Source organism: Magnolia sinica, chromosome 3 (genome assembly GCF_029962835.1).
Source record: "Magnolia sinica isolate HGM2019 chromosome 3, MsV1, whole genome shotgun sequence".
Lineage (NCBI taxonomy): Eukaryota > Viridiplantae > Streptophyta > Magnoliopsida > Magnoliales > Magnoliaceae > Magnolia > Magnolia sinica.
In genome coordinates, this window is record NC_080575.1 from 118,092,120 (window position 1) to 118,208,450 (window position 116,331).

General features: G+C 39.9%; 5 protein-coding genes and 1 long non-coding RNA gene across 7 annotated transcripts; 3 read left to right on the top strand and 3 right to left on the bottom strand.

Annotated features, from left to right (window-relative positions):
• Positions 1-29,583: 29,583 nt before the first annotated feature.
• LOC131240930 (receptor like protein 29-like) lies at positions 29,584-31,428 on the top strand. The gene has a single exon (XM_058239474.1). The coding sequence runs from the start codon at positions 29,725-29,727 to the stop codon at positions 31,222-31,224; it is 1,500 nt and encodes a 499-aa protein (XP_058095457.1). The 5' UTR covers positions 29,584-29,724; the 3' UTR covers positions 31,225-31,428.
• Positions 31,429-51,910: 20,482 nt separating this feature from the next.
• LOC131240931 (transcription elongation factor 1 homolog) lies at positions 51,911-66,602 on the bottom strand. The gene is made up of 5 exons (XM_058239476.1): positions 66,472-66,602; positions 53,558-53,701; positions 53,262-53,332; positions 52,391-52,412; positions 51,911-52,288 (listed from the first exon to the last, which is right to left on the bottom strand). The coding sequence occupies exons 2-5, from the start codon at positions 53,668-53,670 to the stop codon at positions 52,228-52,230; spliced, it is 267 nt and encodes an 88-aa protein (XP_058095459.1). The 5' UTR covers positions 53,671-53,701; positions 66,472-66,602; the 3' UTR covers positions 51,911-52,227.
• On the bottom strand, positions 54,138-55,849 carry LOC131239116 (uncharacterized). The gene is made up of 3 exons (XM_058236674.1): positions 55,651-55,849; positions 55,122-55,566; positions 54,138-54,357 (listed from the first exon to the last, which is right to left on the bottom strand). Exons 1-3 carry the CDS (start codon positions 55,847-55,849, stop codon positions 54,138-54,140), a joined length of 864 nt encoding a protein of 287 aa, XP_058092657.1.
• An 11,267-nt stretch (positions 66,603-77,869) lies between the features above and the next one.
• Positions 77,870-87,543, top strand: LOC131240932 (citrate synthase, glyoxysomal-like). The gene is made up of 13 exons (XM_058239477.1): positions 77,870-78,261; positions 80,140-80,320; positions 80,448-80,533; positions 82,157-82,261; positions 82,656-82,718; positions 83,000-83,109; positions 85,350-85,469; positions 85,544-85,619; positions 85,828-85,901; positions 86,051-86,171; positions 86,834-86,931; positions 87,010-87,133; positions 87,237-87,543. Exons 1-13 carry the CDS (start codon positions 78,016-78,018, stop codon positions 87,366-87,368), a joined length of 1,536 nt encoding a protein of 511 aa, XP_058095460.1. The 5' UTR covers positions 77,870-78,015; the 3' UTR covers positions 87,369-87,543.
• A 3,192-nt stretch (positions 87,544-90,735) lies between these two features.
• LOC131240935 (probable LRR receptor-like serine/threonine-protein kinase At1g07650) lies at positions 90,736-99,109 on the top strand. 2 transcript variants are annotated; one of them, XM_058239493.1, is made up of 19 exons: positions 90,736-90,959; positions 91,662-91,827; positions 92,573-92,644; positions 92,770-92,838; positions 93,211-93,282; positions 93,385-93,456; positions 93,944-94,015; positions 94,120-94,191; positions 94,271-94,342; positions 94,436-94,507; positions 94,595-94,666; positions 95,830-95,901; positions 95,990-96,055; positions 96,973-97,038; positions 97,132-97,170; positions 97,285-97,337; positions 97,853-98,220; positions 98,303-98,498; positions 98,776-99,109. In XM_058239493.1, the coding sequence occupies exons 1-19, from the start codon at positions 90,845-90,847 to the stop codon at positions 98,970-98,972; spliced, it is 1,983 nt and encodes a 660-aa protein (XP_058095476.1). In that variant the 5' UTR covers positions 90,736-90,844; the 3' UTR covers positions 98,973-99,109. The 2 variants fall into 2 exon arrangements, with proteins under 2 accessions (XP_058095476.1, XP_058095477.1); XM_058239494.1 differs by lacking the exons at positions 93,944-94,015; positions 94,120-94,191; positions 94,271-94,342; positions 94,436-94,507; positions 94,595-94,666 and having other exon boundaries at positions 90,737-90,959.
• LOC131240937 (uncharacterized) lies at positions 94,226-96,620 on the bottom strand. The gene is made up of 2 exons (XR_009168910.1): positions 96,499-96,620; positions 94,226-94,452 (listed from the first exon to the last, which is right to left on the bottom strand). It is a non-coding gene; the product is annotated as an uncharacterized LOC131240937 (long non-coding RNA).
• Positions 99,110-116,331: the final 17,222 nt, after the last annotated feature.

The following is a 116,331-nucleotide window of genomic DNA, read 5'->3' on the forward strand; positions in this document are numbered from 1 at the left end:
GGCCAAGGCCCCTCAACGTGTGAGGCTAGGACCCCGCAATCCTTAATCTCATCGAGTTCCCCGTCCCTAATTTCAAGCACATGGGGAGTGCTGAGAAGTGGGATCGCTCGCGGTCACTACGGGGAGGCTCGTCACCCCAGCGTAGGCTGACAGCTCGAATACAGTATCCCATTTTACCATGCCCAGCTCTTGAGACAGTGGATCAGTTTTCAAAGGTTATCATTAGGCTTCAGTGGGCGAAGGGTGCTCCAAGTTCCATTCAAGCGTGAGCAGACATGATTAACAAACATGGTTGGTCAGTAGTGGACTAAACCGTGCGAGGCTAGCCGAGTACATGACGGATGACATCGAGTACAAGCGACCCATGTAGTCCAACTACTGTCGCCTATTCGCACCCTCCCAAATCCACAGGTTTAGTCTCAGAATAGACCTACCAACGGGACCACCTTTACTCTCCTCAATTTCCTGACCAACCCAGGGATTAATGGTATTCGGTAATACTTCCACAATTCACGGTTTATCATATAAACTCAAATAATGTCATGCACTCATACATCAACATAGGAATTTTAGATTTTTCTATAAATGCAAGTACTAACAATATTACGAAATAAATGTGCATGTGCATTGTGAGGAGTTAGCGGAGGGATCAAGAGATATAATTCATTCATAACACAAACTTGCAACAAGGATTAATGCTAGCATAATATACATCGAGGGCCTATGCAAGCACACATATATAAAAAGGATTAATGCAATATATAAGCTATAAGGAATCATTACACAAGAATCAATCAATAAATGAACATGCATTCAACAACTTCATGCCCAATCATGTTTAGGAAACAACAAACATACTATAGTCAATCCATGTCGATTGAGAGGATCTAAAATATAGGGTCTTGCTTAGGTTTCCTCTAAATTCTTCAAATACATCATCCAAGCAATCATAATCATTAGATTCATATTAAAATTGGTGCTAGGCCACCTAAGAGTAATAGTCCGCACCTAATTACGATCGGAGAGTGAAGAGGTGATCCTAATGGCGCCGGGTCCGTAGGCTTGAAGTGTCGGGGTCTTACATTGTGTAAAATGCACAAGGATTAAAGATAAAGCTGAAATTTATGAAAATTAAAGGGAGAATCACCACATTACCTTAATTAGGGTGAGATCTCTCTTCCAATAACAAGAAATTTAGGAATTTTGAGGGAGAAGGGGAGAAAGGTCGGAATAGACGAGTTCCGGCCACTGGGGGTGCATGCAAGGTGGTGGCTCCCACTTTTTCTCTCTCACTCTCTCTTTTTCTTCTTTTTCTCTCTTTCTCTCTTTCCTTTCTCTAGGGTAAATTCGTATGGGGAGAGGTGCCCCAAAAAAGCCCTTATATAGGACCAGATTTTGGTGTAAATGGCTCCAAGGGCTAGGTTTTTACTATACTAGCCCTATGGGAGGGTCTTTCTAACTTCTAGGGCCTACTATGAGGCATACATATTGATACACACCATAGGATAATTAGCCATAATGATGATCTACGTATGGATATGATCGGCCCGCTATTTGGATGCGTCGATCGACAGATATGATTAGAAATCTGTTCAACAGTCACTGATGGTTAATCGGGACTGCGGCTATATGGATATGAGTAGAGAAATATCCTTACTTTACGTGTAAAGTTTGGTCGTAAACCGACGGTCCAAAATCCTCAACTTTGCATAAGAGTGGACGACTCAATTCATTTAAGTTTCAGTTTCTTCCTTTAGGATATTTGTATTTCTCATGCACTCGTCCTTTGGCTCAAGTTGAGCGACTCTGGACAGTACCCAGGTTCGACTTCCGCTATGTACGTCAAGCCCAGTAAGACGGACATTATTCTATTGTTTTGGAACTAGTGGCCCACTAACAAGCGGTCTAGAGCTTATTCAAAAAATCGAGGCATTTTTGGAATAAATTAGGTATTGAGATTTCTCGTGGGCAATGATTAGGTTTTAGATTAACTATGTTCATAAGGTGGCATATTTATAACTAGTAAAAGTAGAGAGTTGATCATGACTACTCTAAACCGTCGGTTTTAAGCTAAAAGAGTAATGGGGTTGATTTGGTCTATTAGTCAAGATTCAGGCCTTATCTAACTCGGCTTCAGTTAGATCTTTAATTTAGATGATTGTTTTGATTAGTAAGTAATGAGTCGGTTAGATTTGGGCCCTACGTGAGTAAATCATGGGGCTAAACTTGATGTTCAAGTAATCGGGTGGCTTCGTTGGCTTCTTACGGTTGATTAATTGGACTTGTGTAGTTCTTTACTGGTTCTACCCGTGCATAAACTAACATTGAGTGCTAATGACTAGTAAGTGATAATATAAGTTAATTACATAAAAAAATTCAAGAATTTTTGAAGATCCAAAACAGTGAAAATCCAGAAATTTATAGTGGATAAAGCACAGACATTCACAATAGACCAACTAAGTTTACTCAATACCATAAAGCCTACTAAGTAACTCAATACCCAATCCAATTTCTATTAAAATGTATAAGCCACGTGAGGAAAAAGGAGACAGGAGAACAATCCATAAACAGACACGGATTGCGTCGTCCTACCCCCATCGGGACCGTAATCTGTCAGGGACGGGCTTTGTGGGACCCACCGTGATGTAATTATTTTATCCATGTCATTCATCACATTTCTCCGATTATTTTAATATATAATTCTAAAAATGAGGCAGGTCCAAAGATTCAGTAGACCACACAAAAGAAAGCTGCAGTAATAATGACACCCACCGTTGAAACCTTTCTAAGGGTCACCGTGATGTTTTTTTTTACCATCCAACCTATTTATAAGGTCATGTAAACGTAGGTAAAGTGAAAACACAAATATCAGTTTGATCTGAGACTTATCCAGCTCCCAAAAAGTTTTTAATGGTGTAAGTTCAATCCCCACTTTGTGGTCCAGTTAAGCCTTGTATCTGCCTTATTTTTTGTATGATATCTTAAAATGATATGAGGAAAAATATAAACAGTGTGGATAAAACTTTACTTTACGGTGGACCCCACAGAGCCCTGCCCAGACGGATTACGGTCCAGGGGTAGGACGCAGTCCGCCATTGACAGCCACAGCAACTACAGCCATGAGAATGAACATATCAGCCGACGAAACGGCATTGCGTGTGGACCCTAAGACCACGGATGATTCTTGTTGTGGTGGGATTTTATTGGGACATATGTCAGTATTAGAGATGGTCCACTTGAATAATTAATCAACCTAACAACTTCACAAATATTTTGCATGGTATCATCGTAACAATGACACATAATCCGATCAAATTCCCACATAACTCATTGGACTTTGCATGGTAACGGATGGACTACTCCCTTGCCACCAGCCTTGTGGCTGACGGTCAGTGCTCTGTGGGCCCCACCATGATGTATGTGTTTCATCTATTCCGTTCATCCATTTTTACAGATCATTTTAGCTTGATTCAAAAAATGAGAGGGATATAAATCTCAGGTGGACCACACCACAGGAAAACAATAGTGATTGGATATCCACCATTAAAATCCTACTATGGCTCACTGTACTTTTTATTTAACATCCAATCTGTTGATTAGGTCATAAAGACCCAGATGAAGGGGAAAAACAAAGATCAGCTTGATCCAACACTTTTATGGCCCCCAAAAAGTTTTTAATTGTCAGACCTTTATTCAACAATGTTTCCCGTAATGTGGTCAACTTGAGAACTGGATATAACTTATTTTTTGTCTTATACAATAAAATGATCTAAAAAAGTAGATGGACGGAATGGATGAAACACATACATCATTGTGGGGTCCACAGAGCACCGACCACTAGCCATTGGCAGGTGGCAGGGGAGTTGCCAATCCGTTCCCAATGCAACCGTGCGATTTCTGTCTGAATTAAGAACTGCAAGTTAGGGATGCAGATTTCTATTGTCCCTGCCCAATCTGAAGATGGGCCGGGCACTGACTTGGGTACAGGCAGGCCAGTACCCAATCAGCATACTACAATTAGGGCTTGTTTGGGTGCCTGATTCAGAATCTCTGGATTTGGAATCCTCATGTTTGACACTTTGGATTCAAAATTCCCTATAATCCAAAAGTAGCTATGCATACTATATCTGCAGGGTATGAATTAAATTACCAAATCAACTTAAACATCTTTAATTAGTGTATGTATGTAATGTTTGACACAATGGTTGTAATGAGCCCGTTGAAATATATATATTTTGATTGAAAATAATGAAATTCCAAGACCTAGATGGGCCACAAGCAAAAAAATCACATCCGAGTAACTAACCAAATATTTTTAACTGTTGATTTACATGAACAATGTTTGGACGGCGCAAATTATCCTATTAAAGTAATTATAGTGATGCAGTAAATAGTTTGATTGTTTTGGGATATCATTAGTAGCCATGTGCCCAATAGATTGGTAGCCTAGTGACACATACAACTCTTGAATGAATTTTGGATGTAATCCAAGCTTCCACATTGAATTTCAAACCCATTTTGAAATCCCCTATATTTGAAACCCCCGTTGCCAAATCCATTGAGCCAATCCCCCAGTACCCCTATTGCATTAGACCTGATGGGCCCATCAACAGGCACTGCATTTTCCCACTCATCCATATCATTCTGAACCCGTGGCAACATGTATGACATCGAATGTTCTATTTCATGCTTGGACACGGTCCAAAAATCACAATGTGGTACCATTGAGGGAAGGCCCATTTATTAAATGGTTAGGATCGTTCAATCAGAGAGACGTTTCACTTGGGTCGATCTCCTCCTGAGCCAAAAGATGCCTAGTTTGGATCATGTGTGGGCCAGCATTTTCGTGCCTCCAGAGAATAGTCCAATGACCATGGATGGGTCCTAACGGGACGGAGATTGGCGTGGAATACAATGTAACGTTTCTTCCTGGCCCACCTAACTGTTTTTTTCTGAAAGAATGGTTAAAAAGGATTTAAGATGATTTTTTACTGACCGTATATGAAACAAATGCAATGATACAAAGGGAAAATTGAGGAATCTAAGGCATTTTATGTCTGTCTTGGATACAACCAAATGCTCCCCAATAGCTTTTAATTCAATTAAATGATTTAGCTTACGTGTTTGGAGTGATGTTTTTGTACTAATCAAATCTAGTGGGACTTTTTTGTCATTTTAGTGTTCTCTAGCGATATAAAAGGTGCCCTAATATTTTTTTATGGAATGATTCCAACGTCCAACCTCGTCGTCATATCATCACCATCACCTTATATTTCTGCCAAACCATCACAAGTGCATTTGTCAATCACGTTGAAGCAGAATTGGACGGTCGTAATTAATTCTGTAAGTATCCTGATTTGGTCCCACTGTATTGTAGAGAAAACTTGGTATTGGCTTTTGTAGAGTATCTTTCTTTTATGTATTTGATACTTTGGCAGTGTGTGGTTGTACGACAGCCCAATCAACTCAGTCAAACCCAGCAAATCTGGTCAACCTAGTCAGTCCTAGTCAACCTAGTGCAAACAACCTATCGGCCTAAACCATGCCCGATTTCAAGCCCGAAATCAAGTCGAGTCCAAGCCCAATTGAAGGCCAAAACCAACGCCTGTGCAAGCCTAGTTCAAGCCCAAACATGAGCCCATTAACATTTAGAATCACAATAAAGCAAATCTAAGTAAAGGGAATGCAATACGCTACCCTAAGGGCACCCTGGCCAAAATTTTAGCTAATCCATGATCTGGGTGATGACCAAGGTGTTGCCTATCATGTGGAATCTCTCCAAATGTCATAGGAGGTAAAATGCGGTGATGGTGATGACATCACCCTACAAAATTTGGCATGCTTTCATGGGGTGGGTGTGCCCACCACATGGTACTACTCCTACTTTGGTTGGAAAGGGTGGAAAGCAAATTGGGTTCTCATGACTCAACCGTACAAGCGTGTGGGCAAGGGCAAAGACGGTGTGACCCTCCCACTTTTGCCCAAATTACAATCCATATCATTGATCCAACCACTCATATTCCACCATGTGTTAATCCCAAATCCCAGCCATTAAACCCTTGTTTACCCTTGAGCTTCTCCAAAATTACCAAAACACAATAAATAGCCCTCTCCTTAACCATTTCAAACCATCCCTCATATCTTGTCTTCTCTAGTGATCTTTCACACACCACCTTCCACTTCTCCCCTTCCATCCCTTCACCAATGAGAAGAAGAGTATGAAGAAAAGAGCCTGACCCAGGTTTACCCCAATCCAGCTAAGTCTTTGGCTACCTGTGCTACCAAAAGCCCAATCCAAGCCACCCAACCCAATCCTTGTGACACAACTATCCCCCTAACCGTCTAAATCTCAATTAGCTTCGTCTATCCTTGCATAAGCTTTGTCTATTCTTGCAAAGCGTCATGCAAACCTATTGACGCAGGGATGAACGTGATGAGGATAACTACTCCGAATCCGCGAAGCTTCTCTGGACTCCTCACAGAGACTTATCGAATCTACGATGAAAGAAAGCAGAAAATAGAAATAAATTCTAATAAATTCGAAATTGATTAATTGATCAATAAAAGCGAGTTCACAACCCTTTAAATAGGGGTACCAAGCAATGAGAAAGAAATCGGAATCAAACTACAACTCAAACTCCTAGAATCCGCGACTTACTATAAATAGTGTTTACTATTTATAGACGGTCGTGATGTCTACTAGTGCGCAAGGTTTTCGGCCAAAAATAGTAAGTGTCCTGTTTGGCTTCACCAAACCGTTCTCCTAATTATTCTAAGCTCTTTTTACATTGGGCGCAACTCCTAAAGCTCGACGGATGAAGAGTTATAATCAAACTAAAACTTATTATTTATAGTAAAAGCGAAATTAAAATAGGGAAACGACCGTCGATCCAAGAGTTTTTCGCAATTCCGGGTTGCGCAGCCAGGTTGGTTGGCTAAAGTAGCTCGTTCTACCCCAAAATCATAAATTTTATGTCAGATAACTCTTTCCGAATTGCGAGATACGCCCGATCTAAGGTCCGACGGTCCGGATCACTTCTGTCGTCGACCGGGCCTTTTCTGATCCATCTTGGCCATGAAACTATCCGCGGCCCACTCTACATCAGTCCCCTCCACTTCAAAAGAACTCATCCTCGAGTTCTCATCTTGCTCTAATTCATGATACTCGGTCAGGTCCACGACGTTGAAAGTCCGTGAGATCGTCATGTCATCTGGAAGATCAACAACATAAGCGTTGTCATTGATCTTTCGAATGATTGAGACGGGTTCAATCTTCTTATTTTTCAACTTATTATACGTCCCGATCGGAAATCTCTCTTTACACAGATGGACCATAACGCGGTCGCCCACCTCGAACACTTTTTGTCGCTGATGCTTGTCTGTTCGTTCCTTATACTTCTCGTTCGAGGCATGTAGCTTGGTCTGCACTTCTGCATAGATGCCCATGATCTTGTCTGCCATATGTTCTGCTGCAATGCTTGTGCCTGGGTGCTTGGGCAGAGAGACCAAGTCAAGTGTGTGGCGAGGCACTCGTTCATAGATAATTTGGAACGGTAATATCCCTGTCGAGCGGTTCACCATGTTGTTGAATGCAAACTCTGCTTGAGACAAGGTCAAATCCCACTGCTTCGATTTTTCTCCTGAAATACAGCGAAGGAGATTTCTCAACGTATGATTCACAACTTCGGTCTGTCCATCAGTGTGTGGGTGGTAAGCACTGCTGAATTGAAGTCGTGTATCGAATCGATTCCATAAAGTCCGCCAAAAGTGGCTAATGAACTTCGTGTCACGATTGGAAGTAATGGTCTTGGAGACCCCGTATAGCCATACGACCTCCCTAAAAAATAGATTCCCCACATGTGTTGCATCGAGGGTCTTCTTGCATGGGATAAAGTGCGTTATCTTAGAGAAACGATCTACCACCACGAACACTGAATCCATGCCGCGTTGTGTCCGTGGGAGACCAAGCATAAAGTCCATTGATAAATCCTCCCAAGGACCGTCAGGCACAGGTAACGGGGTATAGAGGCCCGTATTCTAAGATTACCCCTTGGAGGTCTAATAAACATGACAACGTTGTACGGCTTTTCCCACATAGCGTACTAAGTGCGGCCAGTAATATCGCTCTTCCATAAGAGCTCGCGTCTTGTATCGCCCCAGGTATCCACCGAGGCCACCTTCATGTAGCTCCTGAATGATCTGCTCCCTAAGAGAACTTTGGGGGATGCACAATCGATTTTCTTTGAAGAGAAAATCGTCTTGTATATGAAGGTCACTGGGGTGACCTTCTTGGCACTTCATCCAAGAATTTTTGAAGTCCTCATCCTCGGCATACAACTCCTTGAGACAGTCGAAGCCGACCACCTCGTTGTTCATCGTAACAAGTAGTGATGCACGATGGCTAAGCGCATTAGCCACCTTATTCTGTTGCCCTGACTTGTGCTTCAGAACGAACGTGAATTTCTGTAAAAACGCAACCCATCTATCATGCACACGATTCACGTTAGTCTGACTATTAATAAACTTTAATGCTTGATGGTCAGTGTACAAAACAAACTCTTTTTGAATTAGATAATGCTGCCAATGTCGCGGCGCCTGAACAACTGCGTACAACTCATGCTCATAAGTCGACCACTTCTTTCGGGCTTCGCTGAGCTTCTCGATGTAGAAGGCTACCGGCCTGCCTTCCTGTGATAATACTTCTCAAATTCTGACGTATGAAGCGTCACACTCGACCTCAAATAATTTGTCGAAATTAGGAAGCTCCAAGACCGGTATTATATACAAACGATGCTTGATCTCATGAAAGCTCTTGTTAACTTTATCGATCCACTGGAACGGTCCTTTTTTCATGCAATCTGTTATAGGCGTGACTATGGTGCTAATATTCCACACAAATCAATGATAGAAAGTCGTCAACCCGTGAAAACTCCTCACCTCATGAATGTTTGTCGGGATCGGCAATTCTTTAATAGCTCGCACCTTTTTATCATCCATACAAATGCCTGTGGACGTTACAACAAATCGTAGAAACAACATGTTGTTAGTTAAAAAACTACACTTCTTTATGTCGAGGTATAACTTGTTAATTTGTAGGACCTACAACACCTGCCTGAGATATTTTCTGTGCTCCACCTCATCCTAGCTATATATCAATATGTTGTTAAAATATACTACCACAAATCGGTCAGTGAACAGCTTTAGAATTTGATTCATCAAACACATAAAAGTACTTGGTGTGTTCGATAGGTCGAAGGGCACGACCAACCAATCATACAACTATTCTTCGGTCTTGAATGTCGTTTTCCACTCATCACCGGGTCGAATATAAATCTGATGGTATCCGCTCCTTAGATCTAGTTTAGAGAACACCTTGACCCCTTCTAACATATTGAGCATATCGTTCAACCGTGGTATTGAGAATTGATATTTGATGGTAATTTTATTGATTGTCTGGCTGTCGACACACATGCACCATCTCTCATATTTTTTTGACGTTAATAATGCTGGTACGACACATGGGCTCATGCTCTCTCTCAAGAGACCCTTACGGATCAATTCCTCCACTTGCCCCTGAAGGATCTCACACTCCTTCGGATTCATCTGATAATGAGGGCGGTTGGGCAGGCTAGCCCCAGGGACGAGGTCTATGTGATGTTGGATGTCCCTCATGGGAAGTAATCCATCAGGTAAATCCTCAGGCCAGACTTCTTTGAATTTGTTTAGCAACAGTCTTAAACTTGGAGGGATGTTTGAGGGTTCCTCTTCCTCGCCCTTCACCACTACAGTATATACCTCGCCGGTTTCTTTGGATTCCTCTATGAAATTTCGAATGGTCAAGAGAGAACTCCCCTCTACTTTTGAGGCTTGAGGGTGGTTCTTTGGTGCCATAGGGGCAAGGATTATTTTTTGACTATTCTTAACGAATACGTAAACATTATTTCGTCCCCGATGGGTCACATCACGGTCCGACTGCCAGGGTCGACTGAGTAACATATGACAAGCTTCCATATCGATCACGTCACAAAGTATTTGATCCTTATAATTTTTACCAATTGAAAACGAGATAGTGCATTGTTTAGTTACCTTAGTCTCATTCACCTTTTTTATTCAGCCAATTGAGTATAGGGAAGGATGTTTCATCGTTGGTAGCTGTAATTTGTCCACCATCACTCTCGAGATGATGTTCTCGCTACTACTACTGTTTATGATCACATCACAGACCTTTCCGTTGACGGTGCACCGAGTACGAAATATATTATGTCATTTTGGGTGTAATTTCTTTCGTGGGGCATACAGTAATCGCCTCACAACTAGAAATTTGCAACGATCCTCACCCGTCACTTCATCGTCACCTGTTATTTATTCAGTGGTTTGTTCATGTTCATCAAAGCGATGGTCTTCTTCTGAGGCCTCATCTTCATTGCCTCCTTCATTTATAGTCAAGTGTGTTGTAGGACGTTGAAGACAAGTGTTTGATAAGTGACCTGGTTGCCCACGGCAATAACAATTGTTCGACCTTGGCCGAGCACAAGGATTTGGAATCCTACTCGGACCCGCTGTTGTGGGTGCTGCACGTTGAGGTCTAGATGAGTCGCTCTCAGTATCACGGTTTGCGGTTGTAAGAAGTTGAGGTACTGGGTCTTTTCCTCGTGGCAGCACTGGGTCCTACGTGGAACCCATCATGGGGGGTCGAATTGAAGGATATGGACGAGCAGAGTTCTTGCAAGTTGTGTTTCTGCCCTACCCACCAAATAAACTGCTTCATCCACGGCCCTGACTGGGTACATCTGAACTCGGTCTTGAATTGTCGGTCGTAACCCACCTATAAATCGTGCTACCTTCTGTGACTCAGATTCTGACAGATCATTTTGTATAGCCAGCCGTTGAAATTCTTCAGTGTAATATGTGACGGTTCGATTTTCTTGTTTGCAATTTTGATATTGCTGGAATAATATCTGCTCATAATTACTAGGGAGAAATCGTGATCGAAGAAGACGTCTCATCCGTGGCCATGATGAAATGGACGCCTTATTCTGGCAGGCTCGTGAGAGTTGTAATTGTTCCCACCATACAGAAGCACTGGATTTTAATTTAAACGCTACCAATTTTACCCTTTTATGATCTGACACGTCCATGTAATCAAAATATCTCTCTACTTCGGCTAGCCAATTGAGAAAATCTTGTATAAGTAATAAACCATTAAAACTAGGAAGTTCAGCCTTACCTCGATAGTCTCTTTCAGCACGATCTAGATGATCACCTCCATGGATTGGTTGTCGGGCAAAACCCTCATTAAGGTCCTCATTACTAGAACTTGAATCATCTGGTGTAGCTCTACGGTTTGCCACTGGTAGTACTCTACGAAAATCGAGGTTACGTCGTACAACAACCATGGGTGGTGAAGCCACCATGGGTGAGAGAGCAACCAAAGGTGGTAGAGCACCGCCTAGGGCTCGAGGCGGAAGTGGCGCATCCGCAAGACGGTCGAGAGTTGCCTGCAGCCCTTGCATGGTCAATTGACTCTCCCGATGGAAAGCTTCCATTCTTTCCGAAAGATAATGAATCCCTGTATCACCATCCACAGGATTTTGACTCATACCTTCATTGCTTGCCATCGGCTCGAGGGGAATCCTCGCTCTAATACCAATTGACTTAAGGATGAACGTGATGAGGATAACTACTTCGAATCCACAGAGCTTCTCTGAACTCCTCACAGAGACTTCTCGAATCCACGAGGAAAGAAAGCAGAAAATAGAAATAAATTCTAATAAATTCGAAATTGATTAATTGATCAATAAAAACGAGTTTACAACCCTTTAAATAGGGATACCAAGCAATGGGAAAGAAATCGGAATCAAACTATAACTCAACCTCCTAGAATCCGCGACTTACTATAAATAGTAAACTTACTATTTATAGACGGTCGTGATGTCTACTAGTGCAAAAGGTTTTCGGCTAAAAATAGTAAGTGTCCTATTTGGCTTCACCAAACCGTTCTCCTAATTATTCTAAGCTCTTTTCACATTGGGCACAACTCCTAAAGCCTGACGGATAAAGAGTCATAATCAAACTAAAACTTACTATTTATAGTAAAAACGAAATTAAAACAGGGTAACGACCGTCGATCCAGGAGTTTTTCGCAATTCCGGGCTGCGCAGCCAGGTTGGTTGGCTAAAGTAGCTCATTCTACCCCAAAATCATATATTTTATGTCAGATAACTCATTTCGGATTGCGAGATACGCCTGATATAAGGTCCGACGATCCGGATCACTTTTGTCGTCGACCGGGCCTTTTCTGATCCATCTTGGCCATGGAACTGTCCACGACCCACTCTACATCACCTATTCCCTTATCAACCCTCCTTCTTACTCCCATCCATAGTATTGCATTCATAGCATTGTGCACCCAATTTATTCAAGCGTATAGTCTTTGGCATGCTAAAATGATTGTAGCTTACCCATCAGAAACTTAGACTAATTGATTATCGCTTTGGTAAGTGGGAGAGTCAATGTAAATTTATTCAACCTAGGCTACGACTTGTCATAGGAGTTGCATCTAACACTACATCGCATACATAACCTCATATACTTAATAATGCATACATAGCATTCTGTACCCAATCAGCTCAAATGTATGCTCTGTGGCTTGCCAAGATGGTTGGACTTTGCCCATTAGAAATTTAGATTGGTTGGTTATCACTTTGACAAATGAAATAGTCAAGGCGGATTTATCCAACCTATGCTATAGCTTGTCATAAATACAGTATCTAACATGACATCATACACACTTTGCATCACTAGTGCATGAGAATCAATCTTGATCCTTAATAGTTCGTTTGATCATTTGAAGCAAATATCATATGTTTGTATGGACAGAGTAGGTGCATAATACCTTCCCTCTTTGTAATTGCAATCTTTTACCTGAAATTTATAGTCGCAAATCAAGAAATCATTTTAGAACTGAAATTATTCAAATTCTCTATCCTAACGTTTCTAATGGGTAACCTACTGTAGGAACGAAGTGATTAGACTGTAGGAACGAAGCGATTAGCTAGTGGCGACTTCAATCAAATATTACAACCCATAATAAAAAGCATCCGAAAAGTCATACATGTGAGCGCGATCCCCTTATGATCCAACATTCATAGTAATAGATGATAACCAAGCTAGGGCTGTCAACTAGTTTGGTTTGGGTCAGGTCCAATACCGGGCGAATTGAGAACGGGTCTTGATGGATCCAAAGTCCTTTTGGTCCGAGCCTAGTTCTTGAAGACCTGGAGTAGATCTTTGAATCTAAGTTTTGAATTGGGTTTGGGACAAATAGAAGCATTTTCATGGTTGAGCCCACCCAATGGGTGAACTAGAGTGCACGTACATATGCCACTTCAACAAGTCTGGTAATATGTGTGGTTTATGAAACCGCACCTCATTTACTAGAATAATCAAAATATTAAATATGTACATTTTTGCTATTAAAACTAACTGGATTCAATCCAGACCTATTTGACGTGGCTTGACTTGGACTCAACGTGAACCTGAGTAGGCATACACTAAAATCAAGCCGGGTCCTCCAGGTACCCATTGACTTTGATTTTGTACACTTTGCACCTATGTTAAATTGAATATTCCAAATCTCAAAAAATAAAAAATAAATATAATAATAATAATAATAATAATCTTATGGTGCTAACATGAATAGGGCTCTTATTCATGCCTCAGCGATAGTCTCGCAAGAGTTTCAACGCAAGGTCATGGATCCCCGTACTCATCATGGTGAAATTCTCCTGTCCCAGTACCCATTGTGGCATCATGGAAAAAAAGTGATAACACAGATAATATTAATTTAAAATTTTTACCAATCTCAACCTCGTCAAAGCTTTTACCTTACATATGGGATACCCAATCATCAATCTGGACTTTTGATTTGATAGGATCATTGGGAGCAAGCCATGGTGCAAGAACCACACTCATCCGATGATCCTAAATAAATGAGGCCTGTTTGTTCTAATCATCTATTTCTACGAACCATAAAGTGCATGGTTAGAACATCAAACCATAGTGCTTCTTGGGAATCATGAGCAATACAAAGTGGGATCCGAACTTAATCTTCATTGTCCATTTTCTAATCCATTGATTAGCATGATTTTTACATTATGGCTTAATTGTAAAAAAAAAGTATGGACAGTCGAGATTTGATGATTGGCATCCCATGCATCAGTTAAAAGCTTTGGGAATGTTGCTAACATTCCATGCAGGTTGAGGACTTTAGCAAACCTTAATTTTAATGTATAAATTATAAAAGCTTGTTTATTGAATTCGAGTTGTTGATTATTCTTCATGCATTCTATTGATTATGGGTGTGTACTAACAAGCTAACCCAAAAAAAAAAAAAAATGCATTCTATTGATTAGATATCAACTAATGGAAAAGGTAATGCATAATTTCAGTATAATTTCTTGTTTCAAAGTGGACCATCTATTCCAGCCGTTTATTTTAACACTACACCAATATACTAAATTTTAATGCCTTTGTATTATCCATCACACTGCCGGAGGATTAAGTTTTTACTCGTCTTTCTTGGAAGACTTTTTGCCCTTCGAATGTTAGTTGTTAGACCAACTTTCTTTTAACTGTACCTAATATCCACCGAGTAAGACAGATGAGAGTACCTAATATCTAGGGACAGAAAATATGAAGGAAAACCAAAAAGGTTAGCCTATTTTTGTGTGAACAATCTTGACCATTCATATTGTGTCTTTTAAAAAAAAAAAAATCAAATGGCTAATATTTTTGGGAATGGTGTGATGTTTACATGGTGGCACATGAAATGAGTGATGGACACAATAAACAGTTTGAATCAATGAATTGGAGTAAGTATCCAAATGTAACTAGGGGAACTATAATTTATAAGACGCGTGTAGCAAAACCCCAAAACACATCTAAGCAAACGCCTTGTGGCAATAAGTGGATTGCATGATATTATTGGTGCGGGTCATTTCCCTTTGGCACCAAGTTCCTGCGCAAGGATTCTGGGTGGGCCACCGTGATGTTTGTGAGAAATCCGTATTATTAATTTCAAGCTCATTTCATGACATTTGACAAAAAATGAGGAGGATTCAAAACTAAAGTGGGCCATACGAGATGAAACATTGGGGAAATGAATGCCTACTGTTGAAACCTTCCTAGGCTCCACACCTTGATATTTATATTCCATCCAAACTGTTTATATGGCCACTTTCTCTGAGATGAAGTGAAAACACTAAGAACTTATGCCGGTACAAAACTTTTGTGGCCATATAAATGTTTCAACAGTGTTCACTGAATCCCTGATATTTCCTCTCGTGTGGCCCATATAAGTTTTGGATACACCTTATTTTTTGTCGTATATTATAAAATGATTTTGAAAAATAGATGGACGAAATAGCTTTCTCACAAACATCGCAATGGGCCCCACACAGAATCCTTGGGCAGGAACTTCCCGCCAAAGTCTTTCACAGGAAATCCGGGTCCGATTTGGAAATGTACTAAACAAAACTTGAAGTGATTACTGAGTCTAGATGAAAGGAAAGATACTGGGCATGCAAGAGCGTGCCTAATGCTTCTGTGAGGGAAATGACTTTACATCCATGAGATTAATTATTCACTCGTCCATCAGGCATAGTACAACACCCCTTATTCATCGCTCAGGTGGGCCACCCCAGTGGGAATTAGGAAGCCGATTGCGAAGTCGTAGTGACTAACTATGCTTGGCGTACTAAGTAAATTCTGTGAGGTCCACCTTGATTTATTTATTTTATCCGCTCCATCCATCCATTTTCCCAGATAATTTTAGAGCTTGAGTCCAAAAATGTATCATATAAAATGTTCAAATGGACCACACCAAAGGAAACAGTTGATTTGAACATCTACCGTTGAAAATTTCTTAGGGGCCATAGAAGTTTTGGATCAAGCTTATATTTGTGCTTACCATTCATCCATGTCTTAATGATCTCATGAACAGGTTGGATGACAAATAAACATCACTACGGGGCCTAGCAAGGTTTCAACGGTGGAAATCATTATACCCACTGTTTCCTGTGCTATGATCCACTTGATCTTTGGATATGCTTCAATTTTGGGGTCAACCACTTAAATTAGATGGAAAAACGGATGAACGATGTGGATGGTACATGTACATTCAAGGTGGGCCCAACTGAGTTTACTCAGTACGATAGGAGCATTCTCTGTAACTCAGTACGCAATCCGATTTCTGGGAATGGTAACTTCACCTGTTATGACCCAACTGACTTTCGAAAAGCAGTTTAGGAAAATGTTTTCAATATCTGATGAGGCTACTTAGATGAATGGATGCGAGGAAATATATACAGCAGTATGGGCCCTACACAAAACCAACGGTCGGTATTCCATATCAAACTTTCCAATGGTGTGGTCTACATGAGTTTTTTATCAACATAATTTCTATGATGCAGCTTAAACAAGAGGCATCCTACATGATGACCAGGTTGGATCTAATGAAGGTTCGACCCACATGGCAATGGAGTGGTGAGGCTGGCGAAGTTCATAGACGGAAGGTGTTGGAATGGACGTCCGTTGAAACAGTTGGTTCTGGTTCGGTCAAACTGTTTTCAAGCGTCGCATTTAAATATTTAATTAAATAGTAAAAGATATTTTTAATACAACCATTTGCAGTGAACTAATTCAATCGCTACAACAGAGTCAAAACAAACTCTCTTATCATTTTTCATTCATATACAATGTGATGCCAGGAACATTGGCACAATGTAAGTTTCTTACAGTGGCCGGTATAGAATGATAGAAGACAGCACGGACAGTTCTGAACATTGGACCCTCTCAACCTGTGGGGCCCAATAGGCAACAATCCAGAGCTACAACAGAGCCAAAACAAACTCTGATTTTGTTGGTCCAACATTCGGGCTTGAGTCGTCCCTGGCTTGATTTTGTTCATTCAAGCAAAACTCAACTTTGTAACAGGTGAACCCCACCATGATGTATGTGTTATATTCATGTCGTTTGTCCATATTTTCAAGTTATTTTAGGCACCAAGGATGAGGTAGATCCAAAGTTTTTGTGGACCACACCATAAAACACAATGAAGATTGAACGCCTACCAGTTTTGGATTGCTACCTAAAATGATTTTTCAAAACGGCATGAATGAAATACATACATCATGGTAGATTCACAAAGTTTACATGAGCAATGCATCCTCATAATCTCTATATTAGCAAATACCAAAATAATGATTACTTATTTACCATAATATTAAAGTGTATCTTCAGTACTATAATCAAGGATTCTCCAATCAATCAAGGACTACAATCAAGGATTCTCCAATCAATATAGTTATTGTTTCTATCTTTGGGTGATAGCCCTTTCATGTGTAATCTTTTATATATGTGTATACATAAGGATGAAAAAAATAACAATTAGTAAGCTTTCTCCCAACTCTCTCTCTCTCTCTCTCTCTCTCTCTCTCTCTCTCTCTCTCTCTCTCTCTTCCTTAGTTTTATCTTGGTATCAGAGCGAAAGGTCCTATGTTCGAATCTCGAGAGCAGCAAATATGAATACATTATTCTCCCACGGAAGGGTCAGGAAAATCAGGTCCGCCCTAAGGATCGGGAAATTAAGCTCGGCCTATTTATGGTGTGAGTGTCCCTCCACCTTCGTCAATAAGTTCCCGTGCGGAGTTCCCACCTCGCATGTGGGTGTTGAAGTGATAAAATCCCTTAATATACATTGATACACCACACTCTGACAGCTTAAGCTTTTGGAGTAAATGGTTGTTTGACACATAGTTTACATGCATTAATTTTCAACTAAATCTATTCATGCTAAAATTCTCAGAGAGTTTTATAGGAGGGAAAGGGTTTGCCCATGGCAAGAGAAATGTGCAGGTTACACAAGTTGAGAGGGCAAAGTACTGTGACCAAAAAAAAAAAAACCTGTTGAGAGAGGGTCGCCACGGGCTATACACAAAGAATCCAAATCACATCAAGGTATGTTTGGGTTTTGTAATTAGAATGTTGGAAATAGGTTATCATTATTTTTATAATTGTGCAAGTGACATCACTTATATTTGGCTGCAATAATAAATTTGCTATCATTGTTGGTTTTATGAGGACATTATTAGAAAAGTGATAATTAATATTATAAATGTAATTATTACAATTTTCTTCACCACTATGTATTTGACTCTCAATTTATGAGACATAATTTTTGTCTCAACAAACATTTGAAATGACAATGATAGCTAATTTACTTTATATTATGTAGAAAATTGAAAAAACAAATATGCTTGCTCCTTTTTATGTTGCAAATTAATTCATTTCAATATTCTTTTAAAACCTAAAATTTAATTCATTTCAATATTCTTTTAAAACCTAAAATTTGACCCTTTCAAAACCAATTGCATGGGTAAAATTGTCTATAGGTACTTGGTTTGTATATAATAGAGATATGATTGGGAGGGGAGTATTTTCTAGTCCCGAAGTCCCGAGCAACCGGTGTTTGTTGAGATTTTTGGTTTAAAAATAAAAAGATAATAGTTTTTTAAAAAGTAGAAAATTTCAATTTTCCCTCCAAATGCTTTTGAAAAAATCAAAGTAAAAAAAAAGGGTTTTTTTCAATCCCACCTCAAATAGATTGGGAGTAAACTTTTAATTTATGAGCTATTGGTGTTGAGTATTCTTATTTGGAAAATGTAGAGAGATATGCTACACACTGGAACACACTGCACTCACGTACAGGCGAGGGTAGTATGACTGGAACACACTGGATTCCACTCACGTAGTGGCGCTAGTTAACGCACTTTGCACTTTGCACATACAAATCGTTTTGGAAAGTTGTCGTTCCCTCACGACTTTATGTGAACCATCAGAGATCAGTGAATGGTGGCTTTACTTTAATGCCGTTGGAAATGGTCAAATCAAAGAAAAAAAAAATGTTCAACCATTTCCAAGAACAGCTGGTAGCATTAATAACCAAAATGGTCTGAAAATGGACAGTCAAATGATGATCCAATGGTTTGATCATTGATCTAATGGTCAGAAGCATTCGAAATTTTGTGTCAATGGTTAGAAACGTTTCACAAGCATTTTGAGTCATTGATGACTACCTAGCAGTAGTCCACACCCCAAATGCTCTATAAACAGGACCCTCCATATCCAGAATCATCCAAGTCCAACCAAATAAATTAGATTTTGATTTGAGCTCTACAAACCATTTTCATTCTAAATAACTCTGGAAACAAGTTGGGTTGCTTGAATTTCGAGTCACTGAGTTCGAGCAGTCAGAAACGTGAATTGTGTCATTGAGTTCATGTTTAAGGTCTCTTCTTATTTGTTGCACAGAGGACCTTACGAAGCCTTATTATATTCTGTAAGCGATTAGCACGTAGCTATATCAGCAATCTCAATTTAACAGGGGAGAGGATGAATTAAGCTGTCAAGGACAATGTATCATTTACATGCTTCAACTCGGTGTAATTTTTTTTTCTATTTTCAAAATTATTTCTACGAAATAATCTCCAACAATGTTTCGTGTGAATTTCTTTATGAAACAAAGTTAGTCGCCACACAGCAAGATTAGCAAGGCACAACGAGAGAATAAATTATCTACTCACACTGGAATTCTCCTCCATTTCTTTTTCACATCAGCTTATTTTGAGCCATTTGTAAAATAAATCTTCTGCCTCTTAATAATCAGTATTAATGCATGTTTGGGTATACAACATGTCAAACGGTACAATTCGATCTGGTTGTAGACAAGCGTATTGAATGATGGATTGTACCAGTCATAACAAGCTCTCATCAATGTATCCTACATACATTAGAATGTCTATATCGGGCCTAGGCACTGCTGCCTGTCCTCTGTCCGTGCCAATATGACTGCCAAAACAAGCATGCCCGACCTCACCATAATGATTACGCACCAATCGAGACACAAGTCCTGCCACCTACTTGTACAATACTATCTGGGTCGTTCATCAGGTGTGTCCCATCAAGCATGATATATGGCAAAAGAGGCCGTTGCACCTCACTCGTGACTTAGGCTCGTCGCTCATTTCTAGTCGGTTAATCTGAAATTACTCATTTAATCCAATGACTAGAAATGCCCTTGAAAACCTAAAGGTGCTGGGCCAGACCGAACTGATGGGCTTTTAGACATGCCCAAGATTTATAAACAGGCTTAGTTTTTATAGCCCAGGCCGAGCCAATGGGTATATTGTTCTAGCCGAAGCCCCGCCCAAAGTAAACCAGGCCTGAAGGCTAAACGAGCCAGCCTGGCCCATTGAAAGCCCTGATTCCTCTTTTTGTATATGGTCTTTATCTTCTTCTTTTCTTTTTTCTTTTTTTTTTTTGTAACATCTATTCATCTGATCAACGGCCATTAAATGGACGGTGAAAAACATATATGGTCAACGGTCAATGGGGAAAATGGGTGGTTAAAAACTGCCATAAATGGCTCTGAATCCACCTTCCCCTCTGCAACGTGTACGGCTGTATAGTACTCCACCCTCAACGGAAACATATTGGGAAGGAATGGAAGTTGTCAGAAAGAAATTGTATTGCATGGACCCCACTACTTGGAAATTACGCTTCGTAATTGGCTGTCTGTCAATTACCCAACCCAGTCACACCTTCAACCGATCAGTGAAAAGTGAAAACGTTTAACCCTTCTGATGGTAAAAGATATGTCCATGGTGGGGCTCACTAGATGGACGGTTTGGATTCACCACCTACTTCAGACGTCTAAAGTACTGTCGGGCTGTGATTGAGAAGCTGGCCAACACACATCCTCTCCACACGCTCCTTTACAGGCAGCCCATGTGTCTGACTGGCAGGTGAGGGGTACATGGGTAGACCATTACCAGATTAACGTGGAAAGGCTGCATGGTCCGCTCGTCCGGCTGGTCACGTGCAGAACTTGGACGTTGGACACTGGCAAGTTATTTTAACCGTCCATTCTTTCTGTCCAGCCTCTGAAAAATGTAAGTAAATAAATATCCCAAATATATCACTTAAATCAGAGGGTTGGATAGTAATATAATCTTAATTTCTTGTAATGATATATCTAATCTGGGACCCACAATTTGAACGGTTTATTTCACGTAAGCAATATCTACATAATCCCTAATCGACAGCGTACCATTCTTCACCTTCTTCCAGAGTAGGGTGAATGGAAACTCAAAAAATGGGACCATTACAATACTCAGGTAGGGCCACACCATGAGATTTTAGAGGTTTTAGGCATGATTTTACATGTTCTGCTCACCTGAGTTCTAGGATCTAAGGAAAATAGGAAGGGTGCATATGATATGGATTGGATGTCATTAAAATATCATGTACGGTGGGCCCATATGTTGATTTGTACATTGAGCTTATCCTACAAACATTTGTATTGCATTCGGTATACAAATTAGAGCATTTGCACTTTATGCCTTACGCTAATGAAAGAAAATAAAAGGTCCTTGATAAGGACTGTAAACGCAACCAATCTAACAATAGAAATTAATTCTAATATCCCACAGCTTCTGAAATCACTTTTTGAATTTGAATTTATTAAAGATTTGAAAGTTAGGTTGTCAATGCATTTTTCCTTTTTTAACTTCCTAATTTAATGAAAGAATAATGACTTTTTCCCCTAAACTTGTAAGCCTACTATCAAAGTCTAACTTTAAAGCATCACAATAATAAGCAGATGGAATAGTTATAAACGTGTTTGATCAAATCTTTCTTGAATCTAATCACCATATATCTAAATCCCATCCGATCAAGAATTATCTTGTTTTCAAGATCTGCGTTCGATCTAATGGATCATCCAACCTATTCCAAAGTTCAAACAAACATGGGCAGAAGATCACTACTAGTAATGAATATTACAAATTTTCTACAGACCATTATAAATGTTTTAAGGAATTCAATGTAAGAGACTCTGTGATGGTTCGATCAGGCTCGAGTGGTACCCTATAGGGTCCATTCGTAAGTTACACGCGCTTAGCGTTGGACCCGTCAAAATTATAAAATGAAATGGTCTCAATGCGTATGTGACAAATCTTCCACCCTCTATGGGAATTAGTTCCACATTCAATGTGGAGGATCTAGTTACATTTCAAGGGATCATTGATGAATTGTCCAGCCTTTCGCCTAACCATCCTAATTCATCAGACATTTTTCTTGATCCATGGCCCTCTCCTGACCCATTTTTTCAGCCTCTACCTCTCATACCTATCTGTCCCGACCCATCTTCCCAGCTACTACGTCCCATACTTACCCCTCCGGACCCATTTTTTCAACCTCTACCTCCCATACCTACCCGTCCCGACCCATTTTCTCAGCCTTTACCTCTCATACCTACCTGTCCTGACCCATCTTCCCAGCTACTACGTCCCATACCTACCATTCCCAACCTATTTTCTCAGCCTTTACCTCACATACCTACCCTTCCTACACCTAAAGAGGAAATAGATGATATTCTGGACCATCAGATAATATCCACGTCGGACGGTGGGTTTCAGAAGTACCTGCTTAAATAGAAGTCACGCCCAGCTTCAGATAGCACGTGGCTTACTGAGGAGGAGCTTCAGAGACTTGATCCTGACATCCTGAATCGGTTCAGGAGTTTTATTTTACCAGTGGCGAAATCTTCGTAGCCGGGAAGAATTGATGGGGACATCATGTGCACATGCATACGCACACCACCACCCTTACGCACGTACGTACGTAAAAGGATGACCTCACAATCAATCTGGCTCGATGACGATGTCTAAGGAGGGCCTCCTAGCTAGAAGATAAGTTTTGGTTCAAAAAAAGTGGGTCTGATAGTCAAGAAAAGCCCATCATAGGATCTCATGATTGTGGTCCACTTATCGGATTGATTTCATATTTTAAGTTTTATTTATTGTTATTATTTAGAATATCGTGAATGCTTTAGATTTCTTTGTTTGGTTTTTATTTTAGTTTACTTCATTGCCAAGTAATAGGTTACGCACATGGTGTGAGTTTTTGGGGTATAGGGTTTTCCCTATAAATATATACCTCTTGTAGTTCTTTTCATTCATTCAAGTTTAATAAAAATTTCTACTTTTGTTTTCTAATCTCTTCGTGAGTTGTGGAAGAATTCAAAAGTGGATGCGAAGCCCTCCCTTTTCGAAGGGCTGACTACCGTGGTGCAAAGCCACATTGATTCCGATTCACCCCATCTTCCATCATCTTTTTTTCCCATCTTCTACCACCATTCGTGCTTTGAATTCGTCCTTTGTTGCATCAGTTTCTTTATTACAGCAGATTGCCAAATTTCGGCCCTGCAGGAGGTTAGAAACTTCAACGGAGTACCACGTACAAGCCGCCACTCGGATCAACTTGAAACTTCAGGATTTTAAAGCCTACCCCCAGCTGACCAGTGCCAAGGAGGGCTTTCTCGAAACCGATGCCCCCTCACACGTGCGGCTAGGTACCTGCCCACGTGCGAGCGCCCTAGGCCCGCTGTCCACATGCGGGAATCGTATTTGGTTCAGGTTTTATCCCTCTTTGTTTCCTCATACATGTTTTCTTCATAAACCCTAAACTTAGATTGCGTTTTCCATAAATCGTTTGTTGTTTTCATAACCATCGGGTTCCTTGAATTGAAATTGGGGAATCACTTGGATTATGGACTGATTTTTATGCATGTGTGGTTGATTTCTATTTCTCTTTTACATTGTTTGATTTATAATTTTTATTGGTCTAGTCCTAGCCTGTGTCGGCCTGAACCCACATAAATTTTTCTTTTAATTAAATGATTCAAACTGTCATGTGGGATGTGGAATTTGTGTAACTGTTTCTGAATTTGTATGATCTAAGTCTGAATTCTTGCATCTCATACTTAAATTGCATGTCCTGCATCAAATTGCATGGGTAAAATTGTCTATAGGTATTTGGTTTGTATATAATAGAGATATGATTGGGAGGAGAGTATTTTCTAGTCTCAAGTAATCGGTGTTTGTTGAGATTTTTGGTTTAAAAATAAAAAGAAAATAGTTTTTTAAAAAGTAGAAAATTTCAATTTTCCCTCCAAATGCTTTTGAAAAAATTAAAGAAAAAAAAAGGGTTTTTTTTCAATCCCACCTCAAATAGAGTGGGAGTAAACTTTTAGTCTATGAGCAATTGAGTGTTGGGTATTCTTATTTGAGAAATGTAGAGAGATATGCTACGCATTGGAACACACCGCGCTCATGTACATGCAAGGGTAGTATGACTGGAACACACTGGAGTCCACTCACGTAGTGGCGCTAGTTAATGCACTTTGCACTTTGCACATACGAATCGTTTCGGAAAGTTGTCATTCCCTCACGACCTTATGTGAACCATCAGAGATCCAATTAGTGCATGGTGGCTTGACTTTAATGCAGTTGGAAATGGTCAAATCAATGATTAAAAAAAAAAAAAAAAATGTTCAACCATTTCTAAGAACAGCTGGTAGCATTAATAGCCAAAATGGTCTGAAAATGGACAGTCAATAATGATCCAAGGGTTTGATCATTGATCTAATGGTCTGAAGCATTCTAAATTTTGCATTAATGGTCAGAAACGTTTCACAAGCGTTTTGAATCATTGATGACTACCTAGCAGTAGTCCACACCCCAAATGCTCTATAAATAGGACCCTCCATATCCAGAATCATCTAAGTCCAACCAAATAAATTAGAATTTGATTTGAGCTCTACAAACCATTTTCCTTCTAAAATAACTCGGAAACAAGTTGGGTTGCTTGAATTTCGAGTCACTGAGTTCGAGCAGTCAGAAACGTGAATTGTGTCATTGAGTTCCTGTTAAGGTCTCTTCTTATTTGTTGCACAGAGGACCTTACGAAGCCTTATTATATTCTGTAAGCGATTAGCACGTAGCTATATCAGCAATCTCAATTTAACAGGGGAGAGGATGAATTAAGCTGTCAAGGACAATGTATCATTTACATGCTTCAACTCGGTGTAATTTTTTTTTCTATTTTCAAAATTATTTCTACGAAATAATCTCCAACAATGTTTCGTGTGAATTTCTTTATGAAACAAAGTTAGTCGCCACACAGCAAGATTAGCAAGGCACAACGAGAGAATAAATTATCTACTCACACTGGAATTCTCCTCCATTTCTTTTTCACATCAGCTTATTTTGAGCCATTTGTAAAATAAATCTTCTGCCTCTTAATAATCAGTATTAATGCATGTTTGGGTATACAACATGTCAAACGGTACAATTCGATCTGGTTGTAGACAAGCGTATTGAATGATGGATTGTACCAGTCATAACAAGCTCTCATCAATGTATCCTACATACATTAGAATGTCTATATCGGGCCTAGGCACTGCTGCCTGTCCTCTGTCCGTGCCAATATGACTGCCAAAACAAGCATGCCCGACCTCACCATAATGATTACGCACCAATCGAGACACAAGTCCTGCCACCTACTTGTACAATACTATCTGGGTCGTTCATCAGGTGTGTCCCATCAAGCATGATATATGGCAAAAGAGGCCGTTGCACCTCACTCGTGACTTAGGCTCGTCGCTCATTTCTAATCGGTTAATCTGAAATTACTCATTTAATCCAATGACTAGAAATGCCCTTGAAAACCTAAAGGTGCTGGGCCAGACCGAACTGATGGGCTTTTAGACACGCCCAAGATTTATAAACAGGCTTAGTTTTTTTAGCCCAGGCCGAGCCAATGGGTATATTGTTCTAGCCGAAGCCCCGTCCAAAGTAAACCAGGCCTGAAGGCTAAACGAGCCAGCCTGGCCCATTGAAAGCCCTGATTCCTCTTTTTGTATATGGTCTTTATCTTCTTCTTTTCTTTTTTCTTTTTTTTTTTTTGTAACATCTATTCATCTGATAAACGGCCATTAAATGGACGGTGAAAAACATAAATGGTCAACGGTCAATGAGGAAAATGGGTGGTTAAAAACTGCCATAAATGGCTCTCAATCCACCTTCCCCTCTGCAACGTGTACGGCTGTATAGTACTCCACCCTCAACGAAAACATATTGGGAAGGAATGGAAGTTGTCAGAAAGAAATTGTATTGCATGGACCCCACTACTTGGAAATTACGCTTCGTAATTGGCTGTCTGTCAATTACCCAACCCAGTCACACCTTCAACCGATCAGTGAAAAGTGAAAACGTTTAACCCTTCTGATGGTAAAAGATATGTCCATGGTGGGGCTCACTAGATGGACGGTTTGGATTCACCACCTACTTCAGACGTCTAAAGTACTGTCGGGCTGTGATTGAGAAGCTGGCCAACACACATCCTCTCCACACGCTCCTTTACAGGCAGCCCATGTGTCTGACTGGCAGGTGAGGGGTACATGGGTAGACCATTACCAGATTAACGTGCAAAGGCTGCATGGTCCGTTCGTCCGGCTGGTCACGTGCAGAACTTGGACGTTGGACACTGGCAAGTTATTTTAAACCGTCCATTCTTTCTGTCCAGCCTCTGAAATTTGTAAATAAATAAATATCCCAAATATATCACTTAAATCAGAGGGTTGGATAGTAATATAATCTTAATTTCTTGTAATGATATATCTAATCTGGGACCCACAATTTGAACGGTTTATTTCACGTAAGCAATATCTACATAATCCCTAATCGACAGCGTACCATTCTTCACCTTCTTCCAGAGTAGGGTGAATGGAAACTCAAAATATGGGACCATTACAATACTCAGGTAGGGCCACACCATCAGATTTTAGAGGTTTTAGGCTTGATTTTACATGTTCTGCTCACCTGAGTTCTAGGATCTAAGGAAAATAGGAAGGGTGCATATGATATGGATTGGATGTCATTAAAATATCATGTACGGTGGGCCCATATGTTGATTTGTACATTGAGCTTATCCTACAAACATTTGTATTGCATTCGGTATACAAATAAGAGCATTTGCACTTTATGCCTTACGCTAATGAAAGAAAATAAAAGGTCCTTGATAAGGACTGTAAACGCAACCATTCTAACAATAGAAATTAATTCTAATATCCCACAGCTTCTGAAATCACTTTTTGAATTTGAATTTATTAAAGATTTGAAAGTTAGGTTGTCAATGCATTTTTCCTTTTTTAACTTCCTAATTTAATGAAAGAATAATGACTTTTTCCCCTAAACTTGTAAGCCTACCATCAAAGTCTAACTTTAAAGCATCACAATAATAAGCAGATGGAATAGTTATAAACGTGTTTGATCAAATCTTTCTTGAATCTAATCACCATATATCCAAATCCCATCCGATCAAGAATTATCTTGTTTTCAAGATCTGCGTTCGATCTAATGGATCATCCAACCTATTCCAAAGTTCAAACAAACATGGGCAAAGATAAAAAACAAATATCAGCTTGATCTGAAATTTCCATAAACCACAAAAAGTTTTCAACAATAGGCATTTAATTCCCATTGTTTCCTTTGATGTGGTCCACTTGAGCTTTGGATATACTTCAATTTTAGGCTAACTGCCCTAAAATGACCTGGAAGAAAAAAGAAAAGAAAAAAAAAAAAATGGACAACATGGATAAGACACATAGTAGCGTAGGAAGGAACGTGATGAAGTCGATCATCATCTTCCTCAGGTGATAACTACTCCAAATATATAGAGCTCTTCGGACTCCTCACATAGCTCTTTCGAATCCATAAGGTATAAAAGTAATAATAATTCCTATTAAATTCAAAATAACTTAATTGATGATTAAAAAATGAAGTTATAACTCTTTAAATAAGGAACTCAAACTTACGATAGAGTTTTAAACTTAGCCTTCTCTCTCAAACACCCTAAAAACCTGACTTACTATAAATAGCAAGCTTAGCATTCATAGACCACCCCCATTCCTACCAAAAATCATAGTTTTTTGGCCAAAAATACTAAGTGTCCAATTTGGCCCAACCATGTTATTCTCCTAATTTTTCTAAGCCCTTTTATGTTGGGCATAACTTCTACAACTCAAAGGATCAAGAGTTATACTTGAACTAAAACTTACTATTTATAGTTAAAACGAAATTAAACGAGACATTTGACCATCAATCTAATGAAATCTCGCAAATCCGGCAACCCAACATAGTGGGGTTGGTAGGCTTAAGTAGGTCATCCTACCCCAAAATCATATATAATGTGGAAAAACCCATCCCGCTTTGCGACATACGAGTGATTTAACATTCTGACAGTCTGGATTGTTTCTGCCTCTGATGGGGCCTTCTCTAGTCCATCTTTGCCATGAAAGTGTCTGCGGCCCCACTCTACATCACATACATGATGGTAGGCTCCACAGTTTACTCACTGCACCATAGCATAACGAGTTACTCGGCAAGCAGTCGACTCGCCCTAATAAGCAATCCAGGCTGATTGTTTCAAGGGGCCAGCTCGATGAACATTCCAGATGTCAAACACGTGTGCCAATGGGACTTCAACCTGTGGAGGTGCTTGTATTTGGCAAATCTACAGGCGTGGCAGCAAATAGCCCTCCTCCCTCCCAACATGCTTCGAGCAACAGCTGCAAGCAACAATATCCAGCCCCACAACTGCCTTTGCATGAATAACAGAAATGAAGGGGATTTACTTCAGTGATCAATATATGTAAGGAGCTTCAGTCATTTTCTAAAACACCCCTTTATGTTATGGGAGTTCTTTGATACTCTGGTTGTGAATGACACTTGATGTGCCGGTGCTTAGAAATAACATACGTCACATATATTAACTCGACTTAAACTGACTAAACTGTGGAACCACTGTCATAAAGTCAACAGAACAAATAGAGTATAATTCATGGGCACTTAGATGACTTAATTTTAATTATCGGTATGAGATCTATGCCTTTTGTAAGTAATTTTTATATGTCTGTGTATCATCTATCAGACTGCCAGAGTATCAAAGCTTTTCCCTCTTTATCTTTAAACCCTCTCAGAAATTCTTTAGTTGGAACCGATTTCCCACCATTTCCAATCTTTCTGACCCTACATGGTCTTCAAACTCTCAATCAATGTCATGGCCCACCCATCATTTCAATCACATCTCCGTACATCTCTCTCTCTCTCTCGGAAACGGATCGGCTACTCCCCCTGCCACCAGCTCCGTGGCTGATGGTCGGTGCTCTGTGGGCCCCACCATGATGTATGTGCTTCATCTATTCCGTTCATACATTTTTAAAGATAATTTTATGGCTTGATCCCAAATTTTCGAGGTATATAAATCTCAGGTGGACCACACCACATGAAAACAATAGTGATTGGATATCCACCATTAAAATCCTCCTAAGGCCCACTATAGTGTTCATTTGACATCCAATCTGTTTGTTAGGTCAAGCAGACCCAGATGAAGAGATAAAACAAAGATCATCTTGATCCAAAACTTTTATGGCCCCCAAAATGTTTTTAATGGTCGACCCTCATTCAAAACTGTTTCCTGTAATGTGGTCCACTTGAGATTTGGATATAACTCATTTTTGGACTCATGTAGTAAATTGATCTCTAAAAATATATGGATGGAATGGATGAAACACATACATCATTGTTGGGCTCACATAGCACCGACCATCAGTCATTGGCTGGTGTCAGGGGGAGTAGCCAATCCGTTTTCCGACAAAACCCTCTTCAAATTCAATGCCACCCAGTAACTCAGAGAGAGACAAAACCATCTTCAAATGCAATACCAATGGCTTAGAAAAAGATACATAAAACCCCACGTTTCATGACATCTCTCTCCCTCTCTCTCTCTCTCTCACACACACGCACACGTATACAAGCACAGAGGCCCAACGTCTCTTCCCTCAAAAAAGAAAAAATAAAAATAAAAATTCCAATGTTTCCTCCATCTCTTACATTCCTACTCTCTGCAATACTCCTTTTACTCCCTTCTTCTCTGTCTACCCATGCAAAACACCATACCCAAAACGTCAAATCCATGAACATGAACATGGACCCTTTGGAACTAGACACCCTCTTCCACATCATGGAGAGCATGTCTTCTGATAGGAAATGGAGGCTCTCTAATCCAAGCCCATGTAACCCAGGCTCTTCATGGCCTGGCATTGAATGCAAGCCAGGCAATGACAATCTCCTTCATGTCTCAAGGTTGGATTTTGGGACACCACCCAATCCATCCTGCAAAAAAACAGCCACATTCCCAACCCAAATCTTCAATCTCCCGTACCTCCAATCAATCTTCTTTTTCAACTGCTTCATACTCACCAAAACCTCCCTCTCCATACCCCCACAAACCACCCACAGACCAATCACCTCCCTCCAACAGCTCAGCCTCAGATCAAACCATGCTCTTGTTGGGCCCATCCCACCACAAATCTCCACCCTCAAATCTCTGCAAATCCTCACACTTTCGCAGAACCGTCTCCATGGGGAGATACCAGTGGAAATCTCTAGCTTGACCTCTCTCATACACCTTGATTTGAGCTACAATTTCCTCACAGGAAGCATCCCAAACCAGATAGGAAACCTCAGAAGCCTTGTAGGCCTTGATTTGAGCTATAATTCTCTAATAGGCCCCATCCCTGCAGGAATTGGGCAGTTGGTTCTTCTTCAGAAGCTTGATTTAAGCTCAAATTCACTGACAGGAGGCATTCCAGACAGCTTAGAGAGCCTCAGTCTCTTGGTTTTCATAGCTCTCAACAACAACAGACTAATGGGGAAGTTCCCAAAGGGGCTGGGAAAGCTACAGAGCCTTCAGTACTTTATCATGGATGAAAATCCAATGTTCACGCCATTGCCTGCTGGTTTTGGAAGACTGGTGAAACTACAGGAGCTGAGGCTTGCGAATTCAGGATATTCTGGAGTAATTCCTTCAAGCTTTTCTCAGCTGTTGAATCTCACCACCTTGTCTCTGCAGAACAACAGGCTCACAGGTGAAATCCCTGTTGGGTTGAGAAACCTCTCTCACATATACCATCTGAATCTGAGCAGAAACCTTTTGGTTGGTGTTGTTCCTTTTGATGTTGGGTTTTTGAAAAGATTGGGGATGAATGTGGATTTGAGTGGGAATCCAGGACTGTGCTTGAATGGGTCTGAAGGGTTCGAAGGCGCGAAGATGGGCATCAGCAGCATCTGTGGGAACAGCAACAAGACAGGTTTTTTCGTTCATCCATTGAAGAGATCTAGTGCTCGATCTGGAGTCTGCAGTTTAGGCAATTTGGTGGGGGTTTTGGGTGTTTGGGGACTCTACCAGAGACTGTACTAGATGGGTTTTTCTTAAATTTTCATTTACTGTTTGTAATTTCTTCTTTTCCGTTATTCTTTTGGTGGATTTAGTTTCGAAAATGGTAGAAATGGAGGAAGTTCTATTCAGTTTCCCCAGCCCCTGATAGTGGGGCTTTTGTGTACTTGATGTTGGGGTTTTGTCTGGGCCTTTTTTCCTATATATAGATGTATGTGTTCTATCTAATGGTTTTCTCGTTTTCTGTTTGTATTTTCCAGGCAGTGATCTGGAACTGGAAGCTTTGATAGATGTGTCTGGATGTTAGAATAGGAGTTAATTTGATACTCTGCCACTGTTGATTGATACGCAGGCATTGTGCATGTGCTGTATATTAATTCAAATTAAACAGACTAAATTACGTAAGTCATAGTCTTAAAACAGATCTCTGTTGCATGAACATTTGTTTCTTGAAATAAGACCATTGGATATTTTTCATTTTTAACTGTCCAATAAATGTTCACTAAACCAATAATCAGATGATCAAGTTATCATAATATCCATTTCATAGTACATTTAAACAGGGCCCATAATCGGATGATCCCCAACGCCCATAAAGTGCACCACCTAATGTTGGCCTCAGCCCCCAATAGCACATTTATCTACAACTTAGGTGGGCCTAACAATCAGGAATGATGTAAAATATCATATTGCTTGTTTTATTACAAGTATTTTGGCATTTGTATATTCGCATACGAATTTTTTTTATTAGGTTACGTCAGGATTATGTCAGGATGGGAATTCTTGTACTTCATGTATTACATTTCATTGACAGATGATGTGGGTGTTTGTTTCTCTTTAAATATGCAGTTCACCCCATTTTCTTAGTTGTAGTATCTTATCTACCTGTACTGTGTCTTGTGCGTATGAGAATCTCGACTGTCCAAATTGTAGGCTGCCTGATAATGGACAGATCAAAGCCTGATGTTCACACTCAACGAACCATGTTGGCCACCCATCTGGGTTTTCTAATTTAACATGGATGGTTGGCTACTTTTATTTTAACCCTTCTTTTGATATATTCATATTGTCCATCCATTTTAGGATATTATTTTAAGGCATGGTCAAAGTATACCATACCACATAAAGCAGTTTTGCAATGACGTCCACGGTTGTTTCACATCTAACTGTTTATAAGGTCACATGGACCTCCATGAAAGGAAAGTACAAATATCTGCTTGATCCATAGCTTCTTCCACCCCCTTGAGAAGTTTTCAATGATAAACCTTCAAACTCTATTACTTTATGTAGTGTGGTCCATTTTAGCATTAGATATGCTTCATTTTTGTGCCCATATTCTAAAATGATCTCCAAAAATGGATGAACGATGGTGTACATATAAGCCATACAACATAGTAGGCCCATAACTTGGTGACATTAAAACACTACTGAGGTCGGTGGTGTGTGGCACACCAGCCAACCCACTTCCACAAAAATCTAGACTGTAAACGTTGAGGGTAAGTTTCTAACCACGTATCGCACGTGGATAGCATCGGTACTGTTCATTAACTGGGCCTTTCCACAGAAGATACGTAGTTCAAAATGCAAGCTAATCAGTCATTTCCGTTGCCCCGGTGAATCGACTGTTACAGGCTTTGGGTTCGAAGACCGTTGATATTTTTGTCTTTTTGTACATTTATGGGTAGTTCAACCTGGTGTATTTGAGAAGCCCGGTAAGTGCAAATGGAACTTAATTACCACACATGTACAAGATCCAAGCTGCTCATGATATGTGGTCCATGCATTGGGGTCCATGCATTTGACGGTAACTGATATCATTTACTTGCCATAGATCAGAAGGTTTGGACTTATGATATGCCTAGTAAGAGTTATTATCCATAGATATTTGCAATCCTAATGTGGGGCCGACCTTTTGGACGGTCCAAATTTGTCGTCGGGCCATAATCATTGTAACTTATTTGGGCCGTCCGTTTTAAAATGTATCCATCCCAAGATTGGCACGTGCAGTCAAAGCTTTTCTTATGAGATAAAACTCGAGATGGGAGCATGCGGTGAATGATTCAAATCGGTTATCAGCCGTCATCTATTTTACTGACAGTTGATTTGATGGCGAGGATTATGGTATGAAAATTTCTATTGAAAGATATAGGTAATCTAAGGTGATGCCTACCCTGATGGATGAACCTTTTTAGATAATTCAAAATATTCATTTCATTACTCAACGGTTTGGATTGCCCTATTGTCATTTAATCAAAGTGATCCTAAAGAAGCAGGGAAAATCAAGCTTGGGTTTTATATGATAGATGGTTCAAATTCATATCTGATCTTTTTACTATATAATTGATTGAGATGGTCAGTTTGGGTGGCCATTGAGTGGATAGAGCTCTCTCAAGAACGAGGTTTTAATTCTAGCAAAATCAATAAAATAGTGGTCCAAAAAATTAATAATTTTTTTTACGACATTAGGGGTGGTTTGGCACCATGGATTTGAGGGAATTTAAGGGGATTTCAAATCCCTTTGATTGTTTGGCACCGTAAAGTAACCGGTGGTTTCAAATCCCCTCGAAGAGGGGGATTTCAAATCCCTTTGATTGTTTGGCACCGTAGAGTAACTGGTGGTTTCAAATCCCCTCGTAGAGGGGATTTCAAATCCATTGTGAGAACTTGAATTGCCTTTAAAATCCTTCCAAGAGTTGTATAACTTGTGTATCACCATACTGTTATTTTATTGAGCACATGGGCCACTAATGATATCCCAAAACAATTAGATTATCAATTGCGTCAATAGTATAATTACTTTAATATGATGATCAACACTATCTAAACATTGTCCATGTAAATCAACGATTAAAAATCATTGGTTAGTCACTCGAGCATAATCTTGTGCTTGTAGCCCATTTGAGACATGGAATTTCATCATTTTCGAGTAAGGCATATATTTCAACGGGCTTATTACAACCGTAGTGTCAGACATGACATACGTCACTAATTAGAGATATTAAAGTTGATTTAGTAATTAAATTCAAACCCCTGTAAACATACCATGCATAACTACTTTTGGATTAAAGTTGATTCCCAATACAGTGTGCCAAACATAATAGGAGGATTTTAAATTCATAGGGTTTTAAATTTATGGGGTTCTAAATCTAGGAGATTTCAAAACCTCACTCCCAAACAGGCCCTTAGGGTTTCCCCGCCCCATTTTTTAAGTGAGACTATTCCCTGCAGATGCCTATAATCACATGCATCAAGTAAATTGGGTTAAAAAATCAAACCCGCGTCTATGAAGAGACAACCAAACAACAACTATGTTTGTTCATATATATATGCATGCATTTATAATCATATGGTAAGGCAAATGAAACTCATACCTACCAAATTGTAGGTGACCAACTATCAAGAAACATTTCTTCATTGAATTTCAGCTCTTGATTTCTCTCCATTTTAGTTTGTTTTGTTTCCTTCCCAGCTTAGGATATAATGTGTGTCACCACACACAGGTCTGCATGCTAAGATAGTCTGATGATTTCGACATCCCTATTTTTGCTACAATCATACTGAGCTATTATCCCATAAACATTCTTGGTGATAACTCTCACCTTTGATATTTAGAGTTTGTTTAGATTCGAGCAATTCACATAAAAAAAATAAAAATAAATAAATGACATTTTAATTTTTTTGTTATTATTGTTTGGATTGCAAAGAAAATTATAACGTTGATCTTAAGCCACTCATAAATCATCGTCTACAATATCTCTAATTCAACTTCATATATCAGCAGCACCGCACCACTCATGTATATGTTAAAACGCTCCTAGAGTACTTATAAGTTATAGTTCTTCTAGATTTTAAAGAACCAAAAAATAAAAAACATTTGATTCATCAATTTATCCGGGCCCATTGATTGTTTATGATTTTAAAGATTTTTTTTTATGTAATCATAACCATCCCATCAGTGGCTTGTAAAAGTATGACTAGAGAGAAAAGAAAACCAATCAAGGACGGATTGAATTATTGGATTGGATTATTTAATCAGTACAATTTTGGCATGGTAGTTTATAAAATGTATTGTGGACTGTCCAAGAGAATAGACACATAAATAGCAACCGGCCCCACCACGAGTGTAACTCAGTGGCTTTAGAAAGTCTTGAAATTACCAACAGCTGGGCTCCAAGTCCTATTTTTTAGAAATTTCCAACAGGTGGGACCCACTCTCTGGACGTTTTAATCAGAGTAACATACATGTACGTACAATACATGATGCGTTTTGGCAGTAGTAGGGCCACCGGAGTAAATATGAGAGAGAGATAGTATAATAGCAACATCCCACTTTCAATGGACGCGATTATCCGATTTGGTTAGGTTGTATATCACTCCAAGTGTATAAATGGCATGCGTGTACGTAAATCCAACCATCCAAGCTGTAATCCGACCGTCGATATATATGGCCTAACCCAAAAAGCTACACTGAACTAACAATCCTAACCATACGTCCGGGGGCATCAAAAGAACAGTGAAAATAACATTCGTAAACCGTTAAAATTCTGAAAGAAAGTGTCCACGAATCACTTTGGATCCAATGGGATGAATGATTTAGACGGGTTGGATTGCATGCCTTGTACATGGCGTGTAAGGGCACGCGCATGATGTGTCATGCAATGTCAGAGTACATGGTATAATTCCTCTTTGGCAAACCAAATCAAAAGCAAACAACAAAGCCCACATCCTTTTTAAAGTGCTAATTTGCATGGTTTAAGAGGCCTGTTTGGTTGCCTCATTTGAGACTTTCAAAGGCCTTCTTTTGGTGAAAACGTGAAGGAGAGAGACCCCACTTGCGTTTTGTCACTTTGCGATTTGTTCTTTTTTTTTCTTTCTTTTTTTGAAACTTGTAAAACATGTCTCAATTGCTACTTCACCATCCCTTTAGGAATGACACGTGGCCCACTTTTAACTTCTTTCTAGACCATCCAAATTGTGAGAGAGGCTCTGGATTGAGCGTATCTCCAAAACCGCACTGATTGAGAAATCCTGACCATCCAATTAGTGGCTAATAAATAGATGGTTGGAATTAAAACAGTGAGAAGTCCACAATATGGGAAAAATCAGGCTGTTAAAATTTTCATATCAATGTGATTTTGCAGATATGCACCATCCATGTTTGAGAAAGAGATTTGGACGGTCTGGATTGCCGTGCAACTGATACAGAGTACATGGTGAAAATGATGGTTAACTATCATATGAGGTCATGTCAGGTACACCTGTGAAAGGGACAGGAAAACACGGTAGAGCCTAGAGAACCGAAGCATGGTGCGTCCATCCCTCTGCATTACTTATGATCGGTACCCTTCATTTACTGGGCCATATCATTAGAGGCCTACTTATAAAAAATTATCTCCATTAGTGTTTTTTATCTATTTGAAAAGTGGAAATCAAAGGTTTAACGGTCAGATATTCACCAAATTGAAATTAATAAAAATGATGGTAGGATAGTTACTAGGTTTTATATTAAAACTTAAACCATCCATCCGATTGGCCCAGTAAATTAATGGATACGATTGTTCATCCTAAATTATTTAAAAGAGAGAGATAAGTTTACCATATTCTGGAACTCCCCAATCTACCATATTATTTCCCATTTCTTGTGTATAAAATGGAAGAGAGAGAATCTGACAATCGGCCTTGACTGCACGAGGGGGTTGCGATAGCAACCAATCCAACCCTTACTATGTGTATTTGATCGCATGAAATGGATTTAATGGTTCACAAAATAATTTCCCCATATAAAATTAAAATAAAGATCTTATTCATTAATCATACTTATTATAATATAAAATTTTCCATTTAAAAAAATAATTTTGATGGGAACAATCAAATGAAAGATATGTATAGGGCGAAGAATGACTGAATATTCTGACTAAAATCTATAATTTTAAAATTAATTAATTATTTTTACATATTAACGGATAGGATTATTTATAATCATGTAAATTTATCAAAATTTCTGCGTGTCTTTAATCCATTTCACGCGTGCGACTACACGTTAATATCTGTTTCCCTGTCTCCCTCAACAAAACCCAGCAGTCGTCAGACTACTCACGTGGGGTTCAGTGTACTTGACTTCAAATGCGAATACATCCTGCTTTTTAAAAGAATCGGATAAAATATCTCGATAAATTCGCGATATTTTTTCGTACAGGTGCATCTCTTTGAACCCTCGCGGCACGCTTGCAGACGTGGTGTACGTATTAAATATCCTAGCCATTGATGAGTTAGGATGTACGGAAAGAATTAGCTTTGCCTAATCAGTCTTTTCAGGAATAAGCAGGCTCCACCGGAGTAAGGAAAACGAACGGTTTAAAAAAGTACCACCTGATATGTGGACTACTTGATTAGTAGAACGGCATGATTTCTTGTTCATGGCATGCTCAAAATGCTTCCTCGAAGATGTATGGACAGGATTATCACATTATTATCTAAGTTTGCACGTGGTCCGCGAGGTTTCTGTTTCTATCTCATGCGAGAAGAGGGCAGCGGTAAAAATACTAGTAGCTGCCGCGTCTGAAAATGTTGTAAAGACACGCTTGCCCAGTTCTCATGTATTTTAGAGATCCGTAGCGTTCAAAAGGTGGGCCCCTTTGTTTATACCTATTAGGATAAAATAAGTCTACCGAATTACAACGTGGGACCCACACGTACTTGGAATAGTGAACACTCGGTTGTCGTACAAACAGGATACAGATGATCAGTTTCCGGGCCGGAAGTTTTGTGTTTCGGATATTCAGCATCGGGTCCTACTGATGAACGTCCCGGATTTATCACGTGTACACCATGCTAGTAGAGGTAGGGCGCTTGGGTTGGGGTCGTGCAGATGCGCTCTTGTAAATACAACTCCTGTTGCTTAGGAATGACCAGTCCAGCATGCGAGCCTGAACCAGTGATCTGTTTAGAACTTCGAACCCGCGAATGATGGATTCACAGGTTCGTCGCTAGAACGGAAGCAGATTCTGTACTGATTAAAATCTGTGGGGCTAACCGTGATTTTTAAGTCTTTTATCCACGCCTTCCATCCATTTTACCAAATCATTTCAGGTATGAACCCAAAATTTAAGCATATCCAAAGTTCAAGTGGACCACACCACAGGAAACAACGTGAATTGAACGCTTACCATTAAAATCTTAGCGGGGGTCACAGAAGTTTTGGATCGAGCTTGTATTTGTATTTTCCTTTCATCCATGTCTGCGTGACGGATGACAAATAAACATCATTTTCGGCCTTAGGAAGGTTCAATGGTGGACATCTTTATTCCTACTGTTTCATGTGGTGTGGTCCACTTAATGTTTGGATACCCTTCAATTTTAGGCTTACAAACGATAAAGAACTTGAAAAACAGATATACAGAGTGGATAAGACACATAGATCCATGGTGGGGCCTACAGAGTTTACTCAGTACATAATCCCCTTCCCGCTGGAGCAATGGGACTGCTCGTCTATTGGCACCCCAAGTACATCCCGTTTGATTTTTCAGCTCAAATGTAATTACCATGTAAACGAGTAATAATTATTTACAATGGGTAATTATCACATCTTTCCCAGTGCATATGTGATGGCCCATCGTGATGTATGTTACTTATCCACACCATTCATTTGTTATGCGGTAGAATTTATAACATGAGCAAAAACAATGAAGCAAATCCAAAGGTCAAGTGGACTTGACCACACTACAGGAAACAACGGGAATGAACACCTACCATTAAAAACTTCTTGGGGTGTATGCTAGTTTTGGATCAAACTGATATTTGTGTTTTCCCCCTTATCTATGCCTATGTAACTCTATGAATGGGTTAGATGATGGAAAAACCTCAATTTAGGCCCAATGAAGAAAATAATTTTCAATGGTAGACGATTTAAGGCCACTGTTTCCTTTTGTGTGGGCCATTTGAGGGTTGGATCTGTCTCATTATTTTGGTTTATGCTCCAAAACATTCTAATAAAATATATTGACAGTGTGGATATCATATACATTATGGTGGGGTCCACATATTTAAGTCAACACTTTTGTTTCGATTTTCAAAGTAGAATTACTCTCATATTTTCTCATATTTTCAATAAAGGTGAAAAGGAAATAATTACTTATTCACCGTGATTTATGTGTATCATTGAAAACCAAACCGGCCCAACGTGTCGACATGATTACTCGTTGGTGGCCTTTATATTGGATGGGTGAAAAAAATGGTTGGAGTGGTCGTCCACATAAAATATGCAAAATGTCACAAGATTGTAAGGGTGGTCGATTTTTTAAATTTACTTTTTGAAAAAAGCGGGTGGAAATGAGTGAGTGAAATTTGTGAGTCCCACCATAATGTATGTGATCGATCCACACCATATATCTATTTTATCATATCATTTTAAGACTTGTACTAAAAAAATTAGGTAAATTATAAGCTCAAGTGGACCACATTGCATATCATTGACATCCATCATTGAAATGTGAAGTCATTCGTGGGTCCCACACTGATGTGTATTTGTGATCCAACCTGACCATATGATCACACAACACAAAAGAAGGGAAAACACAAATATCAACTTGATGCAAAATTTCTATGGCCGATAAGAAGTTTTTAATGGTGGGTGTTTAATCCCCTGTTTTTTGTGTTGTGGTCCACTTGCACTTTGGATTTGCCAAGATTTCGGGTTCATGCCCTAAAATGAGTTGTTAAAATGAATGGATGGCTTGGATTATACACATATATCATGGTGTGCTCCATAAAATTTTAAACTTTTTCCTTGGTATTAGGTCAAGTTAAATCAAAGGCCACTCTGCATTGTTCGGCAGCCATGTATTTCACATAAAAACAATAATGATTACCACCCACCCACTCCCCAGCCATGTATTCACATATAAAACACTGATTCCCACCCACACCCCCAGCAATGTATGTCACATACAAAATAATAATTGCCACCCCCCCGCCCCCCACAAAAAAAACTTTTACCATGCCTACAATGAAGATGATACAAACCAAAGAAAGCGGCTTCGGTCCAGCCCATCTTTATGTATCTGTCTTATATCTATGCCGTCCATATGTTTCACCAGATCGTTTTACTATATGAACCTAAAAATTCAGCAGATCCAAATCTCAGGTGGGCCACACCACAAGAAACAATGGTGATTGAACGTCCACCATTAAAATCTTCTCTAGGGCTGCCGAATGTTTATTAATCATCCATCCTGATGATAAGGTTGCACAGACCTAGATGAAGAGACCAAACAAATATCAACTTGATCCAAAAAAAAAAAAAAAAGGCCTACAAAAAGTTTTAAATGGCCAATCTCCACTGTTCCCTATGGTGTGGTCCACCTAAGAATTGGATTGATGTATTTTTGAGCTCGGGCCCTAAAATGATCTGGCAAAACATATGGACAGCGTGGATACAAGACACATGCATCACGGTGGGCCCCATAGTCAGGGATCCACCGAAGCCGCGTCCCGAACCATGTTGATTGCATCAGGTCCCTCCTGACAACACACGTTTCAAACTATGAGGGGATGGGACGGATGATCCAGTGGTCCGCTGTGGAAGCAGATTGGCTGGTGTACCACACACCACCGACCTGACCCGTGTGTTGACGTCACCAAGTTCTGTGGGTCCCATCATAAGGTATGGTATGTGTTATATCCAAACCGTCCGTCCATTTGGCGAGCCCATCGTAAGGCTTGGGCAGAAAAATAAGACAGATCCAAAGATCAAATGGACCACACTGCAAAAAGCAGTGAAGGATTGAACGTCCGCCATTGAAACCTTTCTGGGGTTACAGAAATTTTGCATCAATATAATATTTGTTTTTCCTCCTCATCCAGGTCTGTGTGACCTCATGAACAGATTGGATGGAAAATAAACGTTATTGTGGGCCCTAAGAATGTTTTAACGGTGAGAATCATCATCCACTGATATTTGTGGTGTGGTCCACTTGAACTTTGGATATTCCTCATTTTTTGTCTCATTATCTAAAATGACCTCATCAAATGGATGAACGGTGCGGATATAATAAATACATTATTGTGGCGCCATGTAACTTCGATCTCATTTGAACCGTTCGTAGAACTCGGAGCTCGAGTAGCGTAAGCACTCGTTTTCGCGCGACACGTACCCACACCAGCCAGTTCGGTAGTGTATTGATGGCCACATGCTATTTCTAGACGAATTTGACCGTACAGTTTCTTTTCCTATTTGAACGTGAACTACTACTGTAGCCGTTCCTTTTTAGCAGTCCACATGTAGAATAGAATGGAATTGATACCACAATCCAACCCCCGTACTGCTCCGACTTTCCCTTTTCAGTCCACTGAAGCAACGGGTACCATAGTCCGGACACCCTAATTTCATGCTTTTGGGGGGTGGCCTAGGTGGTGGCCCATCAAACCAACGGTCGTGATCATATGCACGTGTGCCACTCATACCACGTGGAGATAATTGCGTAGACCTACATGATATGACGGCACTGTATCATTTCTCTTCTAGAAAGTGATGCATCTACTGTTTTTTTCAACGGCGGTTCTGAAAATAAGAACATTTTGCCCTACTTTTTTTTACCATTGGATTGCGAAAATACTGCGTGGCGTATGTACGAAGGTTATCAAGTACAGTCCAAATATCAGGTGGACCATACATTGTGATGATTGATCATTAAAAACTTCTTGTGGGCCACAAGATTTTTGGATGAAGCTTATATTTGTGTAGTGGCTTCATTAAGGTCTTTGTGACCTTATCAACAGGTTGGATAGAAAATAGATATTCCGGTGGCCCCGATAAGTTTCATGTGATGTTGTCCGCATCAGATTTTGATGTGAATTATTTTTTTAACATTACTTAAAATGATATGTCTAAATGGATGAACGGTATGGATGTAAGGTACACATCACGATGAGCCCCACCGTCTGGATCCACCGACCTCGGTGCATCAGGGGATCACCGAAGGCGCGTCGTACGCATTGCTAGCCGAACATGAACTGGGTGTTACCCCCACCTGGACGGACGCGGATTGCGTCCTAAACCCACCATGATGTAAGTATTTTATCCATGCAGTTCATCGTTTTTCTCGGATCATTTTAATGTATGATACAAAATATGAGGCAGGTACAAGGCTTAAGTGGACTACAAAGTGGAGATTGAACTTCCACCATTAAAAACTATTTAGGAGCTGGAGAAGTCTCACATCAAGCTGATATTTGTGTTTTCACTTCATCCACGTCTACGTAACCTTATAAATAGGTTGGATGGTAAAAAAACATCACGGAGGCCCTTAGAAAGGTTTCAACGGTGAATGTCATTATCACTGCAGCCTCCTTTTGTGTGGTCAACTAGAGCCGTGAACCTTCTTAATTTTTAGGATCATCCTTTAAAATGATACGAGAAAAGCTATGAACAGCGTGGATAAAACACTTAGATTAATCCTCGTCCCACGTGGACTGGATGCAATAGGAGACGGATGCTACGTGGCGGGACTTCCCGCGGTTTGGCTAGCGACCCAATACCAACTAGCCAGCTAGCCGGTGTGAAATCTTTGTGGGCTTTACCATGTTGTATCTTTTTATCCATAATACATAATAACCCCGCGGTAAGGGCTGCACCGTCTGGTGAGGCCAGGGTCTCACCTAGTCCGCTCTCTAGCCCGCAGGCCTCAAGCAATTGCAGAGTTGTTGGGTTCAACACGGACTCAGATACGGTGCCCTGTGGGCTCATCATGTTGTATGTGGTTTATCTACGCTGTCTATCTATTTTAAATCATTATTTTATGGCATAAACTTAAAAATGAGCTAGATCCAAATCTCAGTTGGACCACGCCATAGGAAAATAGTGGTGATTGAATGTTCACCATTAAAACCTTTACTGCTTTAATATTTATTTTCCATCTAAACGGTTGATAAGGTGACACAGACCAGGATGAAGAGAAGTGCCGATGAACGCCAATGAATGGAAAACATAAATATAATCCAAAACTTTTGTGGCCCATTTTCTCATATTTTCAATAAAGGTGAAAAGGAAATAATTACTTATTCACCGTGATTTATGTGTATCATTGAAAACCAAACCGGCCCAACGTGTCGACATGATTACTCGTTGGTGGCCTTTATATTGGATGGGTGAAAAAAATGGTTGGAGTGGTCGTCCACATAAAATATGCAAAATGTCACAAGATTGTAAGGGTGGTCGATTTTTTAAATTTACTTTTTGAAAAAAGCGGGTGGAAATGAGTGAGTGAAATTTGTGAGTCCCACCATAATGTATGTGATCGATCCACACCATATATCTATTTTATCATATCATTTTAAGACTTGTACTAAAAAAATTAGGTAAATTATAAGCTCAAGTGGACCACATTGTATATTATTGACATCCATCATTGAAATGTGAAGTCATTCGTGGGTCCCACATTGATGTGTATTTGTGATCCAACCTAACCATATAATCACACAACACAAAAGAAGGGAAAACACAAATATCAACTTGATGCAAAATTTCTATGGCCAATAAGAAGTTTTTAATGGTGGGTGTTTAATCCCCTGTTTTTTGTGTTGTGGTCCACTTGCACTTTGGATTTGCCAAGATTTCAGGTTCATGCCCTAAAATGAGTTGTTAAAATGAATGGATGGCTTGGATTATATACATATATCATGGTGTGCTCCACAAAATTTTAAACTTTTTCCTTGGTATTAGGTCAAGTTAAATCAAAGGTCACTCTATATTGTTCGGCAGCCATGCATTTCACATAAAAAAAAAAATAATGATTATCACCCACCCGCACCCCAACTATGTATTTCACATAGAAAATAATGATTACCACCCACACCCCCAGCAATGTATTTCACATAGAAAATAATAATTGCCACCCACCCGCCCCCCACAAAAAAAACTTTTACCATGCCTACAATGAAGATGATACAAACCAAAGAAAGCGGCTTCGGTCCAGCCCATCTTTATGTATCTGTCTTATATCTATGCCGTCCATATGTTTCACCAGATCGTTTTACTATATGAACCTAAAAATTCAGCAGATCCAAATCTCAGGTGGGCCACACCACAAGAAACAATGGTGATTGAACGTCCACCATTAAAATCTTCTCTAGGGCTGCCGAATGTTTATTAATCATCCATCCTGATGATAAGGTTGCACAGACCTAGATGAAGAGACCAAACAAATATCAACTTGATCCAAAAAAAAAAAAAAAAGGCCTACAAAAAGTTTTAAATGGCCAATCTCCACTGTTCCCTATGGTGTGGTCCACCTAAGAATTGGATTGATGTATTTTTGAGCTCGGGCCCTAAAATGATCTGGCAAAACATATGGACAGCGTGGATACAAGACACATGCATCACGGTGGGCCCCATAGTCAGGGATCCACCGAAGCCGCGTCCCGAACCATGTTGATTGCATCAGGTCCCTCCTGACAACACACGTTTCAAACTATGAGGGGATGGGACGGATGATCCAGTGGTCCGCTGTGGAAGCAGATTGGCTGGTGTACCACACACCACCGACCTGACCCGTGTGTTGACGTCACCAAGTTCTGTGGGTCCCATCATAAGGTATGGTATGTGTTATATCCAAACCGTCCGTCCATTTGGCGAGCCCATCGTAAGGCTTGGGCAGAAAAATAAGACAGATCCAAAGATCAAATGGACCACACTGCAAAAAGCAGTGAAGGATTGAACGTCCGCCATTGAAACCTTTCTGGGGTTACAGAAATTTTGCATCAATATAATATTTGTTTTTCCTCCTCATCCAGGTCTGTGTGACCTCATGAACAGATTGGATGGAAAATAAACGTTATTGTGGGCCCTAAGAATGTTTTAACGGTGAGAATCATCATCCACTGATATTTGTGGTGTGGTCCACTTGAACTTTGGATATTCCTCATTTTTTGTCTCATTATCTAAAATGACCTCATCAAATGGATGAACGGTGCGGATATAATAAATACATTATTGTGGCGCCATGTAACTTCGATCTCATTTGAACCGTTCGTAGAACTCGGAGCTCGAGTAGCGTAAGCACTCGTTTTCGCGCGACACGTACCCACACCAGCCAGTTCGGTAGTGTATTGATGGCCACATGCTATTTCTAGACGAATTTGACCGTACAGTTTCTTTTCCTATTTGAACGTGAACTACTACTGTAGCCGTTCCTTTTTAGCAGTCCACATGTAGAATAGAATGGAATTGATACCACAATCCAACCCCCGTACTGCTCCGACTTTCCCTTTTCAGTCCACTGAAGCAACGGGTACCATAGTCCGGACACCCTAATTTCATGCTTTTGGGGGGTGGCCTAGGTGGTGGCCCATCAAACCAACGGTCGTGATCATATGCACGTGTGCCACTCATACCACGTGGAGATAATTGCGTAGACCTACATGATATGACGGCACTGTATCATTTCTCTTCTAGAAAGTGATGCATCTACTGTTTTTTTCAACGGCGGTTCTGAAAATAAGAACATTTTGCCCTACTTTTTTTTACCATTGGATTGCGAAAATACTGCGTGGCGTATGTACGAAGGTTATCAAGTACAGTCCAAATATCAGGTGGACCATACATTGTGATGATTGATCATTAAAAACTTCTTGTGGGCCACAAGATTTTTGGATGAAGCTTATATTTGTGTAGTGGCTTCATTAAGGTCTTTGTGACCTTATCAACAGGTTGGATAGAAAATAGATATTCCGGTGGCCCCGATAAGTTTCATGTGATGTTGTCCGCATCAGATTTTGATGTGAATTATTTTTTTAACATTACTTAAAATGATATGTCTAAATGGATGAACGGTATGGATGTAAGGTACACATCACGATGAGCCCCACCGTCTGGATCCACCGACCTCGGTGCATCAGGGGATCACCGAAGGCGCGTCGTACGCATTGCTAGCCGAACATGAACTGGGTGTTACCCCCACCTGGACGGACGCGGATTGCGTCCTAAACCCACCATGATGTAAGTATTTTATCCATGCAGTTCATCGTTTTTCTCGGATCATTTTAATGTATGATACAAAATATGAGGCAGGTACAAGGCTTAAGTGGACTACAAAGTGGAGATTGAACTTCCACCATTAAAAACTATTTAGGAGCTGGAGAAGTCTCACATCAAGCTGATATTTGTGTTTTCACTTCATCCACGTCTACGTAACCTTATAAATAGGTTGGATGGTAAAAAAACATCACGGAGGCCCTTAGAAAGGTTTCAACGGTGAATGTCATTATCACTGCAGCCTCCTTTTGTGTGGTCAACTAGAGCCGTGAACCTTCTTAATTTTTAGGATCATCCTTTAAAATGATACGAGAAAAGCTATGAACAGCGTGGATAAAACACTTAGATTAATCCTCGTCCCACGTGGACTGGATGCAATAGGAGACGGATGCTACGTGGCGGGACTTCCCGCGGTTTGGCTAGCGACCCAATACCAACTAGCCAGCTAGCCGGTGTGAAATCTTTGTGGGCTTTACCATGTTGTATCTTTTTATCCATGCCGTCCATCCATTTTTCCAGCTTATCTTAAAATAAGAATCCAAAAATAAGACAGATCAAAATCTCAAGTGGACCACAATAAATGAAAAAGTTGGGATTAAATGCTTAATGTCCAAAACTTTTTGGAAGCCACAGAAGTTTTGGATTGATATTTGTGTTTTCCATTCATTCAGGCATGTGTGACCTTACCAATAGGTTAGATGACAAATAAACGTGAGAGCGTGCCCTGGGAAGTTTTTAATGGTGGACATTCGGGCAACACCGTTTTCTATAGTGTGAATCACATGAGATTTATATCTACCTCATTTTCGGACTCTTATTTTAAGGAGAGTACGTAAAATGGATAGATATCATGTATAAAACAAATACATCATGGGCCACGGAGCTTTAACACTGCGTAACTAGCTGGTTGGGGTCACTAACGAAACCGCACCTGTTGGGATTCGGTTAACCGGCAAGAAGCGGATTAGGTAATTGACCGTTAATGGGCCACAAAATTTTCGAACGAAGCTCATATTTGTTTTTGACTTTCATTAGGCTTATGTGACCTTATTAACAGATTGGATGGTAAATAAACCCTATAGAAATATTAAGGTATGCCCTAAGAAGTTTTTTAATGGTTGGATGGTCAATATCTCTACTATTTCTTATGGTATGGATCATTTTTGAGATAATATCCTAAAATGATATGGAAAAACGGATGAGCCAGATGAATACATAATAACTCCGCGGTGAGGGCTGAACCGTCTGGTGAGGCCAGGGTCTCACCTAGTCCGCTCTCTAGCCCGCAGGCCTCAAGCAATTGCAGAGTTGTTGGGTTCAACACGGACTCAGATATCATGATGTATGTGGTTTATCTACGCTGTCTATCTATTTTAAATCATTATTTTATGGCATAAACTTAAAAATGAGCTAGATCCAAATCTCAGTTGGACCACGCCATAGGAAAATAGTGGTGATTGAATGTTCACCATTAAAACCTTTACTGCTTTAATATTTATTTTCCATCTAAACGGTTGATAAGGTGACACAGACCAGGATGAAGAGAAGTGCCGATGAACGCCAATGAATGGAAAACATAAATATAATCCAAAACTTTTGTGGCCCTGAGAAGTTTTTAATGGTGGGCATTCATTCACCATTGTTTCCTGTGATGTGGCCCACCGTAGATTTGAATCTGCCTCATTTTTTTATGGCATGCCCTAAAATAGTATGGATGGGTGGATAAGACACATACATCATAGTGGGCCCACAGCACCGCTCAATGGCGACATGGGTACCGACAGTGCCAGGTTGCAATTCACGTCCAAACAATCTACTTTTAATTTTTACCAAAAAAGAAAGGCCTGCTTTAAAGATTTACCCAAGAAAACCACTACTTTCAACGTGCACTTGTTTCTCAGACCAGCTGCTTTTCATAATCGGACACATGCACCTTTGGTGTCGGATAAGACGAAACGCTGGCCATAACATTTCGGTGATATATAGTGTGTGTACGAAATCGATGAGATTGACTTTGACGTTGTCCTAAATCAGTAAGTCTTAGTTGGGCTTAGTTCGGCCAGCAGTCTACCTTAGATTGAGCTTGGGTCAGCTCGGTCGTATTGGCCAGCTCGGCTCGGTTCGATCAGTAGATTGAGTTGAGTTTGAGTTCGAGTTCGAGTTTGGCTCTGTTAGAGAGAGAGAGAGGGGCTCAGGTCTGCTGGATGGCGGTACTTGACCGCTCACTTGCTTGGATGGGGATGGCCAGATGAACAGAGAAAGAAGGGGACTCGGACCTATTCGAGTCAATTAGGATAAAAAAGATGGCTCGGGATGGGCGTACTCAGGCCGAATAGAGGAAAATTGAACTAAAGGGAGTTCGACATTTGTTTGTTTATATATATATATATATATATATATATATATATATATAATTAAGTTATATTTCAAACCAAGTTGATCTGAACTGAACCAAGTCAATTCGGGCCAAGCTTCGCGCGAAGTTGAGTCCAGTTTAGGCCAACTCGGACTTAGATTTTGAGCTCAATAGAACAGCTCGGCTCAGCTCGTCTCGAACCCAATTTCAAGTCAAGCCGAGCTATGCTTTTCTGAGTTGAGTTGAGCAAGTTAACGGAGTTAGTTCAGTTCGTGTCCAGCTTTACACGCACCCACACACTTACACCATAATGGAATTTCAACACAATGGGCATCCAAACACATGACTGCATGTTGAAGCTCATGTGAGTCTACCATTGAGGCTCAAAATTCAGGTTAAACCTATAGGAAATGGCTGAGATGGGAGCTCTCACCAGTTGTGTGTGGGATCCGTGGTGTGCTAATGCTATCCAATCCACTCATCTAACACGCCACATTGGTATGAATGAATTCCATAACCAGGACATTCCAAGTGTCATGTGGGATAAACCAAGTGAATATAAATAAGGTCTTAGGCATGATTTTACACTATTGTCCCTCTACAATGGCCCACCTAAGTCTTGGATTGAACTTACTTTTGGGATCCACGGTGAATATGTGGCGACATACCTGATGGTGTGGGTTAAACACATGTTTGTCCCATGTAGCACTCAATCACCGAAAGTCATGCCATACACGTGCCTACGAGTCAAGCTAGGGCACTCCATTGTAGTGCTGTTTGTCTTTAAAAAGATGTTGTATTTTGAGCCACAACAGTATTTAGCTGTCATATACGTGTGCTAATATGCCATGTGGGCCACACACCTTTGATCTATAATCATAGGTGAGGCCATAAGATGGTTGGTGTACTCTGTCATTGATCGGTCCAATTAGGCTAATGTTGAAAGTTAATGGCCTACTAAACCAATGCCAAAGCTGAAGAGTCTTATTCAAATGGACCAATATTAAAAATAAACGGCCCAATTGGGCATGTTGAATATAAATTGTTGAATTCAAACAATGTTAAAGACAAACGGTCCGATTAATCCAAAATTGAATATCAACCATCCAATTAGACAATATTGAAGATGAACAATACAATTGTGCTAAAGTTGAAGATAAATTATCCAACTAAGTGGATAGTGAAAATAGTTAGCTCAATTGGACTTACGTGAAAATTGAATGGCCTAATTTGAGCACTACTAGAGATGAATGGTCCCTACTTGGACCAATGTCAAAGATGAACAATTTGATTAGTGAAAAACTGAATATCAACAGTCCAATTAAACATATATAGAAGATAAATTATCTAATCAAATTAGAGATAAATGATCTGATCCGATGGCTATTGAAAGAGAATGGCCCTATTGGATCAATGTCAAGGCCAAATGATCCAATTTGAAAATTGAATATCAACAATCAGACTAGACCTATATCGAAGATGAACAGTTCACAAATTAGAGACGAATGGTCCAATTGGCTGATGTTAAAAGAGAATGGCCTGATTGGATTAATGTCAAAGTCAAATGATATGATTTGATTAATACTGATGATGAATGATTTGTTTGGACAATATCAAAGATGAAATGTCCAATTAATCCAAAATTGAATATCAACAATCCTAGTGGATTGATATTGAAGATGAATGGTCCGATTCTTATGAAATTAGAGATGACTAGTCAGTTTAGTTCAATATTGAAAACGATACTAAACATGAATGGCCCAATTGGATCGACATCAAAGATGAACTCTCCGATTAGTACAAAATTGAAGATTAATTATTTGGTTTGACTAATGTTGAAGATCAATGATTCAACTGGGTGAATATTAAAGATCAAGAGTTTGCTTAGATCAATTTAGAAGAGGTGAATATTAGATATCAAGGGTTTGCTTAGATCAATTTTGAAGAAGAACGACATGATCCAGCTGAAATTAGAGAAGAATTATTTGACTGGTTTGACAATGAAGATCAACAATCTGTTTAGGTCCATACTGACAATCAAGTATTAGATTGAACTGATATCATAGATGAACGATCTACTTGCGCAGCAATTAGAGATGAATGGACAATTGGGTTGATGATCAACAATTTGATAGAGACTATTGATGATCATTTGTCTAAAATTCAAGGTGAGTGACCACTTAAATCAAACTAAACTGTTCATCTTCAACATCAGATTGTTGATAATCAACATCAACCAAATCAGGCTATTCATATTTATAAATAACTTTAAAAAAAAAAAAAAAATGTTCATCTTTGTTATCGGCCCAATCAAACCATTAATCATTAATATTGGCCCCTTGGAACATTCAGCTTTGCAATCAACCTAATTTGACCATTCACTGTTATTATTGCTTAAGTCAGATCTTCAAACTCGACAATGGTCCAATCAACCTGTTCATTTTCCATATCAACCCAATTAGACCATTTATCTTTCAATTTCAACACAAGTGGATTGTTCATCTTCAATATTGAAGAGTCGTACCGTTGATCTTCATTTTTTTACTGTCCTGTTTGATATTGGTCCAAGCAAACCATTCATCTTTAGTGTTATTTGAATCGGATCATTTGTCTTTGTCATTCGTCCAACATCCTATCCAATTAGACCGCTGATTTTCAATAACAGCTCAATCAAACCATTACATCTCCAATTTCAACAAAATTAACCATTCATCACGATCTAATCAGGGTAATTTTGGACTAATTAGACCATTCATCTTTGATGTGTCCAATCTAACCACTCACCTTTACAGTCACTCGTATTAAACCATTCAGAGCCTTAACAATAGCCCGATTGGCCCCTTCATTTTCAGTATCGACCTAGAGAGAGCGCAGGGCGTCCCGAGTTGTTTTCAAAAGCTACTCAGACAATGTCTTATTCATCACTATGAATATTTGGAAGCTGGCAAGAGAACACTTCTGAATAGAACTCATGTTAAAGTTGCAACCAAACACACCTTTAATGTTCATTTGCAAGGATACCATCAATAACACATGCAGCAAACGTTAATTCCATGAATTCACTGTCTTTACATGCAATTCTGTAAAGTAGCCTAGAGAATGGTGGTATTATAAGACTAGCTTTCATTAAAAAATAATTATAATAATACAACCAGCCATTATTTGTGCATCTCAGGGGAGCAGGCTAAACCCATGCATCAAGTGGCTCAACCACGGACTAGCCATGACCAAACATTCACACTGATCGGATGACCCTAACCATCCAAGCTATGGAGCTGTAAATGGAAGGCAGAGGCGTCAAAGCAACAGTCAATAACCACTGGAAGTCAATTAAATGGTGAGGTTGGATAACCCATTTAAATGCACCAAGGGCCTAGTCTGAAACTCGAAAACATTTTTGGCAAGTGAATAATATGTGATGATAGAAATCAAGTGCACCAGGTGGCAACTTTGCAACAGAAATATTATCGGAGACCAACTTAGCTTACACGGTACTTAGACACCATTTCCATACATAAAGATATTGGACTCCCGGTATAGCTTCATCATCTAGGTCAATGAGAAAATGAGCAAAGAGAAATGACCAGGCTGCCATTTTCCTCCAACCCTGAAGACTGACGGTAACATGCGTCCCAGTAGAAGCTTAGGCAGCCTCATCTTCAACGTTGTTGACACGCTCGCATTCATCAATCCATTCACTGTACCTGTTGAATGAAACTTCCTCACTCAGTAAGCTGCATACATAGATTACACATGATTCGTGTGGATGGAACTAGGTGTTAGAAAGGCCAAGTTGATGAACTTACACATCTATGGGTTCAGATAAAGCTGCAAAAGGAGCAACAAAAAACAATCAAATTGAGATCATTTTGAGATCAGTACAACTATGGAAAGAAAAAAGGACAATCATGATGTGAAGTGTCTTCTTCTGCACCCACGACAAACATGTATGGTGATCAGACCGCTGATATGGTGGCCCATTGAATGTGGATAGTTGCTCTTTCCCATTTGGGGAAAACTTTCACACTCCGTCAGAGTGAGATGGATGATACGCAGGCACTTAGAAATTGCCTACGTAGCATGGAAGTAAATTAAACTGTTTAACTTATGGGTCTCTGTTTGGATGTCTCATATACCAAAAATTATGCTTTTTTTAGTATCTGACTATTGGATTGGTGGAGATTTATTGGCCAGCTAAAAAGTAAACTATCTAATGGTTATCCCTCTTTGGGGGGTGGGGTGGGGTGGTTGGGGTTGCATACGAGTCAGAGGTTAGGATCGTTCAACCAGTATGATTTTGGGACTGACTTAGCAACAGTGGTTACATAACTTTGTCGGTTTAATTTGACTTAAATGTATTCCACATGTACAACTTAAAGTGCCTGCATATCAAGTGTCACATGCAGCCTGAGTATCATATAACTCCCCTTCTCTTTTTTAGTTCTCTTTTCAGGCCCATGATAATATGGCAACTGCCGCCCAATCAACTCGCTTTCTAGGATAGGTCCACCCAATCTTTTAAATATCCCAGAAGTGAGCGACCAGATAAACAATCCTGGCCCCTGTACACACTTATTTCTTCTGTGAACTATTTTAGGGGTGGGTAAGTTATATATATTTGTTGCACAAGGCCATTATTTACTAAATTCCCCTGAAAAGTATGGATTGTTTACATACCAGTGATCGCTGTGCTGAAACTCTCTTGGCAAATCCTGCAAGTGGCTTCACCGATCAAATTCTTCATATCACTGAAAGGAGATGCACTTCATTCGGTCACAAAATGGAAGTAGATAGATACAAATAAACAATCTGGCTATCAACAGCCCTACAGCATCAGCCTACAAGTTAAAAAGGAGCTGACATTCTTAAAAATATGCACTAGATAGGAAACGGATGTGAATTTAGAAATGCAAATCTGAGTCATGCTTTTTTTTTATTTGAAATTCTTGAACATCCAATTGAATCATACTTACATGCGACACTCAACACTTGTTCCATGGTTGCAGAAGGGGCAACTAAAGACAGTATCAAGCTTGTCCATCCGCTTCTTTGGAGGCGGCTTTGCACGTGACTTCCTCTTCCCCATGTTTCAACTTTGTTCCTATCCTTGAGAATCACTGATCAATGGGATCAGACAGAAATTTCAAATATGATCAATAGGGCCTCGTTTTCTATTGACCAAACAAAAGCGGTGAAAAGGGAGAATGCAGTTTAAAATTATAACAAGTTTGTAGTCAATGCTCATTAACCTATTTCTTCCATAAGCACCATTCTCCATTCTCGGATTTTTAACATGAACTGATAAAAGAACAAGCAACTAGCAGGGCCCGCTGGCAAGGAGGACCAAGATATGTGATTTTTGCTGCTGCTTTTTTTTTTAAGCAACGGATTCATTCAACAGAAAAACAAAAAGGCACAAGGAGAACAAAGAAAACAGAGAGCCGAAAAGGGAAGCAGATCTGCTGAGATAGCAGAACGCTTCTAGCGCCCTAGAAAACTAAGATCACACATATGAGAACCCTTAACATTAAAAGCCCATTCGATCAACATTCTCTAAGCCCTGGACCCCACTGCTGAGACTGAAGAAGAAGAGTCATTAAAGCATCTTTCGTTTCTTTCTTCCCAGACGGACCACCAGATCGCGAGAATGGCCATGCACCAGACAGTAGATCTCTTCTTATCCAGCATGAGACCATACCAGGAAGAGAAGACTAGAGGCCGTCTCCGGAACGCACCAACTGATAGAGAAATTCTGGCAAAAATCCGCACAAATCTGAGAAATAAAGGAGCAGTGAACCAACAGATGATTCACAGTTTCTGCTTCTCGCATCTGCATACCCCTCTTAGAAAGATTATCGATGGTAAAGATTTTATTTAGGCCCACCAGCCAACCGAAGCAGATGAACTTAGGGGGAGCTGAGTATTTCCAAATGAAAGGGGACACAGCCTGAGAGGAGGTTGACAGAGGACAGATGTGAGAGTAGAGAGACTTGACCGAGAAGATTCCAAATTTATGTAACTTCCAAACAATGCTATCGTGCTGATTGAGGAGGGGCCTAGTCTTGGATAAGCAATCCTGAAGAACCATAAACTCCGAGGCTTCACTATCGGAAAGGTTCCTAGAGCATCTGATATCCCAGACAACTTGAGCAGGCGTGACTGAGAAACAACTATTGGCAAAGATATTTTTGCCGGGGGCCAGACGGTATATATTAGGAAACCGATGCTTGAGGGTATCATCCCCAACCCAGGGATCCTCCCAGAAACGAATAGACGAACCATTGCCTAGCTCAAAACAGCAGTTCTGAAGAACCGGAGACTTAGCCCGAAGAATTCCTTTCTAAATGTGAGAAGCCTTATAATAGGAAGAATCTTCAGTCCACCAATCTCCTGGAGATGAGCCATACTTGCCTTTAATAATTGAGGTCCAAAGGGCTTCCTTTTCTGCGCCTAGCCTCCAAGACCATTTACCTAGCAAAGCCTTGTTCATGACTTTCAGATTTTTGACATTGGCACCACCTTCCCTGAACAGTTTACAGAAGATGGAATTTCTTCTGATTTTCCTTTCCAAACCACAAAAAGTCTCTTCTGATTTTATCAATAGACTTTAGAACCGGGGCCGGGCACTCGAACAACGACATGAAATACAGAGGAAGGTTCGTCAGAGCTGCTTTGATCAGAGTCGGCCGACCTCCCAGGAAAAAGTAGCGGCATTTCCACATAGCCAAATATTTATGGAACTTGCTAATCACCTTATCCCACATAGATTTATGAGGGGTCCTCACAGAGAGGGGCAAACCAACGAACGAGGTAGGTAACGATTGAATCTGGCAGCCAAGGATGTTGGCAAATGACTGAAGAGTTTCTGGAGTAACATTGATCCCAAGCAGCTTAGATTTATCCATGTTTATCCTTAGGCCAGAGACGGCCTCAAAACAACGAAGAGCAGTGTAGAGATTTTCAACGTACTGAGCTGAAGATTCTGAAAAGATTAAAGTATCATCTAAGAATTGGGTATGCGTAATGGGGTGCGTCAACCCCGGTATTGCTACACCACGAAGGATACCTTGTTCCTGCCCTCTGATCAGCATTTTGGAGAGCGCCTCGCCAACAATAAGGAAGAGGAGGAGACAGGGGGGGTCCCTTTGGCGTAGGCCTCTAGAGCTTTTAAAAAAGCCCTTAGAGGACCCGTTAAGAATGACGGAGAAGTGAGCAGAGCCGATGCAAGATTCTATCCATTTTCTCCACTTGGCACCGAAACCCATACGGGTTAACATGTAGCTAAGAAAACCCCAATCGACGTGATCATGAGCCTTAGCAACATCTAATTTGTAGAAAATACCACTTGAATGATTCTTGTGACGAGTGGAGGACTTCATTGGCAATCAAAGCCCCATCTGTGATCTGTCTACCTTTGATGAAGGCATTTTGATTTGGCGAGATGAGTTTGCCTATGACCTTCAATAGGCAGGAAGACAGGGTTTTAACAAGAATTTTGTAGGGACTCCCTATCAGGCTGATGGGCCTGAATTCGGAAAAAGACACAACCCCTGCTACCTTGGGGATGAGAGCGATGAAGGAGGCCCCTAACCCTCTACTATGAAATTCATGGAAGAAATGAAGGACATCTTGGTGAATCATTTCCCAAAAAGACTAATAGAAACTGATCGGAAAACCATCAGGCCCTGGAGCCTTATCCCCTTCCATCGCACCAACTGTAGCCTTGACCTCTTCTTGGGAAAATGGAGCTTCAAGAAGAGCTACGTCAGTAGCATCCAATGAATTGAAAGAGGTGAGATCGAGGTGCGGTCTGCTCCAATTATCGGAGGATAAGAGATCTCTGAAATGTTTTATAGCAAGATCTTCTATCGCCTGTTTATCCTCCACCCGGACGTCTCTATCGAAGATACTAAGAATAGCCTTTGACCGGAATTGCATATTAGCAATATTATGGAAAATTTTGGTATTTTTATCCCCCTCCGCAATCCAATTGACTCTAGATTTTATCCTCCAAGAGGCTTCTTCTTCTAAGGCTCTGTTCGATAGTTCCTGAATGATGCTGATGCGTCTGGCAAGGGTGTCTGATGAGATCGGAATATCATCAGACTATGAGTCAATAGCCTGCAGTTCTGATAGAATAGGCTTCTTCTTCTAAGGCTCTGTGATTTTTTCCTCCAAGAGGCCTCTTCTTCTAAGGCTCTATGATTTTTTCCTCCAAGAGGCTTCTTCTTCTAAGGCTCTGTGATTTTTGCATTATGGTTTGCCAATAGTGGTATACAGTCCAGATTGATGACCAACTGCCGTATGTGGCATTTATCAGGTTCAGGATGATGCTACCATCCCCACAGAGGGACTGCAAAGGACTGGCTGCAAAAACCTATGCTAGAATCCTTCTCCCCTTGGTCTTTTTGAGGTTTCCTTAAGGCCTTACGCCAACCTAGCCTCTCTAAACCTATGGGTTCTAAGGTTTAGGATACTACAACCCCTACAAAGGTGGATGCCTTTCCTTGGAAGCCGACAACGAATAAGATTCTCACCCTCAACAATCTTCACAAGATGAACTTTTTTTTCTTTACAAGAGGAACTTAGCTCTTTTAATGTCCGGTTTTTATATTGGAAAGAGGAAACAGTTAGACCATTTTTTCCTCTATTGTGAAATGGCATGGGAAATTTCATCCTTGTTCCTCCCATCTGTTTGGTATTGCGTGGGTGCTCCAGATATACATTGTGGACTAAAAACAGGATTGGTCACCAATGCCTTTCTAACTTAGGTGTCACTTTGGAAATGCTCCTTCATGTGATCATGTAGCGTACTTGGAAAGAGAGTTAAAAAAGATATTTGAGGTGTATGATGTGTCACATGTAGTGCCATGCCCTTGAGATCGTAGTTCATTTGTGCATAGCTAGGTGGACGAATTTTTTGTGCTAACAAGGAAGTCGAAAAGTCAAGTGACTTTTCGAATTTGAATTTGAATGCAACAATTTAAATTGTGTTAACCATCGCATGCACATGGCAAATGTGTTTCTTGGAAATCCCCCCTCTTGAATGGAAAAATCTAGACCTCCTAAGGGATGTCATGGTTTAAGGTATTCAATAATGTGGAAGTTGCATTAAGAGTAAATAGTTGGAGCTGGATGTTGTAACATGAATAAATTGTTGGTTTAACAATTTAATTCTAGGGATGAGTTGGCAAAAGGATTATTATACTAAAGGAGGATTGCTCCGACTGTGACATATTTCATCTTCCTCCTTGTTCCGTATTCTTCATTTTGTTCTCATTTTCTACATCACTTGGTATTAGAGTCGGATATTAACTCTTGGGCAGCGCTTTTCCAATCAAGGCGGACCTTGAGTGTATTTCTACCACATTGGATGAGAAGAAGACAATAATATTCCTTCCCTAGCAGTGTATTTCTTCTCCTATGCAGTGAGAAGACCTAGGGGAAGACACAATAATATTCTGGTAAGTAATGTAAGAGAAGAAATGGGAAATCAAGGCAGACCTTGAGTGTATTTCTACCACATTGGATAAGATGAAAATGTTTATCAGTCTCGGTCCATCGAACCCAAGACCTAATCAATCAAAGGAAATCCGAGACGTGATGAATCGGATACCAAGGGAGAAGACGGCTAACAAGTAAGAATTTGGATCTCAGCAAATGCTGAAACTTTGATGAAGAACCAGAAGAAGTGCCTAAGGAAATTAAAAAGTTCAATTCATGATGCAAGAATCGTGTGGTTGTAAAATACTAAAATATATCTCCTCAAATACAACTTCGTGAGTGGTGATTCAAAAATCAAAAGAAACCTTGATGAGTCTATTTTCCAGAAGGCAGGAAACAGAAAATAAAAACAAAGCACAAATGGGAAAAAAATTTAGGATGTTCACAAACTATCCATAAAATCGTTATTTTCAGACAGTTAGCACTCCATGAGTTCTAATAATTTTTCTGCTAATAGAAATGAACAGAAATTTTGTAAGATGAAAGTAAACTTGACGGGGAAGAATTAGAAAATTTGAAAACTAAAATAATCCTCCAACCGGAAGTGCTAAAAAAGTTGCTAGGAGCACAGCTTTGAAAAGTCAAAATTTTCTGCAATAAACAAGGTGCAATCAAGGTCCAAGTAGTGGGATGTGTAGGCCTTCTTAATGATTGAATCATTTTAAGGATTAAAAAAAAAAAACTCAAATCCAATCAAAGGTATTTGGGTTGTTGCTGGAGAAGAGTGTTAAAGATTAACTCAAACTTGGTGTGATGCAGGACAATTAACCACTTGCTCTAAAAGCTCGAACTGTTAGAGTATGGCGAATTAATCCCTTTATCTCATAGCCCAGGCCCCACATCTCATGGGTTAGGACCTCGTCCAAACCCCCTTCGTGGGCCCCAAATCACATGGGTCGTCCACCCCGAGTGTGTCCCTGCATCCCATGAGCTACCCCACTCGAGCCCGGCGTAAAATGCGCATTACTCACCCCTAGTAAGGAGTCTAGAACACGAGACCTCCCCTGTGAGCCCCAAATCGCATGGGTCACCCACCCCGAGTGTACCCCTGCATCCAACAGGCGACCCCACTCGAGCCCAGTGTGAAAAGGCCCCTGCATTATGGTGCTAATGAAACCAGGAATTGGTGATGATAAACCAGGAATCACTTGGATTGATTTGGGCTAGAATTTCTCACAACCAACAAGGAATCACTAAACTTTTCTTCTGCTGAAAATTTTCAGGAAGCAACAACTGTTTTGAACTCAAAATGAAATGCATTTCTGAGTGCAAAATGGGTCTTTTTATAGACCAATAACACCAACCCCTCATCTAAATTTTACAATTTCCCACAAATTGTTTGCAACAGCCATCAGTCCCATTGCATACAACATCTTTCCAAGACGAGATAAAAAGTTCAAAACCACGCGCGCACACACACACATATATAACCTTTCTAATACATGTAAGAGTTTTAAACCTTCTCTTTTTCCACACATGTAGAACACGGTCCCAAAGCCACGCATATAAAATACCCTTAAATGAAATGAACTTGAGCTGGCAATTATGGGCTGGATGTCCAAGCTTGGGCCTGTCATGAGCTGGGCTTTCATCTTGAATTGGGCTAAGGAAGGGTCCATCATTCTCCAATTCTTTGAGAGAACTCGACCTCAAGTTAAAAATGTGATGCCATTTGGAATTGGCTTCTTCTTTTTGCAGTTAATGAAATAGTTCGAAAACCCAAAAACTCGACTAGACTCAATATGCAGCCAGGTTGGGTAAACTCGAATGCTCAACTCAATATGTGTGTGTGTGTGTGTGTGTATAAAATCAAAAGTATTAAGTATCCTCATGGATAGAAAAACTAGTTTGTGTTACTATACGTAATATAAAATTGAAATATTTGCATCAAATCATTGGCTGACACACTGGTTAAGTAAGCATGTTTGAGGTTGTGCATTTAATTCCCACCATTCCCATTACTTTTTAATTTAATAGTAGCATTGACCCAGTGAGTGACTCAGTTTGAGTCACTGCCAGTCGCGTTGAGTCAACTGAGTTCCCGATTCGGAGTCGAGTGAGAAAACCAAGTTCCCAAGAGACTTGGCTCGAAATCTCATTGAGTCAAGTCGACTCGGCTGAGTTTTGAGTTGAGTCACCACGTTTTAAAACTATGGGTGATGGTGTGATCCAAGTGACCAACCATTTGCCATGGCGTGTCCTCCATGGATCTCCAAATTGACTTAGACTATTTGTTATAATATTGTTGAACCAATTCTATCTTCGTTACTAACTATAGATAAATTTTCATCACTATTGCATAAAAATTCAATTAGGCAGTTGGTGGGTGTCAAGCTTGTGGTGTCTTGTTTATCATACATTGAAAACTCATAGTCAAACCAAACCTTCTCATCTTTTAAATTCATAGCACTGTCATCAAAAGTATTCTCGATCTCACATTCTTCATCACAAATACCATATCCAAATAAACTAACTTTCATCCCATACACAATATCACAGTTACCCTCTTCATCAAATATAGGTGGCTTACTCCAAACAAAATTTCCCACTACAATAGCGAAGGAACATTTGGGGAATTCCATCTCTTCATTATGACATTCAGGGAGGTCGACATGCTGTATCAAATTCCATGAAATAGATTTTGGATTGTTTATAGACTCTTGCATCGTGAACAAGCATTCATTAATATCCAATTCGATGGAGAAGAGAAGAGAGAGGAAGAGAAAACAAGGAACCATAAGGGATATAAAAATGTTTCACAATAAGAGTAATGCTCCACCAAAATGGAGTAATTTACTTCAATTTAAAAAAATAAAATTTTAAAATTTTTTTTTTTTTAAAAAAAAAAGGAGATAATTTTCCAATCCCTCAATATTTGATCACCTCCTTTAAACATGGTCCCTTCACCAACTTATCTCTTAATTACACCAACCGTTTACTCTTAGGGCATGTTTATTTCGCCAATTACCAATAATGTGAAGGAAATGTGTCATCATCACAATTTTACCACGGCCAAACCAAACACCGAAATCATTGGTCAAATACAAACGCATTTAGAGTGTGTTTGTTTTACCAATTACATCAGTAAAGTAAAGTAAATGGGCAATGATTACAAATTGTTTTACTTGTCTAATGGCATCAGTTGTATTTGACCGCAATGATGACAATACTTTCATCGTTTGTTTTATCCATATAAAATTATACATATGGCAATTTTACAATGTAAAATTGAAATGATTACAAATGCATTTATCTGACTCTTATTACATTTTCCTTTGACCCTTGACCTATGTACCGTAATACTTGCTTAAACAAACAATTTGATACCAAAAAAAAGTAGTGATGGCCCACTTACATTACCTTTTTTTAATTGCCCACTTATATTACTTTACCACGAAATTTGGAAAAAACAAACAAGCCCTTAAGTGACAAGTAAATTAATTTGTAATCATTGCACTTTTTCATGGTATTATCATAAAAATCTTTAGGGTCTGTTTGGGCGGTGGGATTAGAAGGGATTAGGTGGGATGGGATTCAAAAAACATAATTATTACCCATGGCAGGGATTGTCCCCTATTGCCATGGGATAAGATTAATGCCTGCTTTGTTGATAATATGGTGGTACATTGAATGGATATACCCACCATCATTTGAAATTACTGAGAATAACACACATGTGTTATATCTAAACTGTTCATTTGTTTTGTAACCTCATTTTATTGCATGGGCCTAAAAATGAGGTAGATCCAAAACTTGGCCCCAAAGAAGTTTTCAACGGTAAGTATTCAATCCCCATTGCTTTCTATGGTGGGGTCCACTTGAGCATTAGATTTACCTGATTTTTTGGCTCATGCTCTAAAATAACCTCGATAAATGGGTGGACAGTGTGGATATAGCCCACACATCATGGTGGGACCTACAACAACTTGTTAACATTGAGCAAAATTAGCACGAGACCCAATACAATTCTATTTAATGTAATTTCAAGCTTTTCCATTCTTCCCAAACATGGAGTGGAATTGGCACGGGACCAGATGAATCCCATCCCACCTAATCCCTTCTAATCCCACTGCCCACACAGACCCTTAATCAAAACAGTAGGATCAATTTATTTTAGTGATAATTTGACATTGAAATAATATAAAATTATTATCATTACAATTTTACCGTGGATAAATCAAACAAAGTAAAATTGTCATCATTGCGGTCAAATGCAACTAATGTCAAGAGATAGGTAAAGTAATTTGTAATCATTGCTCATTTCCGTTATATTGTTGTCGTAATTGGTAAAACAAATGGAGCCTTATTACAACTTCTAATTACAACTGTTTACCCGTAATGCATCCTTCAATTGCACCATTAAATGCCTTAAGCTATGACTTTCTTATGAACTTTAAATTACTACATCCTACGGAGATGGGGAACTTTCAATAAACATATTTCCCAAGTGCAAAAAATGATTTATAAAATTATTAGCTTCAAATTTAAATTCAAAAGCAACATGGCTTTTGAATTTATTTATTGGCACAAAAAAAATAAAAAAACCTAAAGTGGCACAAATGAGACCACCATCGCAAGTACATGCCACCGCATATTGCTACATTATCTTATCATGGATTATTAGAGCATTGCTCCAATCGTAACATACTTCTATCTTCTCCTTTGTTTTTCTCTTCATCTTGTTCTTCTCCTCTCCATTATTTGGTTGAAAGCTTGAGATTAGTTCTTGGGGAACAGTTTTCCAATTTAATGCATTCTTCCATGGCAGCGAGAAGAACTAGAGGAAGACACAACAACATCCAAATGGGTAACACGAGAAGAAAGCTATAGGAAATCAAGGCGAAACTTGACCATATTTCTATAGTGTAGGATGAGATTGAATGAATTCGAAAGCAAGCGTGTGCCTCATGTCTCAATCCATCGAACCCAAGTACCTAGTATGCAAAGGAGATTCGATATGATGAATCGGATGTCGAGAAAGAAAATGTGCCGGACAAGGATGTTGAGAATTTGGATTTCAAAAAAGGCCAATCTTGGATAAAGAATTAGAAGTATTTGATGAAATTGTGATCCTAGTGAATCTATTGTTTGAGTGATTGAAAAATTAAACTAACCACCTAGAGATAAATGTATGGTTGTGACGATTGAGGATGTAATGGACAATTCAATGATCGGATTCGTAGAATTGTGCGAACCAATTACAAGCACACTCAACTACAAGCAGAACATGAACATTTGGGAAAAAGTAATCCATGTGCATTGCTTTTGCTTAGATTTCATCTCTCGTTACGATTGTCCCAAGAACATCACACCTATGATCTACTCGAGGAATGAAGCTGCAAAGATGCAGAAAATTCAATGACTTGTTGATCTACATTACCATCCTTGCAAGCCAAATAGATCAAACACGGAGGATTACATCATCAACTTCTGCAAAAGTTGAAGAAAATACAATATAAAGGTGCAACATGTTCAAAGGCCAAACAAAGATTAAAACTCAAGGGCAAGTTCTCTCCAACCTGGTAAGTATCATGTAGCACACGTGGTAGCATGCACTTAGGCAGGTAAAATCCACTTTGTGCTTTAGCTAAGTGGACCCAATTTTGGAACCAACAAAAAATTCCAAAAGTAATGCAAGTTTTGGATTTGCATTTGCATGTAGTGATTTTGTTAACTATTGCATGCACTTTGAAAAAGTGGGTTTCTTAAAAATTCACCACATTAAGATACAATAATTTAGAATTCCTAGGAAAGGTCATAGTTTAGCATATGTAATGGCGTAATTAGAAGTTGCATCAAGGGCTTGCCTATTTCACCAAGTACCACGGCAATGTAAAGAAAATAAGCAATGATTACAAATTACTTTACCTGTCTCCTAACAACTTCTGCATTTAACCATCAATTCATGTGTTTGGTTTATCGGTAGTAAAATCGTAATGATGGCATTTTACATTATTTTAATGTCAAATCGTTACTATAATACACTGATGTCACTATTTGGATTCAAGATTTTTACAATAATTACATGAAAAAGTGCAATGATCACAAATTACTTGTCCTATAAATACTTTTGCATTTGATCGACCGCCCCCATTTTAGCTTGGCTATGATAAAATCTTAATGATGACACATTTCCTTTACTGAGGAAATTAGCAAAACAAACAGGCTCAAAGTAAAGAGTTGTATACAGAAGTTGTAATAGGAGTAAATAGTTGGTCTAAGTGTAACCAAGGATGAATTTGTAAGAGGGTCATTATTTAAAAGGGGGGGATATGCTGATAGAATTTTGGGAGATTGGAAGATCATTTCTCTTTTATTGAAGAAAAAATGCCTTCTTCTTTTTTGGTAGAGCATTGCCTCCATTGTGACACATTTTCATTCCCCTCCTTGTTCTTTGTTTCTCTTCCTCTTATTCTTCTCTTCTCCATCATTATCAGACACAAATAATCCTACTATCCTAAGTGTGCCACCACGTGCTACATCAGTGTCCTTTTCTCAAATTCAACAAAGCCCTTCTCATGAGTTGGGAACTTGGTATATCACTTAAAAGGAGCCCGAAAAGTGTTCCAAGTTTGGACCGTTCAAGGAATTAGAATCTCATCATTCACGCTAAAAGAAGGGAGTTGAAATGGATTTATGGGTGAATTCCTCCCTTCATTTGGCAGTTCGAAATTAAATGTCAATGAATATTCCCTAGGCAATCTAGGAAGTTATAGAAATATGGCAAGGTGAGAAATGACAAAGGTATTGTTAAGTTTGTCGTCTCTGGTCCTATCAATAAAGGTGACTACCAGGCTGAGCTTAAGGCGATCCAGACTGGCCTAAGTTTCAGTAGTAACACTTTCCCAGAGCATCTCATGGTAGAAGGAGACTTGAATGCAATTGTGTGGACTTCCAATGAAGACAGCATTTCTTTCCTTGGATGTGCGAGTGCCATCATACATGGGATTAAGGCTTGACCTCCCACATTTCCTTCAGACATGTTACCAAAGTAGCAAACTGCTTGGCAACTGTTTTGGCTAGTGAAGGAGTTTCTACATTTTTGCAAACTGCTATCGCCTATCAAGGGCTTCATAAGGGAGACAAAAACAACACCATTTTTTCATATAGCTAAAGGAAGAATAAGGTATCAGAATGTGGAATTTTGTTGGGGGATCCAAGCAAAATGAAGAATGAATGGTGGCTATTCAAAAGCTCATATGAGAGGTGGAGCATGAAGCACCACCGATTTCAAACCTAAACACAAGTAAACCCCTATCACTGTTGAAAATGGGAGAAACAAAATGAGAGTATCTTTCCCAGAGAAAGCAAATGACAAATAATAACGCTATCAAAATCGAAATTCAGGAAATACTAATGGCATTATAGATGACAAGCTCGCAGCATTTTGCATCAAAAGCCTTCCAAACCCCCACCATAACCATTTGGAATAATTGCTTTCCAGGCAATTAGACAGGGTTGCTAGATCCAAATGCACCTGTACACGCTGCATGGATGCCAACCTGGCATGTGCATGGGACATCTAATCCATGCATAAGGAGGGCCTTCCTCACCTTGCAGATGAGTGGGCACAAAGATCAGGCTGGCAGTGCACCAGAGTAATGCATACCATCAGGTCCTCTGCATGGTAGGGTCCACATCACGGACAGGTCAGATGTCCTAAACTGCGATGCATGTGCGTGTAGGGCTAACCGACCACTTGAATAGTTAACAAAGCCAATCACAAACAAAATTAGAGGTGTCAATGCATCCGGGCAGGCATCCCACTCAATTATGGGGCCTAAAAACTTAGGGCCTGGAACCAACCTCCAATTTCAGCTTAAACTAGACACAAAGCTAGACGCATCTTAATCAAGACGGCCCATTTGCATCCATAAACAAAAATCCACAACCCTAGATGTATCAGACCTAATCTGAATGATATCCACCATGCCTCCTTTCCAAAACCCTAACTTATACCAAACCCGGTAAGCGAACCAGACGATTTAAAGCCCTAGATGCTCATTCAAACCATATATCAGACCTGATCTGAATGATATCAACCATGCCTCTTTTCCAAAACCCTAACTTATACCAAAGCCGGTAAGCGAACCAGACGATTTAAAGCCCTAAATGCTCATTCAAACCCTAATTTCTCATTCCCACTCCCAACTAACCTTCTTTCAAATGAATAAAAACAAGAACTCGGTCGCCAAAGCAGACCTCTGAAAAACCTGGCAGGAGGTGTAAACCCTAAATTGCCAGCGTTGATATATCAAACCCTAGAAAAGCAACAATATTGGAGAATGAAATTGCTGTGAAACAGAGGGAGATGAGGGTCAGAAATACAAGAAAAGAAGCTGAGATGAGATGAAAGGAATAGTACTTGTTTCGGGCAGCTTACCTGGTTTCAGAGACCGCCACAAATGGATATGATCCGAAAGTCCAACCATCTCCCTTACATATACCCGTCCCATGGAACTCGCGAGAGGAGGCATCGAGCAATTCCGTCCATCAGGTGGGCCGTCCATCAGGTGTGCTTTATTTATGCCCCGATGCAGCTCTACCGGTTATCAGCGCTGTGTACTTATCAGCTCAAATGTAGAAAAATATGGTTGGCTTTCAATGTCACGTTAGTAATTTTTTAATCTATTTTTCTCTCTCCCCTTTTTTTAAAAAAAAAATTTTGATTTCTTTTTTACTAAAATCTCTTTTGATTTTTTACTTATTCATTAGAGATCCACCTTTAATATCCACTCTCCATCATATGGGGGCAACCTTTAACACGGACGGTACATTGTATTAGGCCCACCTTCGCACTATCTTCAATGTAAACCATCCATCATGTGTGGCCCACCTTAATGTAGACCATCCACCTTGTGAGGCCCGCCTTTGATGTGGGCTATCCATAAGGGAGGGGCATTCATCATGTGAGGCCCGCTTTAGATGTAGGTCATTCATCATTAAGGGCCGAGAGTCTATTATGTGAGGTCCACCTTGATGTGGGTCATCCACCATATGGAGCCCCCCGTCATCATTAATTGCCCATCATGTGGGGCCCACTTTTGATGCGGACCATCCATTGAGTTGGCCCTACCTTAAAGTGGATTGACCATCATGCATTTGTACCTTGGATGTGGGTCGTTCATCATTAAGGGTTGACCACGATTGATTATGTGGGGCTCACCTTGATGCAAGTGATCCATCATGTGGGTCCCATCATCAAGTTAATTATCTCCCATGTGGGGTCACCCTCCATGTCCAATGTCCATAATGTGAAACACACTTTGTTATGCATTGTCCATCATGTGGGCCTCACCTTCAAAGTAAGTCATCCATCATTTTCGAGGCCACTTTAGATATGGAGCATCCATCATTAGCAGTCGACCTTTGATGTTGATTGTTCATTATGAGGCCCACCATCAATGTTAGTTGTCCATTATGTGAGGCCCACCTTTAACGTCCACTACTCATCAAGTGGAGCCCACCTTTAATGTGAACTATTTATGATGTGGGCTCCACCTTTGATGTGGGTCATCCATAATGAAGAGCTACCTTTGATATTGATTGTCCATCATGCACTATCATAGCTAATAAGTTACTTTTAGGAAAATGGTTTATAAATTAACTTTTATTAAATAAGTACCTTATTTGTTGTTTTACGAACCAAACCAAAAAAAAAAAAGTTGTGAGGGCATATCCAACCAAGATGGACTGATTTCCTATGGCCCACGTAAGTTCCTATTAATAAAAGCTATGTAAGCTTACCATAATGTCCATGATAAATCTATCATGTTCATAAATTTTCTTAGCTCATGGTAGGACATGAGCCAAAAAAATGAGGCTGATCCAAAACTCAATTGTGTCACACCACAAGCCACAATGGGGATGTTAATACCTTTGAAGCTTTCATTAGTCTATAAAAGTTTTGGATTAGGCTAATATTTGTGTTTTGAATTCATTCCAATCAGAATACCTTATGCCCAGTTAGAATGAGAATCTTAAGATAAGATTTTCTGGAATACCATCCATCATATCAATATTTGAACTCATGATTTGATTAAAGAAAAGTGCCATTTCAGGGCCTCCCTTTCCTAAATCAAAGATGCCTTTCAGCTCCTTATCTGATCTTAGCTTCCCTGATTAGAAATTTGTATCCCGTATGGAGCCACGTCACAGTATAACCGCTGTTTGGAGTCCCACCTACTCGGTTTTAAGCTCCGACAAGATGGTAAACCCCAGACGACTAAGTAATAAATCCCCTCCGGCCGGCCAGCTTTCCGTAGCTCAGTCCGCCGAAGGCGTTTCCTAATCATATGCGCGTGCGGGCGTATACGCGCGCGCGCGTAGATAGTACGCGCGCATACATGCTCTCGTGCCAGCGCACATGCCCACGCGCGTATATAGGACGTGCTCCAATCAACAAAACAAAAAAAAAAAAAAATTAATTTATTTGTTTTGTATAAACATCATAATGAGCCCTAGGAAGGTTTCAGCAACTAACATTTCCATACCCACTGTCACATTTTGTGTGGCCCAATTGAGTTTGGGATCTGCTTCTTCTTTGGCTCATGTCCTAAGGTGAGCTAGGAAGACTGATGGACAGAGTGGATTTCTAATGGATTCTTTATGGGCCCCACATCTTCCAATAGAACTTGTTATCGAAGGGCAAAATTGATTTGTGCCCATTCAAGACAAGCAACTTGACATTTAGGGAAAGGGTTTGATACAACGTGGGTTTATAGTTGTTGGTATTCAAGAAGACTTCCATTGTACAACAATGTTAGTGCCTTAAATTTGAACCGTTCAATATTGCGATCCATATAAGTGTGTAGATTTTAATACGAAGCTGATATGAGATGAAGGAACTGCAATAGTTTAAAGGAGAAAGTTGATTCGAGTTCAAGGCTTTAAAAAGGCAAGAGGAAATTCCGAAAGGATATGAGTGGAAGTGGTAAGAAAAGACCTGTGAAACTCCCGTGATGATTAAAATTTAGAGAGGAAAACGACATTAGAGAAATAAAAGTTGAAATTGTTCCTTGACTTCTAGTTGAAGCCCATGCAAACCCAAGTACAACAACAATGGGAGGAGCCATTGCAACATCTGATGTCCATTGGGCATCGCTAATTTGGTCCATTTGGCTTTTTGGATTAATGATCGATGATCATATTCAGTAGAGAGATGGGGTCAATTTGGATATGTGGTTAGGTAGTATTCACTTTAGTTGTAATATGATATATGAAAGTATGTATAATTGTGAAGTGTCATATTTATTTCTTTCCCTAAAACCTTAATTCCACATAGGGGTGTACATTGAATCAAACCGAGTGGAGCTGGCCTCAGCTTAACTCGGCTTGGCCACTAGCTAATCTCAGCTCAAATTCGGCTCGGCCACCAGTTGACCTCAGCTCATACTCGGCTCGGTCGGTCCTCAAGCCTGACTGGCCCGCTCGGCTTGGTCCAGTCAGCAGCTCGGGCCAGTTCGAGCCGAGCTCAAGCCAAGATCGAGCCGAGTTCTCCATTGCAGCATTTTCACAAACACCTGGACTGCACCTTCAAAATCTCAATGTATTTAAGACAGCAACAATGGTTTTACAGGTATTTTATCAAACACCTTCTAAGCACCTTCTAAGCAACATTAAAAAAATAATAATAATAAATAAAAATGGGGTGTTGGTTTCATATACATACCTTCCTTGCCACCAGCCACACTTCTTTGAGTCATTTCATCAAACACTTGGTGAGCAACATCAATATCAAAGTAACTGAGTCACCGAACTGGTTCGATTCAAGTTCGATTCAAGTTGGGTTCGATCCGAGTTGAGTCGAGTTGGGGCCAACTCGAACTCATTTTCGAGCTTAAAAAAATCAGCTCGACTCGGCTCGAACTCAACTTCGAACTAAGTCAAATCAAGCTTTTTCGAGTCGAGTCGAGCAAGCTAACTGAGCTAACTCAGTTCGTGTACACCTCTAATTCCACATTATAAATAAGATCCTATCTTAAATGGAGATGACACGAGAAAAGAAAGCTTTAGATGCCAAAACCCCTTAATGACGCCACCACTTTGAGAGAGATAGAGAGAGAAAGTAGGAGAGAGAGAGAGATTCTGTCTCCTCCCTTCCTTCATACGCCCACACGTTTATTTGTGGCCCACCATTATTGTGTCTTTCTTGGTGTGACCCTAACCCTGCTTTAGATTTTTTGCATGACACTCCTCTTCTATGATAGATTTGGGAGAGAACCTTATGTTTTAAAGGAACAGAATCGACAATCTATTCCACAACAATTTTTTTTTAAAAAAAAAGTATAGCTAGATTTAAAATATGTGTTTTGATTTATTGTGGAAACGTGGTTATATTTGAATGGAGATCTATAGGACTTGATATGTCAATATGGACCTTTAAAATTTTTATTATTATTCTGTTGCATCTGTAAATCTACAAAACCCCACACACAATTTGAAATTTTTAATGCCAAGCATCCCATCTGCACTATTCCCCATTGAGTAGCATACATGAGTTATGAATTTGTTTAATTTTTAGGCATTTGTCGAAGCATAAGGTGCAAACTTGATGGATAGGATAGATCTTTTTCACATGAAGTCATTCAATCAAAGTTGACACAAGTTATGTAGCAAGCTACAGGTGCATTGATAAAATATAATAGATCACCATCTCCTTTTTTAAAATAGTCATTGAATCCATAAGAAAAAGAAAATCTAAAAAAAAAAAGAAAAAAAGAGAGAGATAAAATTAATATTATTGATGAAAAGTATAAATAAAATATTTTGACAAAGCCACTACCATAACTTATATAAGCATAAACCCAAATTTCATGACTTTCTTGAAACAATATGTTTTTTTTATCATTTAAGTAAATGACTTTTAAACTTATTCATACTCTTTTCATGACTTAGATAGAGACTTTAAGCTATGGGACTACTTTCCGAACAAAACAATACTCTAAATTAATAAAAACAGTAACTTTCTAAAAATAGTATAATCGGCTACTTTTCAACAACATATTATATGTGTGAAATAGATAATCAGTAACAAAGCTATGGTCATTACAAGCAATAGTGCACCATAGGATCGAGATTTTTGGCCCAATTTCTTTCAATCTTGGCCATCCAAGAAATTTTCTTTGACTTGCCCTATATTAAAAAGTTATCTCCTTGTTACCATATGACTCGCATAAGTGTTTTTTGTTTAAGAACTATTATTGGGTTATCCATTAAATTCTTCCCACCATGTGTTGCTTTAACAATGAATAGTCATGTCTTATACACTCGTGCCATAGTCATGGGCTCCAAAAGTTCATCTGTTTGGGATTTTAACACATTGTATTGGTAACAAGTCCCCAATCTCATCCAAGGAGGTGGATTCACACTCAAGGCACACCATATCTTAAAGATTATCAACATGGTTTTCAACGTGGGAGATGTTGTCATCATCATCATAATCTAAGCCTTATCCTAATTAATTGAGGTTGCTTATATGAATTATATTTCTCCATTCTACTTTATCAAGGGCCAAACCTTCAGTTAAATTATATGTCATCAAGTTTTTTCTTACTACTTTCATCCACGTCAACTTTTACCAACTCACTCTTAACCGACATAGTCCTTGGTCTTTGTTGCACATAACCAAACCTTAAGTCTGCTTTCTCTTATCTTATTACACATTGGTGCTACTCACAAGTTACCTTGAATGGATTCATTTCTAATTCCGTCATTGAATGCATTCATTTCTTATTTTTCCACCCATCCATCTTAATGCTTTTATTTAAACTACTCTCATTCTATGAATATTTTGTTCTTTAATCACCCAATATTCTATCCCATACAATATGACTTGAATTCTATGAACAACATCCGTTCAATCTCTCCACCCTCATGAATTATCTACCCAAAGTATTGAAAGTGGTCATTTTGGAAAATTTCTTGGTCAACAATTTTAACTAATTCTTATTTTCACTCCCATTATCACTAAAATTGTACTCCATATATTCAACTATAGTCCAACTAATTTTAAATCTTCATCATTCCATAAATCTAACTTTGTATTTACCTCTCCTTTATCTTGTTAATCGAAACTATGCCATCTGCAAACAATATACACTACAGATTTCTTCATACAAATGCCTCATTAATTAGTTAATAACTAATGTGAAAATGTACAAGCTCAAAGCCAACCCATGGTATAAGCCCACAATAATTGCCAGCTTATTTGTCATCTATTATCACATTTGTTATTGCTCCCTCAAAATTTTTTTATTTTTTTTTATTTTCCACCATCTATTACACTTTGAGACATAAACCATAAATGACAACGTCGTGGGTGGACCTAATTTGCACATCATTTTGTCACATGTGTTGCATGGTATTACAGTTCACGTGGGACACTGTATCAAGTCCCTCGTATGCACATACCCCTTTTTCCAAACAAGAAAGGACTGAGAAACTTGTCGTGTGTGCATGAGATCCACAATGTTTATAGTGGTCCCATGTGTTGTACTATATTTCTAACTATTCCTGAAATAGCAAATAAGGAAAGTACACATGTCATTGTACATGATAGAAATATCATGTGAAAGATTTTTAAAGATATTCAGAGCGTTTTTCACAAAAGTACAACCAACATTTAGCTTAATGATACACGTTATCTGATGACGTGGTATCGCCGAGAAGACTAAGAGATGGAAAGTGATCGAGTAGAAAAAAATGATTAGAGGGACACATGTCGAGAAGAAACGAAAGGACATGGGAGACCAAATTTGGCAATGATTTAATTGTCGTAACTATTGAAATAAAGAAAGAAGTATTTAGGGGGCACAAAAGAAATTTATAAATAATAAGAAATTTAGAAAAGTAAGTCATCCTATATACCAACAAAACTAATCAATTTATCTTTTCTTATCACAGCTTCTCTAGTGGTTATCTTTAGTTGCAATCCAAGTCTATGCTTTTATGCTAGACTATTTCTGTTTTAATACAAATAGTTATTTATTCAGAAAGGCTTTGATGTGGAGTGGGTTGTGGACAGTTTTATGGCCAAGATGGACTAGAAAAGGCTTGATTGGAGACGAAGGCGATCCAGACCGTCAGAACTTAAAATGAACATATCTCACAAATCGAAACGAGTTATTCAACGTGCCATATATGATTTTGGGGTAGGACGAGCTACTTTAGCCACCCAACCTCACTACGCCAGGTTGCCCACACCGAATTTGTGAACTACTATAAGATTGACGGTCGAATTCCTCTTAATTTCATTTTCACTATTTATAGTAAGTTTTAGTTTGAGTAGTACTCTTCATCCGTTGGGCTTAGGAGTTGCGGCCAACATGAAAAGTGCTTAGAATGGTTAGGGGAACATAACTTTTGGCTAAAAACCATGCGCACTCGTGGGAATCACGGCCGTTTATAAATAATAAGTTTACTATTTATAATAAGCCATGATTTCTAGGAGTTTTAGTTGTAGTTTAATTCTGAAACTTCTTCCATAGCTTAGTATCCCTATTTAAAGGGGAGCAAACTTGTTTATTCAATCATTAAGTAATTTATTTCAAAATTTTTAAATTTTTTTATATTTTCTTATTTTCCTCATGGATTCGAGGTCTCTTCGTGATGAGTTTAGAAAAGCTCCATGAATTCAGAGTAGTTATCCTCATGAGGAAGACTATGATCGACCTTAACACGTCCATCCCTACGTCAAACTCCATCCTTGTAGTTTCACCGTAAGATTGAGGGTAAGTTTTCACTTTCTATATGATTTATTTTTCATTGCTTGATATACTAAAAGTCATTTTACATAGAAGTCAAAGTGCAACTCATCTTGGAGGAGGAATCACATGTTACGGTAATGATCATCTTATAACAATTTTATTCATCTTATAACAATTTATGCGATTGGTTGAATATGCGGCCAATCTTTTCAAGTCTTCATCGTATATATGACCGCATCCAATGTATCTACCTATCCCGCTAAGGATGAAAGTTGATTAGCTTTAATTAAGATTCTTGCATTCACGCCTACACGACATGTGAATAAAAATATATAAAAAAACAAACCTATAGCCAACACCATGGTGCATATGTCCTGTCATAAAAAGCAGCTGGCCCACTCACTGAGTGAGAAACACGTGTGTGCAGACCTCGAAAGCAGGCCTTTTTTTTTTTTTCCTTGGTGAACGTTGAAAGTTATAGATTGACAGGGGCGTGAATTGCATGCTGACGCTGTTCGTAGACATTTTGTTATGGATAGTGCTCCATGGACCCACCGTAATGTATGTGCTTTATCCATGCTGTTTATCCATTTTGGGTAACTATTTCAAGACCTGAGCTAAAAAATGAAAAAGATCCTAATCTAAGGTGAACCACAACACAGGAAACAATGGTGATTGAACACAAACTACTAAAAACTTCTCGTTTGGCCACTTGACAAGTATCTTCCCGAGATTTTTTAGTAGATGGAAAATACTCCCGGCGATGTACCTGATGAATGGCCTCGATCTCTGACACATGTGTCTGATCACATGTATCTTTAAAACGGTCTCCGTTCCTGAAAGTGTACTCTCATTTTGGTGATTTTCAATTTAATTTTTGTGGAACACCTGATGGGTAATTTTTTACTGTAGGCATCACCTTTTATCTCCCTTGCCAACCTCGACGGACCACAAACATGGATAACCAAAGTAGACCCTGTTAGTACGGACAACTTATTTCAGACGAAATTAACCCTCTTTTTCACCAACGTCTTACCTGAATCCGAGGGGCTCAAGGGATATTTTCATCCGTCCTTACTCTAAAAATCCTCTTTCGTCGACAAAGTTTCCCACAAGGACAAAGACGGATCAAATGGACAGTTTAGATATTGCACTCGTGCAACCATAGATTCACACGTTGTCCGCGTGTAGATGTATGTACCTTTGTGGCCTTATGGCATGGGAGCCAAAACTTTATTTAGTTTATAATAGGATGCAGAATCCACCTATTTTTACCCTCCCAGCATGGCCCACATGGCAAGTGGTCCGAATTGATTTGTTAATGATGCAGAATCCACAACACGATTAAAAGAAATTAAAAAGAAAATACTATCCATCGGAGTGGCCTTTGAAGCAAGGGTATGAAGTGAGGCTAGTTAATGGCCAAACATTCATCAAAGGAAAGGGGAGAAACGTGAAGGAAATTATTGTCTAATTAGTGTGAATTTTGAAATATGAGCGATCCATGATAGAGACCACTAGATGGACGGTTCAGATCGATATATATCACTGACACATTTACTTTGAAGAGATAGCTCTACCATTTTCAGATTATTCTGGCCTCATAGTATCTTCTCCCTTCTCAAATTTTCTAACGCGGGATCAGATTGTTAAGGCTGTACATGAACCGGACTAGTCCGGTTAACTCGCTTGAGTCAGCCCAAAAAACCTCAACTCGGCTCGACCCGAAACTGAGTTCGGGCCGAGTTCGGATAGGTCTCAGTTTGGCCCGACTCAATCGAGTGGTGTGTGTGTGTGTATATATTAAAACCCTACCCGTCCCTTTCCCCTTTACCCTTTTGGGATAGTTCACCGCCCATCTTTGAAGTGACAGTGACTCCTCTACCTTACAACGTATAACTTGAACGGCTTATATTCATCCAAATACAAAAAGGAATTATAATGTCCTGACTAGTTAAATTTTTTGTGGAGTCTATAGTTTAACTGTTTAAACCGTTGATTGAGGGCCTTGTAATGGGGGTGTAGATTACCTGTCAAAGCCCTTCTTATGAACTTGTTGTAAAGTCTGAAATTGGCCCGAACTCGCCCGATTGCTGACCGGGCCGGGTTCGGGCTGGAAATGTTGGGCCGGGTTCGAGCTAGGTTTGACTGGTGACCGGGCCGGGCCGGGTTGAGTCTAGTTCAACTCGGATCGACTCGTATACACCCCTACAAATTGTTAGCGGATCGGCTGGTGTACCACACCCCACAAGGAGATCAAAGTTACATGGCCCCACAACGATGTATTTATTATATCGATATCCTTCATACATTTATCGGGATTATTTTAGATCACAAGACTAAAAATAAATAATATGCAAATCTCAAATAGTAATAAGACACTGATTCTCACCTTTAAAATATTCATGGGACTCACTATAATATATAATTTTTTATGGAATCTATTCATAATATTAAATAGACCTGGATAAAGAGAAAAAATAAATATTATATTGATCCTAAACTTACTTTTGTGACTCCAAACAGATTTTAATGGTAGGCATTCAATTCCCCATTGCGATTAGATCTGTTTTATTTATCGGCTTAGGACTTAATACTAGAAGTGTATATGAGTCGGATCAAGCCGAGCTTTGTCCAGATCGTGCTCGACTCGGACAGCTTAAGTCTCAGCTCGTGCCTGGCTTAGCTCGGCCTTCGAGCTTGGAACAGCAGCTCGTGCTTTGCTTGGCTCAGCCTTCGAGCTTGGAACAACAGCTCATGCTTAGCTCGGTCAGCAGCTCAGTCCAGTTCGAGTTGAGTTTTCGAGTCAATTCGGCCAGTAGTTGTTGGTCGGATGGGTTTGTTTGACCAAATCAAAGATTTGTCTGACTATACCAGAGCCACTCAGCTAGTGGTCGTTGGACGGATGGGTTCCGCTACTTAGACGGATACTACTTGTCAGAAAAAATGGAGAGAAAGAAAGAGATGACTCCCTTTGGGAGAGAAGGTCGTCCGGACAAATGTTGGAATGGGCAAGCGGTGGAGAATGGCGAGAATATTAGGAGAACGGAAAATCGATTTAGGTGAAATGGGTTAGGGTCGGATGATTTGGGCGTTGGACGTTGGGTTAGGGTTGTGCAAAATAGGTTAGGATTGGGCGGATAAGGGTTTTTTTTAAAAGCCCTGTATATATTTACTTAAAACTCGATCCAAATTGAGTCCAAGCTAAGTCGAGTTCAATACCGAGTTGAGCCAGGTGTAGCTTGGACTCGACTTGAAATATTCCTAGCTCCCAAAATAAAGTTTAACCTGATTCGAACACAATTTCGATTCGAGTTGAGTCAAGCTTTTCCGAGTTGATCTGGTCGAGCTAACGAGCTAACTCGACTCGGGTACAGCTCTACTTAAGACGACCTCCCTAAATGGATGGACGGTTTGGAGTTAACACATACCTTATGATGGGACCCACATATTTTGGTGTCGTCATCACACCAGCCAGGTCGGTCAACACAACGGTAAGGTCGGTGGTACGTGGTACACCAGCCAATCCGGATAGAGTAGTGTTGCCCAGTGCGGTGATGTGTTTGGGCGCTGTGGGCCACCTTGATTATGTGATTTATATCCATGCCTTCAACAACAAAAAAAAAAAATGTAGCAGATCAGAAGCTCAAGTGGACCACACTGCAGTAAATAGTGGTGATTGAACGCCTACCATAAAAAAAAACTTCGTGCCGGGCCACAAAAGTTTTGAATCAAGCTGAAATTTGTTTTTTTTTTCACTTAACCCAGGTCTTTCTAACCTTATCAACTGGTTGGACGGCCAAAAGGTGTGCCGTAGGAAGGTTTCAACGGTGGGTGTTATTATCCTCACTGTTTCCTGCTGTGTGGTCCACTTGAGCTTCTGATCTATTTAATTCTTTTAATTATAACCTACAATGATTTTTCAAGATGGATGGACGGCGTGGATATAAAACACATTATCAAGGTGGGCCCCGCAGCGCCCAACACATCACCACACCACTACCAAATCTGCGTCCCGAATTACCATCGCGCGAGTGTAGAACGGTTCTTGAAGGAGCAACACAAAACCACCCGCAAAACTAACAGAAATTCATTCTCTCTCTCTCTCTCTCTCTCTCTCTCTCTATTGAAATTTCTAATATTTCTAGAGTTTCTGCATCCTTCATTTCCCCGTTTCTCTCCACCTTCGACTAGATTAGGGTTTCGATCCGTCACTAGAGATGGAAATTACCGATCCGTCGATACTATCTACTCGCAGATTAGCTGTTCTTTCTGCGCATCTATCAGCTACTTGTCCCAACAGGTTTTCTTCAGTTTTGGAAGCTTCCAGTGTTTCTGCTCAAGAGGTTGTACGGCCGCTAGGGAATTTGAAAGGTTCGCTGACGGTAATCGACGGAAGAACCGGGAATAAGGTCGCAGTTCAGGTCTCGGAAGAAGGAACTGTCAAAGCTACCGATTTGAAAAAGGTGAAAAGAGTTCCTGATCGCAATTATCTGCGTTTCTGTTTCAAAATGCTGAAGAATTAGATGTGGAATCCATATTGTCGATTTTAATTTCTGAATTCGGTGGATTCGTTGATAGTGTTTTCTTTTTAATTTCTTTAAATCTGTCGTGGATTCTTGTTTATCAGCAGATTGAATTTCTCATTCCAGAGATTTTTCTGCTGCTATTGTGTTTATTCTCTTGATGAAGGTTGTTTGTTTTTATCTTTTCTTGAGCTATCTTCTTCCAAAGATCATGCTTCTACATCCAGCTACTAGGCTTGTGTGTTGTTTGAGATGTTATGAGCAGACCTATATATGGGTTTGTTTAGTTGCGCCTCATGGGTTCAAATGGATAGGATACTTTGGCTGCAGAGCGGATAACCTGCAGTTCTACAGTGTTTGGTGTGGCCTGGATTTTGAGATGGCATTACATGGCACCACACACGATCCTGTTTTCTCGCATTTTCACCCAAGTAAATGTTTAGAATGCTTCAGATCCGATCTGACATATCTTACGTATTGATTTGAAGAGAAGCATCTCTCATGCTCAAATGGGTGGGAACCCAAAGTCATAGTTACAACGGAACCTGTTTCCCCTTGCAAACAACGATGTTTTTTCGCTTCCTGTTTCCTGAATTTATTTCACACTTCTCGTCAACTTTTCGTAACAATTGTTGTAAACTGAGACACACCTCATGCAATTCAAAGCGGAAGCAGCAATTAGGTGGAGTCTTTGTGCAACTAAGTGCAAAACCAAATCCAAAATTCCCAAATCAGAGGTCATCCTAAAACCCTCAATACCTTAATGCCAAATTCTCATAAAAATGTGAAGATGTCCTTTGCGCAGGTCTTCATCACCCTCATCATCATCTAACCCTTATCCAACTAATTGGGGTTGGCTACATGAATCCTTTTCCTCCATTCCACTCTATCAAGGGCCATAACTTGAGACTGGATTTGGGACTAGCAATGAGAACAAAACACCTCCACAGGCGCTACCTAATAGACTATTAAATAAGTTGATTACAATCAAGCGGTATCTAATAGTCTATCACATAGGTTGATTATAATCAATCAGTTATGTCTTCTGCACAGGTATGGAGCTGCATTTATCTATAGATCCAAATCCAGATCCTAATCCTATGCAACCATTTGGAGATCCTCTTCTATTCCTACTCCCTTTATCTCAAATTCCCTAACTTTTACGTGTAATCCTCACCCAGAAAGACATGCAGATGCAGTGCACACAATTTAGCTTTTCCATGACTTGAATCCTGGACAGACTGGACACTTTTTATTTTTTATTTTTTTGAAAGATAACACTATCAAACAGAGATATCCATATCTTTGTGGTGAAGGCACAAAATGGAAACCACGTGTTCTAATGGATAAACAAAATTTTGTTTTGCAAGAAAGGAACTATAAAGGCTATTTTTCCATCAAATTTTCTCAAGCAATGATATGCGAATTTAGCACAAAATGAAAATAAAATCAGTTAAATTAAGAGATGAATATTGTGAATGCGGAGAAGGGCAGTGAGAGATGTTGACTTCTTGAGTCAGAATGCATAACAGAATTCTTCAGAGACTTAGACTTGCCAGCAAGAATTAAAATAGAATCAAAAGTTTAGGAATATTCCAATGGGGTTCAATTTTAGTCTTTGGCGAATCCATAAACTAGATGAATGTCCACCACCACACAATCAGATTATGATTGGTTGTATATACTTTTTTTCCCTTATAACGAGATTAATCTCACCATACCATTCACTAAATAAAATCTTCTTTCTTGATTATCTTTGTTGGGTTGACCATTTCATTCTGTGATTCAGAAATTTTGCTCCTTATCATGGTTTTACAGATAACAACAGGAAAATATGACAAAGGGCTTAAACTCTACGATCCAGGATACCTTAATACAGCTCCAGTCCGTTCAGCGATTTGTTATATTGACGGAGATGAGGGGATTCTTAGATACAGAGGTTATCCCATTGAGGAGTTGGCTGATAGCAGCTCGTTTCTTGAGGTGGCTTACCTTTTAAGTGAGTCTCCTTAAAAGCTGATCGTGTGCATTAAGTTGGACCCTTTTGTCTATTCTCTAGAGATTTATAATTTCTTTAAGATTTTTCATTGCTGAGTTATATTATCTGACCCAATTTCCTTTTACAGTGTATGGGAATTTGCCCTCTCAAAGTCAGTTAGCAGACTGGGAATTCGCAATTTCTCAACATTCTGCTGTTCCTCAGGGCCTTCTGGTGTGTTTCTATTACTTCGTTTAGGAAGCCGAAGCTCCTGTGCATTTTTTTTTAAGAGTCACTTATATAATGGACCTTCCATGGATTGTCTTTTTGCTTACTTTTGATAGATTTTGTGGCTGGATAGCCGTTACCTACATTAGTTTCTTGATGTGGAAAATTGTGTAAATATATCTTGAAAGGTTTGCACACTTAAATGGCTGAACTTAAATTGAAAGTAATCAAATCTGTTCCACTTGTAGAGTTCAAATCCTCTTGTTGCCACAAAAATGATATTTAGTACAAAATATGGACTGTGCGATAATCCCAACAGCCTGCTAGTCTATACTTGCATGTGCATATGTGTAACATGTTTATATATGGCTCTTAAACATTGGATGATTCTAACAAATTGGCCCTGGTCAAAGGGTTAGGATCATCCGATTGGCATCGATGTTAATCAAGGCCATTGATCAATGGTGCTAGTCCAACAGACTGTTAATCAAGGCCATCTGATCTTTGGGTTTCACAGTCCAATTGGATTGTTGATTTGGTCCATAATATTCATCAGGGCCCTTCATCCGACCAAGATCTTTGATCAGGTCAATTTGGACCCTTAATGTGGTACATATATTCAATATGAATGGTTGGATGGGCCTTATTTTCAATATGGACAGTTGGATGAGCCCAATCTTTAATATCGATAGATGGAATCATATTTTTACCCTGATTGGGCAATCGGATAGCTTGGAAGCAGTAACTCCCTCCTAGATTGGAAAGAGTTCATCCTTGAGCTGGGATCCGTGTTGATCCATGATCCAAATCAGCCTTGTGTCACATCTCTTCTGCTTGGACACGAGTTGATGATGTACTCCTATGCCTCAGATTGGCTTGATCATCTTCGGACTTCAGATTGGCATGCATTATTGCCTCTTCTGCCTTTGCACAGGTTGAGGCCTTTGCTATGTCGTTCATTGGACCATCTATGTTCAATCTGTTTGCACTGATCGTCATTAAGATGGTATTAGCATGTTCATCTCAACTTGGACACAGTCCTTAGAATTTTCCAATTGAACCATTGAGTTTTCTGTCATCTTTTCCTCATCTCGATCATTGGTCAATCCACTGTTTCATCTTCTGATTCTTCTACAGATATGCTGGACCTTGGATTTGGTCCAAAATATTCATCAGTACCCTTGATCTGATCTAGATCTTTGATCAGATCAACTTGGACCCTTAATGGGGTCCAGATCTTCAACATGGATGGTTGGATGAGTATGATATTCAATCAGTCACCAGTGGAACCCAGTATGGACCTTGTTCAGACAATTGGATGGCGTGGATGCATTATTTCTTCATGAGTCAGCAAATGGGTTCCCATGCGAAACAATTGTGGCATTCTACCAATGCTCATTGTGGAATTCTGCAAACTAATTTTTTTAATCACCAAACTCATTCTGTTTTTATTGGAACCTTGCCCTGTGGTTGAATCTCATTGTCTGTCCCCCCCCCCCCCCAAGATAGCTTAAGCTATTTTCGATTGGTTACTAAATACTGAATACTAATCGGTTAAAGTTTTACTTGTAAAAACAAAATGTTGTGGCTTGACCTTTTCTAACGGGTATTAAAAATTTTCTTTTGCAGGATATTATACAGGCAATGCCTCACGATGCGCACCCGATGGGTGTGCTTGTCAGTGCGATGAGTGCTCTTTCCGTGTTCCATCCTGATGCTAATCCTGCTTTTGGAGTGAGTGGATTAATAAGTTTGAACTTCCAAACCATACATTTGGTCAGATATTTTGAGTTGCTTACTGTAATTAAATAACATTGTCTCAATGACAATTTTACTGTTTGTACCATCTGCTGGGTTTTGTTTAGATTGTCAATGTTTTTCATTTGAAAGGATGGAGGTCCAACCTGCCTGCTACTTCATTTGTTGTTCTGAAGCAATGTGAATCTAAAATTTTTAAGTTTGGTAATGGAGGTCCAACCTGCCTGCTACTTCTTGATAATGGGGTTCCCATGGGATCTTTTTTCTTTTCCTGCTTTTTGACCATGCTTTATTTAGATGTTTCATTTATGTGATACTGGTGCTTGGTAATATTAAACAAATCTGATAAAACATCTCTTTGCTCCTTTAGGGCCAGGATCTTTACAAGTCAAAACAAGTGAGGGACAAGCAAATAGTGCGCATACTTGGCAAGGTAGTCTTATGCATTCTTTTTACGATTGAAGAAATGTTAAATGCATCCCTATATTTTGGGCAGTAAATTCTCATGGCATGCTGCCATGCTTTACTTTTGTCCAGGCATGCACTTCTATGTCAGGATTTGTGAGCACAATGTGATTGCAGCCACACAAGTGCTCAGATTTGCATTGCCAATTAATTTTGCAAATTGCGAAGTCATTTAAACTGACCCCAAAGATCTGGGTATTGTCTATGATGATGATGAAGATTGATGCAAAATTTATTTTTCACGTTCAGGCACCAACAATTGCAGCAGCAGCCTATTTGAGGTTGGCTGGAAGACCGCCGGTTCTTCCTTCCAACAACCTTTCTTATTCAGAGAACTTTCTATATATGCTGGACTCCCTGTAAGTCTTCCTAGTGTCTTTTTCCTGTGACATTTTTACAAGATATATATATATATATATATATATATATATATATATATATATATATATATATATATATATATATATATATTTTTGGCATCCTTTGTATGCTATTATTTCCCGGTGTCCGCCAATTTTCTTTCGAACTAACATTTTTATGTTGGGAAGTGAATATCCCTTTCACTTGTCAGTCTTTAGAAGAAAAAAATTGTGTGGATTATAGAACAACATCTGGTGTTTATTCCATGATTAGTTCATATGTTAAGTTTTAGCACTCCATTCGACTCCCTGTAAGTCTTCCTAATGTCTTTTTCCTGTGACATTTTTACAAGATTTTTTTTTGGCATCCTCTGTATGCTATTATTTCCCCGTGTCCGCCAATTTTCTTTCGAACTAACATTTTTACGTTGGGAAGTGAATATCCCTTTCGCTTGTCAGTCTTCAGAAGAAAAAAATTGTGTGGATTATAGAACAACATCTGGTGTTTATTCCATGATTAGTTCATATGTTAAGTTTTAGCACTCCATTCATCTCTGAATTGTTGACATTATTAATGCATCCAAGTCATTCCTATTTTCTGAAGATTATGTTAGCTGCCGGAATCAGCCACCACGCTGCTATACTCAAAATTCATAAAAGATGATTTGTACCTTTTGTTACTGTTGCTACATACGTACAGAGATGCATACGTTCATAAATTCGCGCAAGTACTTGAGTTGGGTGAGTGGGTGCAGAAATTTGTTCATCAAATCTGATGAAACAGCCCATGCTCAAGGTTAATAGATGATCAGTGATTGGTTATCGCGGTTGATTTTGGTGAATTCTTTCTTTGATTACTTTTTGGTTGACAGTCGATGTTTTTCCTACTATGATTCAGATAATTACTGTGCCTTTTCACCAAATAGACTAAAGTTTGCGTCTTTGGGGAGGTTAATATAAGTTGGCGTATTATTTGGGGGAACTGACCAATGTCGTATTATAACAGGAGGCACTCCTAATGGTATTTCTGAGTCCTTTGAACGGTTCTTGGATTTGATGAAGCCATTTTGAGAAATCCAGATGTGTCACACTGTTAACAAGGCAACTTTTGTAGTAGATTCTGAACTGATAAGAGAGTTGAGCTTCTACATCTTTCAGTTGGGACTTGGGACTCCATTCTGCCTGAGGGACAAAGTCCACGTGTATGGCATCTACTTTTTGGATTATAGTTATAATCATGAAAATATCAAAAGATGAAAATGTCAACAAACTAAGTATAGATGGTAATGCAGGGGCATTTTCACACCGAGCTCGAGTGGGGTCGCCTGTGGAATGCAGGGGCACACTCGGGGTGGGTGGGGCCCATGGGGGAGGTCTCGTGTTCGAGACTTCTCACCAGGGGTGATTAATGCGCATTTCACACCGGGCTCGAGTGGGGTAGCCCGTGGGATGCAGGGACACACTCGGGGTGGGCGGCCCGTGTGAGGCGGGTGGCTCGTGAGAGGCGGGCCCCACCTGTGTGATTCAGGTGGGCTATGAGATAAATGGATTAATTCGCCATGCTCTAACAGTTCGAGCTTTTAGAGCAAGTGGGGGAGGGGGGTTTCGGCCGAGGTCCCAACCCATGAGATGTGAAGCTTGGGCTATGAGATAAATGGATTAATTCGCCATGTTCTAACAGTTCGAGCTTTTAGAGCAAGTGGTTAATTGTCATGCATCAAATTGGTATTAGAGCAGGAGGTCTTATGTTTGAGACTCCTCACCGGGGGTGATTAATGCAGGAACATTTTTACACTGGGCTCGAGTGGGGTCGCCTGTGGGATGCAAGGACACACTCGGGGTGGGCGGGGCTCACGGGGGAGGTCTCGTGTTCAAGACTCCTCATCGGGGGTTATTAATTCGCATTTCACACCGGGCTCGAGTGAGGTAGCCTGTGGGATGCGTGGACACACTCGGGGTGGGCGGCTCAAGTGAGGCAGTACCCATGTGATTTGGGCCCCACGATTCGGCCGAGGTCCTAAACCATGAGATGTGGGGCCTGAGCTATGAGATAAAGGGATTAATTTGCCATGCTCTAACAGTTCGAGCTTTTAGAGCAAGTGATTAATTGTCCTGCTTCAGATGGGTCATGAGCTATGTGCTTTTTTTCGTTGTTGAGTTCAAGACTCATATTACTGTGTTATTATGGATCTTGGACTCACTGCATCTGAATTGGAATTTTTCTTTGCACAAATTTGCAGAGGCAACAGGTCATATACACCGAATCCTCGCCTGGCTCGAGTTCTAGACATTCTTTTCATACTCCATGCTGAGCATGAAATGAACTGCTCTACAGCTGCTGCAAGGCATCTTGCATCAAGGTATGCATCTATTTTGTTTGGAAATCAAAACCACAGCCAAAATAGTCTCAAAACGTGTGACAATAAACTTGCAGTGGTGTGGATGTCTACACGGCTCTTGCTGGAGCTGTTGGTGCATTGTATGGCCCCCTCCATGGTGGAGCAAATGAGGTAGGCGCCCTGCATTGTCTACATGGCTCTTCATGCTTTAAATTATGGTTACTGAGTTCCCCATGAAACACATACCAGCAAGTGAATGGATTCACGAATTTAGGATCTTCATATCTTAATTTTATTGAGTATTACAGCAAACCGATGACTGAACATAAAACTGGACTAGTCTTAAACATGGCCTAATTTGTTGCTTGGTGTATCGTAGGCTGTCCTTAAAATGCTGAGTGAGATTGGAACAGTTGAGAACATTCCAGCATTCATTGAAGGTGTCAAAAACAGGTAAGTCTTGCTTTTGCATCTTCTTCCCCCATTCATCCCTGCCCTCCCAAGCTTGCTTATGAGAGCTGGTTGAGAATGCAATGATTTGTTTTGGATTCTAAAGTTTTTGATCCGATTTCTCTTATGTCCTTTCCTGCTGGGTGTATAAGGAAGCGAAAGATGTCTGGTTTTGGGCATCGTGTGTACAAAAACTATGATCCTCGTGCCAAGGTCATACGGAAATTGGCAGAGGAAGTCTTCTCCATTGTTGGGAGGGATCCACTCATTGAGGTATGTCATTTCTTTCTCCAAATCTAATGTGTTAGTAGTGCGTATATGAGGAGAATGTACAAAAGCTGCCTGTACAGTAGGGCTTCCATATGTTTCTGACAATCTCGTTATCATGATATCTGCTAGTCTCTCTTGCTATCCAACACTTCACTGATTCCTGCTATTTAGCTGTTGGAGCTGAGTCAACTAAAGCGATGGTCCATCGCTATGCCATGATTGGAATCACCTTATTATTTTGGATTATTGGTATGGCTGTTGTGATAATACTATCGGGTGGAGTTGATTCAACACGGCATTAATAGCCTGCTGGTTTGCATAGCTGAATATCAAGATTTGGAGGAAATCTTCAAAACAAAAAAAAACAAAACAAAACAAAACAAAACTAAAAAAACAAAAAACAGAAAAAAGAAAGACAAAAAAAAAAGAGAAAATGAAAGAACGAAAGAAGAAAGAAAAAGTTTTGGGTGGGAAAGGCAGAAAAGGTCCATCTAATGTGGATTATTCTTTCCGTGAACCTAACATCAAATGTTTCTCAGTCAGTGTTAGCCTGAAAACATTTCTATCGTTGGAGTGTACTTCCAAAAAGCATCCATAGAAAACAATAATCTGGGTATCCATTTGTTTTCGCTATGGTTTAATTCATGATCATGCATTGCTTGCAGGTAGCTGTTGCATTGGAGAAAGCTGCACTTTCAGATGAGTATTTTGCGAAGAGGAAGCTTTATCCAAACGTGGATTTCTACTCTGGCTTAATCTATCGGTATACTCAGAAAATTGTTTCTTTACTCTCTTACTTTGTGGATGTTGTCACTTGTAATGAAATGTTTGTCTTAACCAGGGCAATTGGATTCCCAACGGAGTTCTTCACCGTTTTGTTTGCAATCCCTCGCATGGCTGGCTACCTATCACACTGGCGAGAATCACTTGATGATCCTGACACGAAGATCATGAGGCCGCAGCAGGTTAATTTTATCGCAGCATGTTTTGTGGCCATTTTTTTTTTTTTTCTTTCTTCTTTCTTTATGAGTGAAATTACTAAAAGATTTCATGCCTTTGATCTCCCAGGCATATACTGGTGTATGGCTCCGACATTACATGCCTGTCAAAGAGAGGCTGATATCTGCGGAGGTTGACGGGCTCGGTCAGGTTTCAGTTTCTAATGCAACAAGGCGGCGACTTGCTGGATCTTCCGTTTAGCGTATATGAGGAATTAAATGCACCTTTTTGTTGTAGCTTCATACATCTATTGCCCGAGCCAAGCTTGAACCTGATAATCCAACTGATTTTATTCATAGTAAATAAAATGTGGTGTCACATTGATGCCCAATGTTTGGATGGGCGAACACAACATTTGCATGCAGTTTTCTTTCTACTTTTGGTTGTGCGCTGGAACTTTTTGGTACACGCATTTCCCATTAGAAGCTTATATGATGCCTGATGTGCATGCACTCAAAAATTGCAAACACAGAATAAATTAACAAAAATTAAACAGGGTAAATTGTGGAGCTGATCTTCGCTAAGTTGGTCTTAAAATCAGATTGGTTGAGCAATCCTAACCTCTGATTAATGGATACTTGTTTGTTGAAATAGAACTATTGGATATTCTTTGTTCCTAACTGTCTGAATCTCCAACAATCTGAATGCTGGACAATCAAATAAGTGTAATTTTTGGTTCATGATACATCTAAATCGGGACCCATAATTTGACCCTTTTATCTGATTTATGTGTATGCCTTGTCTGTATGTTATTTTCTAATTATTTCTAAGAGGCAGTAGAGCATCCATCTCCCTTCCTGTGTAAGAAGGTTTTTGGTAGATGTAAAATATGAATTCGATTAGTAAAATGTTGTAAAAATTGTGCTCGTCTGCCTTTAGCAATTACTAACTTGCCATTTTGGCCAGGCCCATGATCCTAAAATGGGGCCTCCCATTGCCCGAAGAGCAGGTGAGTGAGATCCATGAACCTATAGAGGTGAGCATGGTCCGCCAAAAGGGTTTCAGAAATGCTGCTCTTTGTGAAGTGATTCTTAGAGGGTGTTTGGATCATATGTTACTTTACATAGCCCCAAGTAACTTATCTTGGTTTCTACTTATTCAGTAGATAAGTATGTTTAGTAAATAATATATTTATCAGCAAAAAGTAAAAATATGTTTGGTTTCCAATATCGCACAATTTTGTATCTCTCAAGTTTGTTCAGTTGACCCTTAGGGCCCGTTTGGCCGGTCGGATTGGAAGGGATTGGATGGTATTGGAAGGGATTGGAAGTTAAATCCCGGGATTGGCGTGCCAAACAGGGTCGGTGATCTGATCCCAATCCCCTGGATCTTCAGACAATCCACTGACAACACCATCATTACCTTTAAATCCCATCCAATCCACCCTAGTCCGTTCAAATTTGCCTGCGACGTGTTTGGTTCGAGGGATTGGAAGGGATGGGAAGGTTTAATCCCGGGATTGGTCGGGCGTGCCAAACAGACTGGATATAGCAATCAAGGACAAAGCAATCCCATGGATCTCAAGGCAATCCACTGACAACACCATCATTACCTAGAAATCCATGCCATCCACCCTAGTACCATTCAATCCCTTCCAATCCGCCCGGCCAAACGGGCCCTTAACATCCACTATCCATCATGTGGGATTAACTTTTGATGTGGACTGTTCATTGTGCTGAGCTCACCTTTGGCCGGTCTTCAATGTCAATTATCCAATGTGTGGGGCCTACCTTCAACGTGGACCATCCACCTTGCGAGGCCCACCTTGATGTGGGTCATTGTCCATCATGTGGGGCCCACCTTGATGTGGGTCATTGTCCATCATATGGGGCCCACCTTGATGCGGGTCATCGTCCATCATATGAGGCCAACCATCAAAATAAATTATCCATAATGTAGGGCCCATCTTCAAAGTCCACCATGGGAGCCCACTTTTGATGTGGACTGACCATTGTGTGGGCCCCACTTTTGATGTGGGCTGTCCATCATGTGGGGCCCTCCTTGGATGTGAGCCATTCATCATTATGGGCCGACCTTTGATGTGGATTGTCCATTATGTGGGGCCCACCTTAATGTTGGTTATCCATTATGTGGAGTATGCCTTCAATGTTATTGTTCTTCACCTGGGCCCACCTTCCATATCCACTGCCCCTCATGAGGAGCTGACCTTTGATATGGGCCGTCCTTCATATGGGCCCCATCTTCAATGTGGGTCTTCCATCATGTGGCGCCTGCTTTGGATGTGGGGCATTCATCATCAGGGGCCTACCTTTCACGTGGACAATCCATTATGTGGGCTCACCGTGATGTGGGTCATCCATAATGTGGGGCCACCTTTGATTTCGACCGTCCATCGTGTGGGCCATACCTTTGATGTGGACCCATCACGTGGAGCTTCCTTAAAAAGGAAGAAGAAGGAAATCAGAGATAATCTGAAAGTGGGATCGCTGACAAGGCTGTATTATATTACGATAGATATGCACTTGAGACCTGCAGAAAGGACGGACTGTCGACTCATCGCTAATCAAGTGGGCCACGAACAGATAAATGGACGGTTTGCGCACTTGTGTACAGCTAGCTCATCAATGGTATGCATTTGCCATACATGTATGTATGCACGGCTCTGTATCGGACGCATGGAAGGTTTACGTACAAGGCGTATGTGGAGAGATCTGTAAGAGCATTGAGAACCTTCTGTTCAACCAGCACAAATCCAGATCTGTATTACGCTCCAACGTAGCACACATACTGAGATCCTGGCCATTCATCAGGTATGTTGAACTGTATGAGCCTGGTCCACTCGTAGGGGCAATAATGCTTGTATGACAAGAACGGATGTTTAGACAAGAATGACCAAAGGTAAGTATTCAACGTGCACATCTGAATTACCTAATAAGTGGGCCAGCACACGCTAACATTGCACCCTACCTTTTGAACGGCTCTCATCTCAAATCAGATTGGTCCACTTTTTCAGGTGGGCTACACGTCTACAATGCATCTAGATCGTTCATTATCTTCTTTCTAACCTTCTGCTTTCCTCAAGATGGGTGCTGGCTTCTCCCGCGAGTGGATCGAGCATTTCCCTCAATGAGGAACAGACAAAATTGAAACCGTGGATGACTTGAAAACGGACGTGCAACAAACCCCTTGATTTCTTCCTTTCCTTAGACAGTGAATATTCTCTCTCATTTATTTCTCTACCCTTTTCTAACAAATGTCCACACCTCCCTTTATTAAGACATGCAGGGCAGCAGGGGCAGTTTCTTTACGTAATTTGGGCTACACTAGGCCAATCTCCGCTGGCATCACTACACGGGCCAAAACTTTCAGGCCTGGAGACTATTTGAGAAATCCGATCCGTTCATCACGTGGGCCCCACTATGTAGTTGATCTGTGCCAAAATTCAGTTTTACCAACTTATGGGGTCGACCACCCATGTACGATAACAACGGTAAACACCAATGGTCTATTTGAACATATTCTTAGTCCAGGTCATCTACCAGAGTGGGGTCATCTCCAGCACGTGGAATGTGCTGAGCAGGAGTATACATATATGGTAGAAGAGTTATTAAACTCACTCCTCACTTTCTATAGGCTTTGTAAGCTATGACATTTCTCTGTGGTGGGTGGATTTTGATTTTGGAGTGAGGTTTTGAGCTGAAATAGTTTGAGAGGAGATGGAAAGAAGAGATGATGTTGTTTCTTGGAAGCTGTTTGCTACCACTTTGAAAATCCTTGTTGTTGCTTTGAATATCTTCCAATCCCAAGCAGGATATCTGCCCCAAGAGGAAAGTAAGTTTCTTTCCCAAATATATTCAAATTTTTTTTTTTTTTTGGAGCTACAACTTCAGCTCAGTTTTGTTTGATTTTTTTTTTAATTATTATTATTATTATTATTATAGTAATGATCATGTCAAAGGGCCCCAACTTGATTCGAATTGTACCACATTACGGTGCAGATCGCCTTGATCGTGTTAGCGAACCACATCATGGTGCAGATTGCCTTGTATTGGAAAAGTGGGCCCCGCCTTGTTTCAATACATCGAGGCAGTAGGATAGGTGGATCCCTCGTCAGATTACTCATGAATGCAAAATCATTCAAATTGTATGATCCTAACCATCTGATCAATGTAATTCTGGCCAAAGAAATGTGAACTGTGGATCAGATGGTTACATCTCTTGATCTAAGGAAATTTTCTGCTATGTGAAATCCAAATGGGGACCACCTATCCAATCTCAAGCAATTCATCAGGTATTGATGGGACATGATCAGGGTTTTTTTGTTTAATAAATAATTTGTTAATTCACACGTTAGTCACTCATGTCACATTTGAATCTGGCACCTCAACTCAGTTTCAAACATGGCCAAGTCGAGTCAGACGGCAATACTAAGCCTGAAAACCTTACTATGATTAATCACAACTTTTGGTTGATCCTGTGTCATAAATGCATGTTATGTTAATGATTACACCTCTAACTTTGAGATTGCACCAGTCGAGGCTCTTAGAGTAATCGGACCGAAATTGGGCAAGACAGACTGGAATTTCAGTGTCGATCCTTGCATCGAAGGAAATGGGTGGACCACACCTAATGCAACGGGCTTCGAGAATGACTTTGGATGTTCATGCGACCCCCCCAGTGGTTGTCATGTTGTAAGCATGTAAGCATTTTTTTCACCCCTTCTCATAATCTTCACCTTGTGCTGGATAAACTACCTGTAAAGGTAGTAAATGGACCTGATTGGACCTGGCCAAAACTTCTACAAGTCAAGCTCATTTGTGATGGACCCATGACCATGCCCAGCCGGTGAGTAAAAGAACAGAACTCTAGCCGATCGGGTCCACTATCCGAATACATCAGACCAATGTCAAATAAGTGGTCTGGCTTGATATGCAAGTCGAATTAGACTGTCCAAATTGTGGGGGCAGTTTATATCGGTCATAACACAATAGATATCCAAAGTAGCGGATGGGTAGATATTTAATGGATGGTTGAAATGAGAAAGCCTCTACGGTCTGAAGACTACAAACGAATGTCCATGAATCATAGTTCTGGATCATCCGTGCAATCTTATTTCTGGGTTGTGACCCATCTGAATTGGGTACCACAATTTAATCTGAGCTCTATACTGGACACATGTACAATTTTTGAATACAATACATGCATGGGTACCATCATATTCTATCCATTTTATATGCGCCCACATGGTGAGAGGCCCAGCAATATTGTTTTTGGGCTAAGGAACATTCACCATGAGACCTACCAATGAATGAATGGTTGAGATCTTTCACACGTGTCACATTGGCAAATATGAGGCACTTTGTTTTTGGCAAACCCGGAGGTAGAACACATTGTTAGCATAATTACTTCCCTAAACAGAATTTGAATTTGGGTGAATGAAACAGAATTCTCAAGTCTCAGAACCTCTCAGGAGTCCTCCCGCCAGAACTTGCACGTCTTCGCTTCCTCCACAACCTGTAAGTAGACCATATAAGACCTTCCCATCTCATCTCATACAGCATATGCAATTGTATATGATAGTTACACCCACTACTTATACACCATTCTCTTTTGTGTATGCTCTCCTATCATGGTGGTGCAGTGATCTCACTCGAAATCTCCTCAGCGGTCCGATCCCCCCCGAATGGGCCACATTGCCCTTAACGGGCATGTAAATCACTTCCAATCATTTCTTATATTTTAATTCGTTAGTTCGACTGAAATAATATGTTTTGCTGTGTTTGGATGCACTAGCTAATTGATTTGCAAACAGAACTTTAATTCAACGAGGAAATGAAACAATAATTTTTCTTGGTGTTCGTTATGAGGACATAGCCTGCAAATTGCAATTACGTACCTGTCAAGTCCAAACACTCATCCGAAAGTGATGAATTACAATTGCGGCCCATACCCTCAATATGAATGTTAAGGAAATTGCAATTTGGTTATTTCCACTCATCATTGCAGTTCAATTAGGTAGTGCAGCCAAATGCACCCTTAAAATGCATCCACTCATCATCTCTTTGGTGTGGTCAACTTGCAGTTCCCTGATGGCAAATCGGCTGACGGGTCCGATCCCTAAGGAGATCGGAAACATTGCCACTCTCCAGTACATGTATGTAGCAGTTTTTCTACAGGCATTCTTCTTCTGGAATCATCTACTTGATTTGATCCAAGTGGACCATTTTTATAAGTGAACATATATGGGCATGTACAGGAACTTGGAGGCCAATGGACTCTCGGGGCTCATTCCTCCGGAGCTTGGGAACTTGATCAATCTCGAGGAACTGTAATGCAATTTTTTTCCTTTTCATTTGATCTCTCTGTATTGTAAGGTGTACTACATTTTTTTATCTGTTCAATGGCTTTTTGTAGTTGTGGGGAAATGTAGAATGTTCTGTCCGACCCAACAGCATTATCAGTCGGGGGCACCTTTCAGCAATCAAGATTGCTCACTGGTGGAGTGTGGATGGCCAGTAATGTGATAAAAAAAACCCCCCACCAAACCATCCTAGCCGTCTGATTTTTTCCTGGAAAACAGAGAGATAATCACAGCAGATTCAATTTAATTGGAAAAGGTCCGCCTTTCAGATGGCTGGGATTGTTCAGTGGAAGTCCATCAATCCCACAGTAGGGACCTGCAGATGAACAATCTGGATCAAGAAAGGCAGCTCCACATGAACACAATGCGAGTCTGAATGGGAAAAATATCAATTTCATCTGATTAGCTGAACATTGAATGCTACCTTCTCACTTCACTTCCAAAATGTGTGCAGTTCCCTTTCTTCAAACCGATTGACCGGCGAGTTACCTATAGAACTGGCTAGGCTGACCAATCTGGTGGATTTGTAAGTATAATTTCTGTTCTCGTCTAGCGATTTTTTAGCTGTAGTCAATAACCCAAACTATTATTGTTGAAGTGGCAAAACTCACTTCCTCTGATGCAATGCAGTCGGATAAGTGACAACAATTTCTCTGGAAAATTACCTGATTTCATCCAAAACTGGAAACAGTTGAAAACATTGTAAGTGTTTCATTCCTAAAACATAGGGGCATAAATCATAATATTTATTATCATTGAACTCTCTATTAATGTCTCACAGGCGCATTCAAGGCACCTCTTTGGAAGGTCCTATTCCTTCCAGGATTTCTTCCTTGAAAAACTTATTTGACCTGTTAGTGCTTCCTACTTCACTCTTTTGCCCGTCTTTTTCTTTCTAAAATTTATCTTTGAGTTTCAATCAATTTCATCGTATTGTCATTCTTAGGAGGATCAGCGACTTATCTGGAATGGGGTCGGATTTTCCGCTGCTAAGTGAAATGGTATCCATGAAAACATTGTGAGTAGGATCAATGACAAGGTTTGGACTGCATCTTGTGCCCATTAAATGCTACTGAAGTATTGAAAAATTGATTCTGTGATGCAGGATACTGAGGAATTGCCTGATTCATGGGCATATACCTGAGTATATTGGGAATATGAGAGATTTGAGAACCCTGTGAGTCATTCTTAGTTTATAGGAATATCAAGCAGAAAAAGAATAGCACAAAAATATTCATCTTTGACATCTATTCAGTATGTTTCCAAAAAAGCACTTTGATAAGAGGATGCTAGCCATATGATCTATCATCATCATCAACATCATCATCATCATCATCATCATCATCATCTAAGCCTTATCCCAATTAATTGGTGTCGGTTACATGAATCCTGTTCTGCCATTCCACTTTATCAAGGGTCATACCTTTAGTTAGACTATAGGTCATTGAGTCTTTTCTTACTATCTCCATCCCATCCTTTTGGGTCTTCCCCTTGACCTTTTAGAGCCTTGAACTTGTACCAATTCACTCCTAACCAGAGTGGTTCTGTCTCCATTACAAATGACCATACCATCTAAGTTTACTTTCCCTTATCTTGTACCTATTGGTGCTACTCCTAAGTTCCCTCAAATGCATTCATTTCTAATTCTATCATTCAACAATTTAATTTCAACTAAACAAACATGCTGTTGCGTAACTGCCCAACATTCTGTCCATAAAACGTGGCTAGTCTTATATCCATCCTATAAAATTTCCCTTTCATTTTGAGTGGTAGCCATCTGATCTATGGCTCATAAAATACAGTTATAATGAAATACCAATATTCAAATGGCTCGGACCACCCAGTTGTTGCATTTTTTGCATCACGGGCCCGTAGTGGTAAATGAATGTCGAGAGTCCAGATCGACTATCATCTATCCCACATGTCATTTCAAAGATTTGGGTCCCCATGAAGGTGGGAGGTGTTAGCTTTCCCCACATGCGCACATATATGTATATGTATATAGATAGATTGTGTCTGGTTTATATATTTCCTTTTGTGTTTTTATTAGTGATCATTGTTCCAAGCTTAGCTGTGGGATCCTTCCAACTAGGTGCCACTCTCGCTTTGAATTGCACTTCAGACTCTTGCTCCTGCTCCTGCTCCCTAAATATTTCTACATGTTTACTTTTTGAAACAAACACATCCCTGCTCCTGTGACTGAATTTGTTGCCGTTTCGCTTCATGCTTAGTGCAACTACAGTTCCAAGCTTTTAGTTTCCATCACTGGCATACAGATAAAATATGAATCTGGCATTTTTTTTAAACAGTGGTTTCTCTTGTGTGTTATTTCTTTGGCAGAGATCTCAGCTTCAACAACTTGACAGGCAATGTTCCGATCTCCTTGGAGAAGTTGCAAAAACTAGATTTCATGTAAGACACTTTCTTTCAATGATTATATTTAGTAGAACTGATTATTTTGCTCATCTTTGGAAATGCTGATAGCAATGGCTCTGTTCAGGTTCTTGACCAGCAACAGGCTTGCCGGACCAATACCTTACTGGATTTTGAAAACAAACAGAAACGTGTATGAGTCTCTTTTCCTCTTGAGATTATCTTTGCCTGCTAAGTGTTTCTATGTAAGTTTGAATGCATCTTTCCATTGCATACATGAGTTTGTTAGTCTAGTTTCTCTTAAGAATTTTCTTCATGTAACTTTCTTAGGTAACTGTTGATTCTGAGCCCCATCATCCTTTCCCTTGTTTATAGATTTGAGGATAAACTTTCATGGGATAAACTTTGTTTGGCGAATTATAAGAACTTAAATGCAAGTTGACAAGAGAAGATAAATTACTCTAATTTTTGTTTGGTTGAGTTACTAAAAGGCAATTAACTGGCAAAGAAGAAACTTTCTAGCATTTGTTTTTGAAAACTGATCTCCTACAGGTCTTTTTAATGATTTCTGAATTCTTGTTTAAACTTTTTCTGTCAAGAATATCATACATTTCCGAGGGAAAAATGCCTGTAGACATGGGTCGACATAGGTTAAGCTCAACTACAACTGGTTGTAGGTTTAGCTCCCTTATGCAACTGCCACTTCCAGGCTCCCACACCCAATTCCTGTTCCACTTCTTCCAATCAGACACATGGGGGGATTTCTTATTTCTTTCTTTCTTTTTTATTTTTATTTTTATTTTTAATCTTTCTTTTCTTTTATTTTCTTATTTGAAATGAAACTATGATGGTATATCAAACATACAGTTTTTGGCTTCAGTGATGTATTTAAAGTGAACAGAGGAAGAGTACATGAAGAAAGTTTTGAATTTACTGCTAATGAAATTGTTGTTCAGATTTGGGCTTCACTCAAGCGGGACAGTTTGAACCCAATGTTTCCTACTCAAACATATGCAGACTAATCTTTCTTCGGCACTCGAAAAGTTTTTTTTTTTCCTTGTATTTTTGTACCAAGAAGGTCTGTTATGGTCATGCAATTTTGGAATGCAGGGATCTTTCATACAATGATTTCACACCAGAAAAGTTGATAACATCTCAGTGTCAACTAGGGAATGTGTAAGTGCATGCACTTCAAGGCTTTTTTGAGCTTGGGTTTTCAGGAGGTTTAGTGCCTTACTGATAATTGAATTTACATTTTTATCATGCCAGCAATCTGTTTGCAAGCCACTCTTTGATGGTGAACAGCACGTATGCTTCAGTATCATTAAATCCATCTGTTGTTGTTAGCTTCAAAAACAATATCATTATAAATTATCTGTTTAAGATCCTTCTGAGCTTCTAACCATGTTTTGATGAAAATAGATATACAAATTGCTTGGAGGACAACTCACGCATTGATGAGCTCAAGCCACACTGTATGTATGCGGTTTTGGAATCAGTATCTTAAGCTCTGTCCAGAAAATCCTGTTTTTTCTCTTTCATTTAAACCCTGCAGTATCTTTTAAAGCAATTCTTCCCCAATTTAGGCTGCTTTTCTATGTTCCCAATTCTCTCAGCCAACATGATGAAATGCGACATGTATAAGAGCTTCAAATACATGTTTCACTTTGTAAATGGAAGTCCACTTAATGCATGGTCTGGTTTTCCATGCTGACACCCAAATGTAAAAACCTACCTTGTTGGCTCCGAATTCCTGCTGGTTACTATTTGGCGTTGATGAAATGGCCAAATCAGATAACTTCGTGAGAAAAATGGTTATGCCTGAGAATATTTTGTACAAAACACATCGACAGTCTGGATCACTGAATCAAGTACAAACTGAAAACCATTGTGTCAAGGATCACATAATTCCTCGTAACTCAGACAACTCAACGAGAGATGTCTGTAAGATTTTTAAGTTATAAAGCATTGACAACCATGTTCTCGACAGATCATTCTTCCTTATATATAAACTGTGGAGGTGAGGAAATAGTGGTTGACGGCAACACATACGAAGCAGATGTCGATCCACAAGGTGCTTCGTTGTTCATTTTAAGTGGAAACTGGGCATTCAGCAGCACTGGGAACTTTATGGATGACAGAGATGGCTCCTACATTGTAACAAATACCACCACGATCACCGCGCCTAGTCCAGGATTGTACACGACTGCCCGTGTTTCTCCCATTTCCCTCACTTATTACGGATTACATCTAATTAATGGTGATTATGTGGTGAGACTCCACTTTGCAGAAATAATCTTCACGAATAAGAGTACATTTAACGGTCTTGGCAAACGCTTATTCAATGTTCATATTCAGGTATTTTCTATCATTTAAATCTTCCGTCCTTCTCTTGATTTTGTTTGTATAACATTGATTTCATTATGTTGATTTGGTCCAGCGCAAAATGGCATTGAAGGATTTCAATATCGAAGATGAAGCTGGTGGACCCAGTAAGCCCATTGTGAAGAGTTTCACAGCCACAGTGATAAATCATACCTTGGAGATCAGCTTCTATTGGGCAGGAAAAGGGACACAAGCAATTCCAAGAAAAGGAGTCTATGGTGTGCTCATCTCAGCTATTTCAGTAGAACCAGGTACACTGTTCCATTGTATTAGTCTCTTTCTGTTTGTTCATTAAGCAAATTTACATGAGATCCGGCCATAGAATTGAGACACAATAGTCTCAATCTGCATCATACAATCAAAATATCATGAATGCTTTAACAATGGTATCAGCCACCCATGTCTGACAATTCAATTTTAAGTGTAAATGGCACAGACCCACATTGTACTTTCACATATTATGTTGATTCAAATGACTTCCTATGCCATCTGATTATTCACCATTGTCCAATCTTTGTTCTCATGCAGTCCTTCATATTCCACATGGCCTGCACAAGCTATCAACGAAGATCGTGGTAGGGATCGTGGCTCTTGTAGCAGCATGCTTTACACTATTAGTCGGCGGTATCCTTTGGAGGAAACATTCATGGCGAAGCAAATTCTCAAACTATCAAGGCATGAGAAGTAGACTGAATCCTAATGGAGGATCATCACCCTCTCCTTAGTTCTCATTCCTAACTAATTTAGTGAAGAAGTCATAATATGATGCTTAGAAAGGTACTTAAAGATATTCACACAATATGTATTAGCTGAATCTTGGGACTAGAAAGAAACATTTACAAAAAAAGAACATTTAACTAAAGACCAACGGCTCCTAAGCAATGTTATCTAAATATGGGACCCACCAAGATTAAGAATAATCTTGAAGACAGATCAGTATTGCGGTTTATGCCCCGATCACGTCAGATGCTTAGAAATTGTACATGTGGTGTACAAGTACTCAAATTAAACCGTCCAAATTATGGGACCCAGGGTAGATATATCATGAACAAAAAAGTAAGCTTATTTTATTATCTGACTATTTGATTGGTGGACATTTATTGGATGGTTAAAAATGAAAATATCCATCAGCCCAAAAAAAAAAAAAAACAAGTGCCATGAATCAGAGGTTAGGATTGTTCAACCAATCTGTCTTGGGATTGTGACTTGGCAACAGTGGGCTCACAATCTATTCGGTTTATTTGAGTTAATATATATGCCACGTGTAGTTAGTGCTGGACCAGAAGTTTGTACGGTACACTCATTCCTAAATCTTCTTCAATTATATATCCAAACCATCAATATGATTAAAGCCACTTTGGGTGGTCCACTAACACTTCAATGTGTACGGCAAGTAGAAGTTTTAGAAGGTAAATAAAGCAATGGTATTGGACAAAAAAGGCCAAAGATTCGATGGCTAGGATCTTTCAACCTGGAGGACTTTTAGCTCACGAAATGTGGTGGGACCTATCGCATAGAGGGCTCAGATCAATGCCCATGGTACCCACTTCTAGTAAACGAATCCCCAGTAGAATCTCCCAGTCCGAGAATTGGGTAATATCCCATGCAAATTATACCTTGTGGGAAATAATGCTCGTTTAAGGACGCAATTAAGGTCCAACCAGGACAGATATCTAGGCCATCCGTGGTCTGGAACCAGATGAACGGTCTGGATTGCATGTGTCCACAAGATTATGTGATATCTTAAATTTTTTTTTTTTTTTTTTTTTTTTTTCAGGTAGAAAGTGGATCATCCCTAACTCGCAGGAATTATGGGTCCTATTTATTACATGCCTATTTGGTTTTACTATCCAGAAGATTAAATACGATGGTTGAATGGCTGGAAATTTCCCAGATTCAAATATTATAACCCTTTATTGTGTAGCCTCATCTTTATTGAATGTGGGCTGAAGCTGGGCTGCTGCTTCAAATTTTTTTTTTCCCCCACCTAACCTTGTATTTCAGGCCACAACAGAGAGGCTTGGGATCCTTCAAAAATTTGAAGATCTCCAGGGCATCTCCCGTTAATGGTGAGGCCCATCATATCAACATTTTTGGACCGTCAAACCATGGCCTCCAACATGCATGGAATGTAATTCGTTAACAAACTATTAATTCATCTGATAAGGCTCCAACTATGAGACGCTGTGTCGTGACACAGGAAAGAGCTCCAAATAACAAAGAATAAGATCATTGTACTCCTCAGACTAATCAAAACCTTGAATCTACAAGGGTAGCTATTGAGTTTATAACAACTAGGAGAAAAAATTTAGGTAATTTTATTCAATAATTCATATATAAATTTTTTTATTACATCACTAATAAATAAAATTTAAAATCTAATTCGAAATAATTCAAAATAGTAAAAATCTCTCTCCAAAGCCTAATTTGTCAAAAATTAAAATGCCCCCAATAATATTTACAAAAGTATTTAGGGCATCATTACCAGCAATTTCTAAAAAATACAAAAATCCATAATAAAGAGATACAATGAAAATAAACATTTCTAATAAAACGGGCCCCTGATGAGGACAGAAATCCAGCCCATCCATGATAATCCCACTGATGAACGGTGTCAATCCCCCAACACATTGCCTTTTTTTTTTTTTTTTCACACAAACCCACACCCACACCCAAGCACAATGCGACAAATCCACCGTAGAAAATCATCCACGTATAAAATAAACATTTGTTAATCGCATCAAAAGCTTCAATTATATTAATAAAAAATAGATTAAGGCACGATAAGTCCAAGATCCAATCCATCCATCCATCAGAAAGTCACCACAACATTGAGTTTAGTTGTATTTTCAATTATATCTGGTACCTAATCTCAGTTCATTATATATATATATATATATAACAAAAGTATTATACAGCAAGTAAACAGATGCATACAAGCTGTCCCGACTACAAACAAGCTGCTGTCGATGTTTTTAGTACATTTGTAATAATGGAATTCCATATCTCTTAAGTTATAACAAACGAAAAGAAAAAGACAAGCTGTAATAGGATTCCAAATGCTGCATACTTAGAAAATAAAGTTCACTAATTGATGTTACTCCAACTATGAGAATCCGGATTGATTGGATATACATCAGGGACGGACACAGAAGATTCAGTCCAGGGCTGATCTGCTGACGCAATCAGGCTATGGGTTGGACTTGAGCTAATGCTTCGGATCTCTTGAGGAAAGTTTCCAACAGCTTTAGCATTGAAATCATCACTGAATAAATTCAGGTCTGAAACTGGATCCTCAATGACGCCTCCGAGCATCTTCACCACAGCAGACATTTTAGGCCTAAGAGTAGGAGAAGCACTGGTGCATAAGAGGGCCATATCAATCATTGTTATTGCCTCTTCCTTGTTGAATTCTAATCCCAACCTCGGATCGACTAACTCTAGTTGATTTCCTTGCTGTTGCAGAACATATGCCTACAATATCCATACAAAAATCATATAGTGAACAACCAAACCATTATGAAAGCTTGAGAGGGTTGTGAAAGTTTCTTGGAGATTTGAGGCTTGATCTTAAAAGCATCTCCACTGTACACGTAGACATGTCTAAAGCAATAACAACTGTTGTTCTAATGGACCACCACTTGGACAAACCAAAGGCTAAAAAGTAAGGGTCCATTGACAATCTTATCAGTCTGATTGGTGTTTTTTATTTTATTTTATTTATTTATTTATTTAAATCTTGAAGCTCAGCCGCCAATTTTCTGACACCACATGCATGCAATAGATAAGATTGTTCACAGACACAGATATATAATATGAGAAATGCTCCAGTGCTCTTGGAGCACTGTAAGTTATGGTGCTCCTAGTTGCATAAGTTCAGTTAGATAGTCTAATCTATTGATCTGAACTGTCCATTGTGTCTAGAGCGAGTTTCTAAGGCTACCATGCAAAGATTGCCCTAATGCAGTGATCCAATTCACTTTTGGTTTGGCCTTATTTTATGTAGCCATCCGTTTTCCAAGTGATGGCTGGGATGACTATGGTTGCCTAACAAAAGTTACTCTTTAGAACTTTAAGCAATCCATGGTCTCTAAAAAATAAAAATAAAAATAGAAGGATGAACTTGTTGATTAGATCTATTCTTGTTTAAATGATCTTGACCAGCCATATTAAAGACCCTTGATTGAAGGGTTAATATTTGTTAGATTAGCGTGATGCTTGCATGATTGCCCATGAAATATGGGTTGGACTTTTTTTTTTTAAAAAGAAAAAAAAGAAAAAAAAAGGGTTAGCTTGTTAGTACACACCCATGTCGAGTACACACACTCCATGTTAGCCACCCTCAAATAGGGGTTGGACCTGGCAAACAATCTTTGCTTGTCACTTTGTGTCGTATTTTTTCTTACAAGAGTTTTCCATGTAAATTTGTATGTTCGCATACTTTATTGTGTTTCTCTTTCACAAATTTGATTCAAAATTGAGGTTGCCTCCCAACACCATTAACTTACAGTGAGCACCGTGGATTGGGGGGGGGGGGGGTTTCAAATCTCCTAAGTTGTTTGGCTCATAAAGTAAGTGGGGGTTGCAAATCCAGGGGGTTTCTAATCCTCTCTTTGAGGGGTTTGGTGAGAGCTTTGATTACACCTAAAATCATTTAGTTGCAGGTGTGACATGTGTGTCACTGTACACTATCATTCTATCAGGCACATGGCCCACTAATGATGATCAGCACCATCCAAACATTATCCACATAAATCATCACCGTCCAAACATTGTTCAGCACTATCCAAACATTGTCCCTATTAATCAACGATTAAAAATCCTTGGTTAGTCACTCAGACATGATCTTGTGCTTGCGGTCCATCCGAGACTTGGAATTTCATCATTTTCAGGCAAAGCGTATATTTCAGCGGGCTTATCGCAACCAAGTGTCAAAAATTATACATCTCACTAATTAGAGATATAAAAGTTGATTTAGTAATTAAATCGAAACCCCCGTGGATATACCATGCGTAGGTATTTTTGGATTAAAGTTGATTCACACTCCAGGTGAGGATTGCAAATCCAGGGGGTTTCCAATCCTGGGGTTCCGAATCCACGCTCCCAAACCGCTGGGGCATTCCGCGTGAAACCAGGTTGTCGGGACGCGGATTGAGTCCTACCCCCGCTCGTCTCTAGGCCCCGAACGGGCGGTTCTATGGGCGGGCTCACCGTGATGTATCCGTTTATCCATGCTGTTCATCCCTTTTCTTAGATTATTTTAAGGCATAATCATAAAAATGAGTCAGATCTAACGCTCATGTGGACCACACCATAGATTACTCTTGCATTTAATGCTGGGTGCATTTGATACAACCAAGATATTATTTGGTGTGTTCCACTTGAACGATGGATCTGCCTCATTTTTATGTTCGTGCCTTAAAATGATCCGAGAAAAGGGTTGGACGGCATGGATGAACACATACATCACGGTGGGCCCGGCCACAGAACTGCCCGTTCGGAGCTAGAGACGGCGGGCTAGGACGCAATCCGCGTCCCTCAGAAAGTAGCCTTCCCGGAGAGTCTCTCGTGAGAATCACGCGTTTTGAACTTCTACAATCATATTAATGGCTGAAGTGGACGTGCATACTTTTCAAACGATGATCATCTGATACTAGAGTGGATGTGGAGAGAGGAAGGGAGAGAGAACCGAGGGAGAGATACTTTCCGGAGAGGGAGAACAAGAGACAAAAGCGTGAGAAAAGGACGCGGTTACACTCAGATATGACCAAGAGAAGATCGCCAGCAGTAGACAAGCCCATTCACACTTTTTTATGGTTTTGTGGTTCACTCGAGTTTTACATGTCTTTTATTTATACTAACTTTATAATATAAGACGGTGCAACGGATGTATGAATGAAGCTTACACGGCCATCAGAATAAGCCCCATGTAGCCTTTTGAGATGGACATATCATGTGGGCTAAACACCATATCAGAATGGTGGAAGCCAGCTACTCTCACATGAAAATCCAAGTGGACAAATGATGCAGCTGATAAAATCCAACCAGCCTACTTATTAAGCACACAAGGCAAAAAATGTCATTTGCTCCTAACGTTGTATATAAGAACTCTATGATTCCAGGATATCTATACTGTGCTCAGTTGTTAGTCTGTAGTTTGTACAATTAGTGTGCAGGGACGATTCGATCTGGTGAAGCAAAATGAATAGACCAGGCCATAAAAAACTAGTCAGGCAAGACCAATCCTAATTTTTCAATTTGTTGCCAGAGTATAGACGATTAAGAAGAGAAATGTAGCAATACTCCGCACTCAACTGATAGGCCATCCACAGTAAGGCCAGCATACCAATGGTCCAGATTATTGAATCATGGGCCCTAGTTTTACAGACTGAAGATTCAAGTTTGACAAGTTGATGTATACTCGGGGACTTACATACTCCTCTGGGCCGTTTGACAGCATCGATTCAGTGTTAATTAATGCTAATAGCAAAAAGTATTTGTGTTTAGGGTGGTGTACACAAACATTTTGAAATACTTGAGTTTGATGCCTGATTTTAAGCTAAATTACCATCCACCACTACCATGAAGTCAATATCAAAATCAACCGAAATTTGACTTCAAGAATTAGTGGGCTCTGCCCTAATGGTTTTTTACCATGAAGTGAAATCCACCTGATCACTAAGTGTGTCAACCCATTCTGATTCATGATTAAGGCTGGCCACATGAAAGGAAATGTCTACGCAAAGGGACGATCGCTCTTAAATTTTTTGGGCCCCACCAATATGATTATATGAAATCCACTTCAACCTTTAGATGCCAAGTTAAAATTTAGGCCTCACAATAAAAGAATCAAGCCCATTCATGATTCAGGTAGGCCACACGAAGGGAAACAATTTGGAGGGTGAGAGTTATTATTTCCCTCCATATGACTGATGTAGAGCGGGTCGTGGACAGTTACATGGCCAAGATGGATTAGAAAAGACCTGGTCGACGACAGAAGTGATCCAGACCATCGGACCTTAGATCGGGCGTATCTCGCAATCCGGAATGAGTTATCTACAGCGAGAAGGTAGGCCGGTAGCCTTCTACAATGAGAAACTTAGCGATGCACGTAAGAAGTGGTCTACATATGAAATCGAGTTATATACGGTGGTCCAGGCACTACGGCACTGACGACATTATTTGATTCAAAGGGAATTCATACTTTACACGGACCATCAAGCTCTCAAATTCATTAATAGTCAAGCTAATATTAACCGTGTGCATGCTAGATGGTCTCGTTTTTGCAAGAATTCACGTTCGAACTAAAACATAAGTCAGGGCAACAGAACAAAGTAGCTAATGCACTAAGTCGCCGTGCAACTTTGTTAGTCACTATGAGCAATGAGGTTGTTGGGTTCGAGCGCCTCAAAGACATATATGTCGACAACGACGACTTCAAGGACGCATGGGTTAGATGCCAAGAAGGTCACATCGGCGACTTACATATGCAAGAGAGGTTCCTTTTCAAGAAAAATCGACTGTGCATCTCAAACAGTTCGCTAAGGGAACAGATAATCCAAGAGTTACATGGAGGTGGCCTCAGTGGACACCTTAGGCGAGACAAGACGCGAGCTCTTGTGGAAGAACGGTATTACTGGCCACAATTGGTACGTGATGTGGGAAAGACAGTCCAACGTTGTTATATTTGTCAGACCTCTAAGGGGCAGTCTCATAATATGGGCCTTTACACTCCGTTACCCGTGCCTGACGGCCCTTGAGAGGATTTATCTATAGATTTCGTACTTGGTCTCCCACGAACACAACGCAGCATGGATTCGGTGTTCGTGGTAGTAGATCGTTTCCCCAAGATGGTGCACTTTATTCCATGCAAGAAGACTTTCGATGCAACACACGTGGCGAATCTATTCTTCAGAGAAATTGTGCGGCTACACGGGGTTCTCAAGACTATTACTTCTGACCGTGACACGAAGTTCATAAGCTACTTTTGGCGGACTTTGTGGACTCGATTCGATACACGACTTCAGTTCAGCAGCGCTTACCACCCACAGATTGACGGTCAAACTGAGGTTGTGAATCGCACGTTGGGAAACCTCCTTCGATGTATTTCAGGAGAAAAACTGAAGTAGTGGGATTTGGCCTTGTCTCAAGCGAAGTTTGCATTCAACAACATGGTGAACCGCTCGACAGAAAATTTTCCATTCCAGGTTATTTATGGACGAGTACCTTGCCACACACTAGACTTGGTCCCTCTGCCCAAGCTCCTAGGCATGAGCATTGCAGCGGAACATATGGCTGACAAGATCATGGGCATTCATGCGGAGGTACAAACCAAGTTATATGCCTCGAACAAAAAGTACATGGAGCAAGCGGACAAGCATCGGCGACAAAAGGTGTTTGAAGTAGGCGACCAAGTAATGGTCCATCTGCGCAAAGAACGATTTTCGACCGGAATGTACAACAAGTTGAAGAATAAAAATATTGGACCGGTACCAATCATCCGAAAGATCAATGATAACGCTTATGTTGTTGATCTTCCAGATGACATGACAATCTCACGGACTTTCAACGTCGCGGACCTGACCGAGTATTATGAACCAGCGCAGGATGAGAACTCGAGGATGAGTTCTTTTGAAGTGGAGGGGACTGATGTAGAGCGGGTCGCAGACAGTTTCATGGCCAAGATGGATCAGAAAAGGCCCGGTCGACGACAGAAGTGATCTAGACCATCGAACCTTAGATCGGGCATATCTCGCAATTTGGAATGAGTTATCTGACGTAAAATATATGATTTTGGGGTAGAACGAGCTACTTTAGCCAACCAACCCTGCTATGCTGGGTTACGCAGCCCGAAATTGTGAAAAACCCCTTGATCGACGGTCATTTCCCTGTTTTAATTTCATTTTTACTATAAGTAGTAAGTTTTAGTTTGATTATAACTCTTCATCCGTCGGGCTTTAGGAGTTGCGCCCAACGTGAAAAGAGCTTAGAATAATTAGGAGAACGGTTTGGTGAAGCCAAATAGGACACTTACTATTTTTGGCTGAAAACCTTGCGCACTAGTAGACATCACAACCGTCTATAAATAGTAAATTTACTATTTATAGTAAGTCGCGGATTCTAGGACTTTGAGTTGTAGTTTGATTCTGATTTCTTTCCCATTGCTTGGTACCCTTATTTAAAGGGTTGTGAACTCGTTTTTAATTATTCATCAATCAATTTCAAATTTATTAGAATTTATTTCTATTTTCTGCTTTCTTTCCTTGTGGATTCGAGAAGTCTCTGTGAGGAGTCCAGAAAAGTTCTGTGGATTCAGAATAGTTATCCTCTTGAGGAAGACAGTGCTCGACCTCACATCCTCCCCTGCGTCAATGACCCACTTGATTCTTAGGCCTTACAAATAAAATGGGGTGACATAGGAAGTGATCGGAGTGGATTTTACATAAATATCACGATGGACCATGTGTGAGAATTTTTAAATTGCATGTGATTCACATCTCTGGCTAGAATTTGACTTCAAGAATTAGAGAAACCCCACCAAGATGTTTAAGTAAAATCCACCCTATCATTAGGTGCATCACCCCATTTTAGCCATATGAGCTCAAAAACAACGTACTTCATGCTTCAGGTGGGCCATACAAAGGGAAATAATTGGGAGAGGGATGCCCTAGTTATTGTTTCCAAATTTATGGTCTAAATAATTCATGGACCAAGCTGATTTTTGGAGCCTACGACAAGGAGTGATGCACCTAGCTATCCATGTGGATTTCACATAAATATCACAGTGGCTATGTGTGAGAATTTATGATAATTGTGATTTGGATTCAAATTCATATGGAATCCATGCTGCCAAATGATTGTAATGGTACTGGGTTAGGTACTTGCACTGCTGGGTCTAACCAGCTGTAATGCCCTTGTTTCTGTAACTCTCATATACCATTTTATTTGCGAAAACCCGAGCATTAATATAGAAAAATTTATTGTATGATAAGATTCAGTGGGCATTCAAAGTACGAGCATTCAAAGCGTGATAGAGAAAACTATCCATAGGATAACATCAAGTAAAAACACCAGAAAATATTAGTCTACTCAGCTAGGGACTTGCTACAAATCTAAAATATCAAATATAATAACAAGACTATTGAAGAGAAAGATACTACTAAACTATTGGTTGAGTCCATAAAACTCAGCCACATCTCGATGGGGCTCCTCCTCGAAAAGCTCTTCTCCCTCCATAGTGGGATCAACATCAGGATTACCTTCGTAAACTCTACTATATAATGTTATTCCTACATCATATGTATGGTTATATATTCAAAACATGAGTGGTCAACTCAATGAGAATTCTCTTTAAGATCATACACCATTGCATTGGTTAAGTGTCGTTTAAACAAGAAACATACAAAACAATCCACGATACTATGAACACTGGGAAATCGGCACCTACGCAGATTTATGTTTTCATGGTGTGGGTGATTGGGCTGATTTGGATTGATGATGTAGACTTAGAGTCGCCATTAGCCACTTAACCCAAAATCCTACAGTCGGCTATAACCTTCAGAATATATAAAGCTAGAGAATCTAGAGACTTTCTTACTTTAAGTTGACTCTTGATCTGCGATTCGGGATTCTGAGTAAGGAACCTCAGTTACAGAAAGGGAAGGTGTTACGTACCCCCTCTGCCCGTACGGATGTACGATCTCTACTTTGTGTGGTAAAATAATCTTAAGGGATGTAATGATAAGATGAAAATGAGACTAGACAGACTCGAATTTCTGATGTGGCAAGGTCAGGAATTCCGACAAGCCACAGAGCATACGTCGAAAGAAAGTCTAGAGGAATAAAGATGTCGAGAATGGATCTGATGATGCTAAAATGTTATATGAGAGGACTAGGATACCTTGAGTTTCTGATGTGACAAGATCTGGAGTTCCGACAAGTCATGGAGCATACATTAGATGACAATCTAGAGAAGCAGGGGGGTTGAGAATGGAAGTAATGATACGATTGATGAAATATAAATGCTAGTAATGATTGTATGATCTTTGGCTTACACTTAAAATGACTTGGATGTTTGGGTGCATTATGGTTGGAAATGATTGGTTTAGATTGGACTGAAGGCTAAGTGGTGACTAAGGAGGTTAGAGGGGAGGGGGCTGAAAAAGATGAGAGCTTGGGTATTCAAGCACTCCCTCTCACTTCACTCACTTCACTCTTGGTTTCTTGGTGGCTCTTCTTGCTAGTGGTTGTTGATGATTGTTGTTGGTGAGAAATGAGGAGAAGTGAAGGGTATTTATAGCCTTTTGGGATGGTCTTTTGGTAATTGTAAGGACTTTGGAGGGTGAATGATCATGTGGCGGCTTGTGATTGGTTAAGGAGAGGGTAATGCCACATGGCATTTCCTTATAGGTTCTAGGGCTTGGTATGATGGTAAATAGGGTAAGTATTGAGGTCAAATTGGTGGAAGAGTCCGCTGATCCTGAATTCTAATTAGTGGGCTTCGTGCACATTTTTCGAGAGGGCGGTAATCGAATTACCGCCGAAAGTAATCTGATTAACGTTTGGGTATAGTTGCTCTCGCAATTTGGCCGGTGGGCTCAATTCGGGCCCTGGGCATGACCCAAAGCCCGTTTTAAATTTTTTGGCTCAAAAGTGACTCAATTTTGACTCGAAAATGGTTGGAATATGGCTTGAAAGATGGATGGTTTTTGGGCATGCTTTGGCTTGGGTGATGACTCGAGTTAAGTTAGGGTTTAGGGTAATGGAATGACTCAGGTTCAGCTAGGGTTTGGATTAGGTTTGGGAAGTGGCCACGGTTTCAGGTAAGGTGCGGGGTTCGGGTTCAATTATTAAGAATCATCCATGCTTTATCAAGTTACTAGCCTGGGTGGGGTGTTTACAGATACAATCTTATTTAAATGCATGGATGCGTACATGCATATCAAATAGGAATGCTCATCCAGCTGGTTATTGGGCAAAACCCATGAGTGGGGCGAAACCCACATGCAAGTGGCTAGTCACAAGCAAAAGTACATCAAGTATGTATGTAGTGACTAGCTCACACAAATTGGGTTGATTGTCGGTGGTGTGAAAGCTAACGAAACATACTGCAACAAAGGTACATGCTACAATATCCAGAAATAGCCACCCGTCATCGCCCGTATGCTACAAATACATGATTAACTCAACTGTTATTATTCCAATCGCAAACAACCACTTTAAGAAAACTCAAAGGTCACTGCTGGGGGCTTGTCACCCAGCATAGGTCGCAACTCGGGCATAGTGTCCCATAATACAATCTTTGGCTTATGGGACCCCAACAACTAGGATGTTTAATGGTGTATATATGTCTAGGAATGCACAAGATCTACTCTACACCATGCCTAATAATCTATTAACCCACCCATCTCAACCATCTGATCTTGGGTAGTGACAACCCACAGTGCAATTGTCAGGTTTGGGATCAATCCACCCATTGATTAACCTTGACTTTTCAACATAGGTGAAACACCCTGCACAAAATTAAAACAGTGTCCTGAGGCGCTCACGTGCGAACTGCCACAAGACCTTATGATTTTATCACACGTATGGGATTATTGGCCGTAAATTAATCATGATTAGGCCATAAAGATGATTTGGTTAATTTATACTCAGGCCGAACGCGGGCCGTAGGGCTAGACGGCCAAGCAAACCCCACGTCCGTTTGCCTTCAAACTTCACCCGGCCCTTTATCAGGCTATGGAGCAACCTGTCCATGAATTGGATGGGCCAGGGGCCCATTAGGGCAGCCTCAATAATCAAAAAGGGGCCCTGTGGGGCCATCGAAGGTATTTGCTAAAAGACTGGGCCAACCAGAATAATTTCAGGGTATATATAACATACCCTCTCCCTCATTTGCTGAAATCCAGCAATTGAAACCTGAGGAGAGAGAGAGAGAGAGAGAGAGAGAGAGAGAGAGAGAGAGAGAGAGTGTTTGACATTGGTGCTTGGGGACCGCATTTTCCCCGCACCCGCACCCTTGCAATCTCGCAAGCTCCTATCCTATCACCGTAAAATCGAACCACACCCAATCTAAGGTGAGAATCGAGCATTCAACCATCTTTTTTCTAAAAATAAGCCACATGCATGCATCTCACCGCCATTTTCTTGCAAAGTAAGGCCCGACACGTCAAGCTTGAGAACCCGGCGACGCTAGGTCGATCTCAGCGACTTCCAGTCAACAATAGGTGTGGACCATTACCTTTAGATAGTCAATCATCGTGCTTAGCATAGGTTTAGTAAATGTGCGTAGTGCATTGCAATTGCATGTTGCTAAAATTTCTTGGATTGCATAAATGGGTCCATAGGCTAGGGATTTCCCAAATTTATGGGAAGGGGGTTTGAACCACCAATACTCCTAATGTTTAAATTGTTGATTACATGACTCTGTAGGGTGTAGACATTTAATCTTCGCCAACTGTTGCTGATTGTTGGTTGAATTACTGTTACATGTCAAATATGCTATGAGTGATGACATGCAATGTTGTCAATTTGCTGATTTGTTGAATTACTTGCATTGATTCTCAATATATAACTGATTTACATGATCCATGTTGACCCATGAGTGACAGAAATATTGTGCATTGGTGCTTGGCTATCCTTATGGCTGTTTATGTTGGAACATGTTGAATAGGATTCGTATAGTCCAGCTGAATTTGGTGTATTTCTGTTCATGTATTTAAATTACTAATTCATGCTTGTTTTGTACGACTTATTCTTGAAATTGATGATACGTACTGTTTACTAGTGCATAGAGCCTTATGGACTAACCGATTAATTGAATCACTTGGACAACTTTCTATTGGACCTGCCCATGAGTAATCTGGCCCGATTAGTCAAGCTGTGAATCGGTGGCCGTAGTTGGACTACACGAGACACCGTTCTCCGGCCGTTCGGTATATGGTGCGACTTATGGGGGCATATCGACTCACCATCGGTCATCCTTGTGTGTTAACCATGATTGCACGCCTATGTAGGAACCCAAGATACCCCGAGACCTTTGCGCCCACTGTTAACTATGATTTTCGGTCCACAAGACTTATGAGTAGGGGATGGTGGTATGGGAGACTATACCCGAGTTGTCGGTTTATATTGGGGTGACGAGCCTCCCTGTAGTAACCAATGAGCACCAAGACTCGTGAGCCGGGGACGGTGGCATCGGACATTGTACCCGTGTTGTTGGCCTATGCTGGGGTGACGACCTCCCCACAATGACCGCGAGCCAGACTTGAAAGTCCTAATTGACTTCGTATGAGCTTAAGAGCTATGGGATTATCGAACCCATGGGGGCTAAGGATCGCGAGAGCCAATCGGCCACGGCCCAGAGCCCGTGATGAGGTTAGGGCAACGTTTTACTTAGGGCATTACGGTTTTTCTAACCTACTGGATGAATAAACCTAATTAATCAACTCCACTAACATGATTCATAACATTGCATTGCTCACTTTGGCAATTAGAGAATCGAGGTCGCACTGATGAAGTGTTGGTCATTCGCGATCGTTAGATGTTGTCGCTCGAGAGAGTGTTGGTGGAAAGAGGCATGCATCATATCATGAATTATGCATTTCATTAACAAGAATATTTAGGAATCTATGATGTATACTGTTTGCTAAATCTATTATATGCATGATTATTTGTGTCGTCTATTGCTAATGGTACCACTGATTTGATCACTCACTCCCACTCTGGGACGGTGTTCTAAAACACTAACTAGACTGCGATATAGATGTAGGAACCTTGAAGTGAGATGCATTGGACGATGTCAGTGTGGACGTCGACGAGGAGTTAGCATACTTCTAGACATTTGGTGGACCTTACTAGCACGATGGATGATCTCGGGCCACGGCTAGGGCCCAACGTTTTTTAGGAGAGGCGAGAGGATGAGACTAGGTCCCTAATGAATATTTGTTCCTTGGGATTATAAGGTTTTTATGCTGGTTCATAACTTTATTAGTAGTACTTGGAACGTAGATGGTTTATATTTAAGTTTCTGATGATTAGTTACCTTATGCTGATTTAATCTTTCTTTGACTTATTGATAACCACATTTAAATGCATATGAGGCCCATTAGGGTACACGTGGCACTCGGGAATCCGAGAGCCGAGTTCTTACTCGGTCCTTGGATTTAGGGGCATTACAGTAGGATTGCATCATTAATGATTATTCAACTTGCAAGCTAAATCTACTTGTTAAAGCATGTGAGATCGCACCTAAACACCTCAAATCAGTTTAGGTACAAATATAAACCAATCTCTCGATTTTGGTCCTAAATTGGCATGAACAATCTTTATCGTAAGCATGAAATAAGGCCAATCATGCAATTGATATCGAGATTAGCCTATAAACTCAATAATACATCAATCTAACTGTCAAGAACATTTTTCATCCATAAACTAAGTCATCCATTCAATTGATTTCAAGATGAACCCCATCACATCATCATTGAAATCTATTTTCAGATTTCGATATCCTAAATAGATAAATCTAACTTTTCATCTTAGATCTAGAAGTTTGAGTCAAGAGATCCCCAACTTTCCATTGACTGACCTACACTTGATTTTCCTAATTCGACCATCGGATCATAAAATTAACCATTATGTTGCAATTAGAAAGCCTTAAAAACCACAAGGATTGAAAATAATTGATTGTTAACACAATCCGACCGCAAACCACTTGAATAGTAGATGTGCGTGGGATTTGGACACGTCTCAATAAGACATGACTCGAGTAATTGATGACTCTAAACAAGGCAGGTCCCACAAAAATAAATAAATATATAATAACAATAATAATATCATCTTCCAAATAATTTCCTATTTGGAATATCCCAGCCACCAATAATGAGAATTTTTAGCCGAGTGTACTGCAGCTGAAAAGGGTCCAAGTAGACCAATGGTTTGAATTACTTCACCATGGACCCATCGGTCAGAATTGGAAGTAGAGGTGGCTCAGCCGAGTCTTGACCGGTACAACTTAAGTTAAGACCGAGCCAGCGAGCGAGTCTGGGTCGCAGTCTTGAAAACATTTTGCCGACACATCTTTTTCTTCAGAAAGTGAACTTCCTCAGAAAATCTCTCGTGAAAGTTACCCGTTACCCGTTAGAATTTTCTTCAATCATATTTAGCTAACGCGGATGTGCATACTCTTCAAATGATGGTTATGTGATCCCGGCAGAATTGGCACCGTGAGGAAGTGAGAGAGAAAAGGTCCCCAATGGTACTTTCAGAGGGAGAACAATAGAAAAGTATGAGTAAACGATGCAATTACACGCACAATAATTCCGAAAAGGTCGCTAGCTGAGGGTGACTCATCCACACTTTTTGTAAGTGACTTATGGTTTTGTGTTCAACTTCCATTCTAAATCTGCTTCTTATTTGGGTTGATGTTACCATGTGAGGTGATGCAACATATGTATGGATGGATGTTGCACACTCATTGCACTGAGCCCTATATAGCCTTTTTGAGATGGGCCCATTGTGCAGTTGATACAGGGATGAGTGTGAGGAGGAAGATCACCGTCTACATCAAGTACGCAAAACTTTGAATCCATAAAATTAATTTTGAATCTACAAGATAAAAAGTGAAATTCAAATTTTATTATATAATCATGCTCAGGCTTCCGATTATATCATTAGTAAATAGAATAAAAAACTTTAATAAGGAGTATTAATTTGTCTAAACAAGAATTTGCACAAAATAGTAAATTTTATTAAAAATAGAAAGTCCTAACATAATTACAAGCAATTTCTACAAATGATGCCTGTACTAGAACTCTAAAATGAATGAAATATGTTTAAATGAAAATTTTGATAAGTTTATATATATATATATATATATATATAACGTGAACTCTTGCCACAATTCCATTAAGCTCAGTAAAATACATCTATTCGGGTGAGGCCCTTCAAAAAGCAAAGGCCCCACCTATGATGTAGCATATATATATATATATATATATATATATATGCAATTTGGAAATGAAAAGTAGCATTTTTTCGCGAAATGGATCAACTTGATCTGTAACATTTGGTTGACCCCAAATGGCTTATTAGAGTAAATATTTATAATTTGTGTGTCTTGTAATGATACATGAGTTTGTGTGTCTTGTAACGATACATGGATCAAAAGTTATGAATGAATTAGGGTTCACACTTCGAATGATAATTTCTCCCTATGTGAAATGAATTCATTTGAACCGAATGTGCTTAAGGCCCATTTATATAGTGCTCTAGATAAGACTAGCCCTGGATTCGATGGACTTTCTATTTAAGCTTCTTTTGATCCAGTTGTGCCAAGAGTAGATCCCCGGCCTGCTCTACACCAGAGCCTACACAAGTACATAAAGAGGTGGAAGCAAGCCACTCGCACATGAAAAGAGAGTGGGAACGTAGGTAAAATCCATGTGGTCCATTGAGGCGACTAACACCCAAGCTGGCCATTTGTTAAGCATGTAAGTAATTACATGGGCAAAAATGTAATTGACTCCTCGCCATGTACATAGTAAAGATGGGAAGCACTTTCGGATCCTAGGATATCTACCCTATACTCGAGTATCACTATGTAGTTCGTACAATTAGGGTGCATGGACCATATATCTGGTGAGCCAAAATGGATGGACCATGCGATGAAAATCTAGCAAGACAGGACAAATCCTAATGTATAGGAGAATCAAAGATGGACCATCCACAGGAAGGCCAGCAGACCAATGGTCCGGATTATTGAATCATGACCCTAGTCTGGGTCTAACAATTTTACCTTTAATATTAATTTGTTGGCCATCAATTGGATGGTTAGGATTGTTCATCAATGATATTTTCAGGCTAGGTTCCACCCACAACTCTCCATGCAACTCGTATGGTCTGGATTGATGTTATGTGACATGTACATGGAATTATTGAAGAATCACCACCATCTATAAAGTGGTAATGAATGCAAACCATGTGATCATCATAGTTGTATCTGGTATCCAACAATGCGGATTGGCTTAGGCTAAAAATTACGATGAATGTGGATCACCAATCACTTTCAGAATGGCTACTATAACT

Excerpts from the sequence above, each read along its gene's own strand:
- LOC131240930 (XM_058239474.1), top strand. The coding sequence starts at position 29,725 with ATGACATCTCTCTCCCTCTCTCTCTCTCTCTCACACACACGCACACGT.
- LOC131240931 (XM_058239476.1), bottom strand. The coding sequence starts at position 53,670 with ATGGGGAAGAGGAAGTCACGTGCAAAGCCGCCTCCAAAGAAGCGGATG. Across the intron at positions 53,333-53,557 it reads ACAAGTGTTGAGTGTCGCAT|TGATATGAAGAATTTGATCG; the intron begins GTAAGTATGATT and ends ATCTCCTTTCAG. Across the intron at positions 52,413-53,261 it reads TTTCAGCACAGCGATCACTG|CTTTATCTGAACCCATAGAT; the intron begins GTATGTAAACAA and ends CTCCTTTTGCAG.
- LOC131239116 (XM_058236674.1), bottom strand. The coding sequence starts at position 55,849 with ATGGGTTTCGGTGCCAAGTGGAGAAAATGGATAGAATCTTGCATCGGC. Across the intron at positions 55,567-55,650 it reads GATCAGAGGGCAGGAACAAG|AATCTTCAGCTCAGTACGTT; the intron begins GTATCCTTCGTG and ends TAATCTTTTCAG. Across the intron at positions 54,358-55,121 it reads CAGAAGAAATTCCATCTTCT|ATTTGTGCGGATTTTTGCCA; the intron begins GTAAACTGTTCA and ends TTTATTTCTCAG.
- LOC131240932 (XM_058239477.1), top strand. The coding sequence starts at position 78,016 with ATGGAAATTACCGATCCGTCGATACTATCTACTCGCAGATTAGCTGTT. Across the intron at positions 80,321-80,447 it reads TGAGGTGGCTTACCTTTTAA|TGTATGGGAATTTGCCCTCT; the intron begins GTGAGTCTCCTT and ends TTCCTTTTACAG. Across the intron at positions 82,262-82,655 it reads ATGCTAATCCTGCTTTTGGA|GGCCAGGATCTTTACAAGTC; the intron begins GTGAGTGGATTA and ends TTGCTCCTTTAG.
- LOC131240935 (XM_058239493.1), top strand. The coding sequence starts at position 90,845 with ATGGAAAGAAGAGATGATGTTGTTTCTTGGAAGCTGTTTGCTACCACT. Across the intron at positions 92,839-93,210 it reads ACATTGCCCTTAACGGGCAT|TTCCCTGATGGCAAATCGGC; the intron begins GTAAATCACTTC and ends GTCAACTTGCAG. Across the intron at positions 95,902-95,989 it reads TTGCAAAAACTAGATTTCAT|GTTCTTGACCAGCAACAGGC; the intron begins GTAAGACACTTT and ends GGCTCTGTTCAG.